The sequence below is a fragment of the Parasteatoda tepidariorum genome, chromosome 1 (genome assembly GCF_982258835.1).
Source record: "Parasteatoda tepidariorum strain Cologne lab strain chromosome 1, Ptep-v5.0, whole genome shotgun sequence".
In the NCBI taxonomy this organism is placed as follows: domain Eukaryota; kingdom Metazoa; phylum Arthropoda; class Arachnida; order Araneae; family Theridiidae; genus Parasteatoda; species Parasteatoda tepidariorum.
This window is the reverse complement of record NC_141755.1, coordinates 50,706,189-50,834,539: the sequence shown is the minus strand read 5'-3', so window position 1 is coordinate 50,834,539 and position 128,351 is coordinate 50,706,189. Positions and strand designations below refer to the sequence as shown.

Below are 128,351 nucleotides of genomic sequence, written 5' to 3'. Positions count from 1 at the left end.
TATGGAAGCTATAGAAAACCTTTAAAATAAGATATGAAATTTGGATAATTTGCTTTGAAAAATGTTTTATGTATGGAAATTTTTAAGAATATTTCCTTACTTAATAATAGTAAATTATCAATTATTTACTCCAAATTTAAAAAAAGAAGAGATCTGTTTTTCCAATTCAGCTATTTCAATTCTAGATACCTCAGATTCTTCATGTGAATAGTCAATGAAAATGAAAACTCTACATTTCTTTTAATAGGTAATAAAATGAGCTGATAAATTTTGCACAGCTTAAAATTTTTTCTTCATTTAGTTGAATTCTGGTTAAAACATCGATGAATGTCAATATATTGGCCTATAGTAATAAAGATTTCATGTGAATAGTCAATGAAAATGAAAACTCTAAATTTCTCTTAATAGGGGATAAAATGAGCTCATAAATTTTGCACAGCTTAGAATGTTTTCTTTATTTAGTTGAATTCCGGTTAAAACATCGATGAATGTCGATATATTGGCCTGTTACTGAAGTAATAGAGATTTTTTAAATTTAGAATCTTTTCATGAAATAAAAAATATTTTCTTTATTCGTAAATGTAAATAGATTAATAATTAATGTAAAATATAAATAAAAGTGAAATAAAGTTTTATTATATTTTATTATTAAGAAAACATCTCATCTATAAAGGGAAAAAAATATGATGATATAACTTGATCTGCATTCACAACTTAATAATTACAAATTAAATAAGTACTAAAACAATGTCGTTAACTGCCTTTTAGTTCGATGTAACTAATTTAAATGTGCGATTAACGAGTCAAAAATTATAAATTTTAAAATTATAAAATTACCCTCCAATTATTACTGAGGTTTATATTTTAATAGCAGAATATAATAAAACATTTTTCTTTTAAATTTTTTATTTAAAAATATGATAAAGAAAATTAACGCGGTCAGAAAATAAAAGATACTCTAGAGTCTGTTTTTCAAAATAAAATAAAAACGGAATTTACAAAGCACAATTTTATAAAATTTATAAAAAATTTAAAAAATAATAAAGAGTAATGAAAAAATTATAATTCATTAAAAAAGACAGTTCTTAACTATAGAAAAGTAAAAATTAATCCCAATGAAAACTTATAATTTAGATATAATTGAAGATATATTTAAGGATCAGTTGTCAGGGATTTTTTTTTCTTCACATTATTACTTGTCACATTCAGCGATAGTCAGTTTATCTAAAATATATCTTTTGTACATGATCTGCTAATGTAACATTTATATTACTTTAACACATAGTTAAGCTCAAGATTAATATTAACCGTTGTTTTGGCTTAAATAGGTTAAACTTTGCCATTGTGGGTTAAACAAATTTCTTGAAAATGAACCACATTATTAAAATATTAAGAAATAAATACTATTACAATTTATTACGTTAAATAGTAATAATAATATCTAAATAGAGATATTAGATATTTAAAAATAAAAAGAACTAAATGACTGTTGGATTCTACGACAAAGATTTGCGATAACAAACTGGTAAAAAAAATAGCGACATCTACACTTTAAACTTTTAACTATTGGCTTTAAATTAATTTGTTTTCTATTAATACTAAAATTTATTTACGCATAATAATACTGCAGGAAATGTTAACATTCCAATTTTCTTGTGAAATAAATTTCAAACTAATTTCGTGATACAAAAAATTATGAAAAATTTGCAAAATGTCTGCTACCAAAAAACTTAGACATCTGCGTCTATTGTATAGTGGCGCTGGCTATCTTTCAAATTTCAAGATTGTCGCTTCAAGTTATTGTAAAATAATCATTTAATATTGTTAATCATATAACATTAAATTTCGTTACAAAGAGTTTCGTTAAATTCGTTACACTTTGGGCTTAAAAACGTATGCTAGTTTGAAATGATACTAACTACTAGTTTGAAATGACTGCATCTGATGATGCTGCCATCTAGTAAGATATTTGGGACATAAAAGTTTCTCGTTTTCCTTCAAAGAGTGTCGTAAATAAAATTTCCTTTTTATGTGATTCACCCGTCGTTTAAATGTTTTAACTTTTTCCTTATTAAGAAAAACGGATCAAAATATCAAATGAAATATTTTTTTTTTGAAATTAGAAGTAGTAAAATAAATCCTTTATGATTGAAGAGAAAAGAAGTCACTCTCTGTTATTAAATCTTCAAATCAAAAAATTTAACAACTTAAAAACTTTGCTGTAACATTTGAAATTATAATTAAATATTATTTTAAATAAACAAATGAATATTAATAATTATTGAAGATTCCTCTGACATCCAAATAGGTAATAATATTTTTTTATCTGACCGAAATCTACAGTCACAATCAATAAGTATACGAAACTTCCGATTTTCTTACTAGTGCTGCTATCTAGTAATAATTATATGTGGAATAAATTTAGAGAAAGTATTGTATGAAAAACTAGCTTTTAATTTGAATAGCATGTAAAATGTTTCTTAATCTTTTTTTAGAAGACTCTGCGTGTATAAATAGAGGAAAATTTTTGCTAATTTAAAAATGTACATTAAACCTTTGTGATAACCAAACAGAAGTTATTATTAAAATTTAAAGATAATAAAATACTAATGTAAATTATTGTAATTCTTGTTACTAAATTTTTTCCAGAAGTATTATTTATTCAGAGTAAGGATGAGACATTATTTTCACTTTAATAAAATTTTGCTTTTAATTAAAATAATAATAAATTCTGAACTATTTTAGAGTTTTAGATATTAACTTTATTGTTATGCTAAACAAATCAATACTAAGCAAATTAATGATTTAAAATTGAAGATTTACTTCATATATGTATAAAGTAGTTTATAGTCTTTCTTTGTTGCATTTGATTACTTTCCTGGCCAATGGAAACAAAAAATTTCCTTGTGTCAGTCTAGGAATAAAAAAACGGCAAATTTGGTTTGAAGGGGAAAAAAAAGAAAAAAAAAGGGGGGAGAGTAAGAAAGAGAAATTTATCAGATAACCTCTTCCTTTTCACATCACTTTTGTTTTATAAAACAGTTTCTAGATGGCAGCATCATACACTTAATAAAATATAAAAGTTATTTCAATTATATATAAAATCTTTATTCGAAGTTAACATTAAAAAAAAAAAAAAAAAAAAAAAAAAAAAAAAAAAGATAGTGAATGCAAAGCAAAATTCAATATATTCCTAAACTTTAAGTAATTGGAAGTTATGTAAAACACAACATTCTAAGTTCTATGCTATATCATACTTTTTATTATTTTATTAAAAATTACTTTACACAAAATATTGAAATAAATTGATGGTTAGTTTTTCATGGTTTAAGAACTAACGGCATGCTAGAAACTTTTAACTAAACACATATTAAATGTTTAAAAAAATTTGGCTTTTTTCAAAGAGATACGTAAGTAAATTTCTATGAAAAGAGTTACATTTTTCGTGCATTTTTAGTTACATCTCCTGTAAACCAAAATTAAATTTATAAAATTTGAAAAGTAGGATTTTTATGACCCCAAAAGCAATTACCATATTGTGGAATTAAACAAACTTCGATAGATAAAATATGAAATTTAGCAGGATCAATTTATAAAAAGAGTAAAATGTTTTATTTAAATAAAAAAAAACGATCATATTTAAATTTTTTTAAAGATTATTTTCAGCACACACGGATAGATAATCCTACATGATTTGCACCGTCATTGACCAAATGTTTAGAGAGAATTTTTAATACCTCTACCATTTCATTCATTATCATTTCGTTAATGTTGATTAATTTTCTTCACGCAGGCGGATCTTTGTCAATAGTTGATGAAATAAGGAATGTTTTACAAAATTTAGGATAAGGAAAATTTTTAAACCATGAAAAATTATATATAAGTAAGGTAAAATTTCTTTGATTTTTAAAAATTTTTTTTTTTATCAAAAGTTAGTCAAAAATCATCCCTCGGGGAGAATGTCTTCTTTTTGTACGTTTTTTACGTTTGACGTTTTATCTCTAAAACTAATTGCGTTAATTTAAAAACAAACACACACAATTATTACCCTCGTTCTCTATGATAGGCACATTTTTTTCTTCTAAATTTTATACTATTGTACTATTAGGACTACTACTTCTTAATTTTATACTTTTCTACTACCACCTGTTCGCTTCGCTCTCCAACTCTCATAATTGCTTGACAATCATGTTTGTTTCTCTTTGTGAAGCAGAAATATCATTGAAAAGCAAAATTTATTGCAGTTTCTCATGACGTATTAGCATTACAGGGTGCGTAGCGTTTTTAAAAAGTGCTTAAAAGTGCTTACTTTCGATTTTCGTTTTTTAAAAGTCCTTAAAGGTGCTTTTTTCATTGAGTGTTTTTAAAAAGTGCTTAATTTCCCTTTTCCAAATTGAGATTTTTCCTTTATCTTGTAGATTTTCGCTACGCATTATGCAGAAAGACGCTGTTCACATTGTTCTATTCAACGTTTTCACAATTAATTTAACCCCAATCTATTTCGGAGCATCGTCAGACCGTAGGTTATGAAAACACCATTCGATTCACATGATTCAAAAATTTTGACAATCGTCAAAAACAGTGCCAAAGGAGTTTTATTTTTTTAGACATGACTGTTAAAACCAGATAAGAATGCTTTTCCTGGGATAAAATGTCTTCTTTTTAAAACCTATTTACGAGTTGGAAAAAAAAATCTTTCATTTTCGTCGCATATTTTATTTAACTTTGTATCCAATTATTTTGACAAGTATTAAAATAAACTGACTAGTATAAAAATCAGTAACTTGTCGATAACAGAGTTTAGTAGTGTCTAGTTGACAAACCATTAAAATTTCCTATCTTTTTCTAACGGCAACGGGACTATTGGGTTCAATTACTATTCAGAATAATTTCTGTTGTGTGTTCTGTTGTGTGCTTCAGAATAATGTGCTGTGTGATTTATGCAAGCTAAATATCTTTTGTTTATGGTAACACAAATTTCTGTTGCAATTTACGAAAAAAAAGGAGTATAGATCCGTTTTTTTAATGCACCTTTTTGCTATTTAATGCAAATAAAGTGAGTAATAATGCTTCACTATTCTTTTGTATGCATAACTTCTTCATTTCGGAAATAAACCAGCTTATTTTTATAACACACTCAGCTCATTTCAATCAGTTGACATATAATTTATGATTGAAATTGATAAATAGTACATGTTTTTCTGCTGGCTTTGCAAGCACAATTAATTTTTTTGGAAGTGCAGGGTGATTCTAAAAATATGGGCAAAATTTTAGGAAGTGATAGTGCACACCCAAGCAAACAATTTTTATCCTAGAATGCATGGTTGAAAACAAAACACAAAACCGTTATAGGGCGTCAAAAGTTACATTCTTATATGAGGCAAAAACACACAAAGAACGATGAAATTGAGCTATAAAAGTAAATTTAATAACATGTGATTACAATAAGTGTTCAAAACAATGGCCAGCATTGGCTATGCACGCAGTACAACGACAAATAAAAGATTGGCGAACATTCTGAAACACACCAGTCATATCGCGAACTTCCCCTGCAGCGGCCGAAAGCTTGGCGACAAGTTCTTCTGCAGATTCAATGTGAGTCTCATACATAAGAGCATTCAGCTGTCTCCATAAAAATAAATCGATACATGAAAGATCTGGCGAGCACAGTGGCCAAGCTATACGACCACCTCACCCAATCCATTGGTTTGGAAATGTTACGTCCAGATAGCTTCGCAGTTCTCATACATAATGAGATGGTGCTGCGTTCTGTTGGAACCGAATACATAGACAAAATGCGTATCAGCTTTTTCCTTATTAGAGAAGGGCAACATCTTCAGATGCGTTACTACCGCGATTGACAATGCACTCTCGAATCAGCAGCTTTTATGTATGAATCGTAACGAAAATTTGTATACGAGCTCTTCTTCTTCCCATAACATGCAAATAATAACTCGCAACAGGAATGGAGCTTTCAAGTTTGCATCAAACAACTTTCCAAATGCGCCAGCACCTTTGCGTTTTGTTTTCGACCATGCATTCTTTGATAAAAATTGTTTGCTTGGGTGTGTACTATCATTTCCTAAAATTTTGCCCATCTTTTTAGAATCCCCCTGCGTATAAATAATTTCCTCATTGCATTTCTTACAACTATTTTTGAATATTTAGTTATTTCTTAAATTTTTATTTTCACTTGGAAAGAAAACTCTATTAGTTTCGATTGGTAATGTAATCTGTACAGAATTTACAACCAAAACATTTCTTTTCCTGATTAAATGAATTTAGAAATAGCAAACATTCATGATAAACCTTGGCGATTTTACGCCAACCTATTCTCTCTCTTTTTTTCAAACTTGCAGCTATCAACTAAACTTTCAACTTTCCATTTAAACTTTTAACTTTCAACTAAAGAAAAGTTAGCTTATACTTAAAAAATTCTCGAAAGATAAAATAATATTTAAATCTCTGCAACAAAGATAGGTTTGTTTTTATTTATTTACTTACTTATTTTTTTTTAAATTTTCGCAATATTAGCCTTTTTAAGCCATCTATAATTTTTGGTTTACATATTTGCTAATTTTTTTATTGTATTTATTAACTATAAAAAAATGGAATAAAATATATGAAAACTTGCACGCCGTCTTAATAGTTATAATTCTTAAAACTTAATACTTAATAGGTTTTTATGGAAAAATAATAAGTTTCAAAAATAAAAAAAAATAAAATATGTCGCTTCGACCAATTTTGTTCAAATTTCAGATTTCTCTTTTAAATTTATGCCTGAATTGGAATGCAAAGTTTGGAATTTTAATTTCTGTAAATTTATTTCATTTTTCCAGTTTTTTAGAATATTAAATAACTTATTTCTCCAAAGAAGACAACAAAACAATCATTATCAAGATCATAAACCGAATTTTCAAATTTATATTTAAAATTTTTAACTTTCCGAAATCTCTGTGAAAAGAGTGAAAAAATCCTTAAAATTCCTTCTTAAACATGCTCTAAATGAATTTAAAAATTGAATAGTAGTATATCAGAGAGCTAAAAAAGAGTCACCAGTTCATACATTAGCTTAAAAACTTAAATATTAAAATGGATATGGTTTTGGAATGGTAATGATTTTAGAAAGGTAACGATTTTAGAATGGTAATGTTTTTAAAATGGTAACGATTTTAAAATGGTAATGTTTTTAGAATGGTAACGATTTTAGAATGGTAGTGTTTTTAGAATGGTAACGATTTTAGAATGGTAGTGTTTTTAGAATGGTAACGATTTTAGAATGTTAGTGTTTTAAAAATGGTAACGATTTTAGAATGGTAGAGTTTTAAGAATGGTAACGATTTTAGAATGTTAGTTTTTTAAGAATGGTGACGATTTTAGAATAGTAGTGTTTTAAGAATGGTAACGATTTTAGAATGGTAGTGTTTTTAGAATGGTAACGATTTTAGAAAGGTAATGTTTTTGGAATGGTAACGATTTTAGAATGGTAGTGTTTTTAGAATGGCAACGATTTTAGAATGGTAGAGTTTTTAGAATGGTAACGATTTTAGAATGGCAATTAAAGACAGAAAACGCGCTGCTAACTTTTTTAAGTTATAAATTAAAAATTAATTTATTCTTTTGCTCTATCTCTCTGAATGGTCACACTTTGTGTAATACCTGATAAAAAGAAAACACAGTTTTCTTGAAACACACATTCTTTATTTATTCGAAGAAAAAAAGAACAATACATAATGTACAGAAATAAATGCGCTTTTTACACACAGCATTGAATACAATATATGAAGGCATTTTCATGCCAAAAAACAAAATGATTTTTACAGATAATTTAAAGGAACTTTATGGACAAAAAAAAAAATAGGAAAAACTGATTGAGCTGGAAGCAATGGAACCAAAATACGTATATTAATTTCATTTTATAAATTCTAGAAATGTTTAATGTTCCAACTTCATAAATTTTGGTATTTTATAAATTGATCAAACACGTATAAACACTATCAATTAATCACAAAAGAGTTTCAAAACAGTCTAAAATTTTTTTAAAGGTTATAGAAGTGTATACGCATAAAAAAGAATACGTTTTACTGGGATTATAAAATTATAAATGAATATAAAAGTAATATTATATATATATATATATATATATATATATATATATATATATATATATATATATATATATATATATATATATATATATATATATATATATATATATATATATATATATATATAAACTACACTGGCAAGGGAGACTAGGGAAGTGTGACACGCCAATTTTGAAATAAATTAGTGGGATGCATGCCTTATGAGAAATAATTTTAGGGGGCAACATTCGTTTCGGCCCATAGAAGTTCCTATGAGAGATAAAAAATAATTCAATATATAGAAAAACCGGTATTTTATTACTTCAATGCAAACTATTAGTTATTGTAATTATCTCATACTCCAATTAATTTTGTGGTACTTTCACATACTATATAATGCTTATTTATTGTCAAAGTTGATTTTGAAAATTCTATATATCTGTAGTTATTCAGAAAAACCTGTTAGGTTAATTTTTAAAAAAAGTGGCATCAATTTTTTTTAATTTTTTTGTTTTAAAAAAATTTTCCAATATAAAAACAAGTGAACAGAAATGAATTTCATTTACATGAGAGTCGAAATATAAGAAAACATTTTTGAAATAATCAAAGTCTTAAAAAAAGTGTATTTTCCAGAAATCAAATATATATACAAGATGTATCTTTTTAAACAGTATTTTGGCAATACTTGAAAAATACGTTTTGTTCCCTAGCTTATAATGAGACAGAAGTTATCATATAATTATTTTTTAAGGTAGATCTTCGTTTATAAAATAAGTGTATTGAAGTAAGTGTATTAATAGTCTGCATTGAAGTAATAAAATACCGATTTTTCTGTATATTGAATTATTTTTCATCTCTCATGGGACCTTCTATGGGCCGAAGCGAATGTTACCCCCTAAAATTATTCCTCATAAGGCATACATCCCACTAGTTTATTTCAAAATTGGCGAGTCACACTTCCCTAGTCTCCCTTGTGGGAGGAAAAAATGGTCAGAATGATCAAAATATAATTTACCGTATACCGTGCTCGGTAATATTCACTGGAGCGCTTCGGTATTGATTTCGGTAAAATTAACAATAAAATATGTTTTCATAATATGTGATAAAATCTGATACATGTGGTGAAATTTGTCATTTTTATCATGATATCTTGAAGCACGGTATAAGAACCATTTATTCGGTTCTAGGTTTATTTTTCAATTTTGTATTTACTAAATGTGTGACAATAAGAAATATTATTTTGAAAACCAAAGTTTCCAGTAAACCATTACAATTTAAACGGAAAAAATTTGCGAATGACAGGGTTAAATGCTTTACATTTTGGTTTTATTAACCAGATGTTTATTCATTTATTTATTACCAGAACTTATATTACCATTACAGTACGGTAATCTCACCAGAGATTTTTTTCTCTCCATGTATGAGGGACACAACGAAATAGTGACAGAATGTCAATTTTTTTAGAGCTTTTTTTATATGTGAATCATAATTTAATACTTCACAGTTTTCTTTTAAATTATTTTTTAAGCTCACATTGAAAATTCTTAGACTTTTGTGTTCACATAAAAAGATATTATATTTCTTACAGGAAATCGTTTTTAATTTTCTTTTTAAAAATTACACAATTTCACGTCAGCTACCCCACCACCAATACAAAAGTGAAAATCAGTATCATTTTTTTACTTCTAAATGAAAATCAGCGCATCGAGTGTGATTTAAATGTTAAATTTTGATTTCTTCATTTCGTCAATGAGCACATTCAAAAATATGTAACTGTACCATTTCAAAAACAATAGAGTCCGTCAAAAGTTTTCAATATCACATATACCAGTGTAAATTTATGCAAATTATCCGATGTAAACTATGGCTGTAAATTATGATGTAAATTACCCAGTGTAAATCATGGATAAACTTTTCTTGAACAGGTGTAAATATAAGTAATACTGGCCCACAACTTATTAAAAAATTATTACCGACTGTCTGAGAATATTAAACTTTGAGGTATGTACCAGATTTTGACCAGGTTATGTAAATTGTAAATAAGTCTGGCCTACAACTAATTGTGATTAATAACTAATCGAGCTTTACTGACCCAAGAGTTATCGATTAAGATTTATTGAATAGATTCTATAAAATGTGAGTATGTGTAGTTTGCTGATAGTTGGAAAGTAATCACTAGCATACTGAGCATGACAAAACAATGACTATCATCGATCCTGTATATTGTCGTTTCCGGATATAATAGAGAAATGTAAGTCATGTGTTTGTTTTGGGACACCCTATACAAATCTCGTGTACAGTCTCATGTACATAAGTCTCACGTACTCTTCACTTTACCGTTTGTTATATCACCAAGGGGACTGTCACGTTCCTTTGCATTGCTCACAACAGAATTGTAATTGCCATTCAAATCTTGCCAACGTTGAGCTTCATGACAAATTCTAGAATTTTCATCGTTGCCATCATCAAAGGTGTAGGAAAGACGGTGCTTCGCACTCCCGTTGCCATTTTCCATCAATTTACCATTGCTAATTTCAGTGGACTTGTAATTTGTCGATAGCTTAGCTTGCGCAGACTTGTGGGCAGATTTTTTCATGTAAGTTTGGAAGAAGAAATTGAGGAAAAGGCCAAAGAATAGCAAAGCGTGTAGGAAATTCAGACAGATGAAAATGTATGTAGAATCACATTTATTGACGACCAGAGATGCTGTGTGGACGATGATTACGACAAATTGAAGCTGTAAAATAATAAAAGAATTTTTACGAGTTAAAATGCATGCATTTTTAAAAAAAATTATACAAGTCGTTAAAAAAAGTAATGAAATAATTTTAGCGATGACAAACTTAAATAACAAACAATCATAACAACTGATACATATGTAATTAATGATGCATCCCTTTTGTCTTATCTTTATTAATATGAAACACTTATGCAAGTTAATTATTTATTCTTGCTGGAATTAACTTTTATATTTTAACCCCTACTCTGTCGGCGTCTTATCTCATACGTTCCTCGTTTTTGCGCCCATATGGTTGAAGTCGCATGCCATACGACGAAAAGAAAAATTGCATCTTAGAAATTTTGAATTCGGCGCTACTTACACGTCTCTTTAAATCCCACGATTGTTTTTCTATTCCCGAATATTGCCAAGAGATGGCCCCACTTTTCGCAGTGAGATTTCCTGCCTTCCATTGAAATTAAAATCAATTTGTACTCTCTGTAATTTCGCTTTCATTAGAGTTACCGTTGTACTTCATAATAGTTATGATGTATTCAGAGAATGAGTCCGAGGGCACTGAATTTTTTATCTCTTAGTCGAAAGATGACAGTTCTAAATTTATCATGCGAAAATTATTTTTCTAAATATTTTTTACCTAATTTTAATGATTATTTTATGCAGGTATTTATCTTAAAGTGGCTGGGTGGCGTAGTTGGTTTGTCGTCGGCCTTCTGAGCCCAAGTCTGCGGGTTCGATTCCCGGCCCAGACACCGGATTTTCGGGAATCAGAAAGTCCTCAACGGCCATGTCGTATGGTTATGCGGCATGTATAAGATCCCTGGAGTGCCTTATTGGCTCTTGGCATTTCAGGCAAAATTAAATTCCTAGTGCACTTTAGCATCCAAATAGAGTCTCGGTGCTGCCATCTAGTGTGGCGGAAACTAGGCGTCCATATTAACATGACCAACGGTATCCCACCCATTGTGGTGGTCCTGAAAGAGTGGATACAACCTCTGGAGAACGCACTAGGTCTGCTCATCGGCAAGACCGATTGTGCAGCTCATTGGAAATAATATTTATCTTGAACGTCTTAAAGCAACAGAGTTAATAAATATGTTATCACAGTGTATTTTTTTAAGGTAAAATTTGGGTGCATTGCAGGAAGAACTGGAGATCAGTGAATCGGACATAGCATACTTCACCAATAAATCAAGCAAAAAAACTGCTTGAGGAAAAAAATATTTTGCATTTTTGAATTTAGGATAAACATACATTAATTTTCAGAAAAAAATTCTTTTTTGGTGTCCGAACTTCGAGAAAAAAACCCGACTGAGAACGACTTAAGTATGTCCTATTGTCCTATTATGTCCTATTTTAATTTACTATTTATTATTATCACCGACATGAATGTTTTCTCTCAGCTGTATTGATTGATCTGAAAAATGATGCTGACATCTTCTATTCCAGCATTCCTATCGCATACAATCATTTAATCTTATCATTTAATCATTAAATCATTTTATCATTTAATCACAAGTTTCGGGTATCTCATATTTAATTTATTACACTTAACAAATTTTAGAAACAAAGCACTGATTTTTTTTACATCTTTTGGGGTGCTAATATCATTTTGTCTGTATCATTACATAACACGTCATTGCTGAATAAAGATTACAAGTTTTAATATAATAATTATTTTACAAGTTTTAATATTACTGGATACCATTTTTATTATTTTTTACAACCGTGTGTAACTTATTTAAATAAGAAGGAATTGTAAAAGCATTTTTTAAAAAATTAAACATCCCACTCAAATAATAAATAACGGATTCAAAAGAGTAAAATTGTAGAAAAAAGATCACATCACAGATTCAGAGTAATATCTATCAATTAATTTATTCTTTAATTATTAATTTATTTTCTCTTTGTAATTGGATTACTAAAATTTTCAGATAGCTGAAAGTGAAGGAAAAGGAAGATTCTGTTTAGTCAGACATGAAAATTAATTTAATAAAACTTTTCAGAAAGTTCTGATACCAGATTAAAATGATGAATAATAATCAATACATATCGAACAAAAAAAAATACATATGGTTTCAAAATCAATTTAAATCAATTTCAACTTCTTTCAACGAGGGTAGAAAAAATCTTTCATCGAGGCATTTGTGTTTTGGAAAATATATTTGGTGTTTTAGATAAAACAATCAATTATTTTTAAACTTTAAAAAAGTGTGTTTTAATTTTTGTTTTGATCCATATATCTTTGTTTTAAATATTAAAAAAGTGTTTGAAAGATATTAAAAATTAATTTGAAAAGAAAAAAAACGAAAAAAAAGAAAATTGCTGAACTTTTATTATTGTGATCCCTTAAGGAGACAAGAATAGAAATAGGAATTTAAAAAAAAAATACGAAAAAAAAATCGAACTAGTGCTGAAACCTGACACTTCATTGCAAATAGAGAGATTTCGCAGTTTTATGCATCATGCTCTGGTACATGAGTAACTGCGCATGAGCATCTGAAGTGCACATGCGCCAGTGTAGGTGAAGTTCGGGCTGTTAACGTAAAAAATGCAAACAAATACTTAATAAGCATGCGCAGCTCTTTCAAAACCTGAGTGCGGGATGACACGTGAAACTGCTTATTTTCTAGTCACGTCATAATTAATTAATAAATAGTAATAATAACCAATTGGATGTAGGTCATGTACTTCTTCCAGAACAAATACTTCCTGTACTTTTCTCCCATAGCTGCTAATCCATAATAAGAATACATGATCACGTGAACAAAAGAATTCATCAATGGAAATAAGGAATTGTGACCACCTACAAATAATGGGTTAAATAAGCAGGCAATTATTACAAGGCATCATTTTAATTATCATAATTTTTACTACAACTTTTTACTACCATTAATTAAAATGATTTTTATAAAAAAAAAAAAATATTGTTATAATATTTTGAATATAATTTCCTCACCATATCATAATCGTGTTATTTTTACTCTATTCATAATAACGTTAGATAAATCTATTAACATAAAAGCGTAATATTCATAAATTTGATTAGCATAATTATATCGTCATCATGATTAAAAAATTACTATATAATTTTATTTTTGATTAACATAACTGCGTCATTATAATTATAATTTCCAAAATCTTAATAATCGCAGTAAGGAAAAAGTCCAGACAGTTTCCGATACATTTCAGAACCCTGTGATTTCATTCTAAAAAGTTATGAAGTGCAATAACAAAAAATAGAATCAACTTTCGATAATTTCGTATAATCGAGTTATAAAGTATTATTATGATATTGATTCATTAACTTTTAGTGTCGTAACTCTATAACAATAGTAATTTTCCAAAAAATTAAATCGTGATAATAACATAATTTCATTATTAGCATTTATATTAAATAAGCAAAACATTTTAATCCACCATATGTTTATAACAACAATTTAAAACCAGACAAATGTTCTTTTTCTTTAATTAAAAATGATACCTATCGGAACATATTCACTTTTTTTAAACTCTAAACGAATTACCGCTTAATAAATAGCAGCACTTTTCATATTATTTCAGCATGAAAAGTCAAGTGTTAAGAGGTTAATGCTGTTACTCATACCATTTTGTTACTACCCATGAATGTTGTTACACTGAAATCAGGAAAAATTTGAGGTAAATATTATAACTGTTAAATGGAGTCTTTAACACTGGAAAGATTGATATACCTATATTGCCCAAAAGCAGTCAAAATGACTGCATAACTAATGTATAAAGAAATTTTTATAGAATTAATTTTTAATATTTTTGATATTATTTTCAGTTATATAACAAGTTATTAGTAAATATCAACAATAAAAATAATTATAAAACTCGCAAAATTACAAGAAATTGTGTCATTATATACATCACTGTTTTTCTAATTGACATTAAAAAGCAATCAAAAAGACTTCCTTGGGCTATCTACTGTTAAATTACTATTCAACACTTACAGTAGATTATAAGTCAAGATTAATGTCAATAGAGGGTCATGGTAGCTTTTTCTAGTCACTTATGACGTCATCACCGGATTTCCTTTACTTATTTCATCCAATTTTAAAATCGTTTTCACTGTATGGCCAGCATGGTGCCCAGATCTATCGCGGCTAGATAATACAGGGGCTAGTTCATTGGATTATTAATCAGATTCCACGAGTTCGTATCCTAGCAATATCTGAATTCACTGTAAAAAATTACTGGCACTTAAAATACATCATCCGTAAAATCCATTTTTACCGTAATGTATTATATCGTAATTTCTACACTAATATTTAAATAATTAGAAAAATTTAGTAACTTCACGGTAATTATTGCGGTAAAAATTGTTTATATGACGGTTTTTTCCCGTAATATGTTCCTGTAAAAATGGATTTTCGGATAAAAAGTACCGGCATTCTGAGTGTCGGTATTTTTATCGTAAAATCCATTTTACTATAATTTGATCTAAAATTTTTTACAGTGTAGTTCGTCAGTCATGCATTTCTACTCTTCTCAACTGTAAATTTTCTGGCTTATTTTTAAAGTGTACAAATATACGCATTTTATCCTAAAAGGATAAATTTTTTTTATATCTTAAATTTCAAATATTTATATTTTTAGCCATTTTTCCTCGGAAAAAGCACAGTTGCAACAGCAATGTATCAAGAAAATCTAAATTAATGGAACATAAATATTTTCCTGAGCTCTTCTTATCTTTGGCCTTTGTTTCCAATTTTATCTGCTTTTTAACGAGTTTCCTTATAGTCATTAATACACTGAAGTTTACGTGAAATAATTATGACTGATAAATTTAAAAGTTACGTATTAACTTTCCTGTTAATGATGGGTTTTTTTCTAACTTAATTAATTTTGATATTGTCTTATTTCTCTAACGTTGCATGATACATAGAAAATAAGTATGGTCAAAACTACCAGAATATGCTAACATTTGACACGTTTCTGACTCTATGAGAACACCAAAATGCTCGGTAATTTTTATTGAAGCACCTTAGAAACCATATAAATGGTTTAATTACCGTATATTTCGATTTTATTGGCAGGCTTGTGGTTTTTCTTTATAGTATGGTAATTTTATCAGAATTTCCTTCTCCGTGAAATAAAATCCTTTAATAAAATAAAGATTAGCGCAGTAAGCTTTTTCTAAAATTTATATTTGAATATTATGAATAAAAATTCAAATTAATTAAATAAAATGATAGGTAATTAAACGAAATTTTGACGAAGGAAAATAAAAAATTACTTTTATGATCAGTTTATATAATTACTAATTAATTCTTTCCTTCAACGAAATTTTTATTTTTACTTAAATTAGATGATTTTATGAGAACACATTTTAGTTAAGAATATTTTTTTTCGCATAATTTGTTTGCGCAATTGTATAATTTGAAATTAGTTTTTGACTGGATTTACCCATGAAATACGTATGTATATTTAACGCTAGCAACACATTCAAATTTCACATTTAATATTTGATTAACAGTGAAATAGATTTTAGCTTTGAAGAATCTTGCAGTAGTTGTGTTAATTAGGTAAATTTTTGTGCATTTTCTTTCGTCCAATTAAAAATCTCCTGCTGTATGTCCAGTTCGTAAAATTACTTGACCCGTGTGAGATATTTGCCAGTAGGTTTCAAGGTTAGAGAATGGAATGTTAAGAGGTACATCCGACATATGAATTGGCTGTTTCATATTCTTCTCAAGTTAAATGAGTTAAATGAGTTAAAAACAAAATAATACTACAAAAAGAATAGGTTTAGATGGATTAAACATGAATAATGGAAATTTATCAAATATTTTGTTGGAGCCGAAGTGGTTCAGGGGATAGAGCTCTTGCCTCCCAATGAGGTGACCCGGATTCGAACCCCAGTGATTGCTGGTCGATACGAATTCTGAACCCGATTCTCACCAATGACAGTGCCGCCAAGGTAAAATAACGGATAATTGGTTAATCCATTTGTTGTCAGGTCAAACCGTCGGGGGTTTGCGTGGTTTTCCTCTCCATGTGACGCAAATGCGAGTTAGTTCCATCAAAAAGTCTACCACAAAGGTAATTTTCTTCTAATGGTCCAGAAGCTCCTTTGTCTTCTGGATTGGGTTCAGAATTACAAGGCTACGGAGTAGAACGTTGATAGTCGTAAACTCAGAATTGGGTATGTTGTTTAACACCAATTATAAAGTATTTTGTAGTCGACTTATATTTGACATCCGTCCAGTTCTATGGTTAAACTGAAATTTATTTATTTTAAAAAACTATCGCTCTCCCATTTGAATATGCTTCTAAAGTAAAATAACTAGTATTTTGAAAGTGTTCTAAGAATAAATGTAATGAAACACCCACCTGGCGCGAACTTTATTCCAAACCATAAGCTGAATGGAACAATGCTGTGATGTATGACGTGCAGGGCTGTTATTTGACTATATTTCTTGCGGAAGACGAAAAATAGCTGCAAATAAAGGCATAAAATAGTAGTAAAAGGAAAACTTACATATTTTAAATGGTAAAATAAGTTTAATTTCCAATATATTTGTGGGTTCAATAATTACGCCTTAAATAAAAATAGGTCATTTTATTTTAGAAAATATTGGAAAAAAGAAATATTTGTTCATTTCCAATTTTTTCTGTATATTTTAAACATACATTTTAGCATCTTACTTGATTTTTCAAGTTCTTCTTTTTTAAGAAATTAACCATTTCGAACTAAACCATACTAAACAGATTGTGAAAAGAGCTTTGTTAATGATTGGTTTGTAATAAAAGATTGAGATCTTTTCTTTTTCAGTCATAGTTTTTTCGGCAAGGTTTGTAAATTAACTATCTAGTAATTATGTTATGAACTACATGCTACTAAGAGGCTGTATTATTTTAAAGGTTAGTTTAGCTATGGAGTTATTAAGACATAATACTTATTTCACTGATAATCATTGGAACACAAGTCTTGTTTACAAATTGTCTTCACAATTAAAAGTTGTGGACCCAACCTTGTCGGTAGTTTCTTTCAGTATTCTTAGACAAGATCATATTTGCTATCTATTTCTATCTACCTATCTAGTCATATAAAACACTAATGCGTATGAATGTATATGGTTAAAAAACCGAAGAAAATTATTTGGCAAAGAACTGAAAACTGTAATACCAAATGAGAAGTCATGAACGTGAAAAACAAAGCAACGTATAATAAAAAAAGGCATAAAATAAACAGGATTTACCAAAGAAATCCATACCTAATCTATTTGAAGCATAAATTATGTCTATTTAGACGCTCGTTTTCAATTACCATTAATGAAGGTTTTCCTATATTAAAATTCTTTAATTATATGGACGTAACCATTTAAACTATAAAATGTGAGCGTATTAAATTGTAGTTTATATAAGCACAATAAGAGGTATAATTCCAAACAATAAATATGAACTTACCGTGTCAGAAAACTCAACAAATTTCGTTAAATAAAATAAATATCCAAATCGCACCATCTGAAAATGAAAAAAGATTTATATTCATAAATAAATTTTTAATTCAGACATTAAATTATAAACCATCATCCATATTTATCTAAGCTACTGGGATGATTTAAGTAATTTTCGTAGGAAAATTTCAGATGCTGATTTTAGCTATACTGTTCTGAGTTAACCTTCATGATATCAGTCGCATATTTTAGTGAAATTTAAGTTATTAAACTAATGTACCTACAGTATGACGTACCATATGCCATACCTTCAAGCAATGTAACTTCTGTACTGATGCAATATTTATCGATCTTATTTGGAAAAAAATCAATTCATTAAAAATTGGTTGGCTTTATACAAAAATTTGTATTGTTACAACCACTAACGATACTGAATGATTGAATAAGTGGGAAAAGTTATATGAATGTCATATTATATAACAAAAGGAATTTTAACAAATGCTATTTGTTAAAATTCATTTTGGGAAGATATATAAAACAACTTAGGTATATAATTAATATATCTATCAATTGTATCAATCCACTAGTATCCACTTGGGAATCAATTGTATCAAGATTATGGTAATTAATCAAATAATCAAACTATTTTCACAAATTATTTTACTAATGCATAAATGTTATTGATACATCAATTATCTGTTATAAAATCCACCAATATATTGACGTAGTTCATTTTAATTTAATTTAGATTCAATTTTAATACAATAATTATTAACAGTTAGAAATTATATCTGTACTTAATCATGATTTAAAACCTTTATTAATTACAATGATGCAATATATTTTAAAGCAACTTTATAAATATGTTGACATCGCTTTGAATTTGTAGGTATATTATTCTTCAATTGGTGATGACAACAATGCGATTACAATATTATAATGATTAGAAAAAGTGAAATACTTTTAAAATAGGTGCTTTCATTTATATACGAATAAAACAATTTCAGGTAAAAAAAATCTGGTTAACAAAACAAAAATATATGGCATTTAAACCATTCATTTGGGTAATTCTTTCCTTCATGTGGTAACAATTTAAAGTATGTTCCATAAAATACTTATTAAACTATTAATATCAAAATCATTCATAAGGCCATACAAACAATGGACTTAAACATTATAAATATTTTTTATAGAAAATACTTACAAAGTATACTTTTTTTTTTACTTTTCGATTAAAAATATTGATTATGAAGACATTTCGCTTACCATAACAGCTTTATGTGCATTAGAATAGTCGACTGGTTGACAAACAAGACTATAATCATTGAACCATCCATACCATCCCATCTGAAGGAAGAAAAATCCCATATAATTTAAAATTTCCAATCATATCAATTAAGTGCAAGCAACCAGAATTAATTACTTACTCCCATGAATACAGCGAAGTTAATTATGACCATTAGAAAATTGTAAAAGACCATAAGTGTGTTTAGTTGATAGGGTTGTCGATTTTTCATGAACCGTGGTCCAGCTACTGTCACAAAATAGATGTAAGCTGCTATCATGGCATAGCCAGGAAAAGGAGTCTGCATTAATGGCCAGTTTTTAACCCGGGGATCTAAAAATAAATAAGTATTAAAGCATAATAATAGTTTTATTAAAAATGTTTCGTAAAAAATTCTTTTAAAAATTTTGGAAAATTCGGGGGTCACTTAAAAGTTTAGAAATTTTCATGTTTCTTTAAAATACACTCATGGACAAAAAAATTAGCGCACCAAGAAGGAGTCGTCAAAATGAAACGAAATTTTACATACGTAATGACTACTTAGATGTAAGTAAATTATTAGAAAATCAAAGATTATCGATTTTCTTTGATTTTCTAATCATTTACTTCATTACGTATGTAAAATTTCGTTTCATTTTGACGACTCCTTCTTGGTGCGCTAATTTTTTTGTCCATGAGTGTACAATAATTTTATAACTAAGAAATATTTTTACACGATGTGTCAGAAGAGAGGTAAAGACAAAACAATACAAGCAACGAAAAAACAAAAAATTCTGTTTATTTTTATTGTTATATTACATTTTTTACTTCATTTAATTAAAATTTTGACATTGCTCAATGCTTCAAAATGAAAAATCATAACCCTAAAACAGCAATAGTACAAGGGAAAAAGTTTTTAAAGAGTTAAAAAAAAATTATTAATTAAAAGCACTACACCAAACAGAGTACAGATCGTATGGGATCGTATCGTACTAAAAGATGCTTGAAATGTTTTACTTTTATATTGTTGAGCAAAAAGTTCTTGATATATATATATATATATATATATATATATATATATATATATATATATATATATATATATATATATATATATATATATATATATATATATATATATATATATATATATATATATATATATATATATATATATATATATATATATATACAAGAATAATAGGAGTTCGTGCACTCTCTACTTAGTTCAAAATATGTATATGGGTTTCATACTTTTAAACATAGTTCATACGTATGCAAAATATACATAAAAATAAAAAGTAATTATATGAATAAGTGTAAATAAGTAAAAATATGAAATCTAAGTAGCAAATTATAAAATTTGTATGTGATAATGCGATAACTGTTTCATAATATTGCCTTTTATTATTTCAGTATTAAACAGGTTGATTCATAAAGAAGTATACAGTTTCAATGCACTATAAATCAAGAACAGTGGAAGAAATTGTATGTACCTGCAGCAAAATTGCGTAAGATTATTTTAAGTTTTGTTAAGGACAGTCACAAATATTCTAGAAATGACCCCTTAGTCACACGACCTTGGCACACGACACACCTCGAGCAAGTAGTCCATTTCTACCCAAACGCATGTTAAGATGTGAAAGCGCAAGAATCAAGTATCATGATATTGACTGTGATACTCTGTTAAAGATCAACTGAAAGATGAGGGACGAATACTTTGTACTTTTTTTACTAACACTATGAAAAATCACACGGTGTTAGGTCAGGACTTCTGGATGGCAACGGGTTAAGTTGCAACTGACGAAGTCCTCGGCTTGTACAATCAATCGGTGAGGAAGATATACATCGAGGTAATCTCAAGCGCAGGTCGACCAGTGTGCTGGTGGTGCGCCACCCAGTTGAAAAATGAAATTGCCATGTTGTCCTGCAAACTGTGCCATCAACTAGAGAGTTAGCGTATCCAAAAAAAGTGGCTTCCATGATGGATTATTTTTGACATGCGCTTGGATGAAAATGGATTAATAGCTCAAAATGTGTCATGTGACTAAAGGGTAACCCATAGAAACATCTGCGACTGTCTCTAACAAAACTTAAAATGACCCCCATGTTAGCCGCGATGGCTCAGAGGATAGAGCGTTTGCTTTCCAAAGAGGTGAACCAGGTTTGAATCCTGGCGATGGCTGGTTAATATGAATTCCGCATCTGGCTTGCACCGACCACAGTGCTGACGTGAAATATCCTCAGTGGTAGACGGATCATGGATTAAAATTCCCTTGCCGTCAGGCTAACCATGGGAGGTTATAGTCTTCCTCTCCACGTAACGCAAATGCTGGTTAGTTCCAGCAAAAAGTCCTCCACGAAGCCAAATTTCTCCCAATACTTGATCCCTTGTCTTCTGGATTGGGTTTAAATTGCAAGGATACGGAGTTAAACATTAGTTGCAGGTATCTTACAATGTTCTTGATTTATAGTGCATTAAAACTGCATACTTTTTTATGAATCACCCGGTATAATTTACTAGCATTCTACAAAAATCACAAGTACTCATTCCAGACTATATGAGAAATTTTATTTATAATTTAGTTACTTTATGATCAGAAAATCCTTTTCGTGAAATTTTAAAAATACAATTTTTGAATTTTCAAATAAAACTTTTTTCAACTTACCTCCTTGGTCAAGAAAATATTGAAATCCCTCATTGAGTTTTTCAAGCATCTTTGAATAAATTTGGAAAAGTGAGCTTTTTCAATTTTTAAGAGGATTTGTTGACCCAGATTAGTTTTTCCTGTTGACTTTTTGCATGCAAATAAAGAGGTGAGCGATAGAATCTGAAAAAGAAAATGATAAAACTGTTAGGCAAAATAGTTTGTTTATACAGCTGATTGGTTCTTTTGTGAAAAGATGACTGAAGGTCACTTTCATTATTTGAAAACAGGTCATAAAAAATTCTTCTTCATTAAATAGTTCTCAACAATACTCTAATTTTCGATAATATTCTGTTGCCATTTATCGTACGCCACAAGCTTGTATTGTTTGTCAAGAAACACAACAAAATGAAGGCTTACTTAAAAAATAAACTTTATGAGAAGGTTTTAAAGCCCTGTTAACACATAAATCTGTTTTTTAATCACGCTTTTGTCAAACAATTAGAATATATATTTTCCTCAAAGTGGCTATGTTTTTATATGAAAAAGTGTCTTAATAATTAAGAGCGTAATAATATGCTTTATTGCTCTATTTTTTCCTTATAAACATTTCCTTATAGAATTTATGTGTTTTATTAAAACATGCAAAGGAAATGAAATATTGGAAGACATAAGTTTTACCGAAAATAAATTTGCTGAGTATTTAGACTAGTAGAAAAATTTATTTAGTAAGACTGGAGGATACATTATAATAAATTTTATTTTGTGTTTTTATATCCACAATAGAGTTTACTAATGAATTGAACTTGTTAAATTGAAAATTTGCTCAAATAATTGTTCGTTTTTAACAATTAAAATTGTTTTATTATGCAAACTCCTAAAGTTTTATTTTATGAAAGAATATCAGTGAATGAAAGTAAAAGTTGTAATCACAAATTGTTTAGATATTTCCTTTTTTATTAAAAAAACACATTGGTTGTTCTTGAAGCTAATAAATTTGGTGCTGTTTGAATAAAAAAAAATATAGAAAAAAAAATCGAAAATTTATGTCTTGCTTGAGGGCTAAGTTAGCCAGTTAAAGTTATTAAGCAAACGAAGTAAATCAGATTTTGTTTTGATATGAAAACCAGAACGAAACAGAAATGAATTTTTTTCTGGAAAGCTTAGAAAATTAAAAGTGTAATGAGATCACAATTAGTTCTGGAGGTTCACAAGGGTAAAGCGAGCAGGGCAAATTTATTGAAATTAAATGGAAACAAAATTAAAGTTCAACGGGGTTCTTCACATTGGGGTAATGAATAAGAGAAGGGAACTTAGTTTGCGAAGCGATCAGAAAAGAACTTTGTTGATTTTGTTCATTCCGTCATTTTATTCCGTTCCGTTATTTCATTTGTATCTGAACAATTGAAATAGCATACAGTACCCGGATGAGTCTTAATCTAAAATACTGAAAAGAAGCAGAAAAATCATTTTATATTCAACTTTTTCAGTATCGAAACTCAAAAAGGTCTTTCAAAAAAAGTAAATACAGGTGACAGTGCCAAGGTTTTTCCGCAAAAAAGCTGTTTATTTAACGAATTGCATACCAATGACACCATCCCCATTCCTAATGTTTAATGCTAAAAATTAATTATAAAAATAATTTTAGCATTGTTGAAAAATAGTTATAAACATAATTATAACATCATTACAGCATTGTTAAAAATAATTAAATATAATATTACCATAATTGCAACATTGTTAAAAATTATTATAAATATAATTATAACATAATTTTAACATTGTTAAAAAGTAATTATAAATATATTTACAATACTGCTAAAAGACAATTATGAAAATAATTATATCATTATAACGTTGTTAAAAAAAGTTTAACATTGTTAAAAAATAAATATAATATTGTTTAATAACTCTTTTCAAACTTTTACGCAAATAAAAAAAAATTTGAAAATGAAATGAGTGACACATGTGTTACACTGATACCTCGTGAGTAATAGAAGGATGATTTGCCAAGAGTTTTCAAAAGAAAGAACGATAGTATCAAGAATAGATAGCTATAAGACTAGTAAATTGCTTTTTGTTCTTAATAAATAAGATCATATAAAAGTCAATTTATTCCTCTTAATTTCAATGGCGATGATACTCTTTTGGAAGAAATAACGCTCATGAAATTCTAATTTGAGAATATTTCAGGGGAATACATAATAAATACTGAATAGAAGCAGAAAAATACTGAAAAGAAGCAGAAAAATACTGAAAAGAAGCAGAAAAATCATTATATTTTCAACTTTTTCAGTATCGAAACTCAAAAAGGTCTTTCAAAAAAAGTAAATACAGGTAGAAGTGCCAAGATTTTTCCGCAAAAAAAGCTGCTTATTTAACGAGTTGCATACCAATGACACCATCCGCATTCTTAATGTTAAATGCTAAAAATTTATTATAAAAATAATTTTAGCATTGTTAAAAAATAGTTATAAACATAATTATAACATCATTACAGCATTGTTAAAAATAATTATAAATATAATTATAACATCATTATAGCATTGTTAAAAATAATTATAAATATAATTATACTATAATTGTAACATTGTTAAAAAATAATTTAGCATAATTTTAACATTGTTAAAAAGTAATTATAAATATATTTACAACAGTGCTAAAAGACAATTATGAAAAGAATTATAACGTTGTTTAAAAAAATTTAACGTTGTTAAAAAATGAATATAATATTGCTTAATAGCTCAAAAACTTTTCAAACTTTTCAAAACTAGCTTCAAACTTTTACGCAAATAAAAAAAAAATTTAAAATTAAATGAATCACACATGTGTTACACGGCTATCTCGTAAGTAATAGAAGGATGATTTGCCAAGAGTTTTCAAAAGAAAGAACGATAGCATCAAGAATAGATAGCTATAAGACTAGTAAATTACTTTTTGTTCTTATTAAATAAGATCATGTAAAAGTCAATTTGTTCCTCTTAATTTCAATGGCGATGATACTCTTTTGGAAGAAATAACGTTCATGAAATTCTAATTTGAGAATATTTCAAGGGAATACATAATACAATAACATCAAAATTTAAAACAATATCAAATACCATTATTTGTACATTAGGAGATTACAAAAGAATTTCAATTAATTTTTCTATAAAAAAAAGAAAAAAGAAAGAATCATAATTAGAGCTATGACGTTTATGATATAAAGAACTTATTTATAACCAAAATTAGTTTTCGAGCAAATAATTTTTCGAAAAAATTAAGTAACCGAAGATTTGAGCATCATTATTTTATCAAACTATGTCAACGTTGTTTATGATTTCAATTCATTAGTTTCAATAAATCAATACTTTTTTTAGATATATTCATTTTCAAAATTTGTTAAGTCCCAATCTTAATTTCACAGTATTAATATTAACAAAATTTTTAAAAAATAGCAATTTACAAGGATTAGTTCAAGTTCAACAGTATGTCTAAAGAAACGTAATCAAAGCTATTCACAGTATGTCTAAAGAAACGTAATCAAAGCTATTTACAGTATGTCTAAAGAAACGTAATCAAAGCTATTTACAGTATGTCTAAAGAAACGTAATCAAAGCTATTTACAGTATGTCTAAAGAAACGTAATCAAAGCTATTTACAGTATGTCTAAAGAAACGTAGCCCACAAGAAGCGAGTGAACATTACTTTAAATTTAAAGTTCTTAGGAACTACTAGACCGATTTCGCTCAATTGTATTTTGCCATTTGAAATTGCATTCTTTAAGATGATGTAAAAATTGTATACCTTACAATTCAAGTTTTTAGGCTTTTGTTAAATAAAATAATTTTAGAAAAATCTTTACTAAAAGTTACATTTTGTGTCATTGCATTAACATTAAGTGTCCTTAAACTTTGGACCACTATCCTGACCAGACTACGAGGACCATATTTCTTATATTACGGCTACCCCCTGTATTTGTAGGATAAGAAATCCATATCCATAAAAAAAAGCCATGTTTATTCAGAGAAAGTAAGTTTTTATATCAGATTTCATAACTTAAAATATCGTCCACACTACTAATAGTAATATCGCGCACGCACACTAATTAGTTAGCATATTTGAGGTCAAACCTTCGAACCATTAAGACTGAGCCTTAGAACGTGAAGATCTGATTATTCGATTAAAAGTTGTTAGGGAGGTCCGTTTATTTTTTTTGAAGCCTCTTGATTTGAAACCTTTTGATTTTACATGATATCAAACCTCTCGATTTTCTCGTCTAACTTCTGCCCATTAATTTTCAAAATTTATCAGAAGCGGTGCTCAGATACTCGATAACGCTTATTTTACCCACAAGGCTTGATTTGCCCAGTTTTTGTTTATTTATTCTCGAACATTTTAAACACGGTAGACAGAAAATCCTCACATGTACAGAGAAAAAGCAATTCACCCAAAAAAAAATTGGTGAATGGAACGCCATTTTCCGTAAATGAATCGTGGTCGGACCGTTGTTTCCTGACAGCACGATTGACAGTTCAGCATCTCAGCACATTTTTATGCTATTTTTTAGTCTGTTTGATTACTCAAGAAGATGGAGTTTGTTTTATCTGGAATGAACCATTGCCAAATACCTGCGCGACAACCTCTTTTTCATTTAACAGTTTTTTGAATACCTCCTGATTTCCAAGGGATTGTGATCTCTGGATGATCGGGTTCGATTTAAAAAGTATTGAGTACAGAAGAGTCGAACCGTCACCAAATAAAAGGCAAAAATTTAACAACAACAACAAAAAATAACGCTACCCCACAAATGTTAATGATGTCTTCAGTAATTTTACTATGCTTGAAAAAGTATTAATGGTGGTCCTTTTCTGCATTTTTTACAATTTGTGATCAATAAGCATTTTTCTCATTTAGCGTGAATATAGCAAGTTGTGAGTACGCTTTTACTATCAATAAATATTTGTCTTTGTTTCAATAAAGTATTTATTAAAATTAATTACATAAGAAGCTAACAAATTCGGTAGTAGAATTTATTTGAAACCTTCAACATCGTAAGAAAGTTCACCGCGAGTACAAAATGGCCTTTTCGTTAATGCAAGAAAATGTGATTTAAAAATACAAGAAGTAGAATTAGGTAAAGATATGAATGATAAACATAAAATTACCTATTTAAAAAAGATAATTTTGGCGAACAAAGAGTATGAAGTAAATTGTGTCAAAGAATTGTTGAAAACTGTAATAAATGAAAAGAAAGATAAAGAAGAATTTGAAAATCATAGACGCCAAGAAGAAATTGAAGAACGCAAACGCCAAAAGGAAACTAAAGAACACAAACGACAAGACGGGGTTTAAAAAAATCAAATGGAATTTGAATTACAAAAATTGCGCATTGAATCGGAGAATAGGTCAATTAATTCGGTCGTCAATCAAAATATTAATAGTACACCAATCAAATTAAAATTAGAGCTTCATCATTTGATTCAAAAGTTTAACCCTGATATCAGTTTATGTTTAATTATGTTTGAATTTTTGGCTAAACAAGCATATATAAACGAAATTTTTTGGGTTACTCACTTGTTTCGCTTACTTCCTTACGACTTAGTTCAGTTAATCGCCTGAGAAACGGAAGAAATTGCAAACGATTTTATAATCATTTGCAATTTCAAGCAGATTTTTCAGACAAATTCAAGCAGAATCGTTTGGTGGCAGATTTTATTAAAGCGGTATAAATTAGAACCCGAAAAATTTCACCAAAAGCCTTTCATGCATACTAAGAATGTAAGAAGTATATGGAAAAATTCTACCTACTAAATGGAGCTTGAAGTATATAGTTTTTAAAAGTTAAGAGTTCTTATTATATCGGATCAGATGAAACGTAAAGTGACGCAAGAAGTAAAAGATCATTTTATTGATGATTGGTTCATTAATCCAGATGATTTAGTAGAAAAAATGGACGATTATGATAATTTGATATCAACTTTTAACAATAAACAACCGCGTAAGGAATCTACCATACATCGCTTGGGCCAGAATAGGGAAAATATTTCATATCGAATATCGTGACGAAGAACTATTTAATTATTTCTTAGTTGTAGAAAAAGTAATTACAGTCTTAACAGCCAAACTATAAAAGATAAGTTTCCATTGTCAAAAATTGGTGATTTTTTGAAGCAATTGGGTGCTTACACTTCATGAAGACCTCACATACCCACAGATGTGAGCTATGACGTCAGCGCCAGCTAATCTTTATCAACAAAATGGCGTATTAAAGTTGAGCTAAGTTTCTCTACATACGTTAGAATGTTAATTAACTAAAAATTAATTAAAGAGAAGTATCGCACATTGAATCAGTTGAAATACGAGCTTGGCTTACTTGAAATAAAATGGAAAAAGCAGTTGCTAAGGTAAACAAATGCCACGTTCCAACATCCAATCAGGATCGAGATACCAACATTACGTCTCTTGCAGTGTATCCCATTATGAGACTGCAGTTATTTTACAGCTTTAGACTTGGAGCACGATTATCTACAAATACCCCTAACCAGAAAAGCAAAGCTGAAATCTGCCTTTATGTCCGTTGTACAGCAATGGTTGGTGTGTTATGTTATTTAGGTGGTATACTTGTTAGCTAAAACGTGGGGACAAATCATACGAAAGTTAACTGAGGTATTTAAAGCATTATTTTTCGCGAATTTAACTCTGAAATTACCAAAATGTGAGTTTGGAAAGAAAGAAGTGGAGTATCGAGGATTTATTATAAATAAAAACAGAATTAAGCGTGTATCAAGAAAAGTAGAAGTAATATCTAAGTTTCCCAAACCTAAAAATACACCTAATATTTTAAGATTTCTTGGCTTAACAAGTTTTTTTAGAAGATTTATCCCAAACTTTGCCATTAAAGCTATATATTTAACACAGCTGACGAAACAGAATAAAATTTTCAAATGGGAAAAGAATCAAGAAGAGGCGTTGGAAACCTTTTAACGGGAGTTAACGAATCAACCAATCATAAGAACACAAACGAATCAACCAATAACTAATTAATAAATCAGCGCTTCAGGATTATAAAGAGGCAAATGCTCTTTATAATATTGAAGCGAAAACTGAAGTTCACGCTGGTTGCATGAGCAGATGGTATAGCTGGTATGTTCCTTCAGATAGGAAACGATAACAAATGACATTTAGTTTACTGTGTGAATAAGAAGACTACAGAGACGGAAAAAAAGTATCATTTCAGTAGGTTAGAGTTAATGGCAATAGTATGGACGCTAGAACGACTTAGACAATTTTTTGTTGGGCATCAATTTTACAGTAGTAACCGTCTGCCAAGCTTTAATTTATATGAATGCTGAGAAATCAAAGAACCCTTAGAAGCCCATCTTATTTCATATTGCTAATCTAGTAAGTTTCATTGCAATAAATTTTAAGTTTAGTTCAACTGAGGTCAATTAAAATGTCAGGATGGTCGAATGTAAACGCATATATATATAGTAAATAAGAAATGGCAACAGCGGTATGCTTTGTTTTGTAATATTAAAAAAAATATTGTAGAACGTCGATACAAAAAGTGCGTGTATATTGCAAGTTACGAGTAAGCGTATACTATCAATAAATATTTGTTTTTGGTTCTGAAAAGGATTTATTAATGTTAAATTATTTACAAAAGAAGTCAACACGAGGCTTCGTATATTATAAACATCTTGGTAGCCCTCACAAACTCAGTGCTTCAAGGATCTTCACTGCATGGTGTTTTGGTAATATGATATTTAAATAATAAATATACAAAATAAATTTCCCGTCCAACTCTAATAGATTCTTAACTATAGCACATATAACATACCTAGACGAAAGAAAAGCTTAGGGACAACAGATGGAGTTTAAACTCCGTTTTCGAAGCAAGAGTGCTTGAGACCAAATTCATGATAAGTTTTAAAAAAATTGTCAATCAAAGAAAAATTTACTAAGCGTGTTTCAGAATTTTATTATTTAGTGTCACCTATTTTGTAATTTTTACTGATGATTTAATCTTTTTGTTGAATAAATTTAAAGGTAGTTGAGCATCAAAAGTTGAAGTCGAATTTATCATAAGCTGAAGTCCAATTCATACAAAAGTTAAAAATGAAATTATTTTCGAATAAATATTTCTCTTAAGTTTTTCCTGTGCATTTTTTTTTATCAAACAGAATACATAATAATTCCACTTGCTTTAATATTCCAATTCCTGCCGCAGAGATAAAAAAGTAGGGTCAAAATTACCAGAATATGGTAAAATGCGCCGTTTTTCTGACTCTAAGGGAACACCAAAAAGCTCGGTATTTTTTCCCGAAGCACTTTGGTAAAACTAAGAATTAAATATAGTTTTATAATGCGTAATGAAATTTGATAATTTTATTACAATGCTTCAGAACAGGGCATAAAATCATTTATTCGGTTAAATTTGCTTTTCATTATTGTGCTTTCTATTAAATGGGTGGTTAAAAGAACTATAATTTTAAAAACAAGAATTTACAGTAAAACGTAATTACATGAATGGAAATCAGTACCAAACAGTATGGTAATTTTACTAGAATTTTTTTCTCCGTGTGAAACCTTTCACGTGAAAATTTTGCTTATTTGAAGCCTAATTTTGCAAAAATTTTTATACTTTAGAAGTAAAGTAATTGTTACCTAATTTGTTACTTAATTAATTATCACTTAAATTTTTTTAACTACTTTTAAATTTATAACACGAATAGATGAAGTAATCAGTAAAATGTTCTTTTTTCAAACAAGTGCGCAAAAAAGAGACACAAAATTGAAAAAAGCTTGAGGCCGTGTAAAACACGTTTAATAATTAGAATGTACTGAATAAACTTTCCTTCGTAATTAATGCATCTGAATGCTGAGAAGTAAAGTGAAATTATGACATCAGGTTAATGCTTTCTCACTCATTTATGCCATGAGATCTATTCTCTTAATTGAACGTAACAAAGCATTTATCTCACTTTACGGGTTATGTTAAAGTATAGGAAAATACATTTTAACAATATCTTTTTGTTAAAAATTAAAAAAAAATATTTTTGCTGCTTTTGTACTTGATATAATATGCACTTTACAATAACCTGGGTGTTAAAAATACTAATTCATAGCTATAAATTGTTAAAGACTTAAAAGAAGCAATATATTGCTGTGAGTTCATGAAAGTTCAATTAATTCAATCTATTATTATGCAACGTTAAAAATTCAATTAATTCAGTATGTTATAGTATATTGTTCATAGTGTAATTAATTCAATCTACTGATTTACAATATTAAAAATTATATATTATTCAATATTATTCAATTTATCGCTGCAAATTGTTAAAATTTAATTAATTAAGTCTACTATTCTGCACTGTTAAAATTCTAATAACTCAATGTATTGCCACACATTGTTAAAATTATAAGATTATGTTAAACCATAAAACTGTTGAAAATTATTTGCAATCATTGCAAGGTTCCAAATTTGGCCATATTATCATTATCCTTCGTAAACATAAATCCCGGTTCAACAAAAAATATGTTATTAAGTTATTCAAATCATTATTATCAAATCATAATTTTTCAAATTATATGTTATTCAAATCTACACATAACAGTTCTAATAAAGTAATTCACATTTACATAACTATTCGTGAAATTTTAATATACATGCTACATGCAATCAGAGGGTGTTCTTTATAGTTTTGCCTGTGTCGTTTGATTCCTGGCGTTGAGAACATGAACTCTGTGATGCATGTCTGAACAATAAACAACATATAAACAATAAACAACATATATATATAATGGTGGAGAGGTTGTAGAATTATAATTTTTAAATACAGTTGTGCTGTGCATTCGGCTTGATTACTATCGAAGTTTCTACACTGGTGGACAAAATTAAGAGATGAAAAGCATTGGCACATGCAAGATACCCCCACAACGCTCCATGTGCTGGACAATGGTTCCGTGAATGCCCAGAGGTACAGGCAGGAGGTCCTAGAGCGTCTTTTCAGGGGCGCTGTTGGCCCTGAGTTCATTTTTATGGACGACAATGCGCGACCACATAGGGCTCTCATGGTTGATGAGTATCTGGAAAGCGATGATACTCAACGACTGAATTGGCCAGCCAAATCCCCTGACCTGAATCCTATTGAACATGCTTGGGATGCTCTTGGGAGAGCTATTGCGATGCGCCAACCTCCCCCACAGAGCCATTCTGGAGTTAAAAATTGCTCTGGTGGAAGAATGGGAGGGTCTTCCTCAAGTCCTCCTTAACTCCCTTATTAACAGCATGCATACTCGTTGTGCATGCTATCTGTCTGTCAGGGGTGACCATACACCATACTAGAGGCAACACACACTGTACAAGCCTCACATTTATTGTCATCTTTTATCCTTAAGTTCAGACTACATTGGATTTATTGGCAATAGGTCTTGCCACTGAATGGCACTTTCATTTTTGTTTTGCATACTTTATTATCATGGAATAAACTATATCCACACCAAATTTCATTTATTTATATTCAGTATTTTTTGAGATATTTGGGAAAATGTCTTCCATCTCTTAATTTTGTCCACCAGTGTATGTTGTGAACAAGATAACTTTGAAAAGTGACCATGCTGGTCGCCAAAGGCGTCTTTCAATGTATAAAACAAAAGTTAAAAATATTTTTTGTTAATAATAATAAAGTTGTCTCATATAGTAGTCATATTGTCTTATAAACGTTATTATTGACAGGGAAATCACATGGTAAGATTCAGTTTTCCCTCACTAACTTCCGTATTGTTTTAGTTGTCATCAGCACTTATAATTTATATTGCACAATACTTTGTATAACATCCCATGTTATATAGTTGAACACTTCTAATTTATACATATATTTAGTACCTGTATAAGAGAATAGTTTCAACTTTAGTAGAAAAGACTGTTTCATGCCAACACTGGGAAAATTCCGGATAAAACTACGATAAAAAATAATGGCGCATCGAGTGCCGGTGCTTCTCACCGTAAAATTATTTTTTGCCCTAAAATTGTACGGAGCAAAATATCCGATATAGAGTAATTTTTAAACAGTAAGTTTTACTGTAAAATCACAGACTGACTATTATTAAATAAATATTACTGCAAAAACTGCGGTATAAAATTTTACGGTAAAACTGAACTTTATGGTAGAATTGAATTCTATAGTAAAAGTGTATTTCATGGTAAAATGGATTTTGTGAAAGCTTTATTCAGGTTGCCAGTACTTTTTACCGTAATTTTCTCCGAAATTTCTTCAAGTGAAGAAATAGCAACTATTGGAAGCAATCAACAGAGTTAATGAGCTGCAATAAACAGGGGGGCTTAAACCCCCTATACCGGCTTACATATGTTTTCAAATAGATTCCAGAGCAAACACAATTCTTTTTACTACTTATATAATTGATAGCTTCAAAAAACTGTTCTACGTCACCACTATAAAAAAAAATTCCGCTTAAAACTACGATAAAACAATTAATTTCGAAGCAGACAAACAATAATTATGTAGCAAAAATGATAGATTGCCGACCCGTAGTGAGCCGAGGGTGGAGGCACCTAATTGCTTAATCTTTGTCCTCAAAGTTGTTTTGCGCACAACAAATAAGTTTTTCACGTGTTTTCCTTGCGCTAAATATGATTTTAATCAACGAAACAGACTTTATTTTTCATCAAAATTTTCTACGAATCTTAATTTTTTTTCAAAAATTATTTCGAATTTTTAACAGAAAAAGAATTAAGATATTTGCTTTTCAACACTTTATTAACAGCAGGGGACAAAAATTCTGAAAATTATGAATATATATATATATATATATTTATGAGCATATTTAAAATTTAAAAATATGAATGAATGAAGCACCGGTCTTAAATTGTGTAATGAATAGATTGACAAAAAGATAAGCTGGATAAGAAACTCACCACACTTTTTGAGATCGAACCAACACCTGTAGTTTTTCACTTTCAACTGGAACACTTTTCTCGACCGAGAGAGTAGGTCAAACACGGATGTTGTTTAACACGTGAAAGTGTTCTCTCAACGGACTTCATATCCAATGATATCCTGCAGGCGATTTTTTTCACGAAGAAAGGAATTTGTAAAAGGGACGATTCGAATAAAAAGAATAGAAAAGAATTGCATGACTTTTTAATAGGGTTACCATCTTAATCCACATTGTTTTTGTTTATGCTTTATGCGCAAAGGCGTGCATCGTATTTGTGTTTTTGTGAAATGCGCTTTGTAATACGGGTGCAAGACTTATCTCTTAATGTTAAAGCATAAGAAGTCTCAGCAAGCAATCTTATAATTTATGAGGAATATGTTTAATATATATATATATATATATATATATATATATATATATATATATATATATATATATATATATATATATATATATATATATATATATATATATATATATATATATATATATATATATATATATATATATATATATATATATATATATATATATATATATATATATATATATATATATATATATATATATATATATATATATATATATATATATATATATATATATATATATATATATATATATATATATATATATATATATATATATATATATATATATATATATATATATATATATATATATATATATATATATATATATATATATATATATAATATAGAATATAGAATATCCATGAAAATGTTTAAGCATAGTAAAGGAGTTTACGTATATAAGTGTATAAAATCTGTGAAAAATGCATTTAAACATATAGATTTGTGCATATTAATTATAAGAAATAAAGCATTTTTTCTTAATTATTACACATTATCTTTAAAAAATAGGCTTAAATGATCATTATACTTATGAAAAAACCTTATTATACTATTATTTTTTATTATTATTATATTATTATTATCATCCGTGTTTGGACTTTAATTCATTAGCTTTCAAAAACTCTTTAAAATTTTTATCTCTGATTTTTAAAGAAAAATGTACAGTTTTTTTTTTTTTTTTTTTTTTTTTTTTTTTTTTTGTAGGCTGCCTGACGAAACCGAAACCGGAAGTAAATACCGAAAAACGAAACTAAAATGTTTTTTGGTTTGGTTAGAGAATTTTAATGCTTATTCATTTTAATAAATGATATTTTTAAAAGCAATAAAATTCATTTTCGGAAATTAATTTTTGAATTATTAGTTTTATTATTGTTAGAATTTTCTCGCAAAGTTTTAAAAAATGGATTTTTTTGAACAATGATGATTTTGCAAAAATTTCTTTGCGCTGACGTGCGTAATAAAAAATATTTATTATAGAATTCTTTGAAATGTTTTGTTTTGTTGAAATTGTTAGCAATATTTTAAACTAGAAGCTAAGATCTAAGAGTTCTAAACTCTTAGAGTTCTAACTCTAGAAGCTAAGATCTAAGTTTTATTATTGTTAGAATTTTCTCGCAAAGTTTTAAAAAATGGATTTTTTTGAACAATGATGATTTTGCAAAAATTTCTTTGCGCTGACGTGCGTAATAAAAAATATTTATTATAGAATTCTTTGAAATGTTTTGTTTTGTTGAAATTGTTAGCAATATTTTAAACTAGAAGCTAAGATCTAAGAGTGAATTTGCTATTTTTTATCAAGCTTTAAGTAGGAATACTTAGATATTAATTCGATAATATTAATTCAATATTAAACAATGTATTTAGTTCTATTTCAATTCAGTTTTAAATTCTTTTTTTCTTCATATTTTAGATCAAATCACTGCTAATTACATAATTATTTTATTACTTTATTTTTATTTTATGTTATTTCTTTATTTTTCAAGATGTGTCAATATATCATACTTTCCTCGTAAATAATTTGTATTAAAAGATGTTTAATAATGTTTTTGAAATTTTGCCTAACTTAGTTATTTTGTTCTTCGCTTAATAATTAAAAGAAATGTCAAAATTTATTCCAAAACAAATTAGAATTGAAATGTTACAGTTTGCTAACAACGGTCAAATTGCTTGTCGGTCTGTGTAAACCAAGTCTTTAATAACTCAAATTTTATTGATGTCTATAAAAAACAGCAATAATGAAATTAATTTTATCAGTATTAATAAAATTATTCAAAAGTTTTCCTTCTTCAAAATGAGGTCGAGACAAGCTTTTCTATTGCTTCCTTATATTAAATTATCATTTAGTTTTATTTCTTCATTATGAACTTTTTTCCGTTATAATTTTTACTATTCCTGAGAATTATATTTATTTCTCATAAATTTTATTTCCCGGCTTTTTATAAATTTGAATATATATGCCATGCGACTAAAGATAAAGCTAAAGCTTTATTTTGTTATTATATAAAATCACTTCAACATTCTTCCCTTTAAGTTTGGGAATAACAGGTATACCTTACAGAAAAAAGAGATAGAATGAGAATTCATAAAAAAGGGAGAAATTTGGAATGCTATTATTTTAAAACAATAAAATTAAACCCACATTTATTTTATAATAACTCAAACTTTCTATAAATTTTAAAACCATAAAACAAAACTTATACACTGTAAGAAAATTCCGAATCAAATTAGGTAAAATATTTTACGGTTAAAATAGATTTTACGGATAATGCACAAAAAGTGACGGTACTTTTTATACCATAATTTGATATGGAATTTTTTACAGTGTAGGAAATATCATAAAATAGGATGTGGAATGCAAGAAAAAAAATAGAGTTACAAGTAGTATTTATCTTTCATTTCAATCGGAGGAATAAAGCAAATCACGCCGTTTTGATTCAACTAATTATTAATTTTAAGTGTCCACTTTTCTGAACTACGGTGCATAGTAATTCTTCGATTAACAAAATTTTTTACTTAGAATTTCTAAACCCTAATTCACTACACATATTGAACTCTAAACAAATAAGCTTCCACAAGTAACTATTTCAAAGAAATGAAATATAGACATTAACGACGCAAAAAAACATTCACCGTAAAGCAACAGTTTTAATCTGTTAGGCTATGTTATGATACACATACCATGCATAGATCATATTCAATACCATATTTTATTTAAACCTATACAAAGCTGCAACAGCAGCTTTGGTAAAGTTTGACAAAGTTGAAAAGATACTTGAAATTTTAAAAATTTAAATTTTGTAACTATATTTTACACAGCACATTCACTGACGAAAAAAATTGATGAAATTACCGTACTGTATCGTAATGACATACTGGTAGGAAGTACCATAATTCTAGTATTAAAAACAATAATATACGGTACATAAACAATTCATTTGGTAATTTTTCCAATCATGCGTTTACCGGAAATTCTGGTTTTCAAAATTATGGCTCTAGTTATCTATACATATTTAGTAAAAAATACAAATCTGAAAAGTAATTTAACCGATTAAAGGGTTTTTATGCCACGCTCTAAAATATCATGCACTGTTTTTACCAAATTTCATCACATATTATGAAACCATATTTTAGGGTTAATTTTGGCAAAGTCATTACCTAAGCGCTGCGTTAAAAATTTAAGCTCCGAAAGCTTTTCGGTGTTCTCATAGAGCCAGAAACATGATATATTTTACCATACTCTGGTAGTTTTGATTTATTTACAAAAAAAAAAACCTTTTTATTTCACTCCAAAACATCTCATTACAAAATTGGTAGAAAAAACTACTGCTATCTAACTAAAATCGACTATAACATATTTTTGAGCCTGGGAAATCCCAAGTAATCAAAATGATAGGTACTGTTCCATGCGGGTGGTCTTTTGTGGTCTTTTGCCGCAGTACATATATCAGGTACCTATTACCACAGTATATATGACCACATTTAAGTAAGCATGACTGGCTGCTATAATAGTCGGAATTTTTAACGGTTTCAAAGACGGAATAGTACCAAATATTGTTATATATGTTCACTATAACAGCTCACAAGCACTATTGGGTGTGGTTTTCACTGTAAATCGACTTGGAGAGAGCTTGTTGAAATGCTGCTAAGGAGTATATTTTAATGAAAAAAGTTGTTATGAACGGGCTTGTTCTGGAACCATTCTTAACTTGACACATGGCTGCTATATTCTGTCTCGTGTCACTTACTGTTGCGAACCCTTCATGGCATCATCTAAACCGGTGATCGCCTGTCTCGAATGATTTCCCATCTTGTATCTATTTTTTTTTATGTCTGTTTACACTGGTGCCTTAAAACAAACTTTTTTATCCATGCACTAACACTTTTATTATCTATGCACTACATAAATATTGAATCCACTGTGGAAAAAAAAGATCTTACCGAGAAAGAAATTTAAGTGAACCAGATTGTTCTTTCCTGTCGAATTATTCCCCATTGAGATCTTAAAAAACAGAATTGCTAGCTTTCTTTAAGGAGTGCTTCTAGTTAGAGATCAGCTAGATCTTGGCTTTGAAATTGAGTGTGCAATGCCCAACAAAGCAATGCCCTACTGACAGAAAAGAATACATAATAGAAATAATCTTCTGTGTGTAATCCCTAAGAAACAAACAAACAACCGAATTTAAGAATCTTTGGCTCTGGAGACCTTAGATGCTTTTTAACCTGAGAGTGAATGGCTACACGTGGTTACAGGTGATTATACGTTGGTCGACAGTCAAAGCAAGCATGCTTTTTTTTATTCTACAGTCCTGTCGGGTAAAACAGAACTGCTTCCGATTCTGAAATTACAGCCATTATAGCTTTGCCCCAACTACAATACCACTATGCTTCAACTTTTTTCGAAAGTTGCTTTCCTCTTTGACTCTAAAGCGGCTCTTGAAGCAATTTGTTCTTCTAAGTCTGTTATGTCAGAGGAAATTTTAAAACGTCTCCATTAATTAACATCTTTACTATAAATGGTAAAGAGGTTGCCATTCAGTGGATACCTACCACACTGTGTCCTTCATGGAAATGTAAGAGCAGATTTCTTGGGAAAGAAAAGGTCCATCCCTGCTCCAAAAAAGTAACCATCTTAAACTGCGAAAAGATTAAAAGAGAATTCAGTCAGAAAAGCTTTTTGGGGCGATGTTATTGAAAAAGTATTCAAAATATTTTTTTTTTTAATAATACGTCCCGTTATGGCCTGGAAAAAAATCAGTTGCTGCCATCTCTTTTGGAGAAATATTGAAGGCTAAAAACGAATTATATTCTAAGGACTATATACTGAGAAAGAGGAATATGATTAAAGCCTTCATAATATGGTGAAATTTACCTTTTATCTGGCTCTATGGGAACAACCAAAAAGTTCAATAATTTTCGATGAAGCGCTTTGATAATGACTATGGTAAAATGAAGGATGAAATAAAGTTTTGTAATATGTGAGAAAATTTGGCAAAAGTGGTATAATTTGGTAATTTTATCATGATGCCTTGGATACCATATTACAAAACCATCTATTCGGTTGAATATATTTTTTAATTTTGTATTTTTCACAAAATGCGTCATAATAAGAGCTATAATTTTGGAAACCAGAACTTCTATGGTAAACTATTACCATGTGTACGAAAAAATTCATAAATGAATAGTTTAAACTCCGTATATTTTGACTTTATCACCGGAACTTTGATTTTTGTTTCTTACCAGAAATGTCATTATCATACAGTACGGTAATTTTACCAGATTTTTTTTTCCTCCGTTTACTGCAGACCAACTTAATTTCATTTGTTCGCTTTTATTTTGTTACTGCTTTTTCTGTTTTGTCCGCAGTTGGCTTTGTAATCTCTCATTAGAAGGGCAAAAAATGTTCACTATAACGCGAATAGTCTTTTAATTTTTTTTCAAATGGATTTCGAGTATGAAATTTATATAAATGCTGCTATAAAATAGAATAAATATTACAACTTACCACAAAAAATGGCTAATTCATCATATTTATTTTGGTTCTACATAAATTTGGGTAACATACAACACACAAGTGAATGCAGATGTCTAACTTTAAATTTAACTTTTATTATTAACCTTCTAAACACTACGTGAGCTATGCTCTGTTATAATGGTTGATAATTTGAAATTCGCTTAGAATATGACTCAAAGCATTTTATTTTTGGTAGAAGAAAAACATCATTAGATCGAAAATATCAGCAATAAAATATCTCCCGTGGAGTGGTTATTGAATTTAATAAAGCTTTTAAAACGCTTATCTCGTTTAAATGGATGAATCAGGTATAAATTTAGAGTTATCTATTAGTTTTTGAATACATTACCCATAAAAACGGGGATGTCTCATTTAAATTCGAATAAACGGAAGTGATTAGTTGCTAAGAATGTTTCGTGCAGAATTTTGATTTAATTAATTGTTACACGCTGATATTAGAAATCGAAAAATATATCAACTTCTTAAATCCGCAGTAAATGATATAATTTGAATTTTCCCATTTTTGAAGATCGAGTTATTTTCTCTGGACGAAGCTTAATGTTAAATGTTTTTAATCATGTCATTTTATTTAACTGATTATAATTAACAATAAGCTATAAATAAAAACGAGAAAATAGTTTCGAAAAATAATATCAATGTGGTATGGATATTTTTAGGCAAGACTTTTTGATTAAAACAATATTTTTTCTAACAATTATAATTGTAATAGCTCTTTTCCTCCGGGACAGGTAAATCAAGGACTTATTTTAATTATTTTTTATGTTAGGATATCTTTCTCGATATTGTTTAACTGCTTTATACCGTATTAACAATACAGTATACGATATCACAAAACAATAACTTCTCGAATAAATAAAATAAAATGAAATAATTGGGGAAATAAACCGATCTTGAAGTGTCAGTGCGCCGGGCTTCTTGCGTTAAAATTTCTAATAAAAATAATAAAAGTACAATTCTGCGCAAAGAGCCATCTTTATTATTATTATTATTAGTAGTAGTAGTAGTATTGTTTTTTGTATTATTATTAGTAGTTGTAGTATTTGTATTATTATTACTATTCGAAAATGTAAGCATTATGTTTGTATGAACCTTGGCCAAAGAATACCAAGGTCTGAACAATAATACTTAAGGACCATCCACTCTGATGTCATCAACGACGCGTTTCTTAAAATTTCTCCTCGTCTGCATCCTCAACAAAATAAATAAGTTGATTAAAATGTATTCAAAATATTTGTGTGAGGTTCTTATTTAGTGAGCTCTTTTTGACGATCTCTGTCAGAGATCTCACGTTGTGGTCAGAGTGCACTAAGGTCGAGGATATCAATGATTTATTTTTAGAGTTAAAAGTATAATTGAAAAAAAAAGTTATTTTGGGAGTATCTAATCAAATCAAACAAACAAACTGTAGCCCACTGAAATGCAACTACGGAGTTAAAATTTTGCGTACTGAAAAATCTATTTATATTTGTTGTACAAAATTTATTTTTCCCGCACGATATCTTTACCTTATTATTTTATTAGCTCGCGCTCGAGTAGATATTAATCAAAAGTGTCAGAGAGAGAGAGATTACATGTTGCTAGATATAAATTTCTTCTTATTGAATTACATAATCTGCATTCCATAAATATTTTTTTCCACGACTATTTTTCAAATGTAGATAATCGTCTATTTCGTTACTATTACCATATTGACAAAATATTCTCACATAAAGTTCCAATAATTGCAAATTTTGAGAACATAATGTTTTGTGTTTTCATGAAAAAATATTGACGTTTAAGAAGAAAAAACAATGATTAATGAGAAGCAATTATGAGGTTTGGAAAGCAGTGTTGAGCCTCCTGGTTGCTTTAAAAAAAGGGCATATAAAGACATCTTTTGAATAATGAATTATTCTACCCATTTAGTACATTTCTTATATAAAATAAGGCAAGTTTTCCTATACTAGGAGACAAGCTTTCCAACGCGCAACAGTACTAGGAGACAATACCTTCAATAGGATAGATCCGTTCAGCTAAGAAAAACATTTACTTTCGTCACAAGGATTTCTAAAATAAAACAAGGTTAAGATAACTTCGTATAAGTTAAAGAACCTCTTTTTAACTTAAAATCTCAAAATCTTTAGATCTATAATTGTAGAGAAATGGAGGATGCATTGTAGTTGGTTTTCCCACAAGGTTAAAAGTACGATGCAGGTGACCTTTAAGTTTACAACCATTGTGACGACGATAGCTTATCAGATTTTACTTGTCATTACGAACAAATAATTGGAAGAGAAAAACACCCTTTAACTAGCCACTTTCTGTCACTTCAACTTTGCTTCATCCAGACAGCCACAATGAAGCAAATTGAATTAGATAAACCAGACATTAAACCTTATGCAAAAACAGTCGTAACCTTGATAATGTCAATTTCCCGTCCACCTCTCATTATATATTCGTCAAGAAATGCACTAACTAACGTTAAAACTAGTTCGAATGCACGTAGAACATGGAGCTAATTAGTGCAAGAAGGAATATGCGATAACGATTGAAATTTCGAGGAACAAGTATTTAGTATTCTAGGAAGTTTTCCACTCGTCAAGGGTTGAAAACCTTGTTTCGATTTGAGTTTACGAACTACTACTTATTTATTTGTAATTTAGTATTGCAGCTTGTTCTTAAAAAGTTCTGACGTCAGATTAAATAATGGTTTCTAACAAGTAATATGCTATTTCTTATAACTATTGTGAGATTGTTATTCCTGATTGTTAAATTAAGCATAGTCCATTTTTAGCCAGCGCACTGTATGCTAATTATGAAAATAGCACACAATTTCTGTCTGAAATAAAGTCACAATTTTCTGATCTGACTTTTTGATATTTGAAAAGTTGCTGCTTTGCTGTATTTTTTTTTTTAAAAAAATTTCTTATTTCTTATGAGCGTAAGAATCCAAAACTACTGCAAAAATATAGTTACTTAAATAAGTTTTGTCTAGGTTGTGTGTGGATAATTTCAAAGAATTGGTGATTTTTTTTAAATTTTTAATATTTAACCTTGATTAAGTTCAGACAAGGACCTGATCTTTTAAAATTTGAACAATTGTTGCAACGCTATATTTTTATGAACATAAGAATTCAAAACTGTTGCAAATTATTTATTTGTTTAAATAAGTTTTGTCTAGGTTTGATAATTTCGAACAATTGGCGGTATTTTAAAGTATTTAATATTTTAACTTGATTAAGTGATTTGGCCTAAAATTCTGTACCGAGATTTGGTTTGGGGGAGGGTAAAAGAGGGGAGTTAAATACTGATATTTAAGCAAATAAGATATTGTTCCTGATATAGTTTTTCCAATGAATCGCATGCGATGATAGTTGCAATAGTTTAGAATTTATAAGGGTCTTAAATACAAAAAGTAAAATTTTGCTGTTAATATTGCAATGTACTCAAGGGAAATGTTTCCTCTAAATTTCGTACGTTGAATGAAATTAAATTAGGAAAAAAGTAGATGTGACAAATAGTTCTTAAGTTGTATGGATTTTTATGTAGAAAGGGTAGGGGAGAGTGGGGTCAATTGTAACAGGGTACGATTGCAACAGAGCGAAAATTTCGAGTGTCGGGTTCTAGATTTGGTTCCAGGGTGGGGCACAAGGTGTATTTAATAAATCTACATGTACACCCCTGCTTGGCAACCATTTTTATGCAATTTTGAAAGAGTTACATCACAAAAGATATTTTCACGCCACGTAAGTACTTTTTTTTGGTATCAGAATGTTATATTGTAAGAAAGTAATTTTGTTTAAACAAATAAAAATTATTACCCGAATATGTAAGTGGACACCTTAATTAACATTTCAATAAAAAAATTAGTTTTGATAATTAACTAGCATTGTTTTTAACAAATGAAGCTGAAATGGCGTCTTGGGGACGATTGTAACAATAAGTAAAGGGACGATTTTAACAGCTGAAAATAAATAATCTTATGTTTACAAACCATTACTTAACTCTTTAAGAGCCACCAGTAGTTTCCTATATCATTTATTTTATGTTTCATATACATTATTTTATTGTCTCCTTTCACAGCATAAATTAAAATTTTTAACCCCTTAAAGTCAAAAGTTTAACCCTTTAGGTCTCTGCTCATTATTATTTTTACTCCTAAAATATCACTACTATTTCGATCAATAAAAAAATATATCACAACTATGATAATATGTATTCAACTATGTTTTAGTTGAATTTATGAACTGTTACAATTGACCCCGTAAGTGGGGACAATTGTAACAAGTGCACGACTGTCAAAAATTGTTAATAACTAATATAATAACATTTAAAATAAGGTATTTATTTTATTTTCTAGTAGAGGATAGTCTACTTTACTCATCGGTCAATTAATACTAATAATATATTGGATTTTTTGTTAGTTAAAAATAGTTAAGTAAAAAATGTTACAATTGACCCCACTCTCCCCTACTATAGTTAGCTTGCGCATATTTACGCATCTGCATAGCTATTTAGTTACAATATAGACAAATAAGGTATTCTTTCTTTAATGGCTTTTTATGCTAAATCTAATGAGACTAAGAATGAGATGATAAGATAAATAGTTTAAAAGTTATAACAGATTTTATTCATAAGAACTACAGTTCAAAAACAGTACTTAATACTTTTGAAATATCAGTCTTGTTGACTAGCATTTGATCATGTTTGGCTCAGCATAAAGATATGAACAAGAAACAATACCTAACTTGTTTCGTTATCAATGCCAGAGGAGCAAATAGGTACCAAGTACACAATTGTACTTTTGGTATATAAAGCTCTTAAAACTTCTAAATTATTGGAGTTATTGTTTGTTGCTTAATTTCATTCGATTCAGCGTAAGACAAAGCAAAAATAATATTTTATTTGTCTACATTTCAACCAAATAAATAGCAAAGTGCAAGTCAAACACAGTGCTTTTTGTACGTAGAAATCCTTGTAACTTCTGAACTATTAATTCTATCATTGGTAATGAAAAAATTTCATTTGCTTTAAAAATTAAAAAATGGAAAGAGTCAACATTTTTCGAGTGCTCAAAAATAGGCACCCATTCTCAAGACTCGCCACACGTGAATGAAGCAAAAAAAAATGTACATATATTTGAAATAGAAAACGTAAAGTTGCCATAGTAAAAAGTTTAACAAAATGAAGGTGGAAAAAAATCTTAGAAAAACCGCATCGGCCGAGAGAGGAAAATCAGGGCAGAACGCATTTTCTTGAGGTATCATATCGATAACAAGAGAATCCACACTAATGTTAATATTCTTCTAATCTGTCACAGAAAAATTCGGTTCAATCCTTGAATAATATGGTTCAATTTGACCCTTGTAACTGGAAAACGCAAAGTTGCCAAAGAAAAAATTGAAGATGGAAAAAAAAACTAGAAAAACCCGCATTGGCGAGAGAGGCAAATAAAAGCAGCATGCATTTTCTTGAGCTATCATATTGTCATAAAGAGAATCGGCACTAATATTAATATTTTTCTAAACTATCACGAAAATCGATTCAATCCTTGAATAATATGGTTCAATTTGGCTCTTGTAGTTATGTTGCAATAAATTTGAGTGATATAATGTTCAACACAATCCACAATTACAGTTAGTGTATGCATACGTTTCAACTCGAACATACACGAAGGATTTAGAACTATATATTTTTTTAGACTGAATATGGGTGAAATATATTTCTTATTATTTAGAAACAATGTTTCATATTCGTAGACGCAATAAATTATTTAATTTGCTGATTCACAATTGACCCATAATATGGATACCATGAACTAAAATACGGAGAAAATTTGTTATAGTCAGGATAAAAGGTTAAATTGAGTAGCAGCATATAATTAAGTTTAACAATTACAATTATGTGGTTCATATTAGAACTATAATAAAGTTAAGCAAATTCGAACGATTTTTTGATTAAATAAGCTTCATAATTTGTTATGTGCAAAACAGAAAGATATGAAAACTTGTATGGCTTTTGACCTTAATATTACTGAATAATTTCTCCTATAATTTCGAAAGCAATTGTTTAAATTTTGTAATGAAAAAAATTTAACGTAAGTGTTTCAATCATTGACGTTAGAAAATTGGAAATACATAAACAAAATTCTTATTTAGATTTTGAAAGATATTATAACTTCTTTCGCATTTTTACCAAAATAATTTAGTAGTATAGACCTTTTTAGATGTGTTTCAAATATGCATTTTTTATTTTAAGCAGTAAAAATAAATTTTTAAAGTTGGATTCATTTTTATACTAGTTACTAAATATATCTGCAATTCCAAAATTGTTAGTTTTGTGACAGAATTGTAATAAAAATAAATAATTCAGCACGCTGAAAAGTACAGTAGACAATTTATTCAATTTTGTTCCAAATATATTTCAAAAATATATTGCTTAAAAGAAAAAATTATAAAAAAAAATTAAAAAAATAAAGCAAAATTTATGTTTTTGCAAGAAACAAGATATTAAATTACTTTAAATTTCCCTAGACAAATTTTTGAATAAAAAGTTTTCAAACTCTTAGAATTATTTGTCAATTGAAAAAATATAATTAATTTTAAAAACTTCTTCGTTCAATGCATAACTTTTAAATTACTCAGAAGACGATAGACATCGAAAACGCTTAAAATTCCTTTATTCATCCATACAAAAAACTATAAAATAAATAAATAAATAAAATAAAAATATTATTTTTGAATTTTTACTTTCATTTTATTTTGATTTGATTTAATTATTTTTATTTTATTTGAAATTCTTGATATTGGTAGCTGTTATATTGCCATTATTAAGAATTTCCTTTCAAATACTTAATGAAAATAAAGAAACAAATAAAAGCTGGGTTTTTTTAATTAATGAGAGCAAAATTTATCATCTTCAAGATTAATGGGATAGTAACGCAAGTATCTTTAATGCATGCATAGCTTTAATGGAAATGCAAATAAAATCATAATATAAATCAAAGTGCATCAATTTTTGCCATTGTGAAATGTTTATTTTAGAAACCTGTTTCTAGAATTTTGCATTAAGTACTGTTGGAAGCTAAAGAAATTAGTGACATAAAAATGCTTAAAAACAATTTTTATTATTATCATTAATAGAAGAAAAAAAAAGAATCAGAATACGTTTTCGAAAAACAACCAAATCTTGAATTTCATCATCGTAATTTTTGTTTGCATAAATCCTACATTGACGTAGGGAAAAAGGGTAAACAGAGTTTAGAGGGTAAATAATAGATTTCGTTTCGTCAAGCGATTATTTGTTCTTACTTAGATTTAAAAAAGAAACTAACACTTTTAACCGAACCTCTCTATTATTTTATCCTTTCATACTTGAGGATTTTTGAATGGAATTATTTTTATGATTTATTTATGCTTAAAGCACCTTCATTTGTTTTTATTCTATTGTTTTATATATTATATTGTTTTTTATATTCTACTATATTTATTTTCAATTTTCGGAACTAAAAAAATTGCTTCAATTAAAAAAAAAATTTCAATGCAATTTTTTTCTTAAATTTAAATTTAAAAAAATTAAAATAGAGAAGAAAATTTTTTTTATTTATATCATTAACCAACTTTAAAACGACGATTTTTTACCAAATATAGTTAAAAAAATGCGTGTAAAAATCATAATAAAAGACTTAGTTAGTAGAAAATAGGTGTTGGCATATTGTTTCTAAACAAAACCTTTCACTCAAATAAAAAACGAGAGTATAGGTTAATTCCCCAAAGCTTTAGTGTTGCTTCATCTTTCACATCTAGTGTTGTTAAGATGCAGACATCAAAGGTTTTTGATTAAAAGAGGGGTTAAATTGGGATATTTGACTATACTGGAAATGTTTCTCAACTAATTTAATTTTTTCAGCTGATGTAAGATATTAAATATCAGATATCAACATAAAAAATCATAAATTGTGCAGTAAACAAGGTAAAAGAAAAGAACATCAGAATAGCTTTTGCTCTTATGTTCCAATTTCCATGAACTAACAAGCAAACTTCGTGATTCGAGAAGTTGATTTTAAGTATCTTAACCTAATTAATTATTGCCAAAAATCTTTTAAATTATAAAACCAATTTCAAAAAAGCACTTTTTATGAATAAAAATATACTTTGTTCAATTTCTTTCAAATTTTGGATTTCTTTACATTAATAGTTACATAGTTTAAAATATTGTAAAAAAATTTTTATGCCTTTTTAATTGAAAATTAGGACTTTAATCAGTTTATTTTCGAGATTCAAATTATTCTACAGCTATAGATGAGCTCTTGAGAAAAGGACTTCATAAATGTTGGCCTTTATAAATCGTCTCTTAAATTTTCTGTTTAGAGTGAAATAAAACAGAATTAAGATTTATATTGAGAACCTAATTATTATACAGCAATAGAAAAAATAGTAATTTAAAATTTAAAATTAATTAAGTAATCAAAAATTAAGTAATTAAAAATTTATAATTTTATTTTATAAAGAATAATTATTGAATCTAGAAAAAAAAAGATTCCATAAATGGATGATTTGGAATTATTTTCTAAATTTCCTCCTTCAGCATTTTTTTCTGTCTTTTTTTTTATTTTTTTTGTCAAATATAATATAACCTAAATGGAAAAACAAATTACTCAGAGGTTGACAAAATTCCAGAAGTATCTGCTTCCGTTTTGTTTTCTGAATGTTCCATATCAAACGATTTTTGTTTGAAAAAAAAGGACAAGATATAATTAAGATCACTTTCGGAAATCAAATTATTTTTCAGTAATAGACAAACTTTCAAACGATTCCATAAATGCCGGCTTTTAGGAATCGTTTTAAAAATTTTCAAACATGAGAGTTTTTGTATGAATAAACTAAGATATATTTAAGATAATTTTTGAAAACCAAATAACTCTACAGATACAAGCAAAATTTTAAGAAAACGATTTTATGCACGGTGACTTTCCGGAATCGTTTTCTAAATATCCAATTTCAAGCTTTTATGTTTGAATGAAATAAACCGTGATTAAAATTATTTTCAAGAACCAAATTATTGTATAGTAATAGAAATCGTTTTAACAAAACGGTGTCAATAAATGCAACTTTTTAAATCGTTTAAAGTAATAAATTGTTCGTAATTGTCGTTCGTAAATAAAGTAATAATTGTAAAGTAATAAATTAAAGTAATAAATCGTTTAAAGTAAAGTAATTTAAAAGTTCATTTTAACATAATTCTTTTACAAAATATCTCTAATACTTCAACACTAAAATAAAGCGACTTTAGAATTTATGACTTGAAGGTATTTCATTTCGTCGTTCTTATGTTATAAGAAAAATCAAAGAAGTTGAGAACATCGTTTCTCAATGCCGGTTCCCTTAGTAAATATTTGGAATGATGTAATATATGTGTTGCGTAAATATTACGGAAGGCCGAATGAGCGGTCAGTGTCATTGGGTCAACAGAGTATGAAAGTGATGGGCGGGGAGTGAAGTGTTTAAGAAAATGATGGCACACACGTGTTGCATACGTTTGGCCTTGACTCACAGAGAGACCCGTTAAAATTGTTACATTCTATGGTCATAACTGTTACGCATTCTGTTCACACTGTTACGCAAGAATAATCTCATAATTCAAAAAGAAAATTAAATAGTTTTTATTATTATTACTATTATAAAAATTAAAATTAAGAACACGGAGTGGTTTAGTTACTTTTATTACTGCTCGTTAAATGAACGTTGTCTGAGGTTCTTTTTTCACTCATCTAAATGTATTTTGTTGAATCGTTATCTCAACAAAAAAAATCATTATTTTTATTAGTTATGTGTTTAATGGTTTTAAAGTGAAAATGAAACAGGAAGTAAAAACTATCTACAGCTTGAAATTCTGAAGCGCGTCATGTAACTGCAAAAGTGTTCATAAGTTGATTTTAAATCGTTAGATTCAACAGAAATAAGTAAGCAGGTATGACAAAATAATAATTTCGCTTTTTAACTTTTTAGAAAACATAATTTTTCATCTTTTTCAAAGCATTTTTCTAATTCGCCATGCCCACGACGTATAAGTTGGTTTTACTCTTTTTAGTATAAATAAAATTTTTTTATTATATTCTATAAATATTTCTAGATATTCGTAGGTGGCTTTCAAACTTAAAAAACCTTATATATAAACCGGTTTCGTATAAATCTTTAGGTGAAAAAATATAAAAAATTAGCAAAATGTCTAACAGGAGACATAAAAAAAAAGAAAAAAAAAACGTCGCTATAAGAAATATTAAATAAACTAGGCTATTAGCTAGCCAACTGACAACTGAAAAATAAATTTAACAGAAAGGTTTTTATGCCATGCTTTAAGGTATCATGATAAAATTACCAAATTCTACCACATTTTCCAAATTTTATCACATATTATGAAACCATATTTTATTGTTAGTTTTTAATTTTACCAAAATAATTACCAATGCACTTTTGAGGTTCTTATAAAGCCAGAAATACGGTAAATTTTACCATAATATAATGGTTTTTATCATACTTTTTTTCTCAGAGTAAAATGCACTGTTAATGGTTCAGGAAGTTAGCCTGATCTAACATTTTCTAACTAAGCAGGGCCGCCGGGATGGGAGGTCACTGCAACCTACCAATAGGTTTCACTATTCGGCTAAGTTTTCAGGTCAATCGGCGTATTTATGAAATTTCATTTTCTCTCTTTTTGTTCCCGAAAGCACAAACTAAATTCGAGTAACATTGCCACCGTGAATAGTAATCGAATAAACGACTACGCGCAAGATTAAATTACACAAAATTATAATTTAACAAGCCTTTTATTTTAAACTCTTAAATAATCAATAGAAAAAAGCGTTTATGTAAAATTATAATACTTATAAATTAAGTGAATTATAATTTTAAGGATAAAACATACAAAGAAATTGAATGGCAAACTGCTTAATCTCCCTATCTTTGAAGATGATCGTGTAAGATTTATTTTTATTCATTTCCCTTCCTTTTGTTAAATAACTACCCATTCAACAACCTTTCTACTTTCCTATTTTTTCCTCAACTTTCTATCTTAATTATGCGACTTAACTCTTTTTATCTCTACTCAATTCTCCACTTACTTTCCTATTTAACTCTCTCAATTCCTAATCTCTCCGACACTCCTGGAATTCTTTTTTTACTGTCCTACGGAAAACTACCCCCTTAAAAGTTAAAACCCTATCATTTTAGGTTAAGCTTATAACCGTCGTTGAACAGCCGTCCCAACTTAAAGCTTACTCCGTAGCCTTGCAATTTTGAACCCAATGCAGAAGACAAAGGTACTCCTGGATCAAGAAAATCGGGAGAAATTCGCCTTCGTGGAGGACTTTTTGATGAAACTAACCCATATTTACGTTACATGGAGAAGAAAACCACGAAAACCTCACACGGTTACACTGACGGCAAGAGGACTCTAACCCATGATCCGTCTACCATTAAGGATATTTTTCGTGAACACCGTGGTCAATGCGAGCTATGGCAGGGATTCGAATCCGGTTCATTTCATTAGGAGGCGAACGCTCTATCCCCTATCTTAGTGTGAAGGACCAATCGGAACTAAAATATCTTTAACCAATTCTGAATTTAAAAGGGAAACTCAATAATCCACCCACATTAAATCACGTTGTTCAAAGGTTATCCTTAACACCTTAATAACATTAGTCAATATTTCAAATAGTTATTTAAATTATTTTAAATTAGTTAATATTTTGAATTTTTTAAATAGCGAAGACAAAAATATGCACTATTATTATCATCTCAGGTATTTATTTCATGATTCTTATACTCTCCTCAACAAATCTAATCCCCTCCCTGCTATGAAATAAATAAATCAATAAAAAAAAAAAAAAAAAAAAAAAAAAAAATATATATATATATATATATATATATATATATATATATATATATATATATATATATATATATATATATATATATATATATATATATATATATATATATATATATATATATATAGATAGATTTTTTTTTTTTTTAGATTTTTAGATTAGTGGTCATATCAGCAGTGCCACTCAAACTATACGGGGTGGCCACAGTTTGGAAAAATTTAAAAAGAGGAGCTAAAGTTTCAAATAATGTAATGGTTTTTAATTTCATTTTAGTTTTGGAAATTCATTTGGCTCTCTCACCCTCTCTCTCTCTCTCTCTCTCTCTCTCTCTCTCTATATATATATATATATATATATATATATATATATATATATATATATATATATATATATATATATATATATATATATATATATATATATATACTATCTATACACACGAAAGATTTTCATAGATGGTAGCACTGATATGTTATTCGCTTCATCATATTTTCTACCAAATATATTTTTAAAATTATTTTGTACAATTTAAGGCATAAGCGCTGTTTTTTATTTTTTTCTTCTTAGCGAATATTTGTTAACTGTTAGATTAGTGTATCTATTTTTAAGGCATTTTTACTTTAACTCCACGTCGGTAAATTTGTTTTCTACTTCAAACGCTCAATTTCAATTGCATTTCTATTTTTTACCCATATAGACGCATTAGAAAGAGTAATTTTTATCTTAAGATAATTATTCTTTATTTGGAAATATCGCATTTATCATCGTAAGGGAGTGCGTCCTGAATGAAACCTCCATGTTTTCCCAATAAAAAATTTTTTTTTCAAAAATAAAATAAAATAAAAAAATAATGTAGATATTTGGGTTGTTTTTGATTAAAAAAAACAGTCTTCTAGCTACTAAAAAATTAGAACTCTAGAAGTATATTTGTACTAAAGTCTAAGAAAATTGCTTGAATTTTTTTTTTTTTTCATTCATATAAATTGAAGAAATTTAAGTGATGAATAATCAATGATGATATGTTTCCCTTAGATCTAAATAACTGAAAAAAGAGCAAATTTGAGAAATTATTATTTGGCAGCAGTCCGTGTTTGGGAGATTTTACCTTTAACGCAGAAGTTTCATGCTGTATTTCAAAACCATAAATTATTAAAATGCTAAATATAATATTTCACCCTTACTTTAACCTATATTTATGCAAAATAATGAAAAAAAAATTAAAAATATGTTTAATAAAAATTCTGCGCTAAAGGGTTAAGGAAGCAAGGTACTTTTAGATTATCAAATTTCAAATTTAGTTTGAAAGATCAGCAACTAATGGCGCTTCTTGATGGAAAAATATAAAACAAAGTTTTCTGCTGCCTCTCAGGTCATTCTGAATTATTTCAATTGCTGATTGGCACAAGTTCTTTTGTTTACAGACTGCTCAAGCTGTTGCTGCAAAGGGAATTGAAACTTAGTGAGAAATCCTAGTTTTTCTAGACAGAAAGAAGCAAATTTTACATTTATATTTACTTCCGTTTTTCCAATGAATTTTTCAAGTCGTTAGTCATTTTTGGGACGTCTGGTAATACTTATTAAGATTTAAGTAACTTTATCTGCCGAAAATTTATAAGTGAAAATGGAAAAATTTAGCTTAAATATAGCAATAATCTATTTATTAGAGCTAGAAAAATTTTATATAACCAATAAGAGAGGTAGAACTTGAAAAGAAAAAAAAACGTTTGTGTTATACACAAAAAAATACACAAAGAAGATACAAAATTTTCATTTAGTATTTTAATTCAGAACTTTATAACAAGGCACATCAATATGTAACAAACGAAGCTTTGGGAATCAATTTCTCATTACTTACAATAGAAATTACACAATATAAAAAGAGCAGGAAAACAAAATGGGCGACGCAGTGCAAAATAAAGAATATGTTTCTTTTTCTTTTGAACTTTGATCAAATTTGACCATTTATTTAGGTTGCAAAAAATGACCAAGAGAATGTCCAGGGTTGTAAGCACATGACCCGGCAACGGAATCAGTCATCGAACGTCCATCTGAAACTGTAGAAAACATACTTTGTTCTTGAGTTGCTGGAACCATATGACCGAAAACCGGACAACTCTGCATGGTCAAAAGTCCAGCAGATGGGGCAAAAGTCTTCGCTGAAGCACAATGGCCGAAGCCGGATTCATTGGCAGTGTCTAAAAATGCACCGGACTGATGTGAGTTCACCCTTCGATTGCTGTGGTGAAATTCTGGGGTACTATAGTTACTCCTGTACAAATCAAGTGTGGATTGATGATGCTGGGGTAGCTGACCAGCACTTCCAGCCACTCCAGAAGTGGTCTTATCCAAGTCTCCTAATAAGTGATGTTCATTACCGGATAGGTGATGATGATCTCTTGGTGCAGCACCAGATGGCAGACATCCCACCCTCTGTGAAAATTGTTCTGTGAATCGATTCCATGCAGGAGGTCCAGGAGGTCCTGGTGGCTGTAGGTGATGTGCGTATTGGTGGTGAGGTGCTCCAGGTGGAGCCAGACCAAAATGAACATAAGGGTCTGCCGTTGGAGGGGGTGGGCCAAGGGTGGCCCCATTAGGAGACACTGAGGTGGTTGAAGATTCTAAGACAGTGGTGGTTGCATATTTGCAGGGCCCATTTCTAGAGCTTGAGGTGGTAGGTATTATAGAGTTTGATGTGACCCCAATAGTTGGAGAAGAAAGCCCGCTGTTGTTGTTGTGTTCATGACCTACAAAAGAAAGAAAAAATATTTAATGAAAAAAACTTTGAAGTAGCAGAAAGAAATTCTAAAAATTCAGCTTGGCTGTATCAGTTAGTTCTGATAAAATAATAATATATTTTTACTACGTTTCACTGGATAAAAAAAAAAAGCAAATTATGTTTTATACCTAGAAAATCTAGATTTGCTATGAAATTCAAATTTTGATTTAAAAATAGAAAAATATGTATTTGACAATAAATTTACACATTTATTTTACAAACAATTTATAATTTTAAGCTGTAACAACAATCTAGTGAGTAACTCCTGAACTACGTTTCAAGAACTTCTAGCAGTGGCAATCCCAGGCACTTGCATACTTATCAGCGTGGTTTTTAGAACCCAAAATTACACGGCTGCTCAAAAACTTTTAAGGTAGCTACTAAAAAATATGCAGAGCATTCAGAATGTATGGAAACTGTCAAATATCTCGAGAAATGCGTATCAAATTGAAAAATAAATCATGCGAAATATTTTCAAAAGAATTATTCAATGATACCAAATTCAACCCCCAAACCCTGGAGAGGAAGAAGAACAATGTAATCCTCAGAATGTCTCCATTTTAAACGATTTTCACGCCAACTTCATTACCAACGAAACAAAATGTAAAGACCTGTGTGTTAAATTGGGGTGCAATTTTCAAGAAAAAAGAAAAAGTATTCATTCCTAAATGTAGCAAAACAAAGCAGAATAAGTATATTTTATTTTATACTTTGTCAACAAATATTTAATTTATTCCGAGTAAGTAAATCTAGTCGAAATTCCCAGATTTGAAAATTTGTCTATTTTCTGAGCTAGCACGCACAAAAAAGAAGAAGAGAAAAAACAATTAACTTCTTTGTAATAAAATTGAAACCAGTTTTCGAATTTTCTTTCATTATGACTGTGGTCATACGTGCCTCAATACTCTGATTGTTAGAAATTTTTCTAAAAATTGTGTTTGCAAACAATAACGGACGTAATTAAAAATATATAGAGCAATATCTTCTAAAATACTGGTACTCTAAGAATAAATAAACAATTAAAAAAATTTAAATAATGTAAAAAATTCTACATTTATAATTAATTCATAACCTACTGTAGATAAAAACATATTTTTTTTATTAATTCTCAGATATTGTTCCTAAGAAACGACAAAGTTTTTTCGACTATACTTTTCGAAATATAACGGGGAAAAAAAAAAAAAAAAACTACAACAATTATGTTTGTTTTGCTTCAATAACGAGTAAACTACAACTAAAATTATATAGGTACTTATAAAATCTGATAAAATTCAGAATAATACTTCTCAAATAAATATGATAATTCTAAAACTCAAGTTATTGTAATAGCTTCATTAACAAACGTTTCTAGTAGATGGCAGCACTAAAAGATTAATTTGTATTTTATGTAAAAAAAAGTTTACTAAGATTTTAAGTAGATGGCAGCACTAAAGGCTCTCTTACCTTTTAATTTTTGCATTATTATAGTAATCCGGAAATGAAATTAATTATATTTAAAGATGTAACACAAGTAAGTAACAGGAAAAATATTTTTCATTTCTATATCAACTGATACATATTGCAAAAAGTATAACTTAATTTGAGCTTCGTGTAAATCTGTGAAAACAGCCCTATTATTTTTTGTGTATTTTTTTCCAGTACTATTTGTTTGTGAAGGTCAACAGTGGCACAAAATAAAAATATCTATGTTTATATTTTTTAATAATGAAAATATCTATATTTAATCAACGGTTTATATATTGTTTTGTTTTAAAATAAAAATGTAACTAAATTACTTATAATTATTCGAAAAACATAAATTTGTAGTTTAAATTTTCAAATTATTCAAAATAATAATTATAATCGAATATAGATTTTATATAGTAAAAATTCTTTGCTTAAGAAATCCTTTAATTAGTTAGAATTCCAATTCAAGAAATATTTTTAAAAAATTTCAGAATTATCTAACTTAAAAAATATATATATAAACGTAGTTTAAAATTAAATACATGCATATGTATCACATTACAATGCTATGACGTGCACATCACATTACATTACTATGACGACTGTACAGTAAAAAGAATTCATAGAAGTTTAGTTATTTTTAGAATGTTTTCACTATATTTTTTTTTAAAAAAATTATCCTCTGTTTTGGTTAAATATTTATTTAGAAAATAAATTAAACAGTTTAAAATGAGTTTTAATTTTTTGTTTATTCCATTTAGCCAAATGCAAAAAAAAAATAGCTACCAGAAATGTTACAAATTTTTGGGATTCTTATGCACAATTTTTTACTGATGATAATGATCGAAATTTTCAATTTTAGCATAAAATGTCAGACATGTTCACATTTTTCAATATAAAATGTTACGTGTTATTTTCATATGCATTTTTAACATTCAAGCAAAACAAAAGGTAAGCATTTGCCTAATATTTTATTTTATTTTATTTTTTTACTGAAAAACTATAAGAGATGTCACTATTTTAATGATTAAATAACCGATTAGCTGGCAACCTGAATTATTAGCTATATTTGAACCACCATTTAATGTTTTTTTTTTTTTTTTTTTTTTTTTTTTTTTTTTTAATTTCATATTTGTAAATAAAATATTCTGCTGCCTACTAAGGTTATTTTACACTATAGCCAAACAATCTAATTATTTCAATTTATCAGCAATTAAAGGCTACTGTTGCTTAAGTGCTCAGACTATTTTACAGAATGGTTCTTTGTCTTTTAAAACACCACACAACACTGTATTCATAAGTATGGAGAAAAAAATTCCATTGGGAAATTAATATTCATTTGGGAAGATTTCTCAATTGTGTGGAAAGACCCCACCCAACTGCACCGAAAACAGATCTTTCTGACTGGTTTGAGTCTTAGCTTGTCAACCCGGATTCACCAGGAAATTCGATTCCAATATTCGATCCTTGTTTTTTTAAGTCACCCTTCCTACTTGCTATCGTCTTTAGAGTTCTTATGACGTCGTGATGAGGAGACTTATCAAATAAAATCGCCGAACAATTAAGTTCTTGATCCGAAGATAGCGTCAAGAGCCACCTCTTGCAGAAAGTTGATATTCCTTGGCTCCACCCTAGGTGGGAAGACAGAGATTTCTTTTGTGCCATGTGCTTGACTATTTGACGAAAAATAAAATGACGTCTTTTTATAAACAATAGATCTTAAGACAAAAAAAAATAGATCAGGAGAAGTGATTAAATATCAATTTGACGAGCACTTTCAAATTTTTTTTTCGTTATATAGGAAAACAAATTAGGAACAAAAATGAATAATTAGCACTCTTTGCTTGAACTTTCTCAAGTTTGTCCTCCTCTCCTTGAAATAAAAATGCTGCAAGATCTTGCGCTTATTTACTAATTAAATGTAGAATAAAAATATTTTTATTTTGCAACAGTTTTCTGGATTACAACCATGTTAAACTGAACGGAATCAAACATAAGATTGCTGTTTCTCTATATGAGAGATTTTGCACCCTTCAACGTCCTGTTTACATCTTCCTCCAGCTTAACTAGATCAACACAGCTCCACTTATCAAGTAATCATATCATGCTTGCGCAATTTGGTTTAATTCAATTAAAGGTGAAATTTAACAGAAGAAATGGAAAATCTCTCTAATGGAGAGATAATAAGGAATAAAAATATTTTTCTTTTGCAACAGTTTTCTGGATTGCAATCGTGAACGGAATCAAACATACGATTGCAGTTTCTCTATATGAAAGATTTTGCACCCTTCAACGTCCTGTTAACATCGTCCACCAGCTTAACTAGATCAACACAGCTCCACTTATCAAGTAATCATATCATGCTTGCGCAATTTGGTTTAATTCAATTAAAGGTGAAATTTAACAGAAGAAATGGAAAATCTCTCTAATGGAGAGATAATAAGGAATAAAAATATTTTTCTTTTGCAACAGTTTTCTGGATTGCAATCGTGAACGGAATCAAACATACGATTGCAGTTTCTCTATATGAAAGATTTTGCACCCTTCAACGTCCTGTTAACATCGTCCACCAGCTTAACTAGATCAACACAGCTCCACTTATCAAGTAATCATATCATGCTTGCGCAATTTGGTTTAATTCAATTAAAGGTGAAATTTAACAGAAGAAATGGAAAATCTCTCTAATGGAGAGATAATAAGGAATAAAAATATTTTTCTTTTGCAACAGTTTTCTGGATTGCAATCGTGAACGGAATCAAACATACGATTGCAGTTTCTCTATATGAAAGATTTTGCACCCTTCAACGTCCTGTTAACATCGTCCACCAGCTTAACTAGATCAACACAGCTCCACTTATCAAGTAATCATATCATGCTTGCGCAATTTGGTTTAATTCAATTAAAGGTGAAATTTAACAGAAGAAATGGAAAATCTCTCTAATGGAGAGATAATAAGGAATAAAAATATTTTTCTTTTGCAACAGTTTTCTGGATTGCAATCGTGAACGGAATCAAACATACGATTGCAGTTTCTCTATATGAAAGATTTTGCACCCTTCAACGTCCTGTTAACATCGTCCACCAGCTTAACTAGATCAACACAGCTCCACTTATCAAGTAATCATATCATGCTTGCGCAATTTGGTTTAATTCAATTAAAGGTGAAATTTAACAGAAGAAATGGAAAATCTCTCTAATGGAGAGATAATAAGGAATAAAAATATTTTTCTTTTGCAACAGTTTTCTGGATTGCAATCGTGAACGGAATCAAACATACGATTGCAGTTTCTCTATATGAAAGATTTTGCACCCTTCAACGTCCTGTTAACATCGTCCACCAGCTTAACTAGATCAACACAGCTCCACTTATCAAGTAATCATATCATGCTTGCGCAATTTGATTTAATTCAATTAAAGGTGAAAGTTAACAGAAGAAATGGAAAATCTCTCTAATGGAGAGATTTTACTCACCTTACAGTACATGCGTTTAATTTTGCACTGTTAGAAATTTTGAAGCTTGTTAAATCGTACTGTCATACATATTTGCCACAATGTGACGTGATGTTAAATTTAACCATATATTGTAATTCTTCAGTTTGATTGCACGTTAATATGGTCTAACGTTGAATTGATTCTTCTGATAGTGAATTGTTATCTTAAATAAGAAAAAATTGATATTATGTAAATCCCAATAGGTTAAAAAGGAAGGAGGTTAACAAGGCTGAATATTTACTTGGAATATTGAGTAAAATCTTAACAAGCAGGAAATATAATTTCCTTTACATTTTTTGCTTTTAGAATCTTAATTAAGAATAATTTCGAGCTGCATATTTGCACATTATTATAGTTCCAAATACCAATATTATAGTTTAACATTGAACCAATTTTTCTGAGAGTGCTTTAGCACTGCGGAAGAGTGGAGCAATTACTTGCCATGTGGAGCCCGTACTGGTCTATAGAAATATTATTAGAGAAAGAACTAAATATATAAAATTGTATTAATAGAATTGTATTACTAGAATTGCATGCGTGAAAAAAAAATACCATGATAGCGTGGTAAAGTAGATTAGCAATACCATCAGAATATCTTTATATCAATTATTAATATATATTTATGTTTTAAAAAATTATAAGTATTATGCATAAGATAAGTATGCAAACATTATTTACAGAAGGATAAATAAATATTCATATCTTTATTCATAAATCTTATCCTCAGAAGCTAAAGTATAAGATTCATAAATAAGAATAAAAGTGAAATATATAATTTTACTTTCATTCATTTTACTTGAAGTTTAAGTAATTGCAGCTTAAAGTTTCCTTATTGAGATTTTTTGAAGTAATTTCTGTCATTAACTTCTGGTAGTCGATTGCAGAATTTCAAATCTGGAGACAAATGTGGATCTTATAAAGTATTATGCGCAGTTCAATAACTCAACGATTTAACTATCTAATTTAACATCCGAGCAGTCCATAGGCTACATAAAGGTTCTAAATAATAAGGAATACAAGTTATACTGATTTTGGAGAGATAAATATATTATGTATTAAATTATTTAAAATTAACTAAAAACTCCAGTAAGTGGAATATAAAAAGAGACAAATAAAAATGCTCGTTAAATTTTAAAAATATCATCGCAATTAATGTTGCATAATTTCAGTAACAATATCACTGTTGCATGAATAATATTGTCTACGTAACTATTATAGGACTACGTATTATAGGACTACTACGTAACAATTAACTAGCGATTAACTCCTCACCGTGGTATTTATCACAGTGGTGGGAACTAATTTTTGTTGTACCAACAGAAATTAGCTCATAATAAATTATGAACTAATTATGCTACTAATTAATTATAATCAACATAATAATAAATTATGTTGTACCAACGTAAGTTAATGATGAAGAAAAGAATAATAAATAATTCTTTTTTTTTTTTTTTTAAGTCAGGAAAAAGCTATTACACTTAAACATAATTTGTAATATATTATATTTAATTATACGTATTGCCAAGGCCTATCCACCAAAGCGAACAGTATTGTTCAATGCTACATGATATTATGATTCGTTTCTGCGGTGGCTAAAAGCAGACATACAAGCAGACTTGGTATATAGCGGTTGATAGTAGACACACAACCACGAAAGCGAATATTTCCCTCTATTACACATATAAAGTCTCTAAAATTTGAAATACAAGAAAATTATTCAGAGGCGCTACGAAACTATTGGTTTTATCTGTAAAGGGTGACATAACTTGCAAAAGCAAACAACTTTCAGAGTACAATGTGGGGCAGCAAAGCAAAGGGCCAAGTATGAGAGAAGTGGGTAAAACGTCCCCTTCCGCAGAACCCCTCATTCAGCTGCTATTTGACTAGGAATAGAGTACAGATGATAAGACTGATATGACCTTATATGCGGGGCAGCAGAACTGGTAGTATTTAACTATGAGTGATTTCAATGCACAACGCTGCCCAATCGAATTAACTTCGAAGAGCAAGTGTTGGAAGAAATGACTGGAATCTCTCAATGGTTCAGCTAATAGTCACTCCTGTATTGTTCAGCAAGTGGTCCCTCACTTGACAACAGGAAGTCCCTCATTTGACAGCAAGTGTTCTCTCATGCTATAGCAGATGGTCTCTTATTCAATTTGTTGTAGAGATTTCAACAATTAAGATTTTTTTAAAATTCGTTATTATTAATCGTTGATGCAATCTCCATTTTCATGAGGGTCAAGGTGTGGTTCACTATTTGTTTTCCGACCCCACGTTGTAAAGGGAAAGTTGTTTATTTTAGCAAGTTTGCATTTGTGACCATTAGTTTCGTAACATCCCGAATAATATATAGTTCCTTCCTTTTTACCTCTATTAGTGAGTTCTGATATGCTATGGCCTACGTGTTGCGACGGGTGATCTTCTCTAAGATGGTGCTGTGTAGAATATCTAGAGCCAGCCGCCCCAGCTTGCAGGGGCGTCGTTGGTGGGGTGGGAGGAGAGCCGGAAGTTCGACTGGAACCGTGCAGGGCTGAAGAATAGTACTTGGAGGATTCGTGCAGGGGCTCCGGCTGGCAGGGCTCCGGTGCTGTAGCAGTTAGGTGGTCAACGGAAGAAGACTTTTCCTGTGATATGAAAGTTGAGGAACTCTTTGGTGGTTTTCTGCGTCTGGGTTGATACTTGTAGTCGGGGTAATCTTTTTTGTGTTTGCACCTTAGCCTCTCAGCTTCTTCAATGAAAGGCTTTTTCTCGTCATCGCCCAAAACCCTGAAATAGGAAGAGAAAAAAATTGTATGAGTATATGGAGTGAAGAATTCTTTCCATAGAACCATGTTAAATACAATTAATTCGAACCCTGACTTACAAGTGAGATTATTGTTATTAGAGTAGAGCATTATTATGTATTCCTTAAAGATATGTGTGACAAACGATTGGCCGAAAAGACCTGTCATTATGGGGAGGTTGCAGGTTCTTTGTGACATCTTATACATCTTTTGACATCTTTTGTGTAAATTAAATTTTAAGTTTACATGCTGAAAATAGGAAATGAGGAGTATGTCTTGCCTTAATTTTTTGTCGACGGATGTTGGGAGAAATGTAAAAATTCCTTACACTCATTTAAATTGAATGATAACAATCGCCTACCTAATATGCTACCAAAAAAGAAGCTTTTAAAGATTGTTATTTTTTGTCAAATGAGTTCAGAACATTCTCCCACTCCGAAAACAGTCCTTAACGGTGGTTAAAATCCCTTTTCTGAGACCAAAATGTCTGCGATAGCTCCTAGCAAGACACAACTTTGTTCTTAAAAAATGTCGATAACAGCGTTTTTCATTTCACATTTGTTTACGCCGCAGTTGCCAGATGCAACTTTACAAAAATTCTAGCTGCAATAAAACTTAAGTGCTATTTAGAAACAAGTAACAGCAAGCAAAAATTGTGTATTAACTTAATACCTTCGCCCATTGGGAGGAATCCACTAGACAAAATCGATGATATATAATTATATAGTTAAATAAAATCAATATCAGATCCTTACCGGGAAATCTTAACTTTTTTCAAAAATAACCCTAAAACCTTTCTTTCCTTAAGCTCTTCTAATTAAATTAATTATCTAATCATTACGAACACTTAGACCAATAACTTCTGCAGAAAAAAAAACGGTAAAAACTTTCGAATGCATCGAATAAAAAAAAACATAGGTTTATTCGTTCCACGTCAGTGTAATTATTACAAAAAATTATCGTTTTATGTAAAATTCGTTATATTGCATATAACTCTAATAAAGTGATTTAAGGAAGCAGTGGATCACGTAAAATGCGTATATAAGACGTAAAAATTCATTATTTGAATTACTTTTTGAAAAAAATGCCATTCCTAAATGCATACATAACACTTAAAAATTGGTTTATTAAAATATATATTGCTATTTATTCACACGATAAGAATAATATTACGCTTGCAAATGTCTTTAAAACAAACAATCTCTTTATCATCAAACAAGTAGATTTGCAAATTTCCCCCTAAATGTAAATGAACCTTGTTTTGATGATCCCGCAGTCGTGAAAAATATCACTTTCTCCAAACAATTTTTAATGAGAGCCTATTATTAATTTTATTACAGGATCTCCAAGACTAGTTTTGAATGCGACCACGGGGAACATAAAAATCGTGAAAGGCTGAAATAAAGTTTTTTTTTTTAACCATATCTCATTGATTTAAAATAAGCATCACAAATACACATACATAGTTTTTGGTATTAAAGTAGATAGTAGTTACAAGTGTTCATAATTTTATTTCTTGGAACATTTATAATTGGAAAGGTTGGATGATCGAAAGAATGGAACATTAGGATTTAAAATATAACTGTTTCGAGAATTTATTTGTAAATAACACGCAAAAAGAAACTAAACTGATTATTTTTTTATAATTATCTACATAAATTTTGGTTTTAAAAGTTTGCCCAACCTGATTCTTTTAAATTATTTCTCTCTAAATAAGAACTTTCACGTGACCTATTTTATAAGAAAATAAAAACTTGAGAATTAATCGTGACAAAACGACTCTGAAATTACACCATTTAAATCTTATATTTTTTTTGTTGCCATTTTTAATGTATTTAAAAAATAAAAATTATCAGGATCCGCTTACCCTATCTCCCGTAATTGCTTTTCATTCAAAATTGTTTTTCTTTTCCTTAAATGTTAATATTTTCCCCAAAATTACAGAACATTTTGTTTTAAAATTATACGATTTTAGTAGCTTTATGTACACTTTAAAAAAACTGGGTAAATGTTTAACTGATACTTGGTGCAAAGCTTCTAATTGCACCATAGTTAGGTTAAATGAAAAATTGTTTTAAGTTGCACCATAAATTGGTAAATACATTCGAGAAATACCTTCATGGTGCAATTGATTGCACCGAATTATCCTATTGTGACCGATAACTTATTTTTTTAACTGTCGACTACTGCTCGATTTTGTTGTCTATCATCTTATTCACATTAACCTAAAAAATACGATTTGTTTGACTAAATTAGAAGAAATAAATGGGAAATAATTTTATACCAACAATTTTTCCACAACAATGGAAAAATAGTCAATATTGAGAGCAAAAAAAGCAGAAAAAATCACGAAAAAGTACTAAAAGTTACAATAACTTTCGAGCAAACTGAAATTTCGAAACAAAATTATCTTGAAGTTCACATTAAGAATAACTCTTTTAGTACGTTAAATTTTAACTCAATTCCGAAATTTCATGTCAGCGTGTGTAGTATATGAAGGGGGGAAATACCGAATAATCGTGGTATTTCCCCCCTTCAATTTTAACAATTAATAATTCAAAAACTAAGATATTAATATAGCTGAAATGAAATAGTAAGAAATTTTTTTATTACGCCGTATCCCCTGTACTTTTCTTATGTAGGCTCTCGTAATTTCAAATTTGTAAGTCTTACAGTGTTTAAGCAGCAAAACAAAACGTAACATTAAGTTGAACAACCAAAACAGCAACAATCCGCCCTTGCGATTTTTTAACATTGAGAGACATACATTGGTTAATTTTTAAATTTAAACGACTTCATACGCACTATCAGAAATATAACTCCTATTTTTGGCGAATCAGCAATTCTTGAGTTGTATTTCGTTATGATTGACCATCATTTCGTCACATAATACATAATCTCAAATGATTGACGCGTTTTCTTTCTTGTCTCAGTGCATTATTTGATTTCTTCATTTTCATCTCATTTTAAATCTGTTTGGATTGTTTGAAAGAATGTAAGAGGGATTATTGCATTTATTTTTCATCTAGGTTTCCTGGATTCGATTCCAGGTAACAATTGAGAACTCTCTTATTCATATTCCTTTTATTTATGATGCGTAGCCGAGTCAACTGTTTTAATCGATATGTAGTATTAAACTTTATATGTTTGGCGAAATTTGCATGCTCAAACATATCATAGCAATAATTTGCTAAAATTGACAACGTTCATTCGGAGAATTTCACAGAAAATGATTTAATCAAAAACAAAGAAAATTTCGTGAATTTTGAAATGGTGAGTTTAAATTCTACAATTTTTCCTACTATCAATTTCTTACTTTCAAAAAAGAAAACAAATGAAAGCATTAAAGCTACTGACTTACAAAAAAATAAATAAATAAGTAAAGTAAAATAAAAATTTTAAGAAAGTATTACAACTAATTTTAAAAGCATTTAAATATCCTATTTTTTGTCTCATTTAACGTCATCTTCTTTCATATAACTCATTTGATCTATTTTACTTGATTTATTTTATTTTAAAACAATTTTGAACTAACGTGTTCCTTTTTTCTGCAAAATGGCACGTTTTAAAATTCGTTCTCACACGTTATTGGAAATATTAGATGTTAGACGATTTTTTTTTAATACTCCACATAAGGAAAACTACTTCATTTTTTAAAAAAAAAATATTCTTTATAGTACTTCCGATATTTTTTTATATTATATTTTTATAACCAGGATAAAGAAATTAATTTCATATACGGAAAAACAATTTCCTTATTATTCGATTAAGCGATTTCTTTTTCTTCCCTAAAAAGGACCATTTTTAAAATAACTTTCTCATATTCTCAATCATTGTACACTGTTAAAAGCTTCATAGAAAAAAATGGTTAAATAACAATTTATTTCATTGTTATTTTATCCTATTCAATCAAAAAACTCAAATAACCATTTAAAAAATGCTATTCCAACTGTTAACAGTGAGAAAATCGTTTATTGACTGTTTACACCTGATACGGATAAACCAACTAAACACACAACCAATAAAAATCAAACACAAGTTCTTCAAAAGCTGAAAGCTAAACCATGTAACCAAGGATTACGAATTCATACTTTTATTTTCTATTATAAGATGCCTAACAGAACAGCAATTGCCCAATAATCTTAGTGATTGTGTGGTGAATATCTTATGAAGTCTTGCTTCTTGCATATGTGCACATACTTTATCAGAAAACGCTAATCTGTTAATTTTATGACCGGCTAAACGGGAGTTTGAGTCTCAGCGTTGACATCTCCATTCTAAATTTTTTCTCTATTCTTTAAACACATGCAGAGTTTCCTGTGTCTTGCACTCCTCAATTGGTGACCCTGGACTGTTGAAATAAGAAATTCTCATTACCGCATTGATAGCAATATCACAGAACATCGCAACACAAAAGAGTCTAGTATTCCCCATCTCTCACGATAAATGTCACGACTAGATAAAATAATTAAGCCACATTCCACGGTTCACTTAACAAGACACATCTCAACCACAACATAACCTTAATGTCCATAGATATATATATCGATCCAATTGTCAAACGAGGTCATCAACATTCCGTGCCAGATGCAATCGCCTTCCCATTATATCCCAGACATGCTCGATGGGAGAGAGATCTGGTGATCTGGCAGGCCGAGAAAGAGTTTGACAAGCTTGCCTACAGTTCATAGCAACACGTGCCGTATGTGGTCTGGCATTGTCCTGCTGAAAAACCAGCCCAGGGCACTGCAAAAGTAACGGTAGCAAAACAGGTCTTAGGATGTCGTAGACGTACCGCTGTGAAGTAAGTGTACCTCTAATGACGACCAAAGGGGTCCAGCTGTTGAAGGAAATGGCACCCCAGACCATAATGTCTTGTTGAGGGCCGGTGTGGCGTGCAATAGTGAAGGCAGGATCCCCCCTCTGCCCTGTGCGTCTCCAAACACGTCTTCGATGATCGTCAGGACACAGTCGGAAGCGGGATTCGTCGCTAAAGACTATACGTCCCCAGTCGGCATCATTCCAGTCTGATCTGTTCAAAACATTCATGCATACGAAATTTCAAAGCAATCGGATGATTGCTTCTTGGTGCGTCGATTTTTTTGTTATAGAGTGTATGTATATAATTCGTATATTATCCTTTTGATTTTAAGCACAAAGAAAACAATTCTGGTAAAATTACCGTACTGTATGGTCATGACGTTTCTGGTTAACAAAATTGAAATATACGGTATTTAAACCTTTCTTTTTATTATTTTTCTTCCATACGGTAATAGCTTAACGAAAATTCTGGTTTTCAAAATTATAATTCGCATTACCACACATTTATTAAAAAATGCAGAATTGAAAGATAAACTTAACCGAATAAATCGTTTTTATGCCATGTTCTAAGACATCATAATAAAATTACTAGATTTAACCACATTTACCTAATTTTATCACGTGTTATGAAAGCATATTTTATTGTTAATTTTATCAAAGCACTTCTGTAAAAATTATCGTTTTTTTTTTTTTGGTGTTCCCATAGAGATAGACACAAGGTAAATTTTACCGTTTTCTTGTAGTTTTTATTATATTTTTTCTAATTTTCTCAGTGAAAGATTATATAAATGGTAAACTCTTAATATCGATATCAATATCGATAATAGAAATATCTCTAAAATCAAGCAATCAAAATATGAAAAAATTAATCAGAATCAAGAAATTGTAATCAAGGAATTAAAAGATACCGAGAAACAGAAATTAAAGAATTGCTCCAAAACGACAAGAAATTAATTGATTTAGACGAATAAAAATAGTTAATTCCAAAGTTTAAATCGTGACTATCTATCTCAGCCACTTAAACCAAACGATTACTAGCAAAAGGTGTTGAAAAAAGTATTATCAAGTTTCGAGAAATGTTTAGTTTTAACCCTATCATTAAACTTACACTTCCGTTCGCAAAAAAACACAGAACCTCTTCTGTTTTGTTAGTAATAAAATAATCCTTCGTACTAAAAGCAACTTCACAGCTCCCATTTTGACAGATGTCACGGAAAACAATTAGTTTCCAAAAAAGAAGGTCTGGATAGCCAAATGGTAATATCACGCCTAGCCGATTAGGAACTCCCTTTAACTGCAACCGTGCAGTCATATATTCTTTTCACTTTACCAACCACATTGTTTTGTAAAAGTAAAAAGAAGTATTTATTGGGCCAGCAATTTTCTTAAAACGCGTGTTTAGAGGGCAGGCCGCTCTTTCTTGGAGGTATTTTCTTAATATACGTCGTTTAATATCCGGCAATTGTTAGATGAATCGTAAAATGTAATTATTCAATTATTTCGAATAATAGAATTTGTTCCCTGGATATGTAGAAAGAATCTAGAGCTTCTGAAAATCGTGAACGATAATTGATCCTTTAATTAAATCAATGTTTAGGTTTAAATACTTGAATAGCCTTCTGGGGCTGTAAAAACATGGTTTGTTTAAGTAATTTAAGGCTGTACAAGCCAATGATAATTGCCTCATCCTCTTGGGTGTTCGGTAATGATGACTGGGAATCACCTGAAATGCATGAATTCTAAAATAATAATAATATTACCCTTTAGGTTTGTTTTCCCTCATCGCTGAAATCTAAACAATTTTAACATTTTCGTATTTTCTATCAGAAATATGTCCAAATTTAATTCTACTTGCAAACTATTGCCATACAAAGTAGTATACCGATTGGAATTAAATATCCGTTTAAATAAACAGAAAAAGGTAGCCTTGAAACACTTTATAATCGCAAATCGTACCTAAATTGAATTAAAATGATCGTAGAAATTACCTTTAATCACTGCAAAATAAATAAAATGTTGCATAAAATTTTTTAAATCATCGAGAAAGGGCTTTTATATATATATAATAAATATTTATATGAAGGAATATTCCAGGAATATATTCCAGGAATATATTATTTATTGCCATAAATAATATATTCCTGGAACATAATTTATTCCAGTGTATCAAAATAGGATGAAATAAACCATTTATTATCTTCAAAATCTATTGTTAAAAATTTTTGATTACAGTATTCCATGCTTTAAATTTTCTTCATTTTTTAAATTATTTTCACAAATAAATGTTATATATTAATCAGTTAAATAGATAAAAAAAAGTTAGTACTTAAATTCAACAAACAAATAATTTTTGGGCGTAAGTAATTTTATATTATAGGTGACAAACTGATGTCGTCGAATAACAGAAAAGGAAAAAAATGAAAATTAAAATTAAAAATGAAAACTATCAACGACAGTATTTGGAATGCAATTTTTAGTTGTTATAAATTTATTTCAGTCAAAAATAGAGTTCATGCGTTACTAATATTTTGTCAAAACACTTTAAAGATCCTTCATATACTACAATTTATATTTTCTTAGTTGCACACATTCTTAATTGAAAATTAATGACACTTAATTTGGAATATATAAGCACTTGTGTAATAAATTTAAATTGAAATAAAAATTATAAGGACCTAAAAATAAATTTATCTAACTTGAAATACTTATTTTGTTAATTGCGAAAGCATCAAGTCAAATGTGTTAATCTCAAAATACTAAAAGTTTAAAATTTTAGTCTCAGGATGCTAAAAATCGAATATTTTGATCTCATAATAAAAGTCTGCTCCAAAAAATAAATTTAAGACTGGTATTCCGTAATTTGATCCTGAAAAACAAGAAAACTTAATTCTCACATTTTCTATAGCAGGAGTAAAAAACTTTCCCATTTTGCACGATTTAAAGACATTCCCAGAGTTTTTAATGCTAGGAATAGTTAATTTTTGTTAAGCACGAAAGATGTGAATCTAATGAAGATGTGTACTACATTACGAAAAATAAGTAATATTTTAAATTTAAAAAATGTAACTTGTTTAAACAAACGAAACTATTTAGAGAAATTATACATAATTTTTAATGGGATATATTAAAAGCAAAATACTGAATATACTGATTAAGAGTTTATTTTTTAATTACCAAAAATTATTCATTTATTTTTTTTTATTAGTTTCAAGTGTGTTTTTTTAATATATATATATATATATATATATATATATATATATATATATATATATATATATATATATATATATATATATATATATATATATATATATATATATATATATATATATATATATATATATATATATATATATATATATATATATATATATATATATATATATATATATATATATATATATATATATATATATATATATATATTTACTTATTCATTTAGTTTGAAAAATCTGAGTAAATAAAGCATAGTTAAACTGAAAATATTGCTTGTGCATCAATTTAAAACTCTTAACCTATTATCGTAGCTTTAAATAACTTACCTCACTTTATCTTATTTATAATCCATTTTAATTTAACAGTTTAGTTCATCCTCATGTTTTGGGACTGTTATTGATAGGGACAAAGTGTACAGTCACATTGGAGGAAGAAAGATGAGGATGAAGAACAAGAAAGATAAAAAGAGGCAGAAACCGAAATTCCGCTTGATTGATTGATGCTCAAGACGTTGACTCATCAACAGACGAAAAGCAAAGACTATGATTGATTTACTTTTCAACTTTGTTCTTATTCGTATACTATTCAACGATGTGATTTGCACCCTTAAAGTTTTTGATAAATAAACATATGTTGGTATAGTTAAAGTATTAAAAAAAATGTGACTTACTTTAAAAAATGCAATTTGTATGTTATAGTAGATTTAAAAATAAAATTATTAACTAACAATTAAATGTGCAATATAGATAAGATGGTAGAGTTAAAAATAACCAGAAAATATTAATTTACAATCAAATATGTAATATGCATAAGATGGTAGAGTTAAATTTTAAAAAAATATTAACTTTCACTCAAATATGCAATGTACGTAAGATGGTAGTTAAACAAAATATTCACTAATAATGTTATAACTGTTAAACATAACATTTATTCGTTTCGTTTCTTTCCTGACTCTTTCTTTACACCCATTTTATAATAAGACTATTAAATTTTTCCTTAAAATTTTTTATTTTTTAATGGCAAATAATTTATTTCTTTAATCAATTATGCTAAATAATATGTAGAATTGATATAACTACATGAAAAATTTACATTACAATTAAATGAAAAAGTCTGCAATTCCATTGATAGTCAACAGTCAGCGGGTCGAGTGACAAACTTTATTTAATTAATTTAATTTTCAAAACATTATAGGTCTTAAAAATTAAGAATCAAAGACAAATAAATGAAACGAGAAATTTGTTATTAATTACTAAAAATATTTTTTAAAAAATATTGAAAAATATCATGTAATGTAAACAATGAAATGAGTTCCGATCAACGAATTGTTAACAAAAATTAGTGATATGAAAATATGTTAATTCAATAGAATAAATATCAAGTTAAAGTATATTCACGAGACGTTTTTGTTGTTATTTTAAGACGCAAGAAAAAAATTTTTATAACACAGCTAAATAACTATATTTTCTCTTACCTTATTACTTTAATTTGAAATGAAAAATCAATTTGATAATTATAAAAATTATATTTTAAAATGATTTATTTACTTTTTTTTCTAAATTTTAACTACCAATAAATTTAAAGTTGATACAGATTTTTTCGACATTAGATTACTTTTTCGAAGGATCAAAACATAAGAAAAAATTCCTAATCATTTACTTCGTTTTCGATCACTAAAAATTAAATAATTATTTTAAAAATTGTTGTTATTTTAGCATTTCGAAGGTAGATTTCCAAAAAAGAACAAATCAATAATTAGTTTTAAAAAAACAAGTTCGTGCACCTAAAGAGCACATGATATTTATTTATTTACTTATTTAGAAGAACGCTTAAATCAAGCTACATACATGAGTATATTACCAAAAACTAGTATATGTTGTGGTTCGTTTTTAATATTTTTTTTTCATGTATTTTTCTCTTTTATATACCTAAAAGTAGTATACGGCTCTTTTCTCCCCACAAAGGTGACTTGAAATTCAACAATTTAGGTATACCCAATACTTTTTTGCAATTTTTGATTTGGTCATTTTTGCTAGTATATCCCTTATACCCTAAGGATGGTTAAGTTTATGGATGGTTAAGTTAAGCGCAGATGATCCTAGCGGTTAAATTTCGTAATAAGATTTCCGGATTATTACTTCCAATTTATTTGTAAATCTAGGCTTAAAAAATACGCCATCACATATTGTTATTATACTAGTACTGTTTACAATGTCACTTGTGCTATTTATAATCGAATTTTTTATACCATTAAACCCTTACACCAAGAGATTAATTTCCCTCAATCGATTTATGGTTTACAACTTTTTGTAATTCATAAAGTACAGAAAAATCTTATGAATGGTAATACTAGCTTTTAATTTAAATACAATCTCAATAATAAAACTTTCGTGAATATCAAGTTTGTTCTGTTTACAAACCGTCTCGAAAACATTGCATAAGCGGAGGAATACATCGTAAGTTTTCAGAATTCCGTTATGGTTTTAGAATCTTTATATTGTTTATAACTAGTTAACTATACACATTGAGAAAAAAAGTATGATCAAAACTACCGGAATTCAGTACAATTTACTGGATTTCTGGCTCTGGGGGAACGCCAAAAAAGCTCAGTAATTTTTTCCAAAACGCTTTGGTAATGGTTTTGGTAGAATTATTAACGATAAATATGGTTTTGTAATGCGGTATAAAATTCGGTAAATGTGATAAAATTTGGTAGTTTTATCATGATGCTTTGGATCATTTTCATAAAAATTATTTATTCGGTTAAATTTACTTTTCAGTTTTGTATTTTTAACTAAATATGTGATAATAAGAACTGCAATTTTGAAAACAAGAATTTCAGGTAAACCGTTACCATATGAAAGCAAAAATTACCAGATAAATGGTTTAGATATCGTATATATTCAATTTTATTACCAGAATTAGGGTTTTATTTTACCAGAATTAACACACAATACCACGCAAAGCGTTAACTTTACCTGAGTTTTTTATTTTTTTCGTGCATAATTATCAACAAGGATTGTACAACTTATATGTCTATAGATCCGTATGGTGAAATCAAAGTATGCATTTTTTAATAGGAAACGGAAAAAAATCGAAATAAAAAAAAGAAAAATATGATCTGGCATTTTAATTCATTTACCACGGTTTTTCCAGAGGAAAAGTTTTCTGTAAAACTATACCAAATCGCATAGAGGAAAAAAAATCCCTTTTTTTCTCCGTTAATCACGTTTTCCACAGAATTTCATACACCGTTTCAAATATCACGTTTAACCCCAACAGATTTTTCCCTTTTTTCTTTTCGAGATATATATATATAAAAAACTCACAATTTTACCCTTTTCTTCAGTATCGCATATCGAAATGTAGGTGTTAAACGTGAGCTAATCTTTTCTTGAGAAAGTGAAGTATCTTAAAAGAGTCTATCCTCCTCTGAAATGTCAACACTAGTGGAGGGAAAAATCACACCAAACGCTGATGCGAATATTATCTTGAAGGATGTTATCGAATCTGAGCGTTTGTAAGGTTTTTCGCTGGAAGGGAATGCCTATTTTTTGTTCGTAATCTTTATGACATCTAAATTTTTTTTTTATTTATTTATTATTTTCTTTGCACCTGCCTGCTGCGAGGATAACTCTATTCCGGGCAAAGATCCATGTTGCGTTGAAGGAAGTTATTATCTATAAGTTTAAACCATTTCCTTTTTATTACTCGTACACTCTAAAGAAAAAAAACGGTTCACTGTTTATTCATGCTATCAATACCTTGAACCATTGTACGGTGCAAAATTGTTGCAACCTAAAAAAGGTGGCAAATTGTACCATTTTTTATCGTGTAATCAAGTAAGGCAATAATATCTTTCTCCTAAGTACTGTATTAACACGCTGAATGCCACCCTAATTTTACATGGTTTGCCCGTCTGGACACACCGTAAATAACTACAAACTAAATTTGCAAATATAAGACAGATTTTGCTAGTTTTTTAAAAAGTTTAGCATGACATATCTGACAAAAGTGGTGAATTATATAACCCTACGAATTGTTTAGAAATAGTGGTGGATAAAAATCTATTAAATTGAATTTATTAAACTAAGAATCACAATTAATAAACTACCACTTGAAAATATTTATTAGCTGTCCGGGGCAAGTAGGCATCTCTGTGTTTATAAATAAAACTGTTTTTGTTGTGTACTATATCGCATTAATTTCTTCAAACCATTTTTGCAACGATAATAATCTTTAAAAAAAAATAAAAAATTTTCCTCGAATTATGTGTTTCTAATAATCTTGACTTCGCCGGTCTCCGGTGACCCCCGTGGAATTCAACATGTTAAGAATGCATCAAATTTGAGCGCTATTGCAAGTCAAGATGATTCCAAAATGTCTAACAATGTTCATACTTTGAATAGAGAATAACGCAACACTCATGATATCAGGAAAAAAATAATTTTATACATTTTAGGTGGTTGTTAATTCAGTCTTTGAATTTCAGAACTTAGCAAAACGAATTAATCGTCACCAAAACGAAAAACAATCCTTCGGCATTCTGTGGTAGAAATCGAAACGTAGCCTTACCACGTAAACTTATTTCAACGAGTGTTTCTGGTTCAGCTTTTCATTAAGTCTTTATTGATTTCAACCAATTTTAATACATTAGTAATCATTAATTCCTTTTAACATTAAGTTTGACAATATTTTAATGATTTTTCATTTATTGTATGCCTTTATAAATTTTAAGATTTATTATAATAAATAAAGGCGTAAAAGAACTCTAAAAATGTTTCCAATGGAAATCAATGCATAATAATCAAAGACTTAGAACAATATAGTAATAAGACACCTTTTTTTAATTTATTTCTGTATTCAGATAAGTATTTTATAACTTTACGGATTGGTTCGATAAAAGCTCAATACGAAAAAACAATTTATTCTACATGAAAATCGCAATTTTTTTAAAGTTAAACCACTTTCCTTAACAAATTGAAAATAAAGCTTATCATTACATATTACCCCTAGTCCTTAAACTATAAAAAGATTTTGAAAGACAGTTTAATTAAAAAAAACAAATTTTTGTTGCTATCAAACACACTAATGTGATAAAGATTATATAGTTTCATAATTATAATTATTTCATCATCGTTCGAAAAATAAGTTTAAAATATTGAAATTTAAGCTAAGTTTTTCATTAAATAGTACATCATATTAAATTTTATTCACCGAATTAGAGAAAATGTTGTATAACTTTTTAAGCTATGTGTGAACAAATTTCAAACAGATTTTCTTTTACAGCTAGCACTCTTTTTGTCAAAAAAGTTTTCGATAATCCTTTTATTTTTTCTTGCTATTGAATAAACAAAATAAGAATATTAAAAATAAATATATTCGGAGAAATATGTAATTTATAAGGTTTTTCAAATTCTTATTTATTTATTTTTTGTCTCTTTTTGTTTTATACGATTGATTCAAATGAGGAGACAATTAGTTGAAAATTTTATTGTCAATCTTTCGATAATAATGAAAGGTTATTTAAAAATAATTATGCATATAGATATAAAAAAAATCGAATAAATTCACGCCTCTGCTCTATTTTTACGTTTAGCAAAGTTGAAAAATTCACTTTATAAATTTTGTTATATCATATCAAGGCTTTAAAACACATAATCACGAAATTTTACTGCATTTACCAAAAGAGTTTTCGCGCAATTGATGGGGAATTTGGCTATTCAGATTCAACATTTATCTTACCACTGGTTTGTAATCAATCAAAACTACTGAATCAGCCATGACTGTCAAACAATTTAAGTAATTTTTCACCGACTCCCGACTCATTAAGGTTTATCTAGAGGAAGATCTTCAAAACAAAAGTAAATTTCAAATCAATTTTACCTTCAATTCAACTTTACGTAACAATTCTCAGTCAAGATCTTCATCTCAACTGCCAAACAGATTTAATTTACCGTTAAACGGGCCAGATTCTAAACCCATCCTCGAAATATATATCACCAGGCACGCTTTGGCGTAACAAATTAATGACCATGCCAAGCTTAAACTCCATTCTTGGCATACCAAGATTTGAATTCAATCTCAGTGTAGCCCAACTTTGGCTTCATAAAAAAAATTATCCAAAACACTCACGAAGTTAGCAGACGAGGAAGAGTAACAAAAAAAAATCGCAGAGGTATCTAAATTTAGAGGTTTTTCATCAGTCCTCTTCCAAGTAAATGACACTTGTGTTTTAACTTTCGATGCTACTTTTTTCTTTTTAACTTCTTTCAGAATTTATTTATTTTTTAGTACACCTGAGTTCTCTGATGCCGCGAAGTGAAACACCTTTATAGCAACAAAACTCCGGATGGTTGCCGCTGTGTCAACGCGAGACAGACAGTTTAGAATAGTGGAGTTGGCAATATGTCTTAACCCATAACACACCACGCGGAAGTTACAGAAGGGAAAATGCGTCGCAGCAAATGAATATTAAAATCCATTAGCGAAAAGACACGTACAAAATAAATAATAAATTCTCGAATCACATCAGGTTAGAGGCAGTTTGCGAACGGTGATTGCGCAGTCAGTAATTGACACTAAATAAAATATATAAACAGAAAATTTTGCACCCGAGGAGGATATTCGCTAATATTTCTTTTTGCAAAGCAAACCAGGAAAGTACTGGATCAATCTACCCCCGTTGATTATTTTGTAAATAAATACTTTTTTTTCTGAGGAAGTGACTGTAAAAAATTAATCTGATTTGTTTTAGCTGGTGCTTAGATCAAAGTCTCTTATAGACAAAATCTAACAACGAAAAACTTAGGTCCTTACAGGTCGTTTCCTTACTTTTACAACAATCGGAAACCAAACAGTAAAACAGGAATTATTTTCGATTTCAAAAGAAAAGAAAAAAAAGAAGAAGAAGAAGAAGAAGAGGAAGACTTGTTTCCTTACTTTGACAACAATTGGAAACCCAACAGTCCAACAACAGGAATTATTTTCGATTTAAAAAAAAAAAAAGAAGAAGAAGAAGAAGAAGAAGACTTGTTTCCTTACTTTGACAACAATCAGAAACCCAACAGTCCAACAAGAATTATTTTCGATTTCAAAAAATTAATAAATAAATAAATAAAAGAAGATTCGTTTCCTGTTGACCGGTCTGTGTAGGGGTTAGATAGCTGCCCTTCCATCAGAAAGGTTCTGGGTTCGAATCCCGGGCAAGGCATGGATGTTCTTTCCTTCCCTGTACTATCTGTCCTTACTGTGGGAGCAAAGCTGGCCCACCTAATATAGTGCACCTGAAAGAGTGGCCAACAAATCTGCCCTTCAGGCACCTGTATGACCTAGGTCAATATCCAGGTGGGCATTGGAAAAAAAAAGAAGAAAAAGATTCGTTTCCTTACTTTGACAACAATCGGAAAGCCAATAGTCCAACAAGAATTATTTTCGATTTAAAAAAAAAGAAGAAAAAGACTTTAATAAAGATGTTTCGATATTTTATTTTGAGAATTTATATTGCTATAGTATCTGCACAAGAAATATTTCATACATAATATTAGGGAGATTTTGCAAATTTGCGTTAGCTTCCATACGAGCTCGTGCGTAAGATTTAAAGGAAGAGCTACAGCATGCACTCTTGAAGTGCGCATGCGCCAGCTCTAGTGAAATACGCATTCACCCGTGGAAAAAAAATATCAAACTTGAAATGAAGAAAGATTTTGCTAAATCCCGTGCGTTAAAAACGCTAATGTAGTTAGTAGAATATGATTTAAACTTTGACAACAAAATCAAAACATTTATAAAAGAAGTGGACAATCTTTCAAAGCCGTGACATGCGATTCAAGAGGCTTTGCTTCAAGCAAAACTGCAGTTCTGTGAGCAGAAATCTTTGGCAGATTATAGATTCAGATGAATCCAGCTATAAATAATGCGGCTTATTATTTAGATTTGTGGCTGAAGAATTAAGAAATTTAGTTTCGGTAGATCCACCATTAGCCATATCACACAATATTTGGCCACAATCCACAGGTAAGTTAGTTCCTATAAGGGGTATTTATTAATTTATGATTAAATGAAAATAAACAGAATTATATTTTGTATATAAGAGTTGAAAGTTTAGCTATTTTGCTTTGGAAATTGACTAACCTAAACAAATTATTTGACTTAGGAAGAATTTTACAGAAAAATTTCTGTAAGCCTTAAATTGTAGAATTTATACTATAAAAGGAATAAAATAGAGTAAATGTGAAAATAGAATCAGTAAATGGGTAATAAAATAATATCATAACGCGATTTCACTTTTGTTGGTTTAGGTGAATAAATTATTTCCTCTTTTTAAGGAACATAACGTAACGGTAAACTTATCGCGCTTGCAAGAAATCATTTGTTTTGCCATAAATGGCTCAACAAAGATTATCTCTATTAAGTAAGACGCTTTTGGGCTTAAGAGAAATGGAAAAATTAAAATGTATCAATTTTTTAAAATGATGCATTTCAGAGATAAAATAAAAATTTTCTGTGATTTTGGTTAAAATAATAAGAGCGAAACCCGTTTTTAAAAAAGTAAGGCCAAGTTTCCTAAACTAATGAAAAAAAAATTTGCTCGAGACTATGATAATTGGAAAAATATATTTAGTTTATCTTTTTCGAAAAGTGTGATTAATAAATTTTTATTCTTATACATTTGTAGGAAGGTATAATTAAATTAAAACTATCAATGTCTAATACCACTCTCCCACTTTCAAACAAATAAAAACTTTGTTTTGCATTCAAAATTACTTCATAATCACCTCAAAATAAACAAATAAAAACCATGCATTTGCGAAAATAAACTACTATGGTGGTTCTCTTTGTAATGCGGACATATCAAAAAGCAGTAAGATCCAATTTAAATATATTCTTAATTAATTCTTGGCTGAAACAATAAGATAGAAATAATAATTGAGAAGCTAAAAAATTGTATTATTTAACATTTTGGATACTTCAAATTAGTAGTAAATTGTTTGAGAATACAGAAGATTTTAAACACCTCAATAAATTCCACACTTTATAACACAACTTAAACGTTTTAAACAAGTCAAGAATCAAGATGATGGAAGGTCATGATGGAAGGTCAAGGTGTATGACTAATTTTATGAATTTATGGAACACGAAATGATCGAAGCGTATCTTATATATGAGAGGTGGTTGTTTTTCTCTTTGTAATAAACGTGGATATTTTAAAATTGGCTTCAAATTTTAATTTAAGAAATTAAATACTTGTAAACAAATAACTTATTTTCTATAAATATTAAGTTACATAATTTGAAATGCCTGATTCTTAAATGTTTAAAAATGTGCGATAAAATATTTATGTTTACCAAATTTCTACCTCACTATGAATTAATAACATTTCTTTTGAAAGTGATGTATATATACTATGAAGTAAATACAAATTATAAGAAAAATAATTTTAAAATATTATAAAGAAAAATACTAATTTGAATCCTATTTTTTATTGTTATAAAAATGAAATTCAAATATTGCGTTATTATACAACTAGCGTTAAGTGAAGAGAAACACCTTAACCACGTGAAGGAACGAACTCGTTTTGTGTTAAATTAAATCTGCGTTTCATAAAAACACAAACCGCGAAAATGTGTTACAACTCCCTTAACGTTCTTCTTTTCTATGGTACCATTCCCACTATCTCTTCTAGATGATTACTGGTTGTGACTGCATGGTACGCTACTGCAGTTGCGCAAACAGCATTTTCCCAATACAATTAATTTTCCATTAGCTGGTATTTTAGTCTTTTAAAATTTGTTTACCATACCCACTGTCTCTTCTAGAAATGCCATGGTAGCTCAGCGGATAGAGCATTCTACTTCCAATTAGATGAACCGGGTTCGAATCCCAGTGATAGCCGGTTGATACGAATTCCGCACCCGGCTTGCACCGATCACGGTTGTGACGTAAAAATATCCTCAGTGGTAGACGGATCGCGGGTTAGAGTCCCGTTGCCCGTCAGACTAATATAGGTAGGTTTTTCTCTCCTTCTAACGCAAATGCGGGTTAGTTCCATCAAAACGTCCGCCACGAAGAAAAATTTTTCTCCCAATATTTGATCCAGGAGTTGTTTTCTGGGATCAAACTTACACGACTACGAAATTGAACATTAGTAGTCGTAAACCCAAAATTTGGTCAGTTCAAAGTTGTTCAACGACTGTAATAACTATAATTATAATAATATATATCTTCTCGAAGATTACAGGTTGTTAATTGGGGCTGTGTTACTGTGGATAATATTTTCCCTCTACGATTATTTTTCCCCTAGCTGATATTTTAGTCCTTTAGAATTTGTTTACCATTTACACTATCCCTTCTAGAAGATTACAGGTTGTGACTAGGGCCGCGTTACTGCAGACAACATTTTCCCAATGCATTTCATTGTCCACTGGCTGATATTTTAGTCCTTTAGAATTTGTTTACCATTTACACTATCCCTTCTAGAAGATTACAGGTTAAGAACTGGGGGTGTGTTACTACAGACAATATATTTCCTATACAATTAATTGTCCACTAGCTGATATTTTAGTCCTTTAGAATTTGTTTACCATTTACACTATCCCTTCTAGAAGATTACAGGTTAAGAACTGGGGGTGTGTTACTACAGACAATATTTTCCCAATGCATTTCATTGTCCACTAACTGATATTTTAGTCCTTTAGAATTTGTTTAGCATTTACACTATTCCTTCTAGAAGATTACAGGTTAAGAACTGGGGGTGTGTTACTACAGACAATATTTTCCCAATGCATTTCATTGTCCACTGGTTGATATTTTAGTCCTTTAGAATTTGTTTACCATTTACACTATCCCTTCTAGAAGATTACAGGTTAAGAACTGGGGGTGTGTTACTACAGACAATATATTTCCTATACAATTAATTTTCCCCTAGCTGATATTTTAGTCCTTTAGAATTTGTTTACCATTTATACTATCCCTTCTAGAAGATTACAGGTTAAGAACTGGGGGTGTGTTACTGCAGACAATATTTTCCCAATGCATTTCATTGTACACTGGCTGATATTTTAGTCCTTTAGAATTTGTTTACCATTTACACTATCCCTTCTAGAAGATTACAGGTTAAGAACTGGGGGTGTGTTACTACAGACAATATATTTCCTATACAATTAATTGTCCACTAGCTGATATTTTAGTCCTTCAGAATTTGCTTACCATTTGCACTATCCCTTCTAGAAGATTACAGGTTTTGACTAGGGCCGCGTTACTGCAGACAATATTTTCCCAATGCATTTTGTTGTCCACTAGCTGATATTTTAGTCCTTTAAAATTTGTTTACCATTTACACTATCCCTTCTAGAAGATTACAGGTTGTGAATTGGGGGTGTGTTACTGCAGACAATATATTTCCTATACAATTAATTGTCCACTAGCTGATATTTAAGTCTTTTAGAAGTTGTTTATCACTGGGAATAATTAAGTTTGGCACAGTGTGAGAGATAGAATTGATCTGTGTGAGAGAATAGAAAAGAGCGAATCAACTACTGAACAAAAATGTTATTTACTAAAAGAAACGTAAATATTGATACCCATAACACGCCATAATGTGGTTAGTTTTTTTCCCTACTTCAATTAAAAAAATTGCTTTAACAATTAAGTTAAATGCTCAGTTACTTTTATCACCGCCTTTACAGCATCTTCCAAAAGTACTATTAATAAATCTCGAGAGAATAAATTTTTCGCGCCATTCAGTTGTAAACTGATACCAGGAGCCTGCTTTGTCATCGATGATTACACCCCGCATTTCTATATAAACATATCAACAATATGATAACCGGTGGGAAATACTTTCTCAAGAAGAAGTAGATGTAACGGCGTCCATCTCCAAATTTGCCTTTTCGCAGCGATCATCGGTGTCGTATCGTAAAATAGAGGTTGGCACGATGACACACCGATGGGCAATTAAAAAGAAGAAGGTGATGACGTTTCGATATCTATTCCGAGTTTAAGGTCAGCTTAGGGCTACAATGAACTTTATCTGCAGGAACATACACACCACACCCCAAGACAGATTTACTGCTGTGAAAGGAAAAGAAAAAAAAGCGAAGTGCTCTGATTACACCAACTTTATTGAAGTTTTTTTTTTGTCTGATGATTTTAAGGAAAGTGGTTTAATGACATTGCAGCGAATGTTTTAAGATTTTTTTTTCCTTCTAAAACCTAAATAAAAACTTAAGAAAAAGTTCAATATCAATGCAGAATAAGTGAAAGAAATATCACCTAACCCAGTGTTTCCCAAAGTGTGGTACGCGTACCACCAGGGGTACGGGAACAGTTCAGCAGGGGTACGTGTTCTTTTGCGAAATATATTGCTGCAAACGAAAATTTCGAAAAATTTTATTTAAAAAAAAAAGTTAGCCATGGAAATTTACGATTGCGTATTTTTCTATTGGCCATTTTTTGCATAGTTAACAGTTAATAATTAGTGATGTCAGCCTTCGATTTGTGATTTTTAGCTTTCATGCAATTTTTTTATTGTATAGGTTTGTAATAAATTCTACTTATTTTGATTATTTTTATAAAATATAATTTTCATCCCTAACATAGAATATGGATCGCTGGTTAGTAACTACAAAACTTTGTACCAAAAAAAACAACCTATTTTTAAAAAAAGACATTCATTTTTTTATTCATGGTATACAGCGTTACGAAAAATTTAGAAAGGGTACACAAAAGTCATAAGTTTGGGAAACACTGACCTAACCCATTAATGGTTCTATTGTAAACACTAAAAAATTCCGGATGAAATTACGGTAAAAAGAACTGGCACCCTAAGTGCATGATCTACAAAATTAATTTTATCGTAAAATTAATTTTTACCGTAAATTTTTATTCCGTATAGTTTAAAATCAGCGATTTTATAATACTACTGTAAAAAATACGGTATATCAGATTTTTGGTTCAATAAAATTTTACGGTAGAAAGTACCGACACTCTGTGTAATTTAGTCCGGGATTTTTTGCAGTGTATATCACGTTATAATTTATTGATATTTACATTATGTTAAAATATTATGATTTGTTACTATCCTAAACAAATTGACTCTCTGATTACAAAAATTTTTTGAAGCTCTGGTAAAGCTTCATAATGTTTACAATGCAAAGATCGGAAAAGAAAAACTTTTAATTAAAAGTACTCTAAAAATTCAAGAATACATAGCATTTTGAACATGAAAACATAGCATTATTCATTTGTTTTTTTCTTGATAGGAAAATAAGAAGTTCGAAAAAGTGACTGATACCTTTATCTTATGTGAAAGTTGTTAGAATTTCTCGCATGGATGTCACTGTTTACAATAGCGTAAAAATATCTTTTTTAAATTTATAGTTTTATTGCACCATAAACTTATTAAAGCAAGCCAATTTTACCAAAATTATAGCATGATAATAAACTATTGCAGTGTTGCAAATTTTAAACATTTGCATTTAAAATAATTAATTCATTTAAAGTACCTTTAGAGCGCGAGGGACACAGCAATAAATTCGCGGAATCCGAAGAGCTACACTTGGGCTAATAAGGGCAAAAAATTCAGTAGTGGTGGAGGAAAACTATTAATTTTAATGTAAACTGCTGATTTTTTCTTAAATTTTGTTAAAAATTTAACTAAATTTAAATTAAATTAGTTCTTTTTTGACCGAATGAACTGACTGGATTTTACATCTACCTCCATTATGGGTTCAAAGTTTGGAAAATAGTTTGTATTCGAATTTTCTTGATGAATAATGCAAGAAGAATCATCATGTAAATATTTCCACATGCTTTAGCATAAGATTTTAATAAAGTTGAATGATAAAAGTCTTTGTTTTACTTCAATTAGTTTGCTGCTAAGCAACATGCATAACAGCGTATCTTTGTGAAAGCAGCCGTTTGAAAGTTAAAGTCGAGGCGAAACTTAATTGCTTATTATTCCTTATAGTTTTTATATATCACCAAATAGATTAATCCATCAATCCTTTTTATGATCAGTATCAGTCACAATTTTTTTTATTCCTAATCATCGTTTGAAATAACAAGTCTTTTTATTTTATTTTATTTTCAATCAATTCGCAGATCACAAAAAAATCACAGATATTTCGGCGGCAATGCGTTGAGGAACCCCAATTTAAAAAATGTAATAGGTTACTCGATTTATGTTTCTAATATTCGTTCCAGAAAAGAAATAATTAAAAAATGTTATAAAATTGAAAAGAATGATCCATAATCTGCGCTGAGAAAAAAAGTATTGCAAAAACTAACAAAATATGATAAAATTTTCCATGTTTCTGGATTTATGAGTGAATCAAAAGCTTGGTAATTCTTACCAAAGCATTTTGGTAATGATTTTGTTAAAATTAAGAATGAAATATGGTTTTATAATACGTGCTTAATCTTGGTAAATGTGGTAAAATTTGATAATTTTAATCTTAATATCTTACACTATGTCATAAAAACCATTTATTCGGTTAAATATAACTTTTCAGTTATGTATTTCTTTTTACTGAATGTGTGATAATAAAAAATATAATTTTGAAAATCAGAATTATCAGTAAACCGTTGCCATATGAACAGAAAATTTACCAAATGAATGGTTTAAATACCGTATATTTTGGTTTTATTAGCTAGAATTATGGGGTTCCTTTTGCCAGAAACGTCATTACCATACAGAATGGTGGGCCGGTATAGTTATACCAGAATTTTTTTTTCTCTGTGTATCATTCAGTTCTAAAACATATATTTTCAATTAATATCAACCTATTTATGCGATAGTTTTAATCATGACTAAAAGCACTGTTGCCTGAGAAACAAATATTTTTAAGCGTTGAACAATAATAAGGTGCGAATATTAAGGTGTTAAATTTAAACACGCCTTCGTTCAAGTTGAAGCATCGCATAGCGAACTAATATGTAAAAACTTCTTACAATAGCTTTTTCAGAGTTTCAAATTAACCTACAAACATTGTGTGTAAAAAATCTATAAATAATTTCAAATCTCTGCGTAGTTCCTTCATACATAAACTTCCTTTAGATATGACACTATCATGATTAATAATAACTTTGTACAATTTTATATAAGATTTTACGGTGCTATCATAGAAGTATATTGTAAGAAACTAATTTTGTCAGGCATACAAGACAGGATTTTTTTTTTAATAATCACCACGATTATAATTTATACATATATATATATATATATATATATATATATATATATATATATATATATATATATATATATATATATATATATATATATATATATATATATATATATATATATATATATATATATATATATATATATATATATATATATATATATATATATATATATATATATATATATATAGAGGTTATAGGTTATATAGGTTATTATTAGGCTCTATTAGGTTTTACTATTAGAAACTCTGTTTAAAAAAATATTCTCCTGCTCTTGAAGCTTAGAATTTGGAAAGATATCACATAACTGTTGAGTTAAAAAAATGTTCAAAAAGCAGGTTACATAAAGATACAAAATAAACTGATGTTGAAAAATTATATCAAGGAATTATATGACACGAAGAAGAAAAATTACAAGTTTGAAAAACTCTTCAGCCAAGTTGCTCTTTTGGCGATGATCCCACATATCTTATCACCTGGCATTGAAATTCCGTTACTTGTCTGAGAAGGAACTTCAGCGATTCGAAATGGAAGAAGAAAAATATAAAAAGTAACAGTAAAATAAAAAAAATCTGGCAACGAAAAAATGAAACTTGGCGCCGGTAAAGAAACACTGTCTTCTCAATCACCATCAAACACAGGAGCATGTGACGAAACAAACAAAATTATTTTTAAAGAAAAAGTAGCGAGCAGTTGGTGAGGAAAGGGAAAAAAATGACGAAATTCTCTCGCGTCTGTCAATACGTCTAAGACGCGTAAATCATACGTCTCTTTGCCGCCGAAGTACCTTTGTTTACTATTTTTCGACGACAAAGAAGCGGACGTCTTGAAATCGTTTCCCGAAACTCTTATGTTTTGACATGTTTGTGATACTGAAGATTCTTCATCAGTCAACGCTCTTCAATGATTTTGGTGATTTCTCTACCGAAAACTGATCATAACGCTGAAATAAATCTGTTAAGTTTAGAATTTTTTTTTAATTATTTAACCTACTTGACTACTGGATTATATTTTTAACCATATACGTATTGGTCACCTAATCACACAAAAGCTCTAAAAATAGACAATGTGATGTAAAATTTCTTTCTGTGAGTAAGCTACTTTATTTATGTAAACCACAAAGTAAATTAACTATTTATACCAAAAATGAAACGCATTTTTAAAAGTCAATTGAAGTAAGTTGTTAGAAGACAGAATTATGTGATTTTTCTCTGTTTTTCTTAGTAAACCAGTAATTTATTCTCACCGAGTTTAAAAAATAGTTCAAAGATACAGAATTTCTCAACAGATGGCGCTGTTAATTGAGAATAATTGCTTAGCTATGTTTTCTGCTGCAAGTCAGACCATTCCTACTGAAATGTTCATGCGGGTGTCTATTAATTTTGCTCTTGGATTTTTCCCACGTTTCTGCAAATGGTGGTTATTGTAAAAACATTTTTTTTATTAATTATTTAAATCATCTGTCATTTCTGAGGTGTTTAGTACCTTGTCTATTTTTGAATGCCATATTAGGAACCATGTTCGGTTTTGATCCATGTTAAGTAATATGATTGACGCCGGACCTGGTATTTCTATCCCTTTATTTCCATGCTTGCAGCAGCAGCAAATTTTAAGCACATCTTGCTAAGGATTTTTAATTTAACTCCAAGATTGAACTACTGAACCTCAGCTTACTACCAGAGATGAGAACAGAGCTAGTAACTGTCCTAGTAACTGTCGGTGCATAACTGCAGGGACATTCTCTTTATAAGCAATTCTGTAATTTACTTTCTTCGAATAAACTACAATATAAGCTACTTTCTGTGAATAAGTTATAAAATAAACTACCATTTCTAAATAAATCACAATGTACACTACCTTTTCTGCATAAGCTGCTTTTTATGAATTATCAGCATTACGTTTTTTAGTTACTTCTCGGAAAAAGCTGCAAAACTACCTTTCAACGAAGAAATATTTCAAAACTTTTCATCAAAATTTTTGAATCAGTCGATATTTTGGAAAAGTAAAACTGGCTTGAACATTAGTTTGCTAGGAAATTAGGAATTTAATTATATTCTAGATAAAAGCACAATAAATTTTATAAATTTAAGTCACTTAACAAAGTATTATGTTGACAGAATGAATCTCGAAACTCTTATTAACAATTGAAAAATTGTACTAGCATTTATTTTTGACAATTTGAGAAACATAATGATTTTGAAAACTCTCCGCTGTATAATTAAGAACATGTTTATATCGACTAAATTGATTTATGAATTCCTCTACTTCTGATTTTAGAAAGAAAAATTTTAAAATAAAAATATTTCGTGCGTGATATAAACATTAAATTTTTCAATTACATTTTTTTTTCATTAACTAATTCTCAATGCAGGTTTACAAAATACATTTAAAAATTAAACCGCCTTAAAAAGCTTCTAATTCCTTTATCTTACACAATACAAGCTTTTTTTTTCTTCTCACCGACATTTCGGAACTCAATCACATAATTTATTATGCAATGTAAATACTTATTAAGATACGATACTGACGTGAAATATATATGCTTTTGTCATCTTAATTTGTGGATACATGTTTTACGTAAAGATTAAATTTTTTCTGCTGAAAAAAAATCGCCAATTTAGGTTTGAAATTTATTTGACAAATATTGTAACAAACTCATTTTGGTACAACAAGCATTCACATTTAACCTTACTTGACGTCAAATATTTTTTTCGCCATTTAGGTCTGAAATTTATTTGACAAATATTGTAACAAACTCATTTTGGTACAACAAGCATTTACATTTAATCTTACTTGACTACAAATTATTTTTTGCTTATTTGGAAGTATTCTGTTAAAATCATTTCTTTAATGTTTATTTTTAAAACAAATATTTCTAAAATAAATATATGAAGGGATGAAATTTTTGTCATTATAATGAAGCTAGACTGTAAAAAACTCCGGATCAAATTACGGCACTTCATCCGTAAAATCCATTATACCGTAGAACCTATTTTTACCATAAAATATTTTACTGTAATTTTTACAGTAATATTTATTTAATTAGAGTTATTCAGTGATTTTACTGTAATTATTGCTGTAAAAACTACGGTATATGAGATTCTTAGTTCCGACACATGTTCCGGTGAAAAAGGATTTTAACGTAAAAAGTGCCAGCAGCCTGAGTGCTGGTACTTTTCGTTAGAATTTGATCCCGAATTTTCACAGTGTACGAAATACACGCTAAAAACAAGCAAAAAGTGTCATAATTCGCGATAAGATTCAAATAATTAATTTAAGTTATTAAAGCTAATCGCGATAGTTTTAACACATAAGATAGCAGAGCATTTCAATAAACTAACAATTTGAATAATGGATAAATGGTTTCACCCATTTTTGTTTACGCATATTTCTGTTCTATTTACTTACTTCTATTGGATAATGAGATACATAGCGTTATTTTAAATAACGCAAAATATTATAGGTAAATAGCTGAAAGTCAGAGTAAAAAGTAAAATTATTTTATTAATCTTAGGGGGGGGGATGAAGCCTCTGATTTATTTTTTCCTTTTCCTGATTTTTAAGATCTGCTCTCCTTTACGCATTGCCATTTATATTTCCAATTACTCATGTCTACACTATCCACACACTACCAAACTCTAAAAATGTTAACAGTGCTTTAAAACATTAAATTAAATCATGAAGTATGGCTTGCTTGATTAATTTTTTTAAGTGTTTTAAAAAAAACAATAATTACTGGTGTAGTTTTAAAAAAAGTTGCAAAAAGAAAGTTTTTGAAAAAAATTTGAATGAATTATAATACTGCAACAATTACATAACTTTAGAAGAGAAAAAAGAAGAAAACGAAAAAGAAAGAAAAACAAAAAATAAATGATAAACTCCGATACGAAACAAGTCGTTTATGTTGGCATAAAATCAAAAAGTTCTTTTCAGAGGAAAGAGGAGAAAATGAAACAAAGGAGACATTGACTCTCGTATAAATAACTGGAATAGTTATTTAAACTATTCACGAGCTAGTATTCATCAAAAACATTAGCCAAAAGATATGTCGATGACTGCCGACTTAAAATGCACTGCTTTATTTCTTTTCCACCTTTTTATTTATAACTAGAATTTTATTTTTACGCGTTGAAGTAATAGCAAATCTTTAAAAATGGAAGACAATATTTTTATTGAGATCATTTAAAGGAAACGCCTATAATGCAACTAGTTTTTGCCGCTAATAATTTCAGAAAAAAAATAATAAAGAACGAAATATCTCAAAATGTTAAACAACTTAAAATAAAATATTAAAAGCTATAAAATCATTTTATTTTATAGAGATGCTCAAGTCAAAGATGGAACTAGATCGGTGTTTCATCATCATTCAATTAATTTCCGTTTACAGTATTCTTATTGGACTGTTCGTATTCCTATCCTAATAGACACTTATTCCTATTGGTTGCATCTGTTACTGATTGACCATTGATGGATTTTCAGTGGACAGGTAAGAGAAGTTATGACAGTTTAATCATCTATATTGTTATTTTTGTGCCTGTCAATGTATTTAGATAGTAAAATTATCGAAATTCAATTGACGATAAATATTGCTTGAGCCAATTGTAACTTGCGTCAGCATAAAGCTCCAGCTCAGTTTTAAAGAAGAAAGAAACGAAGTTGTAGGATCAGGAAACTATTGAAACTTGTCATACACCTCAAATCTCTAATTAATATGATAGAGACCGAGCTAGTTGGACAATTGTTGAAATTGCAAAATTGCATTGTTATTAGACATAGAGCTTTAGGATAGTTTTGAGCGCTCTAGTTAGTCGGAAGTGAGCCGATTGTAAGATTCCACCCTCACAAACACGAAAGTCTTTATTCTTCTTGGTCATTAAAACGTTATAATAAATTAGTAACTCCGATTTTCATTTATTATTTTTTAAAACTGCTTTCTGTGTTTTAAGCAAAGCGTGTCTAATACATATTTTGAATTTTAGTCAATAGCACAATTAAAAATCATTTGCATGGAATTTTAAAACTTTGTTAGCAATTTGCTAAGAATATAAAAATGATATATTTAGAAGAAATACCAATATTTTGAGAAACATTAAAATGTATTATCAAGATTTCCTTCTGCAGTGACTTTTAAAACACACATATCTTGCACTTTGTCTCGTAATTTGATTGAAATTCATTGAAATTTGATTCGCTAGGTGAAAATATATTTTAATTCTAACATTTAAATATTGACGATTTATTTTTATGCCACTATTAGGGGATTTTCCCCCTCATTCTAAGTGCTAGTTAGTGAAAAAATTATTAAAACTGACGATAATATTACCGGGTTAATCCTTAATAATAACGATAAATATTATCAAGTCATATCCTTAGAAGCTTAAAAAAGTTCCATATCACCCGAATTATAAGTGACACGAGAATATGAGAAAGAAACCGGAACTTTCGAATAATGAATGTGTATTACCTTATGGTTAATTATTTATGGACGATCTGGCGCTGAGTTTTCTGCAGACGGACCCCCCTGTGAAGCTGGGCTTCATAAAGCATCTCCAAATGTGAGTTGAAAAACGAGCGTTTGAACTTGAAGATGCGCACCGTGAGAATTTTTTTGGCGTTTTATCGCCGAGTTGTTACGAAATGTAGAATGAATTACGTGTTTGCAGGCTGAAAATTTAAGCAGCACACATTTCAATCCGTTTTCCCACCGGTGTTGTCGGTTGAATTTGTCTTTATGTCAAATAAGTAACGCTCTAAAATGTAAGTCACAGTCCTAAATCTCAGGAAGGACAAAATCTTTCGTAAAAAAGTGATCTATTAAAAGTTCAAACTTTTCTTTCTTAATTGTATTAAACTGTTAAAATCATAACTACCGGAACAAAGCTCACAATCTTTTCATTAAAACTGTGAATTTATGTTTCGTAGAATATCCTAAATTATTATTTTTGATTTATGTCTGTGCTACATAATAATAAATATTATGTTGTTATCCTATCAGTCAACTAATATCTCAGAGTAAGCTATATAAAATAAAATAAATAGCCTATGTGTAAAGTCTGATAACTCAAACTTTCAGTGAGAACAAAAATCAATTTAATGTATCATATCATTGTATCAAGCTTTTACTCAGCTTAATTTTAGTCATATTCCTAATTTTACTGACTGAGCTAAAAGCGTCTTCATATTTGCTATTTTATGGTTGAAAAACTAGTCTTTCCTCGTGTTATTCAATGGGAATGGGAGAGATTTATATACTACAAACTTTCCCAAAATCTGAAACGCTCGTTCGGCTAATTATTATTAGGGTATTATTAAGAAAAGAAAAACTAATCTAGAGTGTTCTGTGCCACTAACGGATTTTAAGTTTTATTTATGAAGCAGTTATCATGGGCGAATGCGTGAAGAATTTTGTAAGACAAATGCTTTCAAAATCATTTCTCTTATCTAATCCAGACAACGTTCCCAAATGCTAAATTTATTCAAATTATAATTTTTCCTCTAAATAAAGTTTAAAGGGAATTTTTTTTAATAATTTTATTCCCTGTTTTCAAAAAAACATCTAATGCTAAATGACAGTTTCGTTCCTTTTTTCCCCCTTCCCTATCGGACTCGTTGTGTGGGCTTCCTCGGGAACATCGGAAACTTGCCGTTTCGTCACTGTTTACTGACGGAAGGTCGGGGTCAGGCCGTTGGGGTCATTTCTTCCGGTGCCAACAATACTTAGGCTTGGGTCCCGCCTAGTTCCAACCCTTTTCTTAAAAAAAAAATAATAAATAAAAAAATATCTGGAAGGAAAAAAAAAAAGAAACAAGTCTCCCTCTATGAAAACACATAAAGATAACATCATGATTGAAAAATAAAAAGAATCAGTACTTCTGACAAGACGCACGTGGCCTCTGTGTTTTGTTCTTTCAATAAAATGGAATTCTAATAAAAAAATATCAGAATTTAGTTAATTATTAATTCATCTACTCATATACCTCATAGAAGAGTTTATTATATCTTTCGATTGTATTAAGAATGCTCAAATACCTAAAAGGAATAGTTAATAACAATTGATGGATAAACAATAATCAACATTACCACAAACAATAATTAACAAATTGCCTACGAATCATGTATCATGCTGAAATTTCAATTTAAAAGGAAAACATTACTGGGGGGAAAAGGAATTCTTACGCTGAAGTTTAAACCAGAAAAAAAACCGAATTTCGAATTATTCCAGACAGTTTTGCATTTTATATTATTACGGCAATTATCCCCCCCCCTCTCTTTCTTGATTAGCTTAGTAAGCGATATATTAAATTAAACCTATATTAAACTATGATACTACACTATCTATTAAACATAACTGTATATTAAAGAAGTGTAAATACTGTGAGGAATTATAAACGTATGTTGAATAAACTAGAAAGTTTGAAACAATTGACAGCATTTTTTGAGAAAAACGCGCTTAACATCAGTGAAAATCTATTCCCACCGGAACATTCACTACGCAATTGATATTTTATCCTTTTTAAGTATTTCCTCATTTATTTTGAGTAAAGTATTAAGTGTATATATATTACCGTTAAAGCGCATAAATTCTGTTATTTTACAGAATAATTAGGTATTTCGTGAAATAACTAGAAAAGTCAGTTAAAGTAAATAATAGATGAAAAATGTCATACTTTACCTAGTTATTCTATGAAATAACTAAATTAATAGACATTTAAAGTGAAAAATGAACAATTTCAAAGTTATTTTATAAATTAATTGATCATTAATAGTTAAAATCTCTCGAAAAATACATTTTATCCCAATATCGGATGATTAATTCATAAAAAAGGAAAAGTAGATGATATAATTTATTGTTACTCATATTGATTATATTAATAACTATGTCTAAAAGCAAAAGAATGAAGTGCACATTCTTAGCAAAGCAACTGTAATCAGTTCAAAACTGATAATAAAAACAGCTAGAACAGGTTCATAGGACTTTTGAGTTCCGTATTTCATACTTTAAACGATCAAGTAATCGTTATTCTATAGAATACCTAGTTAAATCATAGAATTCAGTAATATTATATATTTTAACTGACTTGTCTAGTTATTTCATAAAATACCTAGTTATTCTATAAAATGACGGATTTCACACTTTAATGGTAACACTTTGCGCTCGTATTGTTAATTGGTAATGTATTAAAAGTCTAATTAATGATAATATGTTTATGTCAAAAATTTTAATATAAGAGCATTTCTGCAAAACATTTCTTCCTTAAAAAGTTTTTAACATTTGTTTTTTTTTAATTAAAACAACATGAAATCGGTGTCTGGATTTCGCCTTAATCAGAGTCTGATTACAATTCATGCTGATCCTGTCCAGCCCCCTCTCCGAGTTAAAAATAGTCATTAAACTCTACACTTATCAGAAACATTTTTTTCACATATTTTAATTGTAAACAATATAATGATTCATGTTAATTTAAATTATTCAAAATATTAGTTTAATAAATATCGGGAAAACTTATAAAAATATTAAATTATAGATAAGTCTGAAAAATATATCTAAAAAAAATCATGCCTGAAATGAGATAAGTATGGTTATTAACACTGTCCTTAATCATTTATTAAATTGCGTATAAACTCTTACATTATTCGAATGTGCGAAAGTTAGCTATAGTTGCACCTTGATCTTATGTGTGATGAAGATCTATTGCTAATCTATTGCTCTTTGCTGAAATTATTAAAAAATGCGTTATAACCACAATGCTAAAATTATGTTCATAGTATGATTTAATCAAAGTATACTTAAAAGGCCACAAAATATGCGAAGTAAAATGTTTATAAGAATTGAAATAGCAAGTCTAAATATCGGCTCTCAAATTATAAATAGCCTCTTGCTCAATATTTCATCTATCTGGTCCTTTTTTTAAAAATTACAATTTAAATTAATAATGTATGTGACGGAAATTTTGATTAATAAAAAATCAAGATAAACACTTTTAAAACAAGTCCGGAGAGAAAAATTGCTTTTATTAAATTTCTTAAAGCTTATGAGCTTCATGAAAAAAAAAATCAAATATTATTATGAAACTGCAATTCGCAAAGTTTGCTTATGCATAACATAATACACGATATGTATAATTTGCATTATACATTTATGCAATATAAAATCATCAGAGTTATCCACCGTCATTGATCATAGACTCCATTACACAATACACAAACATTAAAAAAAAAAAAAAAAATTACATCTTGCAGTGTTTGAACTGTAAAATTCTAGAACAACTAAACTTCGAACTCAAGAAAAACACGCACGCGCTAATAGATTCGCAAAACGATTTTTAAAACATGAAAATAAAATGAATTCTATTAGCTTCTGAGCCCTCAGAACTTCCGTAATTGTAACATAAAATACTAAAACAAGAACAGTTCGTGCAAATTGTATGATACGATTACAATTATTGAATTAGATGGACATTAGGAATGAGATTATGTAACTATGATAATAAAACAATATTGCGGATTTGTTTTCATGTAGTTCGATTTTTTTTCTGTTATCTAATTGCAGATTCACGCTTTCCTTCTCTGACACGATTTGTAACCAAGTTAAAGAGAAAGGGTTAAAAATTACTACAAGCTGACTTTTTTTTTCTGAACAATAAAACACCAAATGGAATGATTATGTGATTCGTAACAACGTTTATCAAAACCATTATTTTATAAAGATCTGGTTGGTTATTATTTTAAATAGTTTTTGGAAGGTAATGCGGTGTTATTGAACCCTTGTTAAATAAATTAAAATTCTTGTGTTTGAATCTAACAGTTATATCCGTTTCCTTTAATTATTTTCTTATTAATATTTTCGGGTTTAGCAAAAGATATAAAGTTTAAGTTTATTAATTCCGTGCCTTTAGTTTAGTTCATAATAATCAAAGTAAACGAAAACGTTAGCAGTTAGTCATTATTTTTAAAAAATGTTATAGTTTTACGTCATAACGTTAGGATAACTCTAAAAAGACATTAAACCAATTATATTGTTGAATTTCGAATGCTGCACGACTTAAAGTCTACTGCATGAGAGTTTTATTATTATTTTTTTAAAAAAACTGAAAACGGAAAAATTATATTAAAAAACGAACAATCTGTAGAAACCAGTGCTCTAAAAGTTAAATTATTAGATAGTGGACCTTCTCATATAGAAGCACGCAATTCATTAGATATTGCAATGAATAGGCTAGAACGCCAAAATGATATTGATCTAGTTCAGTTGATTTATTTAAAAAGAATAAGGGATATATGGCTGCTAAAAAAAGAGCATCCTCTTTGAAACAAAAGTCTTTGCTAGATTTCTTTTGCAACGGAAAATAAAGAAAAATGTGGTTAAATCAGTAATTGACAAAAAAAATTTAAAAAGCTGAAATATGATTAAAAAAGTTTAAAATAAATAAATAAGAAATATTTAAAAATTGAAAAATTTTTTTTTAAACAGAGGTATTTTAAATAGTACTGCCAGTCCTAAACCTGGAAAAAGTGTGAAGGGAAGTTAGTGCCTAAATAGTAATCATTTAAACTAAATTTTAAACAACTTTCTGATTATCCGAACTTTTCATTATCCGAACCAATTTCGGTCCCGAGCAGTTCGGATAATTGGCGCTCTACTGTATATATATATATATATATATATATATATATATATATATATATATATATATATATATATATATAAATTCAAATAGTTTCAAATGAGTTTCAATCTGGTAGTTTTATATGAAGAAATTTATTCATAATAATAGAGGCAAAACCATCATTTTATCCCAAATATAACATCGCAATTTTAAAAAATTTTTTTTTTCTTTACGATGAATAATTTATAAAAGAAAAAGAATTACTTAAAAAACTATAGAATAAAAAAAATCATATTTAAACTTTTCTCCTTAGTAAGTTCTTTTATAATTAAATACCTTAGTAAGTTCTTTATCTAAGTTCTTCCTATTGATGTAAATTGCTCTTAAAATAATAATTCAAAAAAAAATTTTTAGAAAGAAGATTTTAATAAAAAAAAATATCTAATATTCAGAACTATGTTCTTTTTTATCATAGATATTTTAATTCCGTATTTGTTTTTTTATTCTCGTTAGAATTTCTTCACTTTTCCCGTTTCAGAATTCCCACGAACTAAATCATGCATAACACTGTGGATACATTTGTTTGTAAATACCGTAAATACCTAGCTCTATAGGAAGAGCAATGGAGACAGTTGGCGGCAAAAGGATGAAAAGGACCGCCAAAGAGAGCCCACCCCTGTCGTCCCACTTAGGAGGTCCTGATCTCAGGTCACGCTGCCCTACGACAAATGACCGCCTCCCTGCCATTCATTTTTTCATCACATCGTATTATGATGAAAGTGGGGATAAAAATCATTACCTTAGGATCCCTTTTTTGAATCCCCCTCTTCCCCTAGTAAAATCGCAACTACACGCGAATGATTCTTAAAGGGGCTTTCCTACATAAATCTCCCATCCAAAAAAAGATTTTAAGTCTTCTAAAATAAGCTTGAGTTGAATGAATGAAGTAGGATTGATGGAAAAGAACTTGAAAAAAATTTCTATTTTCAGAGGCAGTTGATTTATTTGAACGTTTTTTATGGTTCCCCCCTTTCGATTTTTGTTTAAATTAGAGAAAGGAACAGTTATCCTTTTCTTTAATAAATAAATTTCAATACTGAAATTACGTGTGTATTTTATATTTTTAACAAAATCTAAATGTATGCATTTTATCAGTAAATTCAATATCTTAACTTTTGGAAAAGGAATATAAATTTTCATGAAAAGCGGTTTGCTGCTCTTCTGTTATTTATTTCATTTATTATTATTTTTTTAAAATTTCATTTTGTTATCATTTTTTTAAAATTTATTTATTTATTTACTGCCAATATTAAAGGCCACATTAAATGAAAAATGTTTGTGATAAACGTATTTTTTAGGGTAATAAGATAAAAAGAAAATCGATTACTTTATTCCATACTATTAAAAAGATTAATAACTATTTTTTTTTAAATATTTTAAGAGAAAATTGTCAAAACTGATAGAACAATCGTGATCTGAAATTTACAATTCATAAGAAACTTGTGATACTTTGGAGAGAGATGGGTTTGCTGAAGAAGACATGCGTGTTTTAGCAACAATTTAGTTATATTGCACCATTAAGTAAAATTTTTTAGCTCTAATTATTTTTCAACGCACAGCTTAGTTTACATCGGCAATTCGATATGGACAGATACAGATCGTCTTGCAAATTAACAAAAGACAGATTTTGCAGCTGGTACATAAAAATAAAATAAAAATCGTTCCATATTATTGGTTGAGAAAAAAAAGATAAACACCATTCGCAATTAAAAAAATTTTTGAAATTGAAACTTCATGAAGATGCTCGACCGTTCCTTATTCGCATGAGATCGGGACTGTTACTTCCTCAAAAAACACACAGAAATGGGACACCGTCAGCTGTTACGTTATCGAGATCCCCCCTCCACCTCTCCATTTCTGCTCTTCCTCATCTGTGCCAATTGCTACAGCAAACTGCAGCAGCCGCAGATGTGTTTACATCATGTACCACAGATAACCATCGCTGAAACATTCGCCCAACTTTCTCTCTATCTACAGTTACGAAAGTTTGCTACGATTCCTTGTGAGAGTATCAGCAAATTTGTCTTTCATTTAAGATTTTCAGTGCATGGTAACTGCTGAGGAATCAATCATACCAGCTTGGAAAATAAATGTGCGAATAAAAAAAGAAAAGGGTCTTACAAAAGATGAAGCTTTATTTCCTTACAGTCTTTTGATTTTGTAATTCGCATACTCTGCAAAATTTTTCAAATTACATGTACGCTAATATGCTAAAAACACAAGAATTTTAAAGATGAAACTTTTTTAAAATTAAATGTAATTTACTATGAAATTGCATTGTTGTAATATGGAAAATAAATTGTTATTTTTCAGTAAATTTTTAAAGAATAATGCTCTGAGAAAAAAAGTGTGGTCAAGACTACCAGAATGCGGTAAAAATTGCCGTGCTCCTGGCTTTACCGGAGCACAAAAAATTTCGGTAATTTTTACTGAAGCGTTTCGGTAATGATTTTGATAAAATTAACAATAAAATATGATTTTATATTATGTGATAAAATTTGGTAAATGTGGCAAAATTTGGTAATTATATCATAATTTCTTAGAGCATGGCATAAAAGTCATTTACTTTTCAGTTTTGTATTTTTTACTAAATGTGTAGTAATAAGAACTATGATTTTGAAAACTAGAATTTCTGGTAAAGAACGGAAATATTGAAAATGAAAGATTTAAATATTGTATATATTAGTTTACCAGAATTATTTATTTATTTATTTTGTGATTTACAGTGCTGTAATTTGACTAGAATGTTTTTAGGACGTAAGTTTTTTGTTTTTGCTTTGTTTTTCATGTTTTGGTGCGCATGTCTTTTTTTTATATATATAAAATGTGTAATTATTACCGACAATGTATTGAGTATTTTCTGGAAAAAAGTATTTCAAAGCAGGGCTATTTGAAATTCTCTGGAAAAAAAACATACATATCAAAAAAAAAAAAAAAAAAAAAAAAGGAAGGAGAGTTCTAACAACTAAAACAGCTCCTTAAACCTTTAATTACCTGTTTTCTATTCTGTCGAACTACTTTAACATGAATGCCATGTTCATCCCAAATATTAAATGCCAAGTCCAACACAATTCAAAATGCGGTCATTTAACATTTGCTAATGCGAAATTTTGGTTTAATTCAAAAAGAAAAATGGATCCTATTTATACTTGATATCCTATTTAATTTAATTAAAGATAAGCGAAATTTCTTTTAAAATTTTTCGAAGTGCAGCAAAATTTTTAACAGTGCAATTCTGTAGTCGAGAATTAAAGAATTGTCATTAAAACTTCGTTATGTCAGTGACTGAATTTTAAATTTATCAAAATTCTATTTTAGATGGAATTTTAAAAAAAGTACTACTGTCTCTTTTTAGACTCAAAATTTTTCATAAATACTGCATTTAATCCTTGATAACTAATCTTAAATCACCACTCTAGTCTCTCGATTCTTAGACTATAGTTTGGTAAAGTCTTATTTTCATATTTATTTTGCATACCTATTTAAAACAAATTATCTTAACTTCAGCAAAATACGATGAAATTGTTATTAAGATAAAAATAAATAATGAATTTTAACCTTTAAAATCTGTGAAATTGTTAAAGTATTAAAATAACATCTGGACTTTGCTCAGCCGGAAAAATTTTGTAGTATTATGTTATAAGTTTTTGTTATTAGGTATGTTTATTAATATAGGGTTAAAGAAAACTGCTCTAATTTAGAGAGATAACTAAGATAATTTCATAGATTTAATAACAATAAGTAGCTTTTATTCTTAGATAAAATATAAAAAACTTTAAAGCTGAAAAAGTGATAAAGAATAATTCATTAAGTCATGTAGTTTAGTTCAGTAAAAGTAGAAAAAGAAAATTTATGAATATGTTTACAACACTTTATAATGCTTTGAATATCTTCTGTAATATAACTACTGGGCTGATAAAACTGCAAATATACTAATTTATGCATAAACATAAGAATTAAATAATATTTTAATTAATGCTCAAAAAATAGAAAATTGTCTAAATAAGTAAAGTGCATCATTAGTCAATTATTACGCAAGAAACAACCGTCTCATACAAACAAATTGCAGAACAGCCATATGTCTTTAATCTAAGACCGTAATCTCAACTGACACAAGTTGTTGCCACCGACCCCTGACGTCCAACTACAAATTGGATCGTGGAATTTGTTACGATAAAAACCTTGTCTTTTTAACGTTTTCGTGTCAATTCTGTAGATATAACGGACACTAAATACTCTCCTTCCTGCCTGACTCCCCCTACATATCAACTTTCGTAAGACAGAATTCTCGAAAACAGATTTTTTTTTTTTACTTGTGTATCTACTCCCATGATTATCTTACAAGAATTCACATCAGATTAAGAAAAGTGAACATCGTACGTCTAATGAGAATTTTTGGAAAGATTCACGCCAAATTATAGAGCAATCAAACGCTAGGCAGGAATTTATATAGTTTTATAGTGTATTTTGAAGTTCAATGAAAGAACTTAGTGGAATAACTTATCCTGTGCATTTTCAAAACACTAAAATTGGGAGAAAATACAAATTTAAAGCACTAAGCACTGAAACTGAACATAGAATTTTTAAAAAGATCCATGCCAAATTATAGATTATTTAATTGTAAGACAGGAATTTTAGCTCTTTTGGTTTGATAGTATATGCTTGACACAGTCGGAGAACTTAGCGAAAAAACTTGTGATCTGACATTTTAGAGATACTCAAATGAATCTTCTTTGCAATTTTCTTACATGATTTTACATCAGATAAAGAAAACTAATTATCGCATCACTAATGTGGCTTTTCAAAAACTAATTGATGCCAAATATTGGAGCAATCAAACTTACATACAAAAATATTTTCTTTTTATAGTTCGATATTATTTGTTTTGCTTATAATGGAATATTTAAGAGAGAGAACTTGTAATTTCGTATTTAACTTATTAAATATTGTATAATAAAAATATGTTAGTATTAAAATTTTTATTTCTTGTTTTAGGACATAACATATTGTAACATATTAGGAAAAATTGAAAAGTATAGAAATTAAATAAGATTATGCCATGTCATATCTTTTTCTACATTACATTATTTAATATTAATTACAACTTATTTCCTACATTTACTATGTATCATTTGCTCAGTTTCACCAAGCAGGCTTGCCCGTGTGGCAAGTGACATTAGAAACAACAACAACTATGCATCATGCCCGAATTTCATTATTCCTTTAATCCATGTACAAACTTAAACCTTTCTCACCGTCAGCATGAAATGTTCTTAATCAAATAAAAAGATACAACTGGTAACCAAACTATCATTTTTAGTGATTTATTTGGGGGCAGGATAATAATAGTTTGATTTATTCAATTCACCACTACTTAGCTCAAAATAAAAATTATATAGCTACACGTTGAACTAACATTGATTAGATATGAGATTTGTCAAGCACTGATTTCAGTGAAAGCAATAGGAGGCAGTCAAATTAGGCATACTCACATTTAAGCTACCACATTTTATTTATTTATTTATTTCAACCTGATTCTGATTCTGTACAAATGCATTTATGATTCGACAGTCCCGAAGAGGTTAGAAAAATAAAATAAAAAAATGCGATAGTGTATCATTTCTAAAGTAGCTAAATTTAATGTCAAATTATTTTCTTACTTTAGAGCAGGACATAAAAGCATAATGATCACCAAATATTTTTAATCTAGCTCTCTTACGGTTTCTTTCATATTTATTACTAAGTCATTATTTAGTCTAACATTTTGCAGAATAGCATTGGCTTTTGCATTGCTCTGCGATTTGTATTAACAATATTCCATGTATTAACAATATTCCATGAATTCCATGTATTAACAATAATAAATATGTTGCCTTTTAAGCATTGCACATGAAAACAAAACTTGGCTCTCTTCCTAAAATGCACTACGTCAAAAACTAATGAATTCCTTTTTTCCGGATATAATTTCAGTGTGTATAAATTCAATAATAGGAAGCATTTATAAATATATTCGCCAAAATTGGAGCCAAAGCAATGTATTGCAGACAGGAGCAGAAGAAGCGGCACGCAGCCCGTCAATCATCGTGACTACAGCCAGCCCTCCCAGTTCGAAAGAGGGACCTGATTCGTGACCCTAAACGCGCTATTAATCGTTGGCGGCGATTATTCTAATTAAATAACGATAGCCGCCAATCTTTTGGGAAGGCCGCTCACGTAGACCTCATTCTCAGGGACATTTTATGGTTGGAGTTTAGCTCGTAAATTTCTCTCGTTTCTCTTGTGTCCCCTTAATGAGAAGACTGGAAGGCGTCGCCGCTGCCTAATAGGAGATTAATTTAAGAACTTTCCTTTTCTACACCACCCACCTCTCTCGATTTGGATTTAATATCCCTCCCCCCCTTCGAACGTTATGGGGAAATAATGTTTCATATTCTAGAAAAATAACATTATGCTAAAAGTTAAAACTATTTTAATTGTTGATCTGCCACCTTTAATCATTAACTTTTTCCATCAAAGAATTTTCAAGATAAGAACTACATAAAAAGAAGAATTTTTATTCTACTGTCCTTTCATTCTCTATCTCCTATTACATTTTATTCTTTATTCTTATTTATTTCCTTGAGATGTAAACGAATTACACTCTCTAACAAATAGTTTTCTCACTTTTTTGTCATAAGAAATTACTATGCTGCAAAATAAAAGAAAAATATAAAATAAATTTATTTAAAAAAAATTTAACTCGCGCTTAACAATATACTTAAACTAGCGATTCTGTACACCAGAGGACTATGCCGAAGAAATGCAAAAGTACCGAGAGATTGGATTTGATTGTATTATGAAGAACCTTGACATGCAAAACTGATGATAAAAGTTGAGCCTATAAAACGCTCCTGTAAAGTTTCAGAATTGGTCAAGCTAATAAATCAGCAATCAAAGTGCGTAAGACTGTAGATTGGCTCGGAGAAGATACGTCAGAGACAGGTACAGCCATGCAATATTTTACCAAAACCCAATCTGATCATTGCTGTAAGTTTTCAGATCATATAAAAGATAGATTAATTGGTAAATTGAACGTAAGTACCACATTTGCAATACAATTTGATGAAAGTACAATTATAGTCTGACTATCAACACAGCTTGTTTTGGTGAAGCATTCTTTCGGAGGATCTATAGAAGAAGATTTGTTACATTATACACTTTTGGGGACCAAAAGAACCAGAGAAGAAAATTTTAAACTCCTAGATGGTTATCCAAGCAATGATAAGCTGCTACGTGATTGAAATGCACAGTGTCAAGGATGCTGTCCCAGAATATGACGGCAATCACTGCGTTTTGCATCGCCACGCATTTGTTGTAAAACTTTTGTAGCAATTTTTAAATTGAAGAAAAAATCTTTGATGAGATTGCCAATTATGTCAAGTCTATTCCTCTATTTTTCAAAAGGGCATGTGATTGTGAAAAGACATAGATGATCCGGAGATTGACATCAATCACTCCTTCAATGCATTGAAATGGAATGGCTTTCACCGGGAAGAGTTTTAGTAACGCTATTTGAGCCGTGTGATGAGATCTTGAGAATGTTCTAAATAGCTAAGGCTAATACTAGGATAATTCAGGGGCTCTATAAATGGCCAATTGATTTTCAAAAACGTGAATCATGTTGAACGCATAGTGAGCAATGACTTATGAAAAAAGCTAATGAGTTTTTCTAGTTGACGTTGAATAAATTGGGGTTCCGCCAATAATGTTCAATAATTTAGGATTCTAAAGTTAAAATAATATCACAATGCTGGTTTAAACGACAGTTAAAAAAAAAAAAAAAAAAAAAAAACTCTTTTTAACAGAAATACTGCAAAACCCTCAATAAAAATGAAAATTGTAGTTAGCATCCAAAAAGAAACGTTGCCATTTTAAGTTAAAATAACCCAAAGGAAAAATTCAAGAACCATTAAAGTTTGGACTCTAAAATTTTCAACCGTGTATATATACTAACTCATTTAAGTTATTATGATTAAAAAGTAAATAAGTTTAACACAATCAGAAAATTGATGGAGAAAAACTATATTTACACTCATATAAATAGTAGTTAAACATTATGAATTTCGTCAATACAGAGCTACAAACTTTTCCTTTATTATTAAAGAAAACTTATAAGGGCAAAGAGCGTCAAAAAAAATTAATTTATATACAAATAAGTTAATTTAAATTTGATTCAAAGTATCTAAGTTTATCCAAGAAATACCAAATTTCGCATTTTTAAAAATAGTTTTCTTAAAATCAATTTTCACTTTAAATACACTAACACAATTTTGTGCAAAAACTAGCTATGCATAAACAACTAAATACAAATGATAAGGTGATGAATTTTTCGTCATCTAGCCCGGTATGACGTCACATATCGGCATAGCTCCATAATTAGCGACTGCGTCCTGGGGAATTACAGGTATGCATGCGCTTGGAAAGAAAAAAAAATTCAGTACCGGGGCCCCACGAATCAGCAGGGCAAGCTAGAAGATCATCGCTCACGTGGTTATGCCCTACTAATTGGGTAATAAAATTCTCCTTTTCGAGTCTATACTCTCGAAACCACCTTTCCTACCTTCCAAATGTTCGAAACTCAGGATCAGGGAGGGGGGAGGGAGAGAAGTACACGCACGTTTTCATAAATCTCCACCAATTGCTCTGGGATGGAAAAAAAAATTAAAACAGTCGGTTATATACGTTTACAAGTAGCCAAGGCGAATTCTAATTTTTTTTTCCTCTTTTTATTTGACGTTTAGATTTTGTTTTTGTTAATTTTTGCGCGTCTACAAATTACTTATGGGAAATCCTGAGCGGACTGGTTTCAATTTATGCATGTTTGCCCCCACTCCTACATAAATGTTGTTGAATTTATGTTTGCCTGGAGAGTTGTAATTTTTTCTTTCCCTCCCCTTTCATTTTGGCACACCCCCACCCGCCCTTTTCAAAGTTGTTTGTTATGTCGCGTCCGCATAAATGCCTAGGATTGTTCGTGAAATAATGACGCTGGGTTTAGTTACACCATTTTCAGTAAAATAAGCTTTAAATAGAGTTGTTGAAAGTTTTTATTATTTCAGTTGATTTATTGACTTACTGTTCTTACAGTTCTTCATTTTGGGTTTATATTTCCCATTTATTTTGAGAAAAAAAATGAACAAAAATACTTGAATATAAAATCTATATTATTATGTAAATAGAGCAAATCTGATCAACATAATACTTGTAGAACAAGTATTACCATATAATGTACGCATAAAGGCTTAGTTAATGTATTTATAATATGAGGTAATTTGAAATCATGTTATGTGAAGTTTCCCTCCTCCCTTCCTCTTTTAGGTCATGATTTATAGAGATTGAATAGTTTTTACATGATTTCTAAAATAACCGATCTTTATTAGTTTAAGCTTAATATTGATTTTTCTTTTGTATTGGTTTGGTAGAGTTTTAACCATACACAAAAATATAGGGCAAGTTTAAAGTGCAATTCATATAGCTTTATTCTCTCTAACATGACCTTATCGATCAAAGTTGTGTTCATTAAGCAATGTCACAGGCATATGATTATCAAAAGGAGTCAAACATGCTTTGCAAATGCTTTTGCAAATAAATACATGAGCAGGCAGTGTAACAATCTAGTATTTGGCATAATACAATGTGCGTACATTGCTCTTTATTTTTACCAATTTATTGGAATGTGTCAAAATCTGGATTGCAAAACAGACATAGCATTATTTATACTATATCACTATTATACTATATCACTATTACACTATATCACTTTGTAAAAAATTCTCTAATATACAAAACAAAAAAAACAGAAAAAAGACACGTCGTATACTAGAAAAATAAATTTAATTTAAACTTCGTTTATAGAATTAGATAATTGTTAAAGATATTTGTTGAAATATTAAGGTATTTAGAGTTTTAATAAAGTAAGATTTAATGATTAGCATTTTCTAGTTAATTTTTCTGCCGTTGTAAAAGTTATCTAAACTTGCAAAGAAGTTTTATACATTTTACTGCAAAAACTTATTTATCAAATTACAGTAAAAAGTATCGGTACTTTGGATGCCTGTATTGTTTTTACAGTAAAATCCATTTTTAACGTAAAATTTTACGGATCAAAATATCTAATATACCTTAGCTTTTACAGAGAGAAGTATTCACTATAAAATCACTGAATCACAGTAATTAAACAAATATTACTGTAAGAGGTATGTTATAAAAGTTCACGGTAAAAATGGATTTTACGGATAATGCCGGGTTGCCACAAATTGATCCAAAATGTTTTACAGTGTAGACCAGTTAAGACTTAAATCAACAATTGTAATTGAATCTCTAAATATTTTTAATCAGCAATGTTGCGCAATATTCCTTAATTACACGAATCGTATATACATAATTCTATGGCCAAAATATCAAATGCGCCATGATGTAATATTTGATAAGAGCTGAAATATTTTTTGGCGTAGACTCAACCAATTGTAATACCATTTTGTTTATGCACTCGTAATTGTTTTCAGCCGTATTTAAAAATGTTAGTAATGCAACTCATTCCTTATTCAGCCTCTTCCGAATTCAGAAAGTCTCTTTATTAAATAAATATCTTCAAACTGATATTTTTATTTTTGCTGAAATTTGAGGTATCATCATCACACAACTTTTTAGTAAACTTATAAGAAATAGCCATTTTGTGAAACAAAATAATTTATAATTTCAAGATTTGGCGATATTTTTGGTAAAAAAAAATACCAAAATGGGAAATGACCAAGTTAAAACTTGAAATTGCTTGCAAAAACAGCAAAGAGTGAATAGACCCGACCCAGCGGGTAGACATTTTGATAGGCTCTATTCTTAATCAAATTTATTAAATTCAATAATTCATATTTATCAATTTTTCAATAATTTATTAAACTTATCAAATAATTATTAATTCCCATTTGTATTGGGACTATTAATTTTGAAGTGCTATACACTGCAAAAATTTCCGGATCAAATTACGATAAAAAGTACCGACACATAGGGTGCAAGTACTTTTTAGTATTAAATCCAATTACGGAACAAAAGATCTGCCGTAAATTTTATAGTAATAATTATTGTAAAATCACAGAATGTCATTCTAAATAAATAAATATTGCTGTAAAAATGGATTTTACGGATAATGCACCAAAATTGCCGGTACTTTATACCGTAATTTGATCCAAAATATTTTTAACAAACAAACAAATATAACTTTATTGAGAACAAAAACACATAAATACAAAGAATATATATTCGTCGTCAAGAGGAAAATCCTGTCCAGGCGACAAAGAAAAGTAATACAATAAATTTAAAATAGAAATTTAAAAAAAAAAAAAAAAAGAAAAAAAGAAAGAAAGAAAGAAAAAAAAGGGGTATTACAATCATAAATTATTTTGCTCATCATAAGACGTCATATATTGTTGAACACTGTAATAATAGAAAACAAAAAAAAAAATGCATGAAACTATATATAAAAAAAATAAATAAATAAATAAATAAATAAATAAAAAAAATAAATAAAAAAAAAAAAATAACGAAGGTAACATAAGAAATTCATTTGGATTGGCACAAGACTGGTATAAAAAATCAAATGCTTCCTTTAAAGTGAAAAATAGAGATCTAAATCGTCAATGTTCATCACAAATTGAAATAAAGCACGCTTAAAAGAAGAATATATTTTGATGTTTTGCAACTGAAATGGTAATTTATTATATAATTTAGGTGCTAAGTAAAAAAACTGTTTTCGTGAAATTTCTTTTGTAAAGAAGGGAATCTCATACATTTCAGTTGGTCTCCTTTCAGACACATTAGTTTTTAATTTGCATATTAATTTATTGTTGTGTAAATAGAGTAAAATACGAAAAAATACATTATGGCGAAATGGTAATAGGTTAATTCTTGTATATATATTGGTAGTAGTTACACTTGAATTATTTATATTTAGAGAATTAATAATCTTGAAGCATTTATTCTGAACTGAGATTAAGGGAAGTAAATTAGTTTTATATTCACCGCCATATATTATCGCACCATAATTAATTAAAGAATAAAACCAGGAGTAATAGAGTGCTTTCACAAAATTAAAATGAATTTTATTCTTAAGGTGATAAAATTTAACTAAAACGAAACGCAATTTTTTAACTAAATTGTTAATATGTGTTTTCCATTTTAAATTAGAATCGATATATAGTCCTAAATATTTGATATTATTTACAGATTGTAGAATATAGCATTGACAATTTTCATTAGTACTTTCGCAGGAGAGAGAGTGAAATTTTAAATTTAAGTTAAATTCTGATTTTCTTAAACTGAAATAAATATATTTAGTTTTATTTAGATTTAAATTTAAGTCATTTATTGTAAACCATTTTGAAATTATGCGTAAATCAGATTCAATTTGAAAAATTAGTTGATTTAAATCAGTGCAAGAATACAAAATTACGGAATCATCAGCATACGTTATTATCTTACCAAAAAGTTTGAGTTGACAAAAGTCATTGATGAATATAATAAACAATAAGGGTCCTAGAATAGATCCTTGAGGAACACCACGGTTTGAAAAAATATAATTACGAAAATTACTTCGGATTTTAACTCTATGTTCTCTGTTTGAAAGATATGAAACAAACCAATTTAACATAATTCCTCTGAAACCAGCAAATTCTAATTTTTTAATTAAAAGATTGTGATTGACATTATCGAAAGCTTTTGATATATCAAGAAATATAGCTACTGTTATCTTATTTTCAGCAATACTATTATGAATAAATTTTGAAAATTCCAAAAGAGCTTTTTCTGTACTTTTGCCTTTAATAAATCCATGTTGATTAACAGAGAAAAAATTTGTATGTTTTAAATAATTGTACATTTTATCAGCTAGAGCTTTTTCAATGATTTTGGAAAAAACAGGTAATATTGAAATTGGTCTATAGTTTGATAGGCAATTTTTATCGCCGGTTTTAAAAATAGGAGTTATGGTTGCTCTTTTTAAAGAAGTTGGAAATATGGATGACTTGATTGAGGTATTGATGAAATTAGTTATAAAATTTATATTATTGAGAGCAAATAGTTTAATTAATTTTACATTAATACCGTCATAGTCAAAGGAGTTTTTATTAGAAAGAGAATTTATTAAGTGAAGTACTTCACAATCATTCAATTCTAGGAAAACAAACGAGGTTAAACTTGGTGAAATATATATTTGCAAACTGTTTAAATTTGGGTTTGAGGTACTGTAGGCATTTGCAAATGATTTATTGAATTGATCAGAAGATTCATAGTCGTTTAAAATATCAGGTAAAGTAAGTGATTTGCTCTGATTACCAATAATACCATTTACAAGATCCCATTTTTGTTTATTTGAATCACAATTTAAAAATTTGAATTTGAAATATTCTGATTTTGCTGTTTTAATTAAGTTCTTAAGCTCAGAAACTATAGTGTTGTATGCTGTTTTGTAAATAATATCCCAAATTTCGTAAATAATAACGTAATGTTTTGTAAATAATATCCCAAAGTATTTTAAATCATATATTTGCTCTGAATGTTAACCAATAAGGGTAAAAAACTTTACTACTTCTTGAAATTTGTAAGGCAAAATATTTATCTGCTCATAACAAACCATTAAATTTCAAACTCTTTTTCTTTAAATTTAAGCCATTTAAAATTGTAACTCTCATCGAAATACCACCAACAGCTGCAATAATATCAAATTCCTCCTGACTTTCAGATCATCACTTGTTGATTTCACACACTTCTTTCACGATTCTTCAGAATGTCGTCGTAGCAAACCGTCACGTCAGCATCGAACAGATGCGATCGCTCTCCCGCAGAACATAAAGTAAAAATTTCGACTGTCCCATTAAAATTTCCTTCCCCCTGCCCCCTTACCATCACAAGCCAACAGAAAACCGAAAGAGATAGAATTTAAAAAAAAACGAGATAGCTTCCCATATAATATAAAAAAGAAGAAGAAGAATATGAAGAAGAAGAAAAGAAAAAAAAAAAAGGAAGAGGAAGCTTAGAAGGGTGAAGACATCCTCGGTGGACGAAACGCAGGACTCTTCCCAGCAGCCCTTGGGATCCATCATCACCAAGGAATGGGAGTTTTCCTTTGCAAGCACAAGTGGTTCGAAAACTTGAGACGTTTTTATGTGGTGAAACTGTGGAGGGATGGGGACCCCACCGCTGTTATGAGTCGCATGTCATCTTCATGATGCTTACTCATCTTGACATTAACTGAAGTAGTCGGTGCCCTTTGATTACAACTCTTGCCTTGCCCTTGCTTTGGTTTCACAATGTAAAACTTCTAAATGATGTCTAAAAAATAATTTAGTATGCGAATGTTGGGATGTTTTTGCTTCTAATGATGTGTTGTATAGATAATGGATGAAATAAGTTTAATATTTTGAATTTTACACAATTAATTAAGGAGAGAAAAAGAAAGAAAGAATTTTTTTTTTTTTTTTGAAGTTTTGAACAGTTATAAAAAAAAAGGGAAAGAAACTTCGTCTTTATACTACGGTTAAATGCTTGCTTTTAAGTTGCTATATAGTTTGAATAAACTGTTGAAATATCGGAATAAATGGAGGACTAGCTCAGTTGCCATCTCATTTGGCAAGTAGGTCTTCCTCGTATGGGATAAATATTAGTAAATGAAGCTTTTTTTAAAAGGTTGTCATATTCATATCAAATTGTTCCTTAATATTGTTTTCAATTAGGTTTTTAAGTAATTTCTGGTATATTTAATAGATAAGAGTAATATATACAAAAGAATTTAGTTGCATACATGAAAATCCTGGTATTTTCTTCAAAAGCGATCAGCCCAAGTCCTTCAAATACAAAATAAAGCAATGCTGCTATATTTTAAATTATGAATAAATAGTATTTAATCTTGACTCAAAGAAGTAGACCATTTTAAAATAATTGCTTAAGATTAGATAAACTGCCGGGTAAAAAAGGTTAAGAGATTTGTAACAATTAACATGTAATGCAGTAAATTGAACTAGAATATTAACACGTTGAATCCCCTATTGTCCACATTCCAAATAACTTGAGCAACTCAGTGGCTCTAAAATAACAGTACATTTAATCTTTGATTCTAGTACGTGAAGCCAAGACATGTCGTTTCTTTTCAATCTCTCTTATGAATTTTCTTTTATCAAATTAGATATTCTTTCATTCGTCGTATGGAACTTTAATTACTATTGAATATAGTTTCTAGAATTTCATATTTTATAACTGACTTTATATTCATGAATTTCAAAATTCAGAAGCGTTTAACAGTACTATTCGAACTCACACTGAGAAAAAAGTATAGTCCAAACTCAAACTACCATAACTGTCTTTCTGCCAGTATAATATTACCAAAAAGGGCGGCAATTTTTTTTAAAGCACTTTGGATTTCGATAAAATTAACACTAAAATATGGTTTTATAACGTGTGATAAAATTTAGCAAATATAGTAAAATTGAGTTATTTTGTCATTGATATGTAATCATGGCGTAAAAACGTTTAATCGGTTAAATTTACATATCAGTTTTGTATATTTTTTACTAAACAATACTGCGCTAATAAAAACTATAATTTTGAAAACCAAAATTCTCGGTTAATCGTTGGCATACAAGCGGGAAAATTACCAAATGGACGGTTTAAATACTGCATATTTTGGTTTTATTAACCGAAATTATAGTTTTTATGGTCGAAATTATGGTTCGTTAAGCTGCAAAACATTCCCTTGTTAAAACTCATTTTTCTTTTACTCATTATGTCCGCTTAGAACATATTTCAATTTATAATTTGAAATTATTACACTGTAAAAAATTCCGTATAAAATTACGTTATAAATCACCAGCACTTTGGGTACATCAACAGTAAAATCCAATTTACTGTATTTTTTGTAGTAATATTTATATAATTAAAGTTATTCAATGATTTTACGGTAATTATTACTGTAAAAGTTACGGTACATCAGATATTCCGTTCCGGTAAAGATGGATTTAACGGTAATTAATGTAAAAATTACTGTTTAGCAGGAAAAAAGCCGGCGCAGTGAGTGCCGGTATTTTTTACAGTTTAATATTTAATTCAATGCTATTTTAATTTATAATTTATACACTTGATTAAAATGTTTAATTTTTGTAAGTATGTAAAAAATAAATTTGCATTGAATAGAAATAAAAGTGTTATAACACGATATTATCGATTACAATAGTATCGAGATGACATCATTTAAGTATGCATGAAATATCGGAAGCCGTTTTGTTTTAACTCTTTACATTCTTTCATTTATATTTTTCTATTATAAATTTGTTACCTCCCATCGAAACTATTAAATTGCAAATTCTTGTTTCATAAATATTATGCATAATCTAATGGTAAAAAAATAACCAAAACATAAATATGGCCATTAATGCTCAAACAGCGTGGTTGCTAAAAAATGATAAAGAAATATGAAATATAGAACATCGAAAAAAAAAAATAAAACCATATCAAATAACGAGCCTAATTAATTTTTTTTAACTTATAATGTCAATTAAACTTATCTCCCTTAGTATTATCTGACCATCTTAAAAAATTAAAAACCATACATTAAACAAAACAATTATTACTCTTACACATCATGTTCGCATAGCACTTATTTGATAAGATTCAATTTATTCTTTTTATGCATGCAAAAAATAAAATCATAATGAATGAAAATAAAAAGTGTTATCACACATCGGATAACATAATATCCAAGTTGCATCTTTTAAGTAAGCATGAAATGTCGGTGCTCGTTTTATTTCAAATGTTTAGTGAGGATAAGATCTTATAATCACGGATTTTTTTTTTTTTTTGAGGGATAGCAATGCTGCTTTTTTATAGTTTAATTTTAAAAACATTGCTATTGCATACTGTCCATTACAAACTGTCTAAAATGTCTTATGTATGCTTAATTTTTTAACTTCAAAAAACTTATCATAATTTCTCTGTGCACTGTTGAAATTTTCATTCTGAAATTACGGCAAAATTACCGGTAACAGTTTGTCCATCCCATTAACTCTTAAGTTTACCGTTAGGAACATTTCTTTCCTTTACGATTTTGATACCGTTAACAGTTTTTATGGCTACAAAACCGTAAGAAATTAAATTTAACAGGACATTGGAGTTAGGTTATGATAGGTTTTTCGTTAGGTAATGTATATTGGAGTTAAGTTGTGGTTGAGTTGTGTTTTGCCAAATAAATCGTGGAATGATGCTTAATTAGCTTTTCTGGTGATGCCATCTATTGTGAGAATTTGGAAATACTAGATTTTTGGTGCAAACCAACTCTGTGGTGCTGCCATCTATGGGTGAATAAGAGTTCCATTTTCTAGGAGTCCAGGGTCACCAATTTGGGACTGCAAGATACTGGAAACTCTTCATTTGTTGAAAGAATGAAAGTGGCCTTTTAGGCTACAGTAAGTACCCAACTGCAAGGAACTAAGTGGCTACATATTGTTGACCTAGTTGGCGCAGATAAATTTCTAGTTGTTAAACCGAATAAGGTGAAAAAAGTTAATAAACGATTTTTCTCTCAGTTAATAGTGAATAATATATTTTTTTTATGGTTATTTGACTATTTTGGTTGAATATGGCAAATAACAATTACATAAATTGTTATATAAGCATTTTTCCAAGAAATTTCTAACAGTATGCTCTCAAAATTGTTTAAGTAATTAAATATTGGATAAAGATAATTAAAAAATATATATTATTCAAAATTAGTAAATTGAGTTATGTTATTTAGAAACTGAAATATTTTAGAAGAATAACGATTATTTTTGCAGCTTTTTTTTTTTAATGTTCTATAAGCAGTGAGTTGAAAACTTAGTTACTGCGCTTTATATGAAAATGGAGTAACTCGTAGTATCTTGATCACCAGGGTACGATTCATTAGAGAGATGAAGCAAAGAAACAAGTACGATCCAAATCATTAGCACATACATTTTGGAGAGGATTTAGTTCCTTAAAATAAAGTTTAAACGTGGCTGTTTTAATTAAATGAAAATGAAAGGCTTATTAAGACATTTTATAAATACGCACTGAAAAAAAGAAAGAAAGGAAGGAAACGGAAGCACACGAGCGAATTAAATTAATAATAAATAAACACGCTCGAAATGTTGTTAGTTGCTGCAAAGTTGTTTCAAATTTTCGAGATATTTTGCATTTTCTTGCACATTCCTGCCAATTGAATAAGTATAAAAAAAAAAAAAAAAACATAAAGCAATTTTTCATCTCTTTGTATAGAAAAGAGTCTGAAAAACGTATGCCTACATATGTCTACATATGAAAAACGTATGCTCAGATAAAACAATTCAGGTAAAATTACCTTATAATAAAGACATTTCTGGTAAAAAATAAAAAAAAAATCTGGAAATAAAATTTTAATGAATTAAAAATTAACTATTTAATGATTAAAAATTTAATTATTTAGAAAAATAATAGTATTTAAGCCATTCATATGGTAACGGTTAACCGGAAATTCTTGTTTTCTAAATTATAAATCTTATTACCTCACATTCAGCAAAAATAGAAAACTGAAGAGCGAAAACAGAATAAATAGTTTTCATGTCATGCTCTAAGGTATCATGATAAAATTACCAAATTTTAACAAACATTATAAACCAACATTTATTCTTAATTTTATCAAAATTATTACCAAAGCGCTTCTGTAAACATTTCAATGCTTTTGGGTATTGCCACATAGCCAGAAATATGGTAAATTTTAACACATTTGTCCATATGTTTTTTTCCCAATCATATTATATAATCTTTGCTATGTGACGAATATTTCTACACATTGCGAATTTCAGAAAAATAAAATAATCTACATGGACGAATAATCACAAGTTCTTAAACATGATAAATTAAATTCAAATATTCTTATTCTTAAATTCAAATAGTTAAAAAACACAGCTCTTAGTATTTTAAAAGAGATTTTGATAGTAAAGTTACCGATGATAAATTAAAGCGCTTTGTTAAAAAATTTAAAGCTTGTTGAACCATAACATCGTTCAAACCTTCTGCAAACTTAAGATGGAGTTAGGTGAAACCCTCTTACACTTTAAACTTGATTACGATACTGTGGTTCATCTTGGATCTAAAAATGATATAAGGTTGCACTTTATTAAGGTTGTATGGAAGTAGTACGGTAGTATAGTTGAAGATACCTACATTATCGTGCCACGTTCAAGCGATCTTTCTAAAAGTTTTCATTTTTTTAGTTATATTAACTATTTTTAGTTTAGTTATGTTGCTAACATTTAAGTTAAGTCAAATTATTTTTAATAATAGGCATTTCCCTTTCTTTGCTAAAATTTAATAGATTTTATTAAACTTCAAAATATTGTACTATTAATAAAAGACATAATAATAAAATTACCTTTATTTTAGAATTAATATTTTAGCTGTAACATCCTTAGTTTTCCTCAATTAAAATCTTTCTAGTTAAAATTATAAGCGGCACCAATGTAAGCAAATAATGTTTATCAAGAAATAAGCGAATGCTATTCTCTAATTATCGTTTCGAGTAAATGCCGCTTAATTAACAAACGAGATAAATAAATTCTTTGATTGCGACGTCTGTGACTATGAAATCGTAGACTCTCGGACTTCATCTTTTGAATGAGCCGATGACAGTAGAATTATTTATCAGTAAATGTAGAGTGGTAAAATGATTAAGAGATTTATTTTATTTATTTTATTTATTAATCACGTTATCAGTATCAATTCAACGATTGGTGAGCATTTAATATTTACACACGAAATTATGTAAGATTTTTATTTTTACAAACAGCTCTTATTTCATTTTAAAAAATTCTTAATTCATCTAATATTCTTAAGCTCTTATTTCCTTTAGTATTGTACTAAGTTCTTTTTAGATCGATTACTATTTTTTTTTAAAAAATCTCTCATTGTACCTAGTATTATACTATGCTATTATTGCATCGATCATTCTGAAAAACTTTTTATTGCATCTAAAATTATAAATAAAAAAATATTTTTTTACATGTAGTATTATATGAAATTTATAATTAAGTTTTTGTGTAGCATTAAAGTTGTAAATATAGTATTGAAGTTCTTATTATGTAGAGTACCATGCATACAGTTGTTATTACTTTTATGTAGTGTTTTTATTGCATCTTATTTTAAACAAAGTTACACTATATCTATCGGATTGTCGGGAAAGTTCGAGCCGATTTGAGAGGAAATTTAGAACGTTAATTTTATATGCATTAATACACTTAAATATTATTATATTTATAATATAAATATATTAAATATTTATGTATTATTATATACATTTAAATTTTATATAAATTTTTTTAATGATATAAATGACTTACTTTTCCGCAATCGCTCCCAATATTAAATTTCGTTCCTCCAAGATTTCTCAGATTTTTAAGAGAAAACTTTTTTTCGTGAATTTTTATCCCATAAAAAAATTTAAAATAAAAGTCCCATTAAAAGCTTTCCATAATGGAAAATTTGTTATGATTTTAATAGTTGATTATTTAGCTGCCTGAGTCAGGTAAGCATAATGGATAGGACAGAACCTCAAAACCGAGAACTAAAATCTCTTTGCAAAATTTAGCAACGAAACATCCCTTCAAATGTATTCTCAAATGATCTGTTTAATTCACCTATTTGGGAATCGAATTCTTAATTCCAAATTTTAGAATAAGCTTGTATAGGTTTTAGTTGTATATTCAGATGTTCATTCACCCGTCACCTATTTTTAGCTTTTAACTATACATTTTAACTTTATATTCAATACGTTGTTATTTATCTTGCCTTTATATTTTTAAAGGAATATAAAAATAAATTATTTATTTCCTTTCATAAATATCTGTAAATGATTTATCACTATTTCAATGATTTGATATTCTTTTTTCAAACTTATTAAAATCAACGTTAACTTAAATACAAAGAAATGATATTAATCTTTCTCGGATACAGAATCAATAAATGTAATTATTATAAATGTTAATTATTGAACGCAGCATTTGTTATTATAAATGTCACTTGTTGCTGAACTTACATTTTAATTTTCAATATAATTAAATCATATATTTATAAACTAATTACAATAATATTTATAATTAAACTGATTTCTACAATAAATCATAGGAAATACAAGAAGACCTACAAAATACAAAAAGATGCACAAAATACACAAACAAAATTTCAACGTTTTTTTCGTTTAAACTTTTAATTTAATTCTATAGTTTTATGAACTCTTTAAGAATTACGAACGCATTCATGCGAGTAACGTGGGAAACTTAAAAGAAAGGAAGCGACCGTCGTGGTTCAGTTGGAGATAGAATGTCATTTCAAGCAATTAGATTCTCATTACATTATCCGCATATACAATTAGATAACATATTTTGTCTTTAGTCCCGCCTTTGAAAGATTGGAAAACAAAATTGATTTCTAATATGTTAAGCCTTTTTCTAGTATCATGGACAACAGCTCTAACCTTCTCTAGAACAATGAAGACAATATTCAACTTATACAAGTTAATAAAATAATATACATAATTGATTTTTGCACGTAAATACAATATAATTTGTAGTTTATATAAGTTGATATTCTTGTTTAGTTTGTTTATATTCTTGTTTAGTTTGTTTATATTCTTATTGTTTGTTAGTTTATAAGTTTGTTTATATTCTTATATCTTTGATCTCTAGTGTTATAATGTAGAAAATATTTCTCTTCTAATTTTTTTTGAATAAGATTGAAATTAGTTTGCAAACTATATGGCTGATAAAAGTTAATACTAAATTAAAAATTAGGAGTAAAAACACTTATTTTAGAATAGCTTTTCAATTAAACTTTTAGTATTGATTAAAATAAGAATAGCTTGTTTATGAAATATGAGAAAGCAATATCTCTTAAATAGGCTAAATTTTAATTAAATAAAACATATTCAAAACAGTTTTTAAGTTGAATACTGTCGTACTTTGTAAATTATGAAAAAATTAAAAATAAATTTCATGATATTTCTCACAATATTCAAAATTATATTTTCTAACAATATTGTAATTGTGAACGTCGTCACCACCCCCTGTACTGTGTGTTCAACTTTACAGACTTAGAAACTTGAAATCACAAGGATTTGTAGAAGTTCTACAAGAAAGAAAAAAATTTTAACAATCGATAATTAGTTCGAGAATACATATAATTGTTGAAAAAGCCAATTCTTATTTATGAAAAATAACAGGTTTTTTTTCTTTTTTCGAAATTCCAAATTTTTTGAAAGTTAAGCAAACATAACCTACAAATGATGCAGATGTGCCATTTTAAATGAATATCTCGCAGTTACGAAGAACAACTTTTTCAATTTTAAGTTATAGGCTAATGTTCTCAATGTTGTGAAAGAAAACAATAATTTTAAAAAAAATTCCAGCAGTTTAGGAGTAGATGTAAATAAATATAATAAAAAAGATTGTCTAAATAGCAATTGGAAAAAATAATCAAGAAGAAGAAAACTATAATAGGTGCAAACACATTAATTATCTATTAGCATTAGCAGGTTAAAATCGGTATATGGGAGGTTAAATTGCTTATTTTAAACTTTACTAATTATAAAGTAATTTGAATAATAATACTTTTAAAATTATTTAAAACAATTTTTTAAAAAAAAAAACAGGAAGCTCCGCTCACCAGCCTTCAACCTATGTAGAAACTATTGCCTCACATTCATTATTGTGTTCCTTTTTTCCCCTTAAGTGTCAATATTTTCCACAGAAGTGCAGAACAGTTTGTTAATATGAGTTACCTAGATTTAGAAGAATCAAATGAAGTAATAAATTTTTTTTAAAACTTACTCCTGATATGACTCAAGGATTGGAAATAAATGAGAATAATTTTACTCTTTACCAATACTCTTATAGCATTATAAACGTTCACATAGAAAACTATTTTTTATCTCTTTGGTATGAAGTTTTTTATATTTTTAAAAAAACTCAGCATAAATGTTAATTTTTATCTCTCTTTTTTTTTTTTTTTTTTTTTTTTTTTTTTTTTTTTTTTTTTACCGTAACTTTAGTCATTAACTCAAGCGCGTTCTTACAACGCTAAGAACTTCGAGAGAGTTACATGAATTTTTCTACAACTTTAGATAAGTTATAGTTAATTAAAGCGAAAAAAAGTAAGAAAGACTTTGCGATAAAAGCAATTTAAAAATCAATAACTTTCAAATTAGTTGAGATTTCAGAAAAAATATAACTTTGCTTAAGTTCGCAAATTGAAATGATGCATTCAGCAAGTCGAATTTCAACTCTGTAATTGCATTCCTTAGAGCCGACATAAAGTGTAACAGCAAATAATTGTTACACTATCAAATTTTTTTATTGCTTCGTACTTTCTGTATATTTTTTCTATACGCTTTTGTAATTTATAATTCGTTTAAAAATATATTCAAAATTATTTAAGGAACTGACATCATATTGCTGCATTATTTAGGTTAAGTTTCAAAGCAGAATAGCTATTAGCTAATCAAATTTAAATTATTAAAGAAAATATTTTAACCGCAAATAATCCCAAAGGGTTCATATCACTCATTTCACCTTATTGTGTTTCAAATATATTTGAATATTTAAATAATTGATATTTAATATTTCTAACTATAAAAAATATACATTATTAATGTGGTGTAATTGAACTATTTAAATTTTGTCCTATAAATTTCAAAAATTTTTTTGAATAATTACTTGAGTTGCTTCACTGAAAAAAGGAGTGGAGTAAAAACTACCAGATTATGATAAAATATACCGTGTTTTTGGCTCTATGACAACACCATAAAACTCATCTCTTTTTACCGAAGCGCTATATTAATAATTTTGGTAAAATTAACAATAAAATGTGCTTTCATAGTATGTGATAAATTTTGATAAATGGGGTGAAATTGGCAATTTTATCATGATACCTCAGAGTATGGCATAAAAACCATTTTTTTTTTTTTTTTTTTTTGGTTAAACTTACTTTTCAGTTCAGAAAAAGGATTATTGTTTATTAAAGTAGCGACAACTTCTTTTACATCAAACCATTACATTTTTGATAAATAATAGCAATTATTTGAATTATAAATATATGAATTTTTTAAAAATATAAAGCACGCAAAAAGCACCTATGGAAAACACAAAATAATTAGAGCTTCGATATATTACGGTATATTATATTACTATCTCTACTGCCTATGAAAAATTACCACCAATAAAAAAAAAAATTTCTAGCTTTCTCATCAAAATCAATGCAATTCAGCATTCATATTTGCCGCTTACCTTTAAAGGATAATTAATAGCATAAAAAATTAAGAATTTTGTCAAAGCAAAATCTTTTTTTTTTTCAATTTTGATAATCTCACCAAACTTATTTTTAAATAACTAATAACTTATTTCCCAATAATTAAATTTTTAAACAGTGTTAAAACTTTGTGAATATACCTTTTCCTCAATTTTAATATCTCCTCAATATAAATATCTATAATTACATTTTTTAGCCCTGCAGATTCACACGATTGAAATTTAATGAGTTTCATTTCAAAGCTAAATAAATCTGACATTGATCTTCACAACGATCGATCTTAACACCCAAATGTGTGGAAATAATGTATATTATAATTATTTGAATACTACACTATTAAACGTTTTAGTAAGATTCATGATAAATATTTTAATCAACATATTTGAAAATTTTCTTAAATTTGAAGAACCAAAATTCCAGTCGTAGCCGTAACCTATTTAATATAAAACTGACCAATTAAAAAACAATAATAAAATCTCACAGCTCACCTTAATTGGATCGTTAAAAAATACATTTCAATAATTTAATTATGTTTTCACCATTTACATTCCAGAGGCTTTATTTATTTTCAAAGAATTATTTAATTAAGTTATAAGCATCTACATTTTTACGAGTATGTACTTCTTAATTATTTATTTTCCCAATAAATGAGAAAAGCAAAATCTGATATTTAGATTGCATAATATTTAAATGAATTTTTGAAACAAGTTTTTCTTGTAAGTGGGTGTTTTTTATCACATCTAAAATGGTTGTGGAAGCATAAAAAATGCTTGTTTTATTGTCAAAGAAATGAGTAATTTTTTGTCCAGAGATATATATGTATACATTATTTCATTTTTTTCTCTGTCATTTCTCTTGAATTAGGAATAATTCTTTTTTAATTTCATACATATGCGAAATATTACAAGACATCTTTAAACTAGTATATAATGAGGGGCCATGCATATGCATCATTTCTCTTTTTCTGTAAATTAAAGAAGAAATAAAATGGAAATTATTTCTCAAATCACAGGATTAGGGGTTTCTTTAAATGATTCTAAAATAAAATGTTACCAAGAAAATTATTGTAATAAATAATTATTTACGAAGGAATATAATGCATATTAAATAGTATGCATCAGCTACCATTTTTCAATAGAGTTAAAAAAAATTATCAAAATAAGCAACGATTTAATACTTTTTTTTTACTACTAAATATCAATAAACATAATCACCGCTTAATTTTATAACAATGACACCTTTTTTAATGGTATTTTTTCTTTATAATTGATTAAGGATTAATTTGAAAACTTGAATCTAAATAGGAAATATTATTTAAATTTTTCCGTATGATTTTTTTTTAATGAGCCTAAAAATTTCATTGAACTTTTAAAAATAAAATTATAATTCTTACATAACTTTAAGTAATGTTGTTAGCTTTCTAATCATACATTCATTAAACAACGCTTATAAGTTGAATTTTTTTCATCGAATCTCTTTCAGTAAAAAAAAGGTTTAAAATCACTCGAAAAAATTACTAATACTTAAAAAATCACTATGTGCATTTTAACTAATTTTCTCAAATGCTTTGATTTCTCTTTAATATAAAAATAGTGCTTTTATTTATTTATCACATGGGGAAAAAGAAAAGTTTTTATCACATTTAGAATTGTTTAATATGATTAAATTTTGCTTTAATCCATATTAAGAGATGTTAAATAATAAAGTGTATTTTTTGTAAATGATGATTTAATTACAATGTTTCTCAATTTCAAAATAATATAATGCAAAAACTACAAAAGATAACTATCGTAATTGATGAAATTTGTAACATACACGTTTTATAAAATATTTCCTCATTTTTCATTAAGATTTAAACTGTGCACTGGATCTTTTTTAGCATAGCATTTCACTTAGCTTCTTTTTCTCTGAATCACAAATTAAACTATTTTATCCTTAATTTTTAAAGATCTATAAGAATATTATTTTAATTATATATTATTTTAAATATATAATTAAAATAATATTCTAATATATTTATTTAAGAATATTATTTTAAATATCATATTATTTCTTAAACGTGATTAATCAAATTTACACATATAATAAATGTTTCTATGAAATTCATATATTTAATTAGTTAATTCTATTAATATAGAATATATTACTAATATTGAATTCATTTATGAAAATAAATTCGCCATTTAATTAATATACTTATCACGTGCAATAGCAAGCCAATGTTAGTTTTAATTGCTTGTTTTTTTTTTCTTCTTAATTTTCATAATATCAATAGGATTCTGTGTGATCGTCAGATTTCCACATGAAAGTTCATCTCGAATTACAGATTTTATTGGGAAAGTAACAAATATAATAAGTGATAATATACAGCGTAGTTGTAATATACATGCAATACGAAAAATGTATTCATTTCTCGAAATTTAGGTATTAATTATCTTTATTTCAGGTATTAATTATTTTTCCTTTAAATTGTGAAGCACTTTAATATTATAAAATATCCAAACGTACAAATTTAAGTAAATAAAACAGATTTTATCTTTAGATTAAAATAAAAATTATTTTATACGCAATTCGCTTGCTCAAGATTGTATCTATTCGTAACAGCATATTTTTAGACATAATTTTTTAAAACATTTTACAATTCTAAACGTAGTTAGAACAGTATTCTTAATAAATTACTAAAATTCTTTTTTTTTTATAACTTTTAGTATGTACAATGGATTTACCTAATATATATTTTTAGAAATAATAGCGATCATTTTAAGTTAAAATAAAGTAATAGTATATTAAAACAAAACACATAACATTGTTAATGTAAAAATTAGTTAAAAAGTTCATTCTAATAGTATTCAAAAAAGAATTTCAAAGTTTTTAAATATTGAAGAACCATTTTTAATCATTGCTCATAATGCTTTTTTGTTTTGTTCTTTAAAGGAAATTAATAGCAATTTTGATTAAATAAAAAAAATTTATACAGAAAGAAATATAAAATTAAACATAACATTTTACTTTAAGTCTTCCAAACAACACAATATTTTGTAAAAACGACGTTTCCAAAATCGTTTTCTAGTTTCAATTTAAACTAAACTTTTTCAACAAAATATTGATACTAAAACATTTTTTTAAAAAATTGTCGTGAAATTTGATCACAACTTTTAACGTATTATACAATTTAAAACTATGAAGTATAAAGTCTGTTAAAAACCATAAAAGTAGAGAAACCAATGTTGTTGTTTTTTTGTAGTAAAAAAAACAACACTAATAAAAATTCTATTTTTGCATGAAATCAAAAAATTATGAGCCGTGTTTATCAACAAAAAAAAGGAGAGAAAAAATCTTTAAGTTCTTTAAAAAAATCAACTAAAGTTACCTACCTCCATAATTTACCGAGTGTTTTGCTCAGCTCAGCATTGTGGAGGTGGGGGTACTGATCGGCGAGTTTACGGCGTGCCGCTTGCGCCCACACCATGAAGGCATTCATGGGGCGCTTCACGTGTGATTTTCTCTTGTCGCCGCTACTCAGGCGCGATGTTTTGGCGACCAGTGACCAGTCATAGCTCTGTAGAACTTTAGAAACAGCAGCCTGGATACGTGGGTTCGCATCTAAGGCATCTGCCATGCCTCCATGGCCACTTTCTGGAGAAAGTCCATCACAATTACTGGGAGAACCCCCACTCGATGATGCATTGTCCAGGTCATCGTCGTATTCATGTTTACAGTCGTCTCGGTCCATCATATTGTCGCTAGTCTGAACACAGTTTTCACATGAACATTACAATAGATCTACCAGAATTATAATTTTCAATAACGATTACTTGAACAAATCTTTCTTACAGTCCAAAACTTTTTTTGAAAAAAGTCCAATTTAAAACGTGCACTCAACATCAATCATTTTAAACGATGATCCTTGCGATAATTTCATAGAGAAAAAAAAATTATTACAATCTGTTAAAATGATTTGATACGATATTATCTTTTGAAATTGTTGTCACATTTTCGAGACTTGATACCTTATTAACAATCATCAATGTCAACGGAACACAATGCAACCACAATTTGCAAGCACAGATATGTCTTTTAACGGAGTCCACAATGACTTCTTCAATGCAAAACAATAAATTCCTTATCTCATTTAGTTGAATAAATATACTGAAAGATCTGCAGAACAGATAAAAACGTTGTCCAAAGGCAGCCGGTAAGTTCAATTCATGCATTCGTCATCAATGTCGATTCTGTAATGAAGGGAGCTCCTTGTCTCTTCGAAGTGCTTTTGGATGAGGATGAATCTTCTGCTCTCTTTGGGGTGATCGCCAACGGTTGTCGCCACGGCGAGTTTGAGTGTCAGAAAAAAAGGATGAAAGGCGTGGCTATGGATAGTCGGCTACCCCTTCAATCTTTCTTCCCTCCTCCGTCATTTTTTTTATTTTTTATTTCTTCGCGGGGAGAGCTATAAGCGGATGAAATTGAAAAGTTCATGAATTGTCAAATCAGGGCAATATGGAAAGAAAAAAAGATTTTTGTATTATATTTTTACAGCTCAATATAAAAATACATTAAAATAAAAAATTAGTTTATAATTGTATTCATAATGAATAAATAAAATTAATAATTATGAATAAATATTGGGATGATATTTCTTTCATAATTATCATGCTTTAAATTAATAATTCTCAAATATTGCCTTTTGGCTCGTAAAAATACGCAAAAAATCAGTCTAAGTATTTGACAGAAAGGAAGAAAAAAGGATTGTTGTTCCTTTCTGTGAATTTTGCTAATTCTTTTAAAATTACAAATTCTTTTCATTAATAAATTTAGCTTAATATTTCAAATGTAATTTTTATACTAAATGCAACTTTTATGTCTATTTGTTCTAGTTTAAATTCATTATTTATTTATTTGTTTCTTTTTCTATAAATTACAAATTTTGAACTTTATTTTTATTTTTTTCTCTTCTTAATAAATTTTGAGAATTTTCGCTGAATATAAATGATTTTTCAAACAGTGTACACGTAATAAAAGTTTAGGTACAATTATTTTATTATTTATATATTATATTAAATTATTTATATATTATGCATATATTTTATTAAAAGCTTTATGCTTTTACTATTATTGTAATGAAGCTCTTACTATATTGCAATGATGGAATGAATATAAAACATTTGCTTACATTAAACTGTAATTACAATATTTTTTCATAAATTAATTAAAATTTTCAGGTATTTTATTAGTCACATTCTCAACTGATTTTTTAAAAAATAATAGTATGCATGTGAGAATTTTCAGTGCCTGCTTTTTTCAAATATTTGTTTAATAATCAATTGAAAAAATTACTTCAAATTTGGTTGCAAATACTATATTATGATACTTCAACTGAAAAAAAAAAACAATATGTTTTTAAAATATAATTAAAAATTCTTTTGGGTGAACTAAAACACAAAAAAATTTTTTTTTTCCTGATTTGATTTTTTTTCAATAAAAACAATCAATTAATTAATAAAAACTTTATTATTATTTTAAGTTGTTTGAATAAGATAATTGTTCGTTTAAAAACTGTGTATATTACAATAGGTATATAAACATTATATGCATACATTAAATACATACATTTAATAATAGACTTGCGTTGAATTTTACTTTTTCTTAAAAGAAACTAAAAATTAATGGGAATATATTGTTAACTATCAAAAATTTACGCATCTTATTAACTTTTAAAATTTTTAAATTTAATTTTAATGTGTATCTGATTTTATCTTCTTACATTAAACTTTAACAAAAAATATTTGCACAACGAAACGCAATAAATCAAGTTGAAAATGTGCAACAACTTCATTTTAAACTTCTTTTATTGATATAGTTGCAGATTGTTATTGCTAAAAATCTATCTTGTAATGGCAAAAAGTAATAGCAAAAAAAGAAAATAAACAAGAACAGAAAAACAACTCGATCATAAGATTTTAAAACCAGCCTTTAAAGTAGTCATTATGTATATAGACTTTGAAGAATGAGAGTGAAAAGTTTTTTTACCATTAAATAGAATCATATTATCAAGAAATGGCCTGACAAGGAAAATTTATATTATTTCGTTCTTTCTTCATTTTTTTTTTTTTTTTTTTTTGAAACAAAGACTTTTTAAAAGTCATAATTGTGTTTAATGATATTATAAATTCAAAACAGTAAAACTTAATACTGAACTTGCATACTTTAACTCCTTTATACTAAAATGATGCATTCACTTTTCCGATTTAACTATAGCTTAATATTTCCTTTTATTAAAATATAGATTTAGTGTTTCGAATTTTATTTCTAAATGGTTCTAAATAACATACTAAAATACTTTAGAACATTTAGAAATAATATTTACGTTCAACTTTGAAATAAGTATGAAAACCGTAATAAAAGTTCAAATTAATAATAATAATAATAAAACTACTATCTGCTACCCAATAAATGCTACACTATTGAGTCGGCTTAAAGAAGTGTATAAAAATTTCCTCCTAAATGACAACTTTCCTGTTCGTAATGTGTGCGGGCAGTGAAAATAATTCAACATGTATGATAATACAAAAAGAAATCGACTGCAGTCCTTTCTTTTTTTGTAAGTCTTTTCATTTATTTATTTTTCATTTTATTTGTTTATTTTGTTGAACATGTGACAGGAATTTCAAAGGAAATTTAAAAAATTTCTAAGAAATATTTTTGCTTTTCGTGAGAATTATTGTGTTACAATTTGTGAAAAATCATTTAATAGATCCACACGTTCATAGTATCATTAATTTATTCAAAATATGTACGTGTAAAAATTCCTTAAAATCGTCGCATGTAATTACAATAAAAATACTGTCAGTGATAATGATGATGAAGTAATATCTCTCTTTCTCTTTTTATCGTCCATGTTAAACGATATTTGAAGTACATTTAAAAACATTTTGACTTAAAAAGTTAAATTTATAAATATATTGAAAAGCAAAATTATGCAAAGAACTATATAAAGAGTTTTCACTCTAATTTTGGAGCATGTACAACGACGCATTTTTTACACAGCTCTCCAAAGTGGCAACACTTTCCTACCTAATGAGTACACTGCCCTATTGCAATATTGAGCTTAAATGCTAATTAGGCGATGAGTTTATCTATTTCTTTTATTTTTTAAACAGAACTTATGGCATTTTCCTTTAGCGTTTGGGATACTAGTTTTATTTTAAATAAACAAAACGTTATTCATAATAATAACGAGTGTAATAAAAAACTAAGTACATAGGAAAGAAAAAACTTAAACTTGCTTGCAGAAGCCCTCCAGCAAGTAGGGGTTGCTGCAGATTATAACAGTATCCGCAGGTTATTTCTCAACTAAGTTTTCTTTTCAGTTTTAAAAAGCAAGCAAGGAAATATGGGAAATAGGAGTTTTGTAACCATTTCAACTAGCATGGTTTCAAAATAGTAAAAATGAAACTTAACTGGGCATTGGAGTTAGGATGTGTTTGTGAAGTGAACCGTGAAATGTGGCTTAATTGAATTGTCTAGTGATGCCATCTATCGTGAGAGATGGGAAACACTGGACTTTTTGTTTTAAGTAGTTTTGAGCTGATGCCACATGTGGTGAATGAGAGTTTCGTGTTCCAATAGTCCATGATCACCAATCGATGACTGTAGGACATTGGCAACTCCTCAAGTACTGATGGAATATAGGAAATATTGTGGTGTTAA

The 128,351-nt window shown here is 28.6% G+C and overlaps 2 protein-coding genes across 3 annotated transcripts; both read right to left on the bottom strand.

Moving 5' to 3' along the window:
- Positions 1-8,792: 8,792 nt before the first annotated feature.
- LOC107444745 (very long chain fatty acid elongase 7) lies at positions 8,793-40,124 on the bottom strand. Of its 2 annotated transcripts, none has more exons than XM_071179872.2 (8): positions 39,984-40,124; positions 22,185-22,346; positions 19,679-19,869; positions 19,518-19,598; positions 18,262-18,318; positions 17,185-17,290; positions 13,494-13,630; positions 8,793-10,824 (listed from the first exon to the last, which is right to left on the bottom strand). In XM_071179872.2, the coding sequence occupies exons 2-8, from the start codon at positions 22,231-22,233 to the stop codon at positions 10,405-10,407; spliced, it is 1,041 nt and encodes a 346-aa protein (XP_071035973.2). In that variant the 5' UTR covers positions 22,234-22,346; positions 39,984-40,124; the 3' UTR covers positions 8,793-10,404. The 2 variants fall into 2 exon arrangements, with proteins under 2 accessions (XP_071035973.2, XP_015914454.3); XM_016058968.4 differs by lacking the exon at positions 39,984-40,124 and adding an exon at positions 34,084-34,221.
- Positions 40,125-53,643: 13,519 nt separating this feature from the next.
- Positions 53,644-124,982, bottom strand: LOC107444744 (uncharacterized). Its single transcript, XM_016058966.4, has 3 exons — positions 124,019-124,982; positions 61,965-62,362; positions 53,644-54,623 (listed from the first exon to the last, which is right to left on the bottom strand). The coding sequence occupies exons 1-3, from the start codon at positions 124,378-124,380 to the stop codon at positions 53,842-53,844; spliced, it is 1,542 nt and encodes a 513-aa protein (XP_015914452.1). The 5' UTR covers positions 124,381-124,982; the 3' UTR covers positions 53,644-53,841.
- Between the last annotated feature and the right edge of the window lie 3,369 nt (positions 124,983-128,351).

What these genes read in the sequence shown, in the direction of transcription:
- LOC107444745 (XM_071179872.2), bottom strand. Translation starts at nt 22,233, where the DNA reads ATGCTTGAAAAACTCAATGAGGGATTTCAATATTTTCTTGACCAAGGA. An exon ending in ATATTTTCTTGACCAAGGAG is followed by an intron (nt 19,870 to 22,184) that starts GTAAGTTGAAAA and finishes ATTTATTTTTAG; the next exon opens with ATCCCCGGGTTAAAAACTGG. An exon ending in TTGTTGAGTTTTCTGACACG is followed by an intron (nt 17,291 to 18,261) that starts GTAAGTTCATAT and finishes CTTTATTTGCAG; the next exon opens with CTATTTTTCGTCTTCCGCAA.
- LOC107444744 (XM_016058966.4), bottom strand. Translation starts at nt 124,380, where the DNA reads ATGATGGACCGAGACGACTGTAAACATGAATACGACGATGACCTGGAC. An exon ending in ACACTCGGTAAATTATGGAG is followed by an intron (nt 62,363 to 124,018) that starts GTAGGTAACTTT and finishes TTCCTATTTCAG; the next exon opens with GGTTTTGGGCGATGACGAGA. An exon ending in ATCAGAACTCACTAATAGAG is followed by an intron (nt 54,624 to 61,964) that starts GTAAAAAGGAAG and finishes TTTCTTTTGTAG; the next exon opens with GTCATGAACACAACAACAAC.